The sequence below is a fragment of the Furipterus horrens genome, unplaced genomic scaffold, assembly GCF_987537825.1.
Source record: "Furipterus horrens unplaced genomic scaffold, mFurHor1.1.pri manual_scaffold_1, whole genome shotgun sequence".
Lineage (NCBI taxonomy): Eukaryota > Metazoa > Chordata > Mammalia > Chiroptera > Furipteridae > Furipterus > Furipterus horrens.
This window is the reverse complement of record NW_028327171.1, coordinates 42,334,175-42,478,353: the sequence shown is the minus strand read 5'-3', so window position 1 is coordinate 42,478,353 and position 144,179 is coordinate 42,334,175. Positions and strand designations below refer to the sequence as shown.

The following is a 144,179-nucleotide window of genomic DNA, read 5'->3' as shown; positions in this document are numbered from 1 at the left end:
GTTGAACAATATCTGAAAATAGTTGTTCTATATATTTTGTTTGATTTTCTAGTTATTTGTAATGGGAAGATAACTGTAGTTTATTCTTTTGGGAGAAAGTGAAAGTCTTAATATATTTTAATAACAATTCAGCCTTCTCATGTTATAGTCTGCATTCACTTAGAGAAAAAAACTGGTTTTCAAAGCCAAAGGTGATATTAATGTACTTTTCTTGACCACTTCTTCAGAGCCAAGTCTATGTGCACTCTAAGCATCCAGAAGCTCAGATCCAACTTGGTGTGTTTAGTTTTTTCTTCTCACATGCAGAAACAGACCCTCAACTTGGATAAGTTCTCACAGCTCTGCTCTCTCCTGTTCAAAATTCTAAACTCTGCTGACTCTAAATGTCTCTAGTTCCTTTTCTACGCCACATTCCTAGTCTCCACTTCTCAGATCATTTCTTTCAACCTGATGTATACCATTTGACCTATCCTCTTAGCCTAAGATCTTTCTTACCCCTTGAACCAGATGGCATGCATTACATTACAAGTGACATAAAGTCTAACTCAAATTAGCTTTCATAAAGCAGAGAATTTATTGACTCTGTTTATTTACTGCAAGGGTGGTATTGGGACAGATTTCTGAGTTACTTGATTCAGTGGCTAAAAGATATCCTCACTTCTTTTCCCAGCTTTATTGAGGTAAAATTGACAAATAATAATTGCATATACTTAAGGTATACAGTGTGATGGGTTGATATACGTATTCATTGTGAAATGATTACCACCATCAAGCTAATTAATTCATGACCCCACAAATTACCTTTTGTTTTTGGTTTTGTATTTGGAATGATGAGAACACTTAAGATCTACCCTCATTCTTTGCTTTCTCTTTCATGATATCAGCTTTCTCCCAAAGCCAGCTTCACTTCTAGGCTTCTTATCTTAACAAAACAGCCCAGAAGATGTGAAAGATAGAGATTCCTTCTTGGATGTTGCCAGATAACATCTTTTTCAGTATCTTTGGACCAAATCAGACAAAATATCACCTCTGAACCAAAATCTTGGCCAGGTGATAAGAGTATGTTCCTACATATGCAGACCATTCCCTAGAGACAAGGGTGAACTCAGACTCTTGAAACACATAGGCTGAGTCAAAGAGGAGTTAATACCCAAATGAAAATCAAATAGTGACTAGGAGTTGGGGAATTGGATGTTGAGGAAGCTACCATGAATTTTGCTTTTCAGAGCTCCCTTGGCTCCATGGTCTCAAACTCAATGGCCATAGTCGGACCCCAAACTTGGCAAGCAAGCATAGCCTTCAGTTATTCAGGAGGAGAGTTTTAGAATAAATAATACCTTGGACATAAATTTATTTTGTGATCTTATTTCTTTATATGAAGTTATATGTTTCTGTAATGTACTATATATCCTCACTGAGCTGAAGTAACTTTAAACACTTAAACCAGGACCTAAGTATTTTACCCTACTCTTACTAGATGTGTAACCTTGGGTAATTTATTTATCTCTCTGTACTTCACTTTTCTCAACTGTAAGATGGGGATAATAATTGTACTTATTTATGGAATTTCAGGAAAAAAATACACCAAAATCTATTTATATACATAAAACACTTGAAACATGTGAATGTAGGAAATATCAATAAATGTTCATCACTTATTTTTATATTATTTTAGTAGTAGTGATAATATTATTATTAACATTTGAATATGTGACAATATACAGGTCCATTCATGATGTGATTTAATTAAAAACTTATTCTTTCTATATTTCAACCTTAGGCATATCATCCTTTTATCACACTGTCCTGAAGCATATATATCCATGCCAAATTTGTCTCCCTAAAAATTTATAAGTTAAATTATTTTGATGTAGGGAATACATAGAAGAGCCTTTTTGGTTAAACAAATTGCAAAAATATTTAACAAATGCTTAATAATACAAATGACCTGTAATAATTATGAAAATTAATTTTAATGTTATAGAAATTAGTGATAAAATATATGTCACAGACATATAAGGTAAGGATTCCTGAGAAACTGGGTTTCAGTATAACTGAGATGATGGAAAGCAGGCAGCTTAATAAGTATTCAGGAGATCAGATGAGCCAATTTGGATGAAGACCAGATGGCCAAGTAATAAAAATTTAAAATTTTTTAAAACAAGGGAAAAAAGATAGAAAAAGAGAGAAGGGAAAATGAAGGAAATAAAAATGGAAAACATCTAGAGGGAAAAGATCTGGGTTGTTAACTGAATCTACCACCTATTAGTTACATACTCTTGGGCAAATACCTTTCTTACTCAGATTATTCATCTTTAAAACAATAAATAATGGTACCTACATGGCATTGTGTTTCACCACTTCTAACATTTTAACATCTTTGAAATGAAAAAGGGCATGTCTTATAATCTATGGACTCTTAGATTCAGCAAATGTGGTAGTACTATGATGAGCACTGAGTAAGATAATGCATCTAAAGCACCTAGGACAGGGTCCAGGCAATCTTCTTAATTAACTTATCTGACTACATTTGTATTCATTTTCTTAAATTAAGAAACCCAAAGCCCAGGGTACAAAACAAAATTCTAAAAGAGTGTCAAAAAGTTTACTAATCAAAAATAAAATGAAATCAACAAGAATTAGGGAAATAAGCCCTAAAATTGACGTTAAAGAAAAATAAGAATCTACCTCCATTTCAAATGAATAAGAACCTCAAAAAGAAAAGAAAACCACCCAAGTAAGTGAAAAAAAAATTAATAAATTTTATCGTACAATCCAAGTTTGTTATAACTTGTTACAACTATGGCTCACCGGCCAAATCTAGATGACTGCCTACTTTTTTCATATAAAGTTTACTGGAACACAGCCATGCTTTTTTGTTACAGATAGTCTATGGCTGATTTCCTGCTGCACAAAAAACTATTAGAACTAATAAGTGAATTCAGTAAAGTTCCAGGAAACAAAACTAATATACAAACATCTGTTCTATGTTGTGTTTCTATACATTAATAACAGAAATTAAGACAACAATCTCATTTACAATTGCATCAAAAAAATAAATAAAATATCTAGGAATAGATTTAACCAAGAAGGTTAAAAACCTGTACTGTGAAAGCTATAAGACATCGATAAAAGAAACTGTAGAGGACATATACTCATGGTGGGAAGAATTAATATCATTATAATATCCATACTACTCAAAGCAATCTACATGTTCAGTGCAATCCTTATCAAAATATCAATGGCAGGCCCTGGTCTGGTAGCTCAGCTGGTTACTGCATTATCCTGACATGCCAAGGTTGCAGGCTTGATCCCCAGTCAGAACACATTCAAGAATCAACCAACTAATGCATAAATGAGTGGAACAACAGATTGACACCTCTCTCCCTCTCTCCACTCCCCTTCTCTAAAACCAATAAATAAAAACTTTAACCCCAGCTAGTGTGGTTCAGTGGATTAAGTGCTGGCCCGCAAACCAAAGGGTTGCCAGTTTGATTCCCAGTCAGGGCACCTGGGTTGCAGGCCAGGTCCGCAGTTGGAGGTACACAAGAGGCAACCACACATTGATGCTTCCCTCCCTCTCTACTCTCGCCCTTCCCCTCTCTCTAAAAATAAATAAATAAAATATTTTTAAAAAAAAACATTTAAAAAACACCAATGGCATTTTTCACAGAACTAGAACAAATAATCCTAAAATTTATATGAAACCACAGAAGATGCCAAATAGCCAAAGCAATATCGATAAAGAAGAACAAAGTTAGAGGTATTATGCTATCTGATATGAAACTATATTTAAAAGGCTAAAGTTATCAAAACAGCACAGTACTTATATAAAACCAGACACATAGATCAATGGAAGAGAACAGAGAGCCCAGAAATAAACCCACACCTATAGGGTCACTTCATCTATGACAAAGGAGGCAGGAATATACAATGGGGTAAAAGAGTCCTCTTCAATAAATGATGTTGGGAAAAATGGTAAGATACATGCAAAAAAATGAAACAAGACCACTTCTTACACCGTATACAAAAAATAAATGCAAAATAGATCAAAGACTTAAATGTAAGACCTAAAACCATAAAACTCCTAGAAGAAAACATAGGCAGTTAAGTCTCTGACATCACTCTTAGCAATATTTTTTTGGATATGTCTCCTCAGGCAAAGGAAACAAAAGAAAAAAATAAACAGGATTATATCAAACTAAGAAGTTTTCGCACAGCAAAATAAACCATCAAACACATGAAAAGCCAACCTACTAAGTGGAAAAAATAATCACCATGATACATCCAATAAGAGGTTAATATCCAAAATTTATAAAAAATATATAAAACTCAACACCAGAAAAATAAACAATCCCATTTAGAAATGGGCAAAAGATCTGAATAGGTACTTCTCCAAAGAGGGCACAGAGATGGCTAATAGACATATGAAAAGATGCTCAACATCACTAATCATCAGAGAAATGCAAATTAAAATCACAATGAGATGTCATCTCACACCTGTCAGAATGGCTATCATCAATAAATCAACAGACAAGTGTTGGCGAGGATTTGGAGAAAAGGGAACCCTGGTGACCTGTTGATGGGATTGTAAATTGGTGCAACAAGTATGTAAAACAGTGTAGAAGTTCCTCAAAAAGTTAAAAACAGAACTACCATATGATCCAGCAATTCTACATCTGGGTATTTTTCTGCAGAAATCTAAAACACTAATTTGAAAAGATATATGCACCCCTATGTTCATTGCAGCATTATTTACAACAGCCAAGATGTAGAAGCAACCTAAGTGTCCATTGATAAGTGAATGGATAAAGAAGTAGTAGTACATATCGTCGTCGTCGTCATCGTCGGCAGCCGTCCGTCTCGAGAGACGATGGTGTAGCTTCTTAAGAGTCTATCTGCACCGCCGAGAATGGTTGTGCAGTCCGACTCGGGAGTGACATGGTATCTGTCTCCTCCCGTGTTGAATCGACATCTTACGATGACGCTGGAGTGTCCTCTCCAGTGGAGCTGAAGCTACAGAGCCTGGGCAGGGTGATATGGACGGTCTGCTGTTGCCCATGCAGCAGAGCCCCCCTCTCTTCGCAGCTGAAGGATCCAAGGGAAAGACGGAGTCAATACAGCTTGGCTTCAGGTGCGCCGCAGGAGTTGCCGGTGTTGACTACAACGTCAAACCGTCTTAGGGACTCCGGCTCCGGATTTTCTGTCGGGGTTTACTCCCTTAGCCTTTCCCCTGAAGTGCTATGCCGCAAGGCAGCGGAGGTTTTTTGGAATCAGAGTTTTCCTTCTCTGATGTGCCCTGACTGGAAGATCGAACCAGCGACACTTAGCTCGCAGGCCGACGCTCAATCCACTGAGCCAAACCAGCCAGGGTAAAGTAGTACATATATACAATGGAGTATTAGCCATAAAAAAGAATAAAATCTTGCCATTTACAACAACATGAATGGACCTAGAGGGTATTATGCTAAGTGAAATAAGTCAGACAGAGGAAGACAAATACCATGTAATTTCACTTATATGTAGAATCTAAAAATCAAAATAAATAAATAAGCAAAACACAAACAAACTTATAAATACAGAAACAAATTGGTGGTCACCACATTGGGAGGGGTGGTTGGGTGAAAAAATTGGAAGGGATTAAGAAATACAAATTGCCAGTTATAAAACCAATCATGAGGGTGGGTGTGAAGTACAGGATAGGCACTATAGTCCGTAATATTGTAATAACTCTATGTGAAGTCAGATGGGTACTAGACATCAGTGTAATCCCTTTGTAAGGTACATAACTATCTAATCACTATGTTGTACACTGAACCTAATATAATATTGTATGTAAACTGTAATTTAAAAATAAATTTTAAAAATTATAAAAAGATACTTCAAAGAGTTAGCAGTATGAGCATGTTCATTGTAGCATCATTTATGACAGTCAAAAATATGAAAATAATCTAAATGCCAGTATTTAAGATTATTTAAGTTTCATATGACCAACAATTCAATTGAAAAGCATTTAACAAAAAGAAAATATATTGCTCTTATAACTGGAAAATCCCCAAGAAAGGCAAGTTTTAGGGCTTTCTTCAGTCTTCAAAAATATCACCAAAATCAATTTTTTTGAGTTGGCTAATTCAGAGGGTCAGCCGATCTTCTAACTGGCCCTCTTCATGATTCTCATTTCAACAACAAAAATCCAGAGCATGAAAATATTATTTTCTCAGAAGTTCTGACAAATGCCTCTTGCATCATAATAGTTCTAACTGGGTTACATATCCACCCTGAACCTGATCATATGGCTCTGCTAGAGCAATCTCACCCAAAGTTTGGGAGTTTACCAAAGAAATGTGAGATACTATTGCTACTGAGAGGGAGATTTGGTACTAGACACTACCCATAGGTATTGCCTATCAGTGATAAACCATTGCTTAAATATATTATGACCCATCCATTAAAATTACATTGAAGAATATTTTTACATGAAAAGATTTCTATGTTATTTTGTTAAGATAGGGTAAGCAGCAACTAAAAGAATAGGAAATATCTACCTCTGATGGCAGGGGTTCTTAAATCCTCTGTATTTATAAGCAAAATTTTGTGTATAAAGCCATTTAGTATTAATACACTTCACAGTATTCATCTGGTCCTTAAAGGGTTATAGTTCCTTCCCCCCCCCAAAAAAAAGATAAGAATAAATCACCAGGGTCCCCTTTCAATTTCCAAGATGACAAACCAAGGTTCATGGAGGTTAAGTGCCCTCCTCAAGGTCACAAGAGTCTGCTAATGACAGAAGAAAGCAAGAATTCCAGTCCTGTGACCCCTGAACAGATGCTCTTTGCATTTTGCCATGCTGCCTTAACCTAGCTTGCTCAGCAGTACGGCCCAGGTTCCAACTCCTTGCAAATTAAAATTCTAAAAGTTGAGAACTGGATAAATGATTCTATGGTCAATGAATTACATAGCTTAGGAAGTTCATAATGCAAAAGAAAGAAACTAAAGAGAGCAACCTTTCTCAAAGTTGGATCCATGAACCTGTAAGAAACGTGCCATATTCCCAAGGGTCAACAAGTTCCTTATACAAATGCATTTATTTCCATTTTTATTTTATTTTATGTCTAAAATTAATAGTCTAAATTATCTTGATGAGTCCTAGTAGAATATAAGTTCTGTGAGACCAGAGCCTTTTTCTTCTTTATTCACTGCTATACCCCCGCTGCCTAGAACAGGGCCCGGAGTACCTGGTATCTGAATTATTAATGAACAAATAAATAATCTCTACAACATGACTTTAAGACTTTAATGCTCATGCTTGTCTTACATTTACACGGGCAATAAGTTTTACCAATTTAACTGTTAAAAGCTAAGTAGAAAAGGGAAAAGTAGATTAAGTAAATTATATACTTGTATTTAGTTGAGGTTAAAAAAAAAATTCCAGTTTTCTGTACAAATAAATAGAGAAAATTGGTTAAACAGTTGAGTCATGACATGGCACTATTAACTAGGTATGTCAAACTCAAAGTAAACCCACCCCATAATACACATGATCAAATGAGACTTTCAATAGATTATTTGGTTTCAGCAAAACAACATTATCCAGCTTATTAAATTAAATTAAATTTTTAGTTTTGTTTTTATTTAGTTTATTGATATCCTTTAATTTTGTAGAAGTTGCAAGCAATAGAAACATATGCTTAGTGTTATGTTCTTAAATATTTACATAATTTACAATAAGTAACTTAAGTCAACATCAAGAGTCTAAATATTTTTTCCTCTAAAATTGTCTTTCTTTTATTGAAGATTTAAAACCAAAAAAGTAATGTAAGTGTGAATCAAAAGTTAAGAATTCAAGTCAGTTTGGTACAAGACTTACTGTATAATCCTGAGTTTTATAGAACCATTGTGCTTCCATTCTCATTCATAAAAGTGGAATTAACTTGGAAAGTATTAAAAAAAATAATTTTATTAATCATGAATTTAAGAAACTGAAAGAAACCTGGAAAAACTTCCAGTTCAACTCCTCATTTAATAAATGAGGGAACAAAGAGGCATTAGGGTGACTTGCCCAAGGTCACCTAATAAGTTATGGTAAGAGTAGGCTGAGAATCTAGATCTAATGATTGCACACTCTGAAAAATGCTAAGCATTCTAAAAATACCTCTTAATGATAATAATGCTTTAACTCAACAGTCTATTGTTCTTAAATTGATTCTTGGGCTCTGTTCTTGTTATGTTCCTTAAGTACAAAGAAAAACAGCATACTATTCTGGATTTATACAATCAGATTTGAGGGCCGACATTATTGTAATTACTTGGCCTTCAAGTCAATTGGCAGTGCATCAACCATTAAAATCAGAAGCATTCAAGGAAGCAGGAAGATCTTGGCAATGCATAAATGCACTTAGGAAGAAAAGTCAAATCTGAACCTATCAACCTTGGCAGTTTTCCTTTAAGAGAGCACAGAAAAGCTGCCATGGCCTTGGAAATTAAAACTGTGTCCTAAATGAATGAGAGATGCTGCAAATATAAGGAGCTGAGAAAAGAATAATAAGTAGTTGAAGCCTCTGTACACCAATCAGTGTTTTTAAGATACATTTGGGATTCCATGTAATAGAAGAAGCATTGGAATGAATAATAAGACCAAACTATAGGAATAATTCTCATCTCCTTATCCTAGACACAGACCAATCAGTGTGATAGTGCGCAATTTATTTAAATGTAAATTTCAAAACTAATTATGATTTCCAAATAGCAGATGGTAATTTGGTTAGAAACACAATCAAAAGAAAGATTCATTTAGTTTGTTTAAAAGGTTTTAGCAAACAGGGTGAAAACGATGTTTATACCAGTCATTAGTTTCAAAAAGTACACTGGGAGCTGTGGACTTCTGTGGACTTCCTAATCAATTCAATTCAACCAAAGTCCTAATTGAATCTGGTTTCTTGCTGAATTGTTCTGAAGACCTATGGAATACCCAGTATTAATCCTTTCCAATAGGGTTTCTCTCCAGGAACAGTTCAACTAGTAGACAATAATTCATACCCTGGCTTCCTTTGCTGGAATCAGGCTTGTTCTTATAGCTACCATACTATATCACATACCCTCAATTTGCTGGAATAGTATTTACCTCAATTTTCTACCCTGTTATCAGAATCTTGACTCCTAATGTTTTGGATAGGGAAATATTATCTCCATGCCTTGGCACAAAAGTGAAGAAATAAGTCACCCTTGGAGGATTCCCAAATCTTTAATGCAAGACTAGAATTTGGCATTCAAGATGAGTTCCTGGTTAGCATCATGTGTAAGCCAGTTTCTTAGAAAGAGGACCAATGGACAATGAGAAAGTATGTTACTATGAATTTAGTGAAAACAAAAATATAACATACAAAAATGCGGAATTCAGTGCAAGCCTGGTTCAGAAGTAAATTTAGAGGTGTAAGTGCCTACATTAAAGAAGAAAAATCCCAAATCAATAACTTAACTTTCCACCCTAAGAAACTAGAAAAAAGAATAGCAAGCTAAAAACAGAAAAAAGAAATCATGAAGATTAGATTGGAAATAAATAAAATAGAGAATAGAGAAACAATAGAGAAATAAATGAAACCAAAATTTGGTTCTTTGAAAAGATCAACAAAATTGATAAACCTTTAGCTAAACTGGCCAAACAAAAAGAAAGAGAATGCTTAAATTATTAAAATCAGAAATGAAAAACAGGATATTATTATGAACCTTACAGACATAAAATTTATTATACCTTATTAATAGAGTAAAGGAGAAAATAAACAATATGATCTCAATATATGCAGAAAAAGCATCTGACGAAATCCAACACTCTTCCATGGTAAAAACACTTAACAGTCTACAAAAAGATGGGAATTTCCTCAACCTAATAAAGGCTATTTACAAAAAACCCATCACTGACATCATATTTAATAGTGAAAAACTGAAAGCTTTTCCTCTAAGATCAGAAATAAGAAAAGGATGTCTACTCTCACCACTTCTATTGATATTAGCAGAACAATTAGGTAAGAAAAAGAAAGAAAAGATCCATATTCGAAAGGAAGAAGTGAAATTATCTCTATTTGCAGATGATATTATATCATATCTAGAAAGTTATAAAAAAGATATACAGACATTCCCTCCTACTCTCCCAAAAATCTCTTAGAGCCAATAAATAAGTTCAGCAAGTTGCAGGATTTAAGGCCAGTACACAAAAATTAATTGTATTTCTACATTAGCAATAAACAATCCAAAAATGGAATTGAGAATACCATTGCATTTACAGAAAAAGAAAAAGAAAATAAAAAAGAACAAATACTTAATCCACTTAGAAATAAAGTTAATCAAAAAAGCTCAAGACCTGTACACTGAAAACTACAAAAATGTTGAACAAAGTTAATGACCTAAATAAATGAAAAGACATTCTATGTTCATTCATTGGGAGATGTAACATTATTAAGACGGCAATACTTTCCATTTATCAACAGATTCTACACAATCTTTATCAAAATTCTAACTAATTTTTTTACAGTAATGGAAAAGCTAATCCTATAATTCGTGTCAATTTGCAAGGGGCCCAGAAAAGTCTGACCAACTCCAAATAAAAAAACTTGAAAAAGATAACAAATGTAGGACTCACACTTCCCAGTTACAAAACCTACTACACAGCTACAGTAATCAAGATAGTGTATTACTGGTGTAAGGACAGACATATAGTTCAATGAAATAGAAATGAGAGTCCACATATAAACCCATATATCTGTGGTCAATTTATTTTGACAAGAGTGTGAAGACAATTCATGGGATGAGAGGGAAGAAACAGTATTTTTTAACAAATGTTGCTGGGACAACAGGATATCCACTTGCAGAGGAATTTACCTGAACCCTACCTCACATCATATATAAAAATGAAGGCAAAATGTATCAAAGACCTAAATTTAAAAGCTGAAACTATAAAACTCTTCTGTAAAAATAGGAATAAATCTTCATGACCTCAGATTAGAAAATGGTTTTTAGATATTATACCAAACAAAAGCAAAGCAACCAAAGGAAAAAAAGAGACAAGTTAGAATTCATCAAAATTTTTTAATTTTCTGTTTCAAAGGATACTTTCAAGAAAGTAAAAAGACAGTTCATAGAATGGAAGAAAATATTTGCAAGTTTTGTATCTGTTAAGGGTCTAGTATCCAGAATATATGAGGAACTCTTACAACTCAATTATAAAAAGACAGTAACTTAGTTTTTTAAATGGGCAAAGGATTTGAATAGACATCTCTAAAGAAGATACAAAATGATCAAGAAGCACATTTTTAAAAACCTCATCATTAGTCTTTAAGGAAATGCAAATCAAAACCACAATGGCAAGATCCAAGATGGTAGAGGAGTAAGTGGAAGCTACACTAACCTCCTCCCTGGACCAATCTGGAATTACAACAAATTGTACAGAAATCATCCAGAATAACAAACTGGAGTGAAGCCTTATAACAGACAGAAGAAACCACTTCACCACAATGTGACTGGTAGGGAGTGCAGAGGAGTTGTGAGAGGGCTGGTTGGGCTCCAACAGGCTGCAGCTGAAGTGCCAGAGGGATATTTCAGCAGCCAGGGGGTTTTCCCTGAGAACTGTGGGGTCTAAACCACCAGCTGGGCACCCAGGCCTACAGCACCAGAGCTGGAAAGGAACACAGATAACAGCTAGCTGTAGAAGCAGCAGGGTTCTGCCTGCGAGGGAGAGATGGCTGGAGACACAGAGAGCCTCTTAAAGGGCTAATGCATAAAGTTTCAATTATAGTCACTTACCCTGCACTCCAGCAAAGGGATGGCATAGTGGACTAGAGACACTTGAGGAGAGTCTGGGGTTGGTGGCTCTGGGGAGAGAACTAAGGAACAGCCACAAGGATCCCAGTGCTGAGTCATTACCCATATTGCAGAAGCCATCTCTTCAGGCTGAGTACTCCTCTCTGAATGGCATCAGCCTGAGGGGAAGCAATACCACTGCCCACAGGAATTACTCTGCCACACCCTGTGGTGCTTATTAGATTAACAACTGATTAGCTTAAAGGCTGATTAGTTTAATAACTAAGGTGGAAAATACAAAGTAGCAGCCAAAATGGAAAGAGAAAGAAATGGACCCCAAATGAATAAACCAGTGAATTCTCCAGAACTAGAAGAAATGGAGGAAAGCAATTTATCAGATAGAAAGTTTAGAGTAATGATTATAAGGATTCTCAACAGCATGAAAAAAAAGACATAGGAACCATAAAAAAGGACCAGTCAGAAATGAAGAATCCAATATTTGAAATAAATAATACACTGGAAAAAATAAACAGTAGGTTAGAGGAAGCAGGGGATCAAATCAGTATTTTGGAAGACAAGGTAGAAAAAAAAAAGAAAAAACACAGGCAGAGCAGCAAAAGAAAAGAAGAATTTTTTTAAAAAATGAGGAGACCTTAAGAAACATTTTGGAAAGCATGAAGTGTAACAGTATCCACATCATGGGAAACCAGAAGGAGAAGAGAGTGAGCAAGGGATCAGGAACCTATTTGAAGAAATAATGACTGAAAATTTTCCTGATCTGGTGAAAGAAAAACATCACACAAGTCCTGGAAGCTTAGACAGTCCCAAACAAACTGGACCCAAAGAGGCCTACACCAAGACACAGCACAATTAAAATGTCAAAGCTTAAAGATAAGAAGAAATCCTAAAAGCTGCAAGAAAAAAGCAGGTAGTTACCTCCAAGGGAGCACCAATTAGATTAGTATTTGATTACTTAACAGAAACAATTCAGGCCAGAAGGGAGTGTTGTAAAACATTCAAGGTGATCATAAGCAAGGACATACAACCCAGTGAGGCTATCATTTATAATTGAAGGAGAAATAAGAAGCTTCCCAGACAGAAAAAGTTAAAGGACTTTATTAACACCAAACAAGTACTGCAACAAATAATAAAGGGTTTTTTTTAAGCAGAAGAAGAAAAAGAGAAAGATAAAAAACAGAGGAAAACAGTCTAACAATAAAATGGCACTACATACCTATCTATCAATAATCACCCTTAATGCAAATGGCTTAAATGCTCCAACCAAAAGATATAAGGTAGCAGAATAGATAAGAAAACAAGACATATATATGCTGTCTCCAAGAGACCCGTCTCAGATCAAAAGATACACAGACTAAAAGTAAATGGTTGGAAAAATATATTTCATGGAAATGGAAAAGAAAAAAGAAAACTGGGGTAGCAGTACTTATATCCGACAAAATAGACTTTAAAACCAAAGCTATGAAAAGAGATAAAGAAGGACGCTACATAATGATAAAAGGAAAAATCCAACAAGAGGATATAACCCCAGTAAACATTTATGCACCCAACATAGGAGCACTGAAATATGTAAAGCAAATCTTGATGGACATAAAGTGGGAGATCGACAGAAATACAGTCATAGCTGGGGATTTTAACACCCCATTGACTTCAGTGGATTGATCTTCCAGGCAGAAAATCAACAAGGAGATAGCAGCCTTAAACAACACAGTAGATCAAATGGATTTAATTGAAATCTTCAGAGCATTTCACCCCAAAGCAGCAGAATATACATACTTTTCAAAGGCACATGGAATGTTTTCTAAGATAGATCATATGTTCAGAGACAAAACAAGTGTCAATAAATTTAAGAAGATTGAAATATCAAGCATCTTCTCTGACCACAATGCTATGAAACTAGAAATCAATCACAAGAAGAACACTGAAAAACATGCAAAGATACGGAAGCTAAATAACATGTTACTAAACAATGAATATCTCAACAATGAGATCAAGGAAGAAATCAAAAGATAACTAAACACAAGTGAAAATGAGGACACAATAACCCAAAATCTGTGAGAGGCTGAGAAAGCAATCCTAAGAGGGAAATTCACAGTATTACAGGCCTATCTCAAAAAATAAGAAAAGCTCAAACCATCTAACTTCACACTTAAAGGAACTTGAGAAAGAACAACAAACAAAGCCCAGAGTGAGTAGAAGGAAGGAAATAATAAAGATTAGAGCAGAAATAAATGAAATAGAGCCTAAAAAGAAATGCAAGAAATCAATGACTTTTCAAAGTTGGTTCTTTGAAAAGGTAAATGAGATTGACAAACCTTTAACCAGACTCATCAAGAAAAAAAGAGAAAGGATCCAAATAAATCAGTAATGAAAGAGGAGAAATAACAACTGACACCAAAGAAATACAAAGGATTGCAAGAAAATACTATGAACAATTATATGCCAACAAACTGGACAACCTGGATGAATTGGATAAATTTTTAGAAACATATAGTCTTCCAAAAATAAATCAGGAACAATTAGAGAATTTGAATAGACAGCTAATGAAATTGAAGCAGTAATCAAAAAACTCCCAACAAACAAAATCCCTGGACCAGATGGCTTCACAGGTGAATTTTACTCAACATTCTGAGAAGAACTAACACCTCTCCTTGTCAAACTATTTCATAAAATTCAAGAGGAAGGAAGGCTCTCAAACTGATTTTATGAGGCCAGCATTATTCTAATTTCAAAACCAGATAAAGACACTACAAAGAAAGAAAATTACAGGCCAATATCCCTGATGAACATAGATGCTACAGTCCTCAACAAAGTATTAGCAAACCGAATACAGCAATATATCAAAAAAATTATACACCATGATCAAGTGGGATTTATTTCAGGAATGCAAGGTTGATACAACATTTGCAAATCAATAAATGTAATTACTACATAAACAAAATGAAGGGTAAAAACCATATGATTATATCAATAGATGCAGAAAAAGCCTTTGATAAAATCCATCACCATTTATGATCAAAACTCTCAGCAAAGTGGGAATAGAGGGAACATACCTAAGCATAATAAAGACTATATATGACAAACCCACTGCCAGCATCATACTCAACAGGCAAAAGCTACAAGCATTCCCCTTAAGATTGGGAACAAGACAGGGATGTCCACTTTCACCTCTCTTATTCAAAATAGTACAGCAAGTCTTAGCCAGAGCAATCAGACAAGAAGAAATAAAAGGCATCCAAGTTGGAAAGGAAGAAGTAAAACTGTCTTTATTTGTGGATGACATGTTACTGTACATAGCAAACCTAAAGATTCCACCAAGAAACTGCTAGAACTGATAAATGAATTCAGCAAAGTAGCAATACTTTCCAAAATTAATATCCAGAAATCAGTTGCATTTTTATATGCCAATAATGAACTAACAGAAAGGGAAATTAAGAAAACAACCCTATTCACAATTGCTTCAAAAAGAATAAAATACCTAGGAATAAATCCGACCAAGAATGTAAAAGCCTTGTATTAGGAAAATTATGAGACAGTGAAGAAGTTGAAGAAGATACAAGTAAGTGGAAGCACATATCATGTTCACGGATAGGAAGAATTAACATCATTAAAATGTCCATACTACCCAAAGCAATCTATATATTCAATGCAATTTCTATCAAGATACCAAGGACATATTTCACAGAACTAGAACAAATATTTCAAAAATTTATATGGAACCATAAAAGGCCCCACATAGCAACAGCAATCCTGAGAAAGAAAAACAAAGTTGGACAAATCATGCTACTTAATAGCAAACTATACTACAAGGCCATAGTAATCAAAACAGCAAGCACATACGATGGGCTAAAGACAGTTTAGTCAATAAATGGTGTTGGGATAATTGGACAGATATACGCAGAAAAATGCAACTAGACCACTTTCTTACACCACAAACAAGAATAAATTCAAAACAGATTAAAGACTTAAATGTTAGACCTGAAGCCATAAAAATCCTAGAAGAAAACATAGGCAGCAAAATGTTGGACATCACCTGTATAAATTTTTTATTGGATATATTTCCCTAGGCAAGGGAGGTGAAAGAAAAAATAAAGAAATGGACTACATCAAACTAAAAGGTTTTGGCACATTTCAATAAGTCACTTACTTTTTTTAGCTAATACCCAGGTCTCCGAACTTCCGTTCCAATACTCTTTGCACAGCTGTGTTAATGTGCGTCATTCAAACACTGGCCCAGAGATTCTGATTTTGTCAATGCACACAAACATACAGACTGACCTAGGTGATCAATTAGGAATCTACTCTAATAATCCAGCCATGAATTAACAAGAGTCTAAACTAAGGCAGTACCAGCAAGTATCAAAAAAAAAAAGAAAAGAATTCAAATTTACATCTGGCAAAGTTTAGTTATCAACTAGATATGAGGATTGAGAAAAAAGATAAGTCAGAGCAGACAGACCAGCTGAGTATCATTGGGACTCTGTTTAGACCGGAAAGACTGGGTTTCAGGACATAATGGCCATAAAGTCAAAATAGGGATGAGGTAAAAGTACCATGTGTTCAAATGAGAACACAAAGTTCAAAACTTGTGGTAGGTAGATAGGAGGGGGAGTAGTTCTCATTAAACCACCTAGTCATAAACATGTCCTTCTGGCAGAGCTGTACAGTAGAAGCTCTTAGAAAGAAGACAATTAACCTACTTAAACAAGGAGAGTGTGGAATAAACCATGGGTAAGGCCACAATGTCTCCTAAGGAACAGTCTTCCAGTGACAGACATTCATCTAAGAGACATACTAAAGAAATGAACCCAACTCAATGTAAGAGGTACTACATGAAACAAAGCCCAGTGCTATACGATGAGGCTCTGAGAAAATTAGCAGAGGTCAAGGTCCTAGCAGAGTTGTCCTGACCAACTCTGGGCAAGGGCTAGGGGACATTTAGATGCTATGGGCCTGTAGCTAGTGGAGATCCAAACTTCAATGTCTAAATTCTCAACGTTGTTTGAACCATAAAACTTTTTGCCTGTCTGCTAAAGCCAATGGACTCATTCTCAGAATAGTTTTTAAATGTGTCAAACAAAATATATTGGATTACAAAGAGAACAGATTACATTAAAATAAAGCTATCAAAATTTGTTTTTAATTTGTGATATATAAGTATGCATATTTGTTAACACATCGAATAAGAAGAATTATTTCAAAATATGTTTTGAAGTATGAGTGTAAATGATACTTTAAGATTTATCGTAACTTTAATGTGCTATAAACATCTCTGTGGTTTCCACTGGTGACAAAGTTACAGGTACTACTAATACTATTGTGTTTTGTTGCCTACACTCACAATAGAAGAAAACGATGAATTTAAATTAGAAGTTAGTGAAAATAAAAATGTATATTTTCCCCATTCAAATCTGCAGACATTTAACATGCAGGAAACTCCTGATTAAGGATAAAATTAAGCACTGATAGGATAACTCAGGTGGATAGAGCATTGTCCAGCTATGCCAAAGTTGTAGGTTCCATCTCCAGCCAGGGCACATACAAGAATCAACCAATAAATGCATAAATAAGTATAACAAATCTCTCCCTCTCTGTCTCTCTCTGTCTCTCTCTCACCTCTCTCACTTTTCCTTCCCCCCTCTCTCTCCTTAAAAATCAAGTTAAAAAATTTAAAAAACCAGAAACCTGCCTGATGGAATATAGATCTAAGACAGGAGCTGAGAATGGAGAAGGTAAATATAATGGGCTGGAGCACCAGCAAATATAGGCCCACCCTTAACTTCTGTGGGTCCCTGGGCAACAGTAAAAATGGCAGCTTTCAGCTTTGCACAATGCACCCATCCACCTCTGCCTTCTTTTCCCATCATTTCCCTTTTTCCTGCTCAACGAGAGGTCTCTGCTTGAGGGTTCCCAGTGTGTTCTAGACAAAAGGACACAGTCTTTGAGTAAGCACACCTCCCTGGCTCCACAAACACATCACCCATCAGGAGAGGCACAGCCAAAGAAGGGCCAGAATGGAGCCTTTAAAATTATGGGTCTTCAGGCAGAATCCTGAATGCCAGGATCAAAGGTCATTCCTGAGCAAGGCGTATCTTATTTTTAAAAGCCAGTATGTGTGCAATGCATGGCAGCCATTAAAAGCGTTGAGCCCTGGCTGTGTGGCTCAGTGAACTAAGTGCCAGCCTACAAACCAAAGGGTCGCCAGTTTGATTCCCAGTCAGGGCACATGCCTGGGTTGTGGGCCAGGTCCGCACTTGGGGGTACATGAGAGGCAACCACACACTGATGTTTCTCTCTCTTTCTCCCTTCTTTCCCCTCTCTTTAAAAAACATAAAAACAAAACTTCTGAAGTTTTGTCTTTTCTCTAATTCTTATATTTGCCAGCAATCTAACTGGAACTCTTCTCTTATTTTCTCATTATTTATTATATTCTTAATGAAGTTATAGTCTTCACTTTTCGCCTGAAATGCTGAGTTGCCCCTTTTCTTTCAGTGCCCAGCTCTCTGGTTAGCTCTGTAGTCTCTGTACCCTCCCCTCAGTGACTAAGTCTAGCTCTGATAATCTTAAAATAGCATTTGAACCATGTAAAAGCTAACACATGGCCATTTCTTGACTACATTAATTGCATGTAAAGAGTGCATATTCTCATCACGTACAGATGAAACAAGACTGTCCCCTTTGTCCTACCTCATCTTCGTCAGAAGGATGGGACAGAGTTCTCTTTCCCCCTTATCTTTTTCATCCTGCCCCATGCTCACACCAGGTGAAAAGGAGATAATGTAACATAATAAGACATTAACTGTGCACCAAGAGAAGTCTGTTTGTCTGAGAGGTCTCCACTGTTAGACTGTAAAGATACGCAGCAAGCCAAGAGCTTGGCAGGGATGCAGGAATGGGAAGAAGAGAGAATGAGAGAGCCGACAACCTCCTACTGCCCCAGGAAGTGAATTCCTGACTGTCTGAGAGGTGACCTAAGGAGAGTAAGAAAGGAGTTTGCAGAAATCATTCAGGTCCAAATTTACCCCTGATTCGGTCTGCTGAATGCTCTTTGGTATTCGAGACTGAGCCTTAAGTTTTTCTGACTGTTGCAGTTAACTTATTCTAAACTACATTCCAGTTTATAGAGAATGAATGATGCAGTTCTTAATTTGACTTTGCTTCCCTTGTCCTTAACCCTCACTAAACCCATCACCTGCAGATTAATCTTCCTCTGTTGTCTGACGGATTCCTTTTAGCGGGGTCCCTGCTTCACTGTTATGTTCCAAATATAAACCCCTTCAACATTGAATGATCCAAGCCATCTCCACTCAGGGATATGTCTAAGAATAAAAAAAATGCAAGGAAGATGAGTGTTTATTGAATATCTCAATTTTTATTAAAAATAGATAAAGTCTGTTTTGTCTGATATATCCCTGGCACCTTTCAGTCTGTACATGGGCCCTGTAAGAGGAATGCCTGGGACTCCTGAAGCCCTCCATCTCACTCAGCCACCATCTCTACAGGTTTTCACAGCCAAAAGTTACGGCGCTTTTCTTCCCAGAGCTGGTACCCTGGGCTGGGGAATCTGGCATGAAGCTGGGACTCCTCATTCCTCAGGGGGACCTCTGCATCTGAGACATCCCTTCCAATTTTTATCCACAACATGTGGGTGTGGGATCAGCAGGTTCTATGTCTCTGGTCCTCCTACCAGTCTCAGGTGGTTTCTTGTGTATATCCTCAGTTATAGGACTTCTATTCAGCTAGATTTCAGGCAGTTCTCAATGATGGTTGTTCTATAGGTTAGTTGTAATTTGATGTGGTCGTGGGAGACTGCAAATACCAGATTTACCTCTACAAAACTATCTAAATTCATAAATGTCTAACGAGACTGATCACAAAATAAGAAAGAAGGCATAGTTATCCCAAGTCAGGAATGAAGAAGAGGAAAATCATTATAGATAAATCAGACATTTCAAAGATATTAAGAGGACATTTAAATAACTTTATGACATTATATTTGGAAATTTAAATGGAAAAATTCCTTAAAAACCCTACCAAGGAGAAACAAACAAACAAATCAACATTCCTGTAACTATTACAGGAATTAAATCTATAATTAAAACTTTCCTTAAAAACAAAAAACCCAGGTCAGAAATATTTACTAGAAAATTCTACCAAATACTTTAAGAGGAAATAATATCAAATTTTCCCATTTTTTCAGGAAAAAAAACAATTTTAAATTAGGGAAAACTGGATTATTAGTTTCCTAGGGCTCCCAGAACATATTAACACAAACTGGCCTAAAACAACAGCAATATAGTCTCTCACAGTTCTGGAGACCAGTTTAATGTCATTTTCACTAGGCCAAAATCAAACTGTCAGCAGGGCCTCACTCCCTCTGGAGCTTTGGAGAGAATCTGCTCTGTGCATATTCCAGCTTCTTGGGGCGGCTGGCTGCTGGCGCTCAGAAGTCTGAAATCAAGGTGTCAGTCAGAGCTGCAATCTCATCTGAGGCTGAGGCCTCTTCCAAGCTCATTGAAGTTGTTGGCAGAATTCAGTTCTTACAGTTGCAGAACTAAAATCCCACATTCTTATTGGTTATCAGCTCCCAGAGGTCATTCTCAGCTCCTAGAGGCCACCCTCATGTCCTAGCCACAAGGTCTTTTAAAATATGACAGCTTACTTCTTCAAAGCAAACAGAAGAATCCCACTCCAGTCTGTTATGATGGTGTCTCACATAAAGTAATGTAACCGCAGGAGTGATTTTATTGTCACCTCTGCCATATTATGTTACCTACTCAAGGGAGTGATGACTCCCCAACCCCCATGTTCACAGGTCCAGCCCACACCTTAGGGGACAGACTCATACAGGGAGTGTACACCAGTGGCTGGGAATCTTGGGGGGCATCTTAGAATCGACCCTACCACATCGTGTAGTACAGGGAGAGAGAGAGAGACAGAATGGGAAAATCTTAAATGGGCAGAGGAACTGGAAGGGAAAAAATAGGTTGAGGAGTAGTGACAAGAGGAAAAATTGCTGAACATGTGGCACTGGGGGAGAACTGGAAGAGTTAAGAGTTTTGTCTATTACTGGATTTTGTGTTGGACAGCCAGTAAGAAAGACACAATAAGGAAAGAGACCTTAAGAAAATTCTATTAAGAACATGCTCCCTCTTTTGGTATTTTCTTTAGAAACTGATACAAAATATCTTAATTTCTTTCAATGAATTGTATGTGTAGTTGTTTTTCTTATTTTTATATTTGCTTCCCTGTTGTTTATTTCAGTGCAAATCTCTGCTCAGAATGAAACTCAATATGATCTAACATTATTGTGATTACACTGGAAGGAACATGCTTAGGACTCAAACAGACTTTAAATCAAATACCTGCACCTTCACTTACTAGCTAAGGTTTCTTTTTTTTTAAGTCACCACCAATTATTAAGCACTATATACTTACTCTAAATGATGTTGCTTAATTTATCTTGTGATCAAGGTATTGCCTCCAGCTGACTGGTTTACCTCCTATAATCTAGTTAAGTGACAGCTATGATCACCAGTATATCCAGATTGACAACAAAATAACTAAATGCAGTTAATTGCTTCATTAAATGTTGCATGTGGTTGGTCATATTAAAAAGAATATCTATAACTGTCTAAGGCATACAATAAATGTCAGCTTCTATTATTAAGAGTTTTTATTATTTCTGGTATCCTGGCAAACCAAGTGGCAAATACTATTATTAAGTCAATGACCTGAAAAATAGAAAAGTGAAGTTGAGACATATCAGACGGAGAGCTCTTATTAAGATCATGCTTCCCAGCCTAGACTGACAAGCATCACAGGGGCTGAGATTTCTGTCTGCACTGTCCACTAATGTTTTCTCAGAGCTTTTCACATAATAAGTGTTCAATAAATACAATGATTAATAAATAGAAACAATAGTCTATGTCTAATTACTAGTTATACTTACAGTGCACCTGGCCTTACTAAAGGTTTCCAGAATTGGGGTAGAGGTGGAAGACCTACCTACTACAAAATAAAAGGCTTGGAAAAATTGGTAAGTAAATTATGTTCTTGCTAGAATATTATAAGTAATTTATTCATTCATTTTACAAATATCCTTTGAGCACCTTCTATGTTCAGATACTATAATAGATGATGTAGGGAGTAAATAAAGTACATGAGACATGATTTCTACTCTCAAGGATCTTCAGTCAAATACAGAAAATACCTGTATACCAATAATTTCTATACAAGGCTAGATGTAATAATGGCATGTATAACACAAAATTGTACAGGAGTTCATACAGAGGAGACATAACTTTAGACCACGGATTAGCTAACTATGGCCTAAGACCCAAATTCATTCTGTGGTCTGTTTTTGAATGGTCCACAAGCTAAGGGTAGTTTTTACATTTAGATAAAACAAAGAAGGATATGGAAGCTATAAGTGACCTGCAAAAACTAAAATTGTACTATTTGTTCCTTTATATAAAATGTTTGTGCACACCTGTTCCAAGCAAATGAAAAAAATAAAATAAAAGGCTTTACAGAATGTACATTTGATCTAGGCCTTGAACTGATGGACAGAGACGGGAAGATGGAAGGGCCCTTTGAGTGAAGGGAATGACTTAAATAAAATCCCAGGGGCAGAGGATTTCAGGGCACATCTAGATAACAATGGTGACATGCCACACGTGGCAGGACTATGAGATTTACAAAGGGAAAAGCAGAGGAGTTGGAAGGGTTGTCTGTGGTGGGTGGGCTACGGAAGTTGCTTATGCAGTGACTAAGGACATCACAGTTGACAGAAAGAATCTCATGAAGTTTCTGCAATGGCCTCCCTTCGAGGATGATAATGATGAGAGTGAAGATGATTTTTCGCAGTGGAGCACTATAGCCATGTGATTTTTATGACAATTAGCCAGGGATGAACCCCATGCTTTGTTCTGCTCACCAAATAACCCAAGACAGCAATATGTATTCTCTTAACTTCAGCCTAGGTCAAACTGAAATTCCCAAACAGTTCTTAAAGACACCTTGCTTTATTACTTCTCATCTCCTCCACCATCTAGCTCCCTGAAAATGTGATTTAAAATGGGACTTCAGACACACTCTCCAGTGTAGCTTTGTTTCACATGACACTATGTTATTAATGCATGGCACTATATTATTAATAATATTCACCAACAAGCCTCAGACCTACTATTTCACCCTCATTTAGTGGCAATCTTTAGCGATCAAATAATTGTGCTTGTCTATCTGACCGAGGCACAAGATGCACTTACACAGACTGTTCTGTTGGTCAGTTCTATTTGCTGATAGCTCAGCAGTGAGGGCTTGATTTATTCAATGCTTAAAGCTGCTGCCTAAAAGTGGAACCCTGGCTAGGGAAGGGAGCAAACAGACTGAGAAAGGCCACGGGAAAAGACAAGCAAAGATGGAATGAAATGGGGAGTTGCTGGGAAATCTCCACTGAGAAGTGCCTCAATTTTCCTTTCTCTCAGCCTGGAAGAGAACAGAGCTGTTATCCAGAAATACATGCCTCCTGGGTGCTGTCACTCTGGTCAGATACACTGCAATTCTCTGACTGGCCATCTACCTACATGCTCCAGGTTAAATAAGGACAACAGTTGTGATTAGAAAAGGAAGAAGGACATCAGACAGAAACACATGAAGTGAGGAAAAAATGAAACAAGTTGAAGAAAAGGGAGAGAAAAATCCCAGGAGGAATACTTAGAAATTATTGTATACAGGGCAGGGCGAGGTCATGTGACTTGGATGCTATAGCTTTGGAATCACTCTTGAATCCTTTCTTTCTTTCTTTCATATACTATATCTCAACCATTAGCAAATTCTATCAGCTCATCCTTCAAAATATAAGCAGGAGTCCAGCCGTGTCTTCCACTTCCACTATCATCATCTCCAACTTGAAGTATTGTAATGGAGTGGGGACAAGGACCCCAAAGTCCCTACAACCCATGGTTTTGGGGATGGAGAAAGGAGATGATACAACTTTTAAGGTACTTTGCATATCTTTGGCAAGTTAGTAACTAGATAATAGCTGTACTGCAGCCCAGGACAAAAGGGTAAATGATCGAATTAAGATACTTTCATAACAATGATGTACTGTGCTCTGGGTCAGCATTTAAAATAAAGGCAGGCAGCCACAAAAGAAGAGAATACACATGGTCTGAAAGGGTGTAGAGAAGAGTTAGCTAGGAGGTCTGGATTGTAAGGGAAAAGCCTCATGGTATGGAGAGAGAGTCCTCCATGAGGCCTGGAGTAAGAAAGAGGAGATTCATTGAGAAACCTGCCTGGAGAACACAGTGACATGGCTGATGAGGCTGGAATTGTAAGGACCTGCCTAACCAAGCATGGATTAATGGGAGATGCCTGAAATGCTGAACTGTGACCGGGAATACTGAGCCATGGACTTCTGCTTCTCTGAAAGACATATTCTGACTGGTGTATTCTGAAACTGGCCTGGTTTGGCAGAAGGAGGCAGTACTAAGTGTTTTGGGTGTTTTAAAGGCAGTGGGACATACCTTTTCGTCCGACATCTTCTCAGGAAAGGGTGGTAGCAGCTGCTCCAGAACTTCGCTATGCCGCCCAAGGACGACAAGAAGAAGAAAGATGCTGGAAAGTCAGCCAAGAAAGATAAAGACCCAGTGAACAAATCTGGGGGCAAGGCCAAAAAGAAGAAGTGGTCCAAAGGCAAAGTTCGGGACAAACTCAATAACCTAGTCTTGTTTGACAAAGCAACATACGACAAACTGTGTAAGGAAGTTCCCAACTACAAGCTTTTATAACCCCAGCTGTTGTCTCTGAGCGACTGAAGATCCGCGGTTCCTTGGCCAGGGCAGCCCTTCAGGAGCTCCTTAGTAAAGGACTTATTAAACTAGTTTCAAAGCACAGAGCTCAAGTAATTTACACCAGAAACACCAAAGGTGGGGATGCCCCAGCTGTTGGTGAAGATGCATGAATAACAGGTCCCACAAGCTGTACATTTTGAAAAAATAAAACTTTATTAAATCAAAAAAAATAAATAAATAAAGGCAGTGGAACATAATGGTAGAAACTCGCCATTATTCTAAATCTGTATAACCTTTAAATAAACTACCTTTCCTTTTCCACCAAACTTTTGTATTGAGAGTCACACGTCTTCATGGTGGGCAATTGGACTTCACAGCTATTACAGAACAGCATAGGATGGGATTCTGTAACAGCATTTCAGTAGTCTCTAGGAACAGTCAAAACCCATGTTGGAAACAGATGGTATATTCAAAGGGAATAGCTGAGAAGAATTTAATAAAGGGACTGTTTCCAAAGGTATGGACACAACTGAAGGAAACTAGCAAATGATGGTTAAGTGTCTTGTGTCTAGCAAGGCAGAGAGGCCCAATGGAGTCATTACTACCCTTAAACCAGAGGGAGCAAGGACTGGGAGTAATTACCTGAACACCACACACCACACACACACACACACACACACACACACACACACACACACACACACACACACACCAGGAACTGCATTCTTCAGGGACAACCACCAGGACTGGGAGTAATTACCTGAACAACACACACACACACACCACACACCACACACACACGCACACACACACCAGGAACTGCATTCTTCAGGGACAACCACCAGGAATGCAAACAGAGAAATGAAGACCATGAACTCACTCTCCTCCTGCCTTCTGATCTTCTGATCATAGACACAACTGAACACCAAGCCAGAAGATGAGAGAGCCCATTGATGCAGTTCTTTAAGATCAGCCTCATAACTTTGTGTGCTGGTCTGGGACACAGAGCAGAATGGAAACGGTAGAGTAGGGATCTGGAAGGGAACGCAAGTGTATCTGACAAAATATCCTCATATGCAAAATGGAAATTAATATTACTGTCATTAAATGATGTGAAATAATCTACATAAAGCATTTAGCACAATGCCTGCCATATAGTTTTTAGGGGGGAAACCAACTCTTATTTGCCTAGCATCATATTTCCAAGTATAGACTTTTATGGAGAAATGCTTTCAAAATTTCATATCATGACCAATTAGTGGAATGTAAATTCAATGGGTTTCCCAGCATTTTTTTTTTTTTTTTAGAAATAGAGAAGACCAGTATGCATCTCATGAAGTAAGGGAAAATATTGTGTCAAAAACATCACAATTTAGATACATATTAAATTCAATGTGTACTTGTATGTGCATGTGTGTTTATGTGTATGTTCAAGTATGTATTTGTTACCTGGGTCATTATGTAAAGTATATTTCTTACTAAGAGTCATAATCAAAAACTATTTGAAAGCTGCAATGAAAGAAAATCTCACCTCTCACCTATTCCTCCCCAAGTGACTGACTTACCTGATTGACAAATTTGAAAGGATTGAGCAGATGTGCTTGACTTCTTTCTCTTGTGCCTGCTAGTTCCCTGTTTTGTCTTCTCTTATTCTCTGTAGTAGACTAAATATTGGCCCCAAAAGACATCAGGTTCTAAAACCTGGAACCTGTGGATATTATTTTACATGGCAAAGCCTTTGCAACAATAATTACATTAAGGATCTATGATTAGGTTAAGAGTACTGAGATGGAGAGGTTACCCTGAATTATAGGTGTGGGCCCTAAATGTAATTATGTATATCCTTTAAAAGGGAAGCAAAGGAGATTTTACACATGGAGGGGAAAAGCAATGTGAAGATGGAGTAGACATTTCAAGATATTGAGCTTCCTTGAAAACTGAAGTGATGAAGTCACAAGTCAAGAAATGTTGACAGTCACCAGAAGCTAGAAGAAGCAAGAAACAGTTATTTATCCATTGATAAATGGATATCCATTCATCAATGGATAAATAATAGACATTAAATAAAATCAATTAAAGGTTCTTTCCATGGCCTTAGTGGGTAGGGAAGGGACTACCAGATTTACATCCATGAGTCAAGGTGTCATGAGAATTGGGAAGGCCTCTGTACACCAATTTGTACTCTGACTTCCGTCATAATAAAAGCCACACACTGAGGTATAATTATGTACAGAACACACTATGTGTTTAATCTTGATCCTCACAAAACTTCAGCAAGGTAGACATCATTACTCTTTATAAATGAGAAAACTCAGAGCTAAAAACTACTTGTCTGAGAGCCAAGTTAGACATCTAGTTTGATTTGCCTCCAAAAAGAGAGCTATGTCCACTTCATGGGTCTCCCTGCATTGTCCTTCCCTGGCTTCCTGGGACTGGACTTCTGTATGTTAACCTATTCCTCAAGCAATCTGCATGCCATAGTTTGTACATACCAAAATAATAATAATGTTTTCTTTTTTCAGAAGGCAATGTAGCTTGTTTCTGACATCACTTATTGTTTCTTTTGTAGTTCTTGGGTAAAGCTAGATAAAAGAAAGGCAAGAAAGAAGATGTATACTTATTACTAGTGTCTTCCTGCTGGATTATCTGTTGACAATAAATTACATTACAGAAATCTCAGAGTTAGAAAACTCTTGGAGATACAAATGCAGAATCCTTTTATAGGTGAGGAAAACAAAGTCAACAAAATTGCATGTTTGTCTAATAACCAACCAGCTCTTCAAAGCAGAATTTCATTGAAATATAATCATATTTCTAATACTGTGGGAAGTAACTCCAAACTTACTTTGCTCATCCAAACATTGCATCATAAAACTTTCGTTATTGTCTCCCTTATTTTTCTCTTCTCAAGCATTTATGTAGGGATGTATGAAATTGATGCTCTTTAAGGGCAAAACCAAACACTTTATTTAGGGGGAGGGAGAGAATTGTAAATAGGAATTGTAAATAGCATTTTTCAGTTGGAGGGATGAACTAACATGATCAGAATATTAACTGTCTTTGAAGAGGTAATTCCATTCTACAAAACAAAACCACAGACATTGACAGGGGTCCTGTCAAGTCGCATATTTATATTAAAATTTTTTAAATAAAATAATGTTAAAGAGGAACCCCTGAAACACGATGAGGTTTGTTCATTTGGTTTTCTGTAACAGCATCCCGTTTGCTCTACTGGGTTTCTACCTATTTCTTTGGCTTTATGATAGAACTATTACGGCATGTTTAAGGATATCATTACCCTTGACAATTATAAATAAAATAAATGGCAAATGGAGGTCCTGGGAGGGAGGGAAAGAAGCATGTTCTGAGGAAGTCTACACAAAGATATCGCTTCATGGTTATCCACACCAAGATCCTTCCCAGAAGGAAATTCCAAATATCCTTGGCCTCTGGGCAAACAGCAACAAACATAGAAGCCCCACCTTTGAGCCCACAGCGGAGGAGAGCCTCCCGCCCATCAACCAATCGGAAGTCGCGTTCACCATCTGCCTGCCGCTTGAGCGACCTTGCCCTCCCCATCGGCTTTCCCTTTTTACGACAGTTTTCCGGCCTAGATTGCGGCCTTCCCCGCCGTGTTTTCTAGTGCGCTGCTCGGGGTGACCGCCTTGCTTTCCGGTAGAGGCATGCATTTCGTGGCCGCGGCCTCCGGGCTGGGATGAACTGTGCTCTTGGGGGAGGCGGCGGAGCCGAGCCGGAGCCGAGCCGGAGCCATGGTGAGTGAGGCCTCCGGCGTTCTGGGCGAGCTGGCGCCCAGACCTCAGCCTCAGCGCACAGCCTCGGAGGAGTGGAGCCGCTGTGGTCGGTCTCTTTGGTGCGACTGGGGTCTGGGAGTGTCGGCCTCGGAGAGTCACTCTCTCCAGGACACAAAGCTGTTGGCTCACCCTTCTTGAGACTTTGTGTTCTTCCACGGCCCTTCTGCAGGGCCTCCAGCCCCTGCTCTGCTGCCCCCCGCGCTCAGCCATGAGTGGAAGCGCCTTTGCTTACGCGTGCCTTTCCCCTAACACATCTTCACTGTGCGTTCTCCACCTCGCTCTGTCCATCCCCTTGGCTCTTGGTGACACTCTTCTCGATTCCTGAAACATACCTGCGCTTCTCTCGTGTTGTGTAGTCGTGAGGAGAGACACTACCGAAGGTGCTAGGAAAAGCTAGTCTCCTAGTTAAGCCGACATTTAACGTTGAAATGCGTTATCAAATTTTACGGGAAACGTCCCTTTTGCTTTCCTTGAACTTGAATGTACCTTCATTTGTCCTGAGGTGGAAAGAGATGTTTTCCAAGGGAGGGAAATCACCCCTTTCTTCTGTAATGAACTCCGATACCTTTACAGTGCATTAGTCGTTTTAAAGGATTATTGGGCAGAATATTTTCACCCTAAAACGGGTTTCTCCTGTTGAAATGAAACTTATGAGTTGGGATGGGAGAATGGTGTGATAGGGAAGGGTGGGAGTTAGAGAAATAAACATTTACTCTGCTTTCCCTTACCAGGCCAGCACAATGGTAGCAGTTGGACTGACCATTGCTGCTGCAGGATTTGCAGGTTTGTTTGTGGTTTCCGGGGTGGAAGTGAAGTAGGGGAGGTTGGGGACTTTTTAGTTATTCTGTACCTTTTTGTTTTTAGGTCGCTATGTTTTGCAAGCCTTCAAGCATATGGAGCCTCAAGTCAAACAAGTTTTTCAAAGTCTACCAAAATCTGTAAGACTTCCTAAACATTTTCATTAATTCTTTGCTGCCTGTATATGAAACCTAGAACTACACTTGAAGAGGGTAAATTTTCAAACATCCATGAAGTCCTGATTACTTTGGAGGCCCCTTTTGCTTTCTACAAGGAGAGTTGAGAAGTTCTGAACTTTGTAGTAGGGCTACCCTAAAAAGCCAAATTTTACCTGTGACAGAACTGGGGCAGAGGTGTTAACAATTCCGGTTATCACAAAAGCTAATATCACTTTGTGGTTAACAAACGATTAACTTCCACATTATCTGTCCACACCACACCACACCACACCACAATCTGTTCTGCATCACAAGCACAGGGATCTAAGGATGTGAAGTGATCTCTTCGGTGTGCCCTGGCACTCCCTAACATGATAGGTCGCACTGAGGTTAGACTACAGAATAGGACTGAATGTGATCATACCTTCTGTGGCCGCAGTTCAGAAGAAATATGGGTGTGGCAGCTTGCTGAGTATTTTTATGGTTGTGTTTGAACGTGGCAAAAGATGGTCATAGGCTTTACCAATATTTCTACATAATATCAGAAGACCTAATAGCCTGATTTTCTCCATATATATCTTGAAGTTTTGTTTTAGTAGTTTCTTAAACTTCAAAATACCTTGAACTACATGTCTCAAAGATCTGTAATTTCCTCTTTTTGAGGCACTTATTGTTCTACAACATAGTCACACTATGCGATCAAATTTTATGTAGAACAGGGCTAACTTGGAATCTTCCCTTCACTCCCAGAAAAATTGGCTTTGAGGCCCTGCTCTCTCGTCTTCTATTTTCAAGACAGTATAGGTTTTCTAGGGGAAAAAAAAATGTTTACTTATCATTAAAATATTTGTTGCTACTTATAAATACCATGAGAATTACACTTGAAGTTATCTGATATGTCATTTGCTAGTTCTGTGAACATATATAGACATTTTTAGCAGCTCTGTTTATTCTTATAATCTTATTAATGCATTTGCTCTTTCAGGCCTTTAGTGGTGGTTATTACAGAGGTGGGTTTGAACCCAAAATGACAAAACGGGAAGCAGCATTAATACTAGGTGTAAGGTAAAGTAATTTCTAATGTTTTAAATATTTTCTACAACTCTAGAACTATTAGCAAATATAAGAAAGCACTTTCATTAGAAGGGAGTTATTTGTATCATGTACATTTTTAACATCTAAACACTCCATACAAAAATCCAGTAAGAAGGCACACTGGCATTTAAGCACTTTTTAATTCACTGAAAGATAAGACTTAAAACACATAACCATAATACTCAGTGTTGTTCTCAATAACTAAGTTTCTGTGGGTGAAATTCTGCCTTCATTTCCAAATATTTAAACATGCTTTCCTCTCCAATAAAAGCACTGTTGTAATGAATATTTAAAGTTCAATTAAATTTTTGCATATTCCTTATTTTCCTAAGGAGCTGTTTATTTATTTCCCCTAATTCAGACAATTCATCTTCCTTGTATGTTAGGGAAGAGGTTCCTAAACAGCTTTTCATACTGTTGTGTTGACTTACATTTTACATCTTTGATTGGCCTTTATGTATAATCTTTTTATGTGATCCAGAAGTAGTCTGCAGTGAACAATATTTTCCTTTTTAAATTAGCCCTACTGCCAATAAAGGAAAAATAAGGGATGCTCATCGACGAATTATGCTTTTAAATCACCCAGACAAGGGTAAGTAGTCATTAAACTTTCCTTATACATATTGTTTAAGTGACTGTGTAATTGTTATTAATGAGATAATTTTATATCTTAATTCTTGACTTGTAATAAGGGAAATGCCTAAATCTTTGTGTAAGCAGTTTCCCAGGCTGGATCCATTTATTGTTTCTGGTGTCTTAAATTGTGAGTGAAAAATGTATCTATAAAATAATGAGCAGAAAGCCCTGGCTGGCTAGCTCAGTTGGTTAGAGCATTGACCTGATATGCCAAGGTTGCAGGTTCAATCTCTCGGTCAGGGCACATACAAGAATCACCCAATGAATGCATCAATAAATGGATCAACAGACTGATGTTTCTGTCTCTCTCTCAAATAAAATATTTTAAAAAATAATGAGCAGATACTGAATTAATTTGGAAGTAGTGATAAGCATTAACGTTTTGAGATCTGCAAATTTACAAAATTTGACTTCTAATAGATATTGGTAATCCTACTGTTTTGGGAGGCATGGGTTTGGACTGCGTTCTCAAAGGAAATGTTCAATTTCAGTTAATGAAACTGAAAATGTAATTTTTTCTATTCATTTAGACCTTTGAACTTGAGGTTACATAGAAACCTGTAGAATATATTTATCAGTTTCTGATATATTATTAAGCAGCCTTAGCTATATTGAGAGGAAATAATTCCTTGGAATACCAAAATATAGACCACAAAATCCATGATCCAGTGCTCAAATCCTTTTATGGGAGAGGCCTTCATTAAGAGGGATGAGTTTTAACAAGGCTTTAATTTTAATTTTTTGGTATCAGACTACATAGCTTTTTAATGAAATTTAGCTTTTATTAACTGGAGGGCCCTGAGGAAAGTCTAAGGGTGGACTCCACATATTTGCATTTCTAGCAGTCTTTCTTATTGATGCCAATGCTTGCTGGTCTAAGGACCACATTTTGAGAATCAAGGTGCCAACAGATTAGTATGAAACAGGCTGTACATGGTATTGTAAAGGGAGAACAACAGGAAAAGAGAAACTGAAAAGTAGGAGGAGGATCTAGAGCAAAGTGGAGCCTTTCCTACAAAGCTCAGAATCCTCTGAGAATATCAAGTTTTTAAAATAACACAGTACAATGTTCATTTATGACTTGTAATCATGAATAAGTAACTTACATTATTTCAAAGTTATGGTAAGTATGGGTTTATGAAATCCTATTCCTGTCATTGGTTTAAGCTTTTTAAAAGGTGCCATTTTTGTGGACATCTCATTTCCCATTGGTCAATTACCATGTATGTGGTTATTCACTTCCCATTTCATAATTATTTTTAACTATCAGAATACCATTTCTAACTCCACCTCTCAGATAAGCATAGGGATCCTTGAAACAAAAATAGCCTTTCACCAAGCAGAAATTTAGAATCAATATAACATTATTCCTGTTTTCTTTCTTCCTGTAGGAGGATCTCCTTATATAGCAGCCAAAATCAATGAAGCTAAAGACTTACTAGAAGGTCAAGCTAAAAAATGAAGTAAATGATGAATTTTAAAGTTCTTAGTTATGTGTACAAGTACCAGCTGTTTAGAAAATGTCCCAAAGCTACACATTTTAAAAATGATTTAGTACAAACTAAGTCAAAGCCTTGTGTAAGTTTAAATTTGAGGATTTTAAATCAGATTATAGAGTATTTGGAGCTTACTGCTCAACAATTACGGGTAAATACATACCATTTGAATAGAAATATTGTTCATTACTCATTTACCAAGGCAAAGTGAACATGAAGGTCTCTACTCTCAAGGAACCCCAGTCTTAACAGGAGACTGATAACTGGTAATTAAACTACAATGTGATAAATACTACAATGGAATTAGTATAGGTTGTTATAGAAGACGCATCTCATTGGGAAGAAAGGTTTTAAAGGTACAGAGAGCTTGGAACTGTGAATTTAGCCACAACTTTGACCTAAAAAAAATTGATGTACGTATGCATATGTCACTTGACAGAATTTGGATTTCATATATTAAAAACCTGATAAAAAAGCAGAGTAGAAGTCATGTTTTTAATTAAAAAATATATATATTGTATTCAGCTAGGCCCTTCAAAAAACAAGCCATTTATTAATTGTTTTTTACATAATCAGAAATTTTGCATTTGTTATGAGCAGGCTTAAGCGCAATTAGCTAAACTGAAACATGCCCTCAGTAATAAAAATATTTAGCTTGGACTCAATTTATACAATGATATTGAAATGACATTTGAAATCAAATGGCTTACTTTTGGTCTAACAGAAGACATTTAAGAACCTTAACCCAAGGACTTTTGTATAAAACACCCAAGTTAGTTTGTGGTCTTCTCCAACACTACTTGATGTTTAGCTTTAAGGTGATTAATATATGCTTCCTACTGTCTAAACTTAAGTCATCTTTAAAGCTTATTAATGGAGAGCACACATGTTCAAGGTCAAGATGATGGAGATAATATTTAGTGTTGGAATGTGTTTAGGGGCATTTCAAAGTTGGGGTGTACCTGCTCTTTTGGTTTATTTTCCATCCTATTTCCTTGTCTAAAATCTGATCGTTTAGTTATGTTTTAGTGATTACATAGCCACGGCTTTTGTGCTGGAGAAATCTTTTTATTTCCAGGGGAAAGAGGTATGAAGATAGTTGATTTTTGTTACTCAAAGTATTATGTTCTATAAAGTTACTGAGAACACCAATTTAGCAAATAGTGAAAAACTGTTCCTAGGGCAAATACAGGTTCCTGTGAGCCTCTGGTCACATTTTTGTCAACCTGTCAACATAATGAGATGAATTTACAAATAAGGAATCTAATAACAAGGATCAACTGTATTTTGGCTTGCTAACCTTTTATTTCAGTCCTTTGGACTAATAAAAAAATGTTTCTACGACCAAGAGCTTTAAAGAAGAAAAAAAGATGGTATGAATTAAAACTTAAAAGCAATTATTTCAAAGACAAATATAAAGTGTGATAATATGCCAACAGGCAATCACACATTAACTGTAAAAAGGAAAGCTTCATGTAATGGGTATATCTGAGTTAATGTAAATAGCATACCTATTTTGAGACAAGTATAAAAGACAACAGAAACCACTTTAATACAAGTACAACAGAGCCCATTTTTCCTTCACAGTAATCAGCTTTGTTTCCTCTATACATACCTTTATCAGGTAGAAGACTGTATTTCATTGAAGGCCATTAGGCAAATCTACCATTTTTCTTGGGGGAAAAAATGTTATCTATGTGAGGGTTCTAGAGTATAGTGGGTAACTGATGGAAGTATGATCTGTATCTTTTTTTCTTATAGTGGGTAACTGATGGAAGTATGATCTGTATCTTTTTTTCTTACAAAATACTTGATGTGTAATGTTAACATTAACTACTTACAATGTAACAGCATCATTCTAAGCATTTTCCCTGTACAGTACAAGTTCATATTTAACGTTCTCTATAGGTAAGTGAAATAATGTATAACAAAACCAGTTTTACCACAGGCTATTAATATAAACAAACAAGTTGAGTTCCTGTGGCATTTCATTGAATGAAACAGTAGAGGGACCCACTGTAATGAAGTTTAATGAGGTTAAGTAATTTGCCCCAATAACATGCTGGGTGAGAAGGCAGATCTTTCATAAAGTAGCATGCTCTTTACTGCAGTGTGGTTCCCTTCACAAATTTGATAACCCAGATGTTTTCCTTGGTGGTAGAGAAGTGTGAGTCTGGTACTTTTCATTACACATCTAGCTTGGGGCCTTTTTATTTGTCAGATGGTGCTTACAGATGGAGACTTTTAAGGGGAGAAAAGCATGGTTGACTACCACATGAAGGGAATAGGAGCACGTTTCAGGTCAAATTCCTGCCAACAGCCAGGCAACTTTGAGTAAGCATCTATGTGCTTAGGGTTCTGCTTCCTCATTTGTTATGAGGAAAAATAATGGCCAACTTGAAAATTGTGAGGGCCCTTCCACATTTTATAGATAGGGAAACAAAAACCCAGAGCAAGTATTTCTGAGGTAATGCAGCTAGAGAAACTATAATTAAACCCCAGGTATCTTGTTATGTTCATTTGTGATTTGGTTCTCTATATACGTTTTAACAATGTTTTGAGGGAATTCCCACCCACAGTCTTAAAATAGATCTGGGATAAACGTTTTAATTTCCTTACCTAGCTCCTGCCCTTGTTCTTTCATTGGGCCTCTGTGTTGACATTAGATGAACCTCACACTTCACTTTATAAAAAGTGGTGATGAAGGTAGGCTATAATGAGTAGTCCTCAAATTTAAATCTTCCCACTCTTAGAATTTTAAGTCTCTTTGCCGTCAAGTGTTTTCCACACAATAAGAAAAACAGGCTAGTTATTTCAGAAGACTCAAACTATTCAACAAATAGTTGAGAATTTACATGAAAGTATATATATAGCCCATATCTATATATATACTGACTCTAGAAGCTTAGTTATATTGGGTTGGCCAAAGAGTCTATTACGTTTTTTTCTGTACAGTGGCTTTAGTAGTGCTTGTCTTTAACTTCATTTGAAACAATTTTGCTAGATTATATTGTGACAGTGTCATATTAGTGTGTTGTATTTAAAAAATTAATCAAAATTGGTGAATTTTTGTGCAGCCATTTTAATACTGAAGATGGGAGAGGACACGCAACACTTTCGGCATATTATGCTTTATTATTTCAAAAAAGATAAAAACCCAACTAAAATGTAAAAAAGATTCATGCAGTCCATAGAAAAGGTCCTGTGACTGTGTCGAAAGTGGTTTGTGAAGTTTCTTGGTACTATTGACATTTTAGCCAAATAATTCTTTCCTGTGGAGCTGTCTTATGCATTGGAAAATGTTTAAAATCACCCATGGCCTCTACCCACTAGAAACTAATAGCAGGAAATGCCAGACATCTCAAACTATCCAAACAAAAAAGTTACTGGTGAAAGTGAAAAATGACTATTTTATGGGGGCAAAAAGAAAGACTTTTTGACCAACCCAAAAATTATAGCTTCCTCTGCTATTCTTAATTTGTTCTGCTCTAAATTAGAATCAAGAAGGGTTAAAGGCAGCAAGAAACAAAACTACTGAGCACTGGAAAAAAATAGCTAACTAGCATCTTAACAAGGGTAAAACTCTAAACATGAACACGCTACACTAAAAAGCAATCCTTTGTTCAGCATACTGAAAATTTATACTTAAAATCTTGCATCAGAAATATTTTAAAAATTAAGGCAGAGTGCTTCATTTAGTCTTAAATGTCACCACTTCAGGCTAGAACACAGTTGTTTCAATGAGAATTTAAAATGAACCTATAAAAGTTGTTTTGCAATTCAGAGGTGTGCAGTGGGGTCACATTTTATTATAAATGACCTCTCCTCCAAAACACATTAAATCCCATGAAAATTTAGAAACTGGCTCAAACATTTCAAAGAAAAAGAGAAAAACACCTGTAAATTTGAAGTAAAAAACATTTAGAATGCTGGGTTTTGGTTATATAAAAAAAAAAATTGAGTTGAGGGTAACCATGAGTAACAGGAAACTTAAATGACCTACACTCTGCATTGTGTTGATGACACTGTTGTTTCAAGTGCTGTATATATGCTTAGAGCCAACTGTTGCCTTAGCAACAGGATCTATGAAGAATTTCTAGACCGTTACCCATTATTCTTGACCCAATGAAGACATAGTCCAGTGTTAAGGTATAATCTGGAACTTGTTAACACTTGCTGCTACCTTAGTGGTGTCAATTAATAGAATTTCAAATATAATATGTGAAATTTTTCTTGACCTGAAAACAAGCTGAAAAATGAGGCTCAAAGAGGTTGAGGTATAAGCTTCAGGCAACAATTAAGTACAAAATGATTTAACAAGAAAAACTAAGAAAAATTTCATAATGAGGTCTCTAAGCTAGAAAATCAGTAGTCACATTTGACAATAAAGTAAAAACGGTACATTCAGAAAACAGTCCTGTAATTCCCTCCCCCCCCCCAAAAGACATACATTCAATCCCTGAAACACAAGAGTGGGGCTTCCAAGACTGATAATGTCAGTGAAAAATCATTTCACTGCTTTGATATCCTCTAGGTTGCAAACAGCATAACTGGAAATATCTAGGATGGACACAAAACTTAATTCAGCATACTCTTTCTTGAAAGTACTTGGGAATATGGTTGAGTGTTACCCAGAGTCCCACATATGAATAGACTCTAATTACATTAATACTAGAAAGGCCCTCAGGAGATCAGCTAGTCCAGCCCTCTCCAGTTAGATGAAATCAGAAAAAGAAGATAGGAACTCCCATTCTGTACTTACAAATACATCTTTTCAAACTCTCAAATAGCCAAGCTGACCGATGGAATTCCTCTTAGAAAAAGCTGCATTATAGTTTATCCAATGACATTATCATGCACTGTATTTTAGTACTTGAAGTAGTAATACAGATGAATATATATTTCCTTATAAGACAATATGTACCTTGCTCATCCACTAATTTGGAGCTCTGATTCAACTCGTTTGGGTTTCTAGAGTAAATGATTATACCTAAAAATATATTAGGCTGAACCACTGGAAACTGCCTTTTTTGTGTGGGTCAAAATAGGCCAACTATTGGTGATCTCCTATGGTTTGACATAATTTATTTTCAACCAGCAGTTGAGTGCAGCTTCAAATTACCACCATGTGCCAAAAGTTTATACCAAATTTAAAAATTACCGATTTATTCCAACAGTTCCTGAATACCCAAATGCTGTCATAGCTTAATCATGGATTGTAAGTGACTACTATGCATTCAAGCATGCATCCTAATAAGGAACTAAAATCTTTTAAATAAAGGTCAGCAAACGCGTGTTATACCAGATAACTTTATAAAATGGTATAGGGGGTCCAAACCATAATAGCAAAGATAGGAGGACTGAATGGAACTTTACCACATCCTTTTTTTCTCCTTTTAGTAATTTTGCCAAACCCATAATCCCAGTTCAAATACAACTTTCCTTTACTCATTTCTAATAAACACCAATCACCTGACATATGACTTAATTCTGCATTATAGCCAGTTTTCCATTCATCTGTCCTTAGACTAAGCTCACTGTAGGCACAGCTTATGAAAATGGTATCTAGTTGGTTTCAACCTCAAAACACTGTAAATCTATTTGCAGAGGACACAAATGATACAATTTCCAACATGCCAACTTTGGAAGAGACCCTTCTTAGGTTAAACACTAGACTTGGAGTTACAAAAATGCCACTGACATAAATGCAATGGATCCCAGCCAAAAAAAAATGACTGTTTTGAATGGAGATCCAGAATACAATTTTAAAATACCACCTACTTTTGCCTCCTTCTGACTAGCTTATGTTTGCCTACATGTATCTGCTTTCTTTTTTAAAAATTGCATTTAAGCAACCTCCCTCAGCCTCATCCTTAGCAATACTTCAGGTAAGTTTTCAGTCACCAGTTTGACGTGCTACTTCTCAACTTCACATTCAAATACGTAACTTCTTAAAATCAAGATTTCTGTGTATCCATACTATAATTTTACCAACAGTGACTGACCTGACAACAGAGATCCACACCATTTTGCATCAAATTTTAGGCCCACTGAAGGCTTTAAAAAGGTGATGCCAAACCCAAGAATCCTAAGCTTTCCAAGATTTCAGGAAAAGATCATCCCCTATCCGGCTATAACCTCAGCTCCATTTCATGATTTAGTTCAGTTTTCATGACCAACACAGTATTTAAGCTACACAAGACAGTCAAATACTTTTTCCTCTTGGTATCTGTCTTTTTTAATGTGCACAGGCACATTCTTCTATTGCAACCAACATCTAAGTACTATACTAGGAAAAAAGGATGCACCCCTCTCAAAATAAGTTTGGAAGGCTATCTGAACTAATAATGGTCATCTTTGGGGAGTGGGCTTTCCACTTCTGAATCTGAACATGGGCTGTTTGGCCCCCCCAAAGCCTATGACAATTCTTCAATACACATTTTTAAAGGACAAAACATTGGGTTTAGTCTTTCATAAATAAAGAAATTTAATATTTATTTCCTAGAATATGATTATTAGTTCTAGTCTAAAGAACTGCTCGGGCTATACCCTCCTCCTTAGGTGATCTCATCTTGTGTCCTTTCCCACTGAAAAAATCTTTATGAAAGGATTTTAGTGGATCTGTTCTACAAGGAAATGGAAAATATTTTTTCCCTTAATGCCATATTCGCCAATTTAGGGATTAGTGAACAGTCTTCTCATAACTCATAGTTAACTCTAAACCTATTACTGAAGAGAACTAAAAATAAAAAAGGCCAACAATTTTACTTGTTTCTAACTTTTATGGATAAAAATATATTTTTGAGTAAATTTTTAAAAACCAGGATATGAAATTACTTCATACTGCTATTCAATGTGCAAGAACTGACTATTCACAATATACGATACTTGAAAATTCTATTAGGGTTTTTATAAAAAAAGCATTTTAACATCATAACTTCACAATAAATTTGAAGGCTAGGGTTATGTACCCTGACCTAGCGATTACTACATTTTTAACTATACTACCCTGAATTCTCTTTTAATCATTATCAGTTAACTAAAATCACTCAACATTTTTATGCACATAAAAAAAAACACTTGAAAATACCAAATGACAAAAAGGGCTCTTGCTCAGTGATCTATGTAATATTGTAGAGCTAAAACTCTCCCACAAATCCATAATTATTTTATATGACCTCACCATTAGCTGCATTATTGTATTGCACTTTTTACAACACACTTGGTGTGAAAGTCTTTATCTTCCTAAAATTAAGCCATCTGGCTAAAATATAAACAAAAAATACAATCATTAGTATGAGAACCTTCAAAATTATTTGAGAATACATTTCTGTATTTAAAAATTGTTCATACTTCTTTATAAAAATAATGTTTAATAAAGAATCAAAGGCAAAAGTAAAATTCTAGATTTTACCCCACTGCCTTCCAAAGTTCCCCTTGAGTGGAATTTTGTTACAAAGACTTCCTAATAGCAAGAGTATTATCAATGCCCTAAGCTACTCTATTCTAACAGACTAAAGTTTAAATGCTAAGATTTCAGAGGGTTCATTACAAAATAATTAAATGACCAACAGAATAGTTTGTTACGATTTATCAGCAAATATAAATGCTTTTAAAAAAGCAATCTGGGATACTATTCTAGGCCTATTAGTAGCTCCAACTACTTTGCAACAGTGGGTATAAAAAGTAGAAAGTTAAAAATCAGCAAATGGAAGATCAAAGTTTATTTACTACCTGCATACAAAAACATATTGCACATCAAACAACCAAAATCAAAAAAAGAAAAAAAGAAAAAAGAAAAAAAAGTAAGAAAAGGAAAAGATACTCTACTGAAGACTAACATGTAGTTTACACAGAATAAACCTTCTGGAAATTGATCTTTTCAGTAGTTCAGGTTATGTCTGAATGGACATGACTAATCCAGCTTAGTGTTTTAACTAAAGCTATGTTTGATTTTTAAATACTGTACACTTTAATAAATAAACCAAACAAAGCCTCAATATAGAACAGTCACTGCCAATATCACCCAGTGTCCCTGCAGATGAGAGTATTAACAAATGTATTCCAGTGGTCTGCAGATTTTCCTCTACATACAGCATTTTAAAAACACATTAAAACAGACCAGTTTCCACACTAAACTAATGAAGAAATTACAATTCAGTGCAAAATATTTTAGACTGCGTTTCCCTCTAGTTTTCCTCAGGTGAAGAAGTGGTTGCATATTATTAAAAATGTAACAAAAGCAGCTAATGCTTTCATAAAGAATAGTTACGTTAGGGATCCCACCCCACCCACCTCCCCCCATCTCTGCCATATTTTGAAAACAAAATAACATTTCCTATAGCCAGCAACTTTTTTTAATGTTACATATACTATTCTCAAGGCACATCTGATGATATATTTTATAACACAGTAGGTGTCAAAGTATGTTTAACATATGATTTCTTCAGGATCCCTCCCCTTTCTGAATTCCAAATGGAGGAACTGAAAGTGCGATGTAAAGACTGGCGATCCATACTCTATCTTTGGCAAGCTTGTACAAGCACTATTGTAAAATGTAATGTAAAAGAACTGTAAACTAGGAACTTCTTCAGTTTATGAAACACCATTCAGGACTGCTGCTTCTTGAGTGTTTTCTTCTTTTAAGGTATTAATCTTTTCTTCTCCTGGAGTACGCTGTAGCTTAGAAATTTCATCGCCAGAAGCACTAGTTGGGCCATTTATTGCCTTTTCTGAAGGACCATGCTCTTCAATCACATCTTTTGCCTGCCAAAGGGAGACAACTTTTTCAGCTTCTTTATAAATGAAATCTATAGCTAAGGAGGAAAACAGCTATGTAAACATAAACTAATAAATAATTTTAGTTTACATATCACAATGTGTCAATTAATTCAAATGTTCTTAAAGTTCAAAACAAATACCAATGTACTCCACCTCTCTGGGTCTTTCAACTCTTTGTTTCTAGTACCGAGCAGTGCCTAAGCCACATAAGAAAATGCACTTACTTACTGAAAACCTGTACCTAATTTTATTTTAACCAGCGGAAAGCTCACCATCTAAAAGATGTGAAGAGTTAATACTCTTAAATAAAGCAAATAATCACCTACTTTACTTACCTTTTTTTAAACTCACATTTACATAGCAAATCCTTTAAAGTATTTAAAAGAATTAAAGGTCTATATCTGTCACTGAGGAGAGGTACATACTATTGCTTCCCAAATTAAGCAATAGTCTCTATGCCCAATATCTTTGGGCAGACTGAACTTTACAAATGCTATTTAGAGTTCTAACAGAAAAGTATTTCAGACTCAAGCATGCATACTATCTATCGTCTGCTTCATGGGGCCAAGAACAAACTCAAGAGTGGTCTTTAAAATGGTATTCATCTATTTGGGGAAACAAGTGATCTTACAGAGTTAAGTAAAAATAAAGCTAAACCATACCAAAAAAACAAAACAGAACAAAACAAACAAACAAAACAAAAAAACCCTACAGGTTAAATTCTCCTTACCATTTCTTTCTTGTTTTTAGCCAAAGTTTCCCTTGGGAGGTTTCTTTGTCTGCTCTGAGACTCAGCTCTAGAAATATAATCTGCAACTGTGACTGTTGAAGATGAGAAAAAAATTACAGGTGTTGAAAAACTATTTCTAAAGTTTATTTATGGATAAAGAGTAATTTTACTTTTAAAATAAACTAATGGTGGGGTTACCCAATTTCAAAATTTTCTTAAGCTGGTAACACCCAACAAAAAACAAAGCTTGAAAAATGTGCCTGTGATTAAGTGATAATAGAAAATTTTAAGCTGGAGATGGAGGAATATAAAATCCTCTTTCAAAGGAATCCAGCCATTTGCTTCTGGATGAGTCTACGGCTGTGGCGTAAATTTGATCTAGAAATCCACACCAAGAGTAGGAAATGCAACACTCTAAGCCCATGCAATTATCAGTGGGGGAGGGAAATAGGGCAAATTTGGTGTAAATCATGGTGTGGTATACTTCAATTTAAAAATTTCATCAAAGATGTAAAAGGTTACTCTATTATTAGTTGTTCTGTTAATTTATTTTTTTTAAAATAACAAGAAATCCAAGTGTGGTATTTTATGGTTCCTTTAAAAAAATCCACACTAGAAACCATTCTGAGTGATCTCCAGTAAAATACTATAAGCAAACTAAAGATGACAGAAAACCAACCTAAAAACGTGGACACTGATCATCACTAAAGGGGCACCATGAATTTACTAACCACTCCCTCCCCAATTTGCCAGTCTTTCAATCTATTAAGGGAATGATTGAGAGGTGTGTGTATGTGTTTGCAAGTTAAGTGGACAGACAGTAGTGATAGAGGAAAAAGATTAACCTGAACTAACATCCTACTGCCAACCCAGTGCCACAACTGACCTCAAGAGTCTACAGGTACTCTGGGCTGGCCCCACTCTGTACCTCAATCCTTTCTCTCCGAGGACTTGCAACTTAGAATTCACTTATTTGAAGAAATATCAAAATAATCATCCTCTTTCTTTGAAAGAATTAACTATGAGAAACTGGTGAAGAAAAATCTCTGATTATGTGAAATATAGTATATTTTAAAAATTATGGGAGGTTAATTATGTAAAGAATGAAAATTCAAGTACATTCCAAATTAAAGTCACTAGGTATGGGAAGAACTGGTCTATCAGGTTTCAATTTATCTGAAAATAAATCATTTTGATATAAATGCTTATACTTATTAAGCCCTGCAAACTGTCTAGAACTATTAAATGTTTAAAATCTTCAGTAAACAACTTAATTCAGAATACATATCATTTATAAGAAATAGCATTTAAGATGTTTTTTATCTAAAACTACCTCTTTTCTTTCAAATTAAAGGAACTCAAGTGTGCTCATTTTGGAGCTTTTAAAGTCACTTAAATTCACTGTTAACGGATTATAAATCCATTTGATAATGGTTTCCAAAATTGGGGAGAGGGATACCATCAAATCCACTTCATTATTATGTCTACATACATGGTGGCAAAAACTGTTCTAAGAATGATTCTAGTTTTGGGAGCACCCTTAATAAATCTGTTCTCTTTTCATAATTCAGCCCTTAGTGAGTGATACCTGGAAGAACTCATCTACTTGGAAACCCTGACAATTCTAACCCTTTCATCCACTATGTACAGACATAGAATAATATACTTCGATATAGTTTATCAATTAAATTAAAGAGGCATTTAGCTGGGAAAGTATAAATTTACTAGTGCTCCTCACCTCCCTCAAGGGAAGGTAAAATCAAAACGACCTCCATTGATTCAAAAACAAAAACAAACAAAAAACCTGTTTATAGCCACTCTTTGTAAGTCACATAGTTATAGTATCTAGAAAACAAGACAGGCAATTTGTGCAACATAATTTGAACTTTAGAATTTCCTCTAAGCAGTCCAAGTTAATCAGTTGGACAAGTGTACTGTCACATTCTTAGTAAAGAATATTCACTCTTTAGTTTTCATTAAAGACAAGAAATTTTAAGCAAAATGAGAACCAATTAAATAACTGTATACTTAAGAGAATGTTGACATTTTTTAGGTGGAGGCTGCCTTCCTAGAATAGCATGCTGCCAGGGGCAATGAGAAAATGGTGTGCCTGTTCTAACCATCTTACTTGGGGTTTGGATTTTGGGGGAGGGGGGGTCAGGGGGAGATTGGGAAAGCCAAGGAGTTCTAAAAGTGAAAAGCAGTTTCTCCAAACAGAGTAAAATAGGAATAAATGCCATATGGAACACAAGTTATTAAAAACTCCAAATTACTCAAGTTTCAGTTAATACCATGCAGGAGTTTCTGTCTCTTTGGCTTTTTTTTTTTTTTTTTTAAGTATTTTATTTATTTCTAGAGAGAGGAAAGGGGAGAGAGAAACCTCAACGTGCAGGAGATAACTCAATCAGTTACCTCTTGCACAGCCCCAACTGAGGACCAGGCCTGCACCCAGGCATGTGCCCTGGGAATCAAATCAGCGACCTTTTGGTTCCCAAGCTGGCACCCAATCCACTGAGCCTCACCAGCCAGGGATCTCCCTCTTCTTTAACAAACTCACTGTTATTCCTTTTATGTCCACTGACTTAGTAATAAACCATCACCCATTTAGCTAATAAATTGCATTAAATCTGTCCTATGTAAAGTCCATACTGATAGCTTGAATTTTTTTATTTATAAAGTATCGTCAGATATTGTATTCACTGCTGTGCCAGCCTCAAAAAAACAAAATACAATTTCTTGATAGAAATATATTCTAGCACTCAAGAGAAAGGGAAAAGAAGGGGAAGGGATAGTAAATATTTTCTAAAAACTTTCTATACTTGACAATATTTAATTGCTTTTAAATTTACAACTATCTTTGAAACATGAAATTTTTTTCGAGAATAGGAACTATAATACCCTTAACTGGTTTTCCCAAACTTGTCTAGAACCACTAAACTTAAAATACTAAAGATACTGGAATTTACATTCTTTATTTGGGGAAAGCACATAAAAGAATTTGCTCTGGAAAGAATGCAAAAATTGATTACTTTTAAAGGGGTTTATTTCTGGTGCATACAATTTCTTCATTGTGAATATACATGTAATTCTCTGTACACAAGAAATGGAATTATGTTCAAAATAATATAGAGACAGCAAACAGGTTTCTTTAAAGTTACTAAAAACGTAACTACTTAAAAATTAACATTCTAAAGCTAAGTAAGTACTATTAATTTGAATAGTTAGTAGGTGTAGGGGAAGAGCATCACACTACAATAAACAGAAACATAACATGCATTCCTCTTATTAGGAAAAAGACACAAGTATTTCTCTCATTTATGCTTTTTAAAATAAAAACTGTGGGTTATTACTACAATTCCCACAAAAACGAGAAGCTGAATGCAGACAGAGTAGGCAGGCACCATGCAAAAGCTGCCCAGTTTTGCCAATCAACCTCAGTCACAATCTACAACATATAGTCCCTGGGATGGCAGGCCCCAACTCAAGTTTGAAGAATCTGCCAAGTGGACAAAACAGTAGTTTTCTCAACAGTATTTCCATGTAAAAAAAAATTGATATATAACATTAGTTCAATTAGACAGCTACTAAACATTTACGGTGTCAAGGAAGAATGCATTTTCTTAAGAGTAGTCTTATTAGTTGAGTAAACAACTTAAGCAATGCACATTTTGAATGTATATGCACACAATTGTACATGTAGTATAATATATTTAGAAAGCAGACACATGACATTTTTTTTTCATGCTTATGACCTGGTGTTGTCAACAGGTCCACTCAAGTTACCTGGCTGTCTATCTTCTGCCTGACCCCTGAAACGACGCCTGCGGCTACGATTGCGTCGCTGGGGTTTTTTTTCACTATCATCTGTAATTGCAAAATTTACCATGAACTAGTCTGATAAAAACCAAACAAAACAAAACAAAAAAATTTTATTTTGTTCCTTCAAAGATTTAAGGAAGGGGAAAGAGAACCTTTCAGGTAAATAGGGAAGACAAAACAACATAAATTACTGACAGGAAAAATACTTCTGCAGTTTTAAGCATTCCAAACAGATTTACAAAATGAAATTATCATCTGGAAATTAAGAGGGTTTTAACTCTTACAAACTCTAAATAAGACTTAATTTAATTTAAAACTGCCATCATTCAGGAACAAAGCTTTTCTCTCCAATACATTTCAATTTTTATCAAAGTTAATGACATTTTAGCCCTTTGGAAATTAATGCCTACTCAATATACATACTTTCACAAGTGTCATTTAAAATAATTTTTAAAGAGGTAAGCTGAAAGCCCAATTTTGATTTAAGAACAGTAAGAGTATTAAGTGCCTTGCAGTCTGTGTATTTGTATTATTTAATGGCATCAAAAGGCATTTTAATAAACCTCTCAGTTTCAAATAATCTGGCTATACAAATCTAAGAACTAGACATTTAGGATAGACACAAAGCTATCAACTTTGTTTAAAATAAGCACTAAAAAATCAAATTTTCAAATGGCATTTTTTTTTTTAAAAAGCATCATACATTAACAGTATTATACAATATATGTCTTTTCCCCAAGTTCTTACATACCTAGCCCATTTTCATTAACTGAAGCTGTATCAGATTCAGTCATTCCATCCATCAGAACAGCATCTTCGTCAGTCCTTCGTCTACGAGACCGCCTACGACGGTTAGTACTGTGATGAGATTCGCTGGCATCAGTGTCTGCAGTCTGATCTGATTCTGTATTATCAAGTAAGCTGTATGGATTGCTGTCTGGATCTTTGAGCACTATATGCATGTCAGAGGCAAGAAATATTCATTTAAGAGAGCTGCAGTTATTAGGAATGTTTTGATCTATACTGAGCTATATATATTAATTAATGATAAAGAAACTATGATTTCCCCCAATAAAAATATATTCTGTCTTCAAATGTTTTCTGCTTCACTATTTTACCTAGAAAATAACAAATATGAAAAACTTTAAATGGCAATGAAAAATTGAAGCAGAAGATGAGCAGGTACCTCAACTTCCCACCATTTCTCTTTGACTTGTTTTGAAAATGTTATAAAATAGTCTATTATTACATGCTATTTCTGACATTCACATTCGTAGCTAATCCTGCCCCGAGTTCAGAGAAATAAATATTAAGTTAATATAAATTAATTCTAAGAAAGAGATTTTGCACCCTTTACTAATAAAATAAGTTCAAGGTGACTGTTACTTCTTTCTGCTAATATTAATGAACTATTCCCAAATAATACTCAACACTTGCAATCCACAAATTACCTGAAATGGTACTACAAACGGAAGCAATCAAAACAAGTCTACACACCTACACACACACACACACCACACACACGCACGCTCGCCCCCCACCCCCACTAAAAAAGTTGAAATTCTAGCTGGCTAGAGCAAAATATAGAAATGAATGTTGACTAGTACTCCCATCTCCAGAAACAATGAGTGAAAGGTGGGGTAAGGTGGGGTGAGGGTGGGAAAGGAAAGGTTTTAAGATATAATTTGTAAGAAAAAAATACCCATCTTACCTATGTGCATTTATTGCCTCCACCAATCAAATTATAGAAGAAATTCACCTAATCACGACTTTTCCTTTCTAAGTTTCCTTTGGTAACAGCTAGCAAGCTAGCATCTTTGCAAAAGACACTAAGTTTATCCATTAATCATAAACACTAAGTACATTTATTTTGTAATTCAGCATACTAAAATTTTATAAACCTTGGTAATAGTGAATAATGTACTAAAATATAAAAACTACCTGAAAGCCTATAAACTTCAGGGATAAATTTCACTGGATCAAAGATTTCACTGGAACTAGAGAGTATGTTCTAAAAGTCCCTAAATTCTGTGATTTGTTCCAATTTTTTTTCTAATTTTTAAGCATGTCTGGTATATATTATATATACATATGTTCTATAACATTTAAGATACTATATAAACTTTCATAGGTCATAGTATAACACTAAGTGTGTTTTTCTTAGTCTTATAAATAATATGTTATGGTTATATCCCTGATATAATCTAGTTCATGTATCCATGACAATTCTTCCCCCAGCCCATTACGCTAAGCAAGAACATTCTGGCAACTCTACAACCCCATTTAAATTATAGCATTTAAGTTTTTCAAAAACAATGAGTAAATAGTGTTTGCACACCTCAAATCTCAGTCTTCTAAACACTTTTCATTTTCACAATTCAATTCCTCAAACAATTAAAAATATACATGTTGATTTCACACGTTTTCCCAGTTTCCAAAGTAGTACGCAGTGTAGCAAAGAATGTTTTTTGTTACTTTTCAATATTAAGTATAAAAATATTTAGATCTCTCTGAGCGTAAGAATTCTCTGGGCCTGACCAACAAATACATAACACTCCAAAAGTCTAGAAGGAAAAAAACACATTCTAATATTATAAGCAATGTCCCCCCACCCCAAATTAAAGGGATAAAAGCTAACCATAGAAACAGAACCAGCCAACTAAAGTTTCTCTGACCCTAATATTCTAGGCTAAACCTTCACTGTGGAAACACTCTACAGGGCTCTTCCTCATATTGCTGTATGTTCTACTATTATCCTCAGACAGTGAGCAGCAAGAGAAACTTCCAAAAATCGGTGGCCTTGGGAAATGAACTAACTTGTACAAAGTAACACTGTTTCCAAAGAAAGGATGCTGACATAGTATATAAAAGACTACCAGAACTGATGGAGGACTTGCCACCACGTGGTCCACCACGACCTCGACCCCCTGAAACACTTCTGCCTCTTCCTCCTGGGCGTCTCCTACTGTCACGCTGATGCCGGCTCTCTCGATCATCTTCTCCTGCCAATGACCAATCACTCAGCTCATCTTTACGCTCAGATTCTGTTTCAGAGGGGTTAGACAGCTCAGAGTTTGTACCTTGGGAAAGAAGAGAGGATCAGCCAATTTTTATAGGAATTGTTTAAAAAGTGAACAATCTCAAAATTATTTCCTGCAAATCATTATTTAAATAACCCTACTAATTGGCTGCTACAAAAAATAAAATAAAAACACTGATCTTGAAATTTAACTAAAAAAAGAGACATTAACATAACATATGCTAATAATGTAATATCTACTAATCAGATACTTAAAACCTGAATTATCTGTATGAGTAAAAACACAGCCAGAAGTATAGAATATTACAGAAAACATACAAAATGCTACATTTACAATAAAAAAAGGTACTTAGTAAGAAAATACTGAAAAAATATTTTAGCCCATTTTTAGATCTAATATCATTTTAGCATAACTATGACCCCTATTCAGTATTTAAAAGCAAATTTAATCATACTTAGAAAAGTAAATAATTATATAGTGTATTCATCATTATTTCACTGATTCTAGGAGGCACATTTTAACATCTCCAAAATCATGATGTTTCTGATAATTGATGATCTCTTATAAACAGGAAGTGTATTTTTAGTGGCTGTACATAACTGTTTGATGAGCAAGTGTCTTAAATTACAGTATTTGAAATTACTGAACAAAATTTTAAAGTTATTCTGAGAAAAGACCACTTCAAACTGACAAGAGAATTAAAGCCATTTTTGAGACAAAAATTCAGCCTGACTTTAAAAGTTTACAGACCAGCCCCAGCTGATGTGGCTCAGTGGACTGAGCACCAGCCTGCAAACCAAAGGGTTGCTGGTTCGATTACCAGTCAGGGCACATGCCTGGGTTGCAGGCCAGGTCCCCAGTTGGGGAGTGCATAAGAGGTGACCACACATTGATGTTTCTCTTCCTCTCTTCTCCCTCCTTTCCCCTCTTTCTAAAAATAAATTTTTAAAAAATGAAAGTTTACAAACCATTTCAAACGACCTATTTTAATATTGACCCTTTAAAAATTTAAACACTGTAAATATTCTACAGAAACCTATAAAATCATCTTCATATCAAATTTATGCGACCCAATCACTATCATACTAATTTCCACTTCTATTCTTTGATAGTTCTGGGATGCCACTTCCACATTTTCCTTTTCTCATATATCCAAACATCTCTCTTTCAAAACCCAGTTTAATTTCTAGGTTCAGACACATTTAAATAAAAAAAGACCTCTCCCCAACCTTAGAAGTAATGTACGCCTATCATCCAGTGTTGCCACATACTGTTCCCATTTTTATCCTTTTGGATCTATTTCTCACTTGGTTTATGATAAATTTAAAGGATGGAGAACTCTGTCTCATACCTCTAAATGCCCCAGAAATGTACCAATGAACATAACCGTTTTCTCTTGAGTAAAATTGGTGCATGATTTTGAAGTTCCTTTGCTAAAGTCCTAAATAAGAGTGATTCCATGATAAACTCTAAGTTTCCTACACTTAAAAGCCACTGTCATTTGATGATAAAAGCAAAACACAAGAGCTCTTTGGATGAGAAAGTTAGAAGTACTAAGGTGCAGGAAATAAAATGTGAAGTTTGACAGATGAAGAAGGAGCCTACCAACTTCCTTTCTCCTTTAAAATAACTCAATGAATCATTTTTTCTCCACAAGCCATTAAATATGGATGTAAATTGTCAATTATATAAAAATGGATTAAATAATTAGTCAGAAGTATATTTTAGGAAGAACAGAGCAAGTTCCTATTATACATATTTAATACTTTATTGGGATAAGAGTCTCACAAAAAAGCATGAATCTCCCAAACACTTATTTTTCCAATACGAAAAAGAACTTTAACAACTGATATTGCTGGAATAAGGGCAATTTATCATTTCATGAGTACTGTAGTGAAGAAAAATCTTTGAGATGTATAAGAACTTCGGAATTTATTTACAAATGTTTTTTTAAAAGCTTTGAAAACAATTCAAAGAACTGATTCAATTTCAGTATCTCCAACAAATAAAAAGATGTTTTTAACAGGATTTTAAATCAGATTTCCCCCTAAAACTTCTAAAATCATCTACGAGAATGGTTCAGATCCTTTTCAATGATCACAACTTAATAGCTAAAGCATTTTATCAAATTCACATGCCATCCATTCACATTCTAAGACATATTTTGTGTGCCACTAAAAAAGTGTTGTCAATTAAGGTTATAAGACATCATCCATTATAAGACACATACCAACTTCAGAGATATTATATTGAGAAAATGCTTCTTACACAGCTTGTATGTATTACCTCCTTAAAACTCCTTCTGATACAAGTGGACAAAAACATCTAGAATCAAATTCAAATGATTTTATTTCTCTTAAGTCCACTTAAATTCCTTGGCTATTTCAAGAAATGCAATGTTACTAGTCTGGAAAAATTTATAGAGGTAAGAGTGCCATCTACTGAACAATTTGAATAGCTTTCCTCAGTCCAGATGATATTCCTCTACCACTCTCATATAAATTTAGTAGCTTCTCAACAAAAGCATTTTGCCAAAAAATGATCTCTTATCAATAATCTGACTTGACTTCCCACAGAGGCTTATAAAATTCTTCAACGAATTAAACCTCATCATCTAAAAAGCCAAATCTGATTATTTGTATTAGTAATTTGTACCTCTAAAATCATTCAGTATATAACTAACTTTTATTTAATTACTAGTTTTATTTTGTATTAAATGTATTTTCAGGAATATAATAGTAGTTCACAACTCTCAGTCCTTCACATGCTAAACAATTTTACTTTACTGGAATTTGCTTTTCAGGATTTAATACATGGTTAACTTTAAAAGTAACTTTAAAAACATCGAGAAATCAGGATATAAAAGGGAAGGAAAAATTAACCTTCAAACTCTACAACAAATAAAAAACAGTACAAATACAAATTTAGCATAACTGGCAACATTAAATGATACTTCAATTAAACATGACATAGAATTTGGATATCAAGTATTTTTTTTCCCCAAAAGCAGTTAAAATGAGCAGATGTAGTGGAGAAAAGGGAAAAGAGAATGAGGGAGGAAAAAAACGAGGTCACTGCTAAGCTCCAAGTCCAAATGTAGAAAAATGGAAAACTCCAAAGCTGAAGAAGAATAAGTGAGAATTTAGGATTAGACAATTACTGACCATCCCCATCCACTGACCCCTTGCTATATGGGTTAGACCCCATCTTCAGATTAAACTAAGCATATTTTAGAAAAATGTTAAAAATGATTTTTAAAGCCCTCACTTTAGTGAAATGCTATGTTTCACAAAATAATTCCAGGGATATTAATATTCAGAACTGCTAAATGAGCCAATAAAGTATATTTTAAAAGTTAGTACATATTTGCTATATGTAATCTCGGCTCAGTGGTTAGTATATTTTTCCCTTTTCCCAGAAGGTAAGCAAAAGATGATAGCAGTATCACCACCATTACTAGGTTTTTATTGGAAAATGTACATACCTGTACCAGGGAAATAGTTGGAAAACAAGTTTTATGATCATGAACCACCAACTTAACAAAAACGTTTCATTACACAGTTGTTTGAACATTACATACCTCTTACTGTCATTAATGTAAAGTATGCCATCACTACAACTAAGACATGTATCTCAGAACTATCCACTACCCTCAAAGTCAATATAAAGTGAGGCACTCACTAAATAATATTAAGCAAAATGTATTGGAGCACCTAAACTAGAACTAGTACCAAAAAAAAAAAAAAATTGTTTTTACCATAACCGGAGGTGTAATTAGGGCCCCGACGACCTCTGCCTCTTCCACTATAAGACCTAGAACCTTGTACAGAAGAGATGGTACTTTCATCAGTGGCATATCCTTTCTCTTTTTCAGGCCCTCTGGTGGAAGAAGGTCTGAAACCCATACCAATCTGTCGTAGCTGTTCATCAATCTGTAGGCGTTCCATTCTTAGTTGTTCTACTTCCTATAATCAAAACAATAAAGGTTAAATCTTATTTGTAACTTCGTGTCTTCGTAAAGCTAGAACTATATACTCCCTACCAATAAAGAAGTTGTGATCTTGGGTATTTGGTCAAATACAACTGTGCTCCTAGTAAACACAACCTGCAAGTCACTTGCTGATTCAATTCACCAATAATTTACTGATGCCTTAGCATGTGTGTGCCAACCATGCTAAATGCTACAGATATACAATGTAAAAAAATAAAATAAAAAGACATCTTCAAGGAGATGCTCAACAGACAAGCATTAAAATAACCCATTTATTAAATAGCTAATAATTACACAATATTACCAAATTTAGCTTTGAAGGAGTTAACTCTACTAAATGAGGTTCAGTTAACTTTTATGAGAGGTACCATTAATAACCTACTTTCCTATCAAAATAATGACACTTGAGTTGTGATCTAGATAAACTAGTGGACTTGGCCATTCAGTAATTGAGGTCATCACAGGAAGTTAAGGTGTCTAAACAAAGCTCTTGGCTTTATAAAAGTTAGCAGAGCACTTTAGTAGAGTACTGGAAGATAAAATATGGGCCTGGAATGCCAGACTGATTTGATACTTATAAAATGTTAAGTTTTAAACGAAAGGAATGAGATTATCAGGGGTGCTTTCAAAATATTGATATAGCAGCAATGATAAGTGACTAAAAGAAAAACATACTACATAGCAGTTGAGGAAGTCACTATACTCTAACCAAGAAAAACACAGCAGGAATAAAAGAGGAACAGTGGAAAATGACAAATCCAACTTTTAATAATTTACAGAGCATTTCTTTTCTAAAACTCTTGCTCTTTATTTATCAAGTCCAACAGACTACATTAGAAACAATGGTTAAAAATTATAAAAAATGCGGTCTACTATCTGATTTTGATACCAATTACAAAGAAAGCCTATCTTCACACTCTTGGTCTGTGCTTTGTTTGCATGTAAAACATCAAGGTAAAAACAAAATAGTTTCAGTACAGAACAGGTAAGCACGTAAGTGACAACAGACAAAATTATAGGAACTAAGGAGTAACCTTTTCTTAAACAGTAAGGAAAGAAACGTAAGGGAAAGAGAAACAACATGCATGAGGCAAATCCCTTTATTATGGCAAAGGACCATTTCTAAATTCTCATAGAAAAACAAGGCATATCTAAACCTAAATTAAAAATATGTAAAGTTTTGAAATTTCCTACAAATACCAAATTAATTTAAAGTTTAATGTAGGGAGCAACAATGATATAAACGTGAACAGCATACAAACCTTTAGGTAAGCAATATGATACTCTAAAAGGACTTGCACATTTCCGATACTTTCTTTAGTGCCAACAAATACAAATGGAACCATCCCCTGTAAGAAAACATAAAGTCCTTGAGCAGTTAATATTTTAACGAAGTTCTTGCCTAAATTTGACATACCAATATATAATTTAAAAAGTTTTTCTGAGACATACAGCAATTTACATCTATTTTACTTCAATTTCAAAATACACTACTAAAAAATATAATTTGAAATACTGATATTTTCAAAAACTTGTCATATCTGCACAACTTAGTATTTAAGAAATTATTTTTAAATACCAGTTTACATCAGGCTTTTAAATTTCTAATTCAATCTAATTTTCTAAGTATATAAAACCAACTAGTGAACAATTTTTTCTTCGAACTGGCATGAATTTACAGACTACATATATCGATCGCTTCAGCAATGATAGGTTATCCCTTTAATGTGCTCAGATAACAAAACCTTCAATTTCTGTGTTTTGGAGGGAATGCTTTTCAACCATTAACATAAGTATCACGTACAGAGTATACATATTCACACAAAACAAAGACTTAGTCACAGGTATTAAAGCAAGTTAAGGATTAACCAAGACCCAGTTTACTTTGCTTTCAAAAGAGGTTAAAAAAAAAAAAAAGTTGGAAGAAAAGATAATTAGAGGTTAACTAATTGTTTTTCTTTCTAAAAAAATAAAATAATTTCCAGCTTACTGCTAAGAAGAACGAGTAAAGCCTAAATAAATAAATGGACCTAAATGGTTTCAGTGTCTGTCTTCATTTTCTTGATTTTACCGAATAGTTCCTAACAGTTATGAAATTAAGTGTAGCTTAAGAACTTCTGATTCTGTATAAGAAACTACTCTATGACTTATTTTTAAGATATGGGAAACTGCAAAGTAGAAAGAAACACACCAGGGCAGGTGTTAAGGACGAAGTACAGAGCACAGCTATCATGGAACTTACAGAAAGCTGTAGTGACTGACCTTCAAGAAGTAATTAAAAAATATGAAAACAGGAAACAAGGGAATATAACTGAAGCTTACAAGTGAGGAAATCTTGATCCTGTCCTCAGGAATTCACAGGCAGATAAGAGAGGATGCAAAGTAAATAAATCCAGGCGGGTGAGAAAAAGATTTAAGTAAGCATAAATCGTATTTCTGGGACTATATTAATTTAAATCTCTATCTTTTTAAAAGTCCCAATTTTATAGTTGAGAAAGTAATTTGCCCAAAGTCATAAAATTTGCCAGCCAATTTCATGTCCAGTTACCTAATTCAAAATAACATTCACTTGTTAATTTCCAGATTTTATGTTAAGGAATAAAGATACATGAAATCCCTGCTCTAAAGGCCATCACAATCTCAGAAAAGATATTAAACATTCTTGTAATAATCCCACTGTATAGCCATTAGTGGCATGATAGAAGAGCAAATTGTGCCACTCCCCAGATTTGGAAACTTAGGGGAAAGCATAAGAATATTACTGTTACTTAACGTGGATGTTAAAACAAATAGGATTTTACCAAGTACATAAAGAAGAGAAAGTCATTCCAGACAGATGATCTGCAGGGAATAAGAGAAATACAGTGCCTTGACCCTGAACTGGAAATGTTACCACCAATGTTTACTGCCAAAGAAAAGGAGAAGTAAAAAGATACATAATTTAATGGCTATTATAAAGCCATAATATGAAAAAATTTCAAGAATAAACAATTATTACTGAATATATTAATTCACCTGTAACAGTTATTTCAGTAAAATTATTCATTTTTTAAACTTGCTAAAAACTAATTATCCATATTTAATATATAGATAGCATTGAGGCAATCAACCAGCACTCAGTAAAAATAAAGCTGGATACACTCCTGATACACTACACCAAAAAAGTTCCAATTAGCACTACAATTCAGCATTTAAATGTGCTAAAAATTTAAGAAATTATTTTTTAAGTATCAGTTTGTATCAGGTTTTCTAACCTGAAAAATTTACACACCAAACAAAATAAAAACCCTAGACAATAAAATATAAATGAATTTCTGAATGATCTACGAGTGAGACCCTGCCAAGCATGACACAAAATTTGCAAGCCATGCCATACATAAACTATAAGTTTAAAGAAATTCGGTAAAGTAAAAAATTATATATACACAGAAAAAAAAAATCAAAAGAAACATATGAAGACTAACTTCCTTACAATATGAAAAGCTCTTATAACTCAGTAGAATAAAAAAAGACAAAAATATGCAAAGAATAAACAAGCTCCTCACATAAAAATGTCTTTTAAGTATATGGAAAGATAACATGTACACCTTATGGAATGGCACAAATTAAATTTGATAGAACTCAGTATCAACCGATATGGGGAAAACAGACATTTTTCCTATACTAGTGGAGGAAACGTGTGGGAAAATTAAACAAGAACTCAATATTTAAATACCAAATACTCTTTGATCTAACAAATCCACTTCCAGGAATTTATTCACCAGTCACAGGGATGTTTGCTGCAACAATGTTTATAATAGCAAAACAGACATGAAAATGCAACTGACAAGTCAAAAATCTAAAGGAATGATGGGAAAAGGAGAGACATGGGAAGGATGTAAGATAATTTATTTTTCACACTATAGGAGGGGGGACCCCAAAAACCGGAATTTATTAAGAACTGTGTATTCTTACATGTTTAAATTTCAGCCACATTCAAAGTACTCTCCTTCAGATAAGAGTACACCTATCCAGACATTTTTTCCACTGCTCAGAACAGTATTTGATTTGTTGATTTTGATGCCTTTTAGTGCTTCTGCCATTTTTTGTTTCACCTCTTCCACAGCAGGAAAACGTTTCACTTTGAGGACTTTTTTCATCGAGGAAACAAAAAGAAGTAATTCAGGGCGAGATCCAGTGAATAGGCAGGGTGGGACACAGGGGACAAAAACTGCTGAAGACTCAGCATGGTGTGGGCAGGTGCACTTGTAAATCATCCATCATGTGGAACGGGCAAATGCACTGAATAAGTCTTAAAAAAAAAAAATCACTGAAGCTGAATGTAGCCTCTCACACCACCAGTTGGTACACTGATACAGATGGATTCCTAGAACACTCACCACTCACACAGTGGAAGAAGTCTGCACCACAAAGGACCTTCACTCCTTAAGATAATTCCGGTTTTGGGGGGACCCCCCCACCTTGTACTCCCTCTGTGCTATTCTAAACACATTCCTTTTAAAACTAAAAACTCTAATCTTAAAAAAAGTTTAAGTAAGTTAAAGTATAAAGTGCCTACTCTATAAAATTCACTGAGCTAGGAAAAAATGAAGAAAATGAGAATTCAGATTTGATTTCTTGACTTCAAGAAGTTTTTAACCTTAGAGATATAAGATTAACCAAAAAATATATAAAGCTTAATGAAAATCATTAAATACCCGACTATACAGACAATAATTACTACAACTACATGTGGGAAAGGTATCACAGGCCATAGGTAAGTCACCAAAGACTGAAGAAACAAAGTTATAAAGTCTCCAGGGGATTTAGACAGCTTACACTGTGAGATGCTGGTGTGAAATAAGTCAATCCAACCTTAGGATTTGTTTTAACATTCAATGTTCCAAAAATTGAAAAATTCTATATAGTATTACAGATTTCCAGATTCCTTTAAAATTATCAGAAGATATAGCAACACAATGTTATCAGTCCCACTTGTCAACCAGATTAAAGCTGAGTAGCATCTGTTTCTTTTACAGAAAGGCACTGGGTTCCCCTCCCATCCCTGCCTAGTACATCCCAACCTGCTTAATCATTTACATAATCTGCTTGGTTTCTGTAAACATTTAAATTTAACCCTAGCACAGAAACAGTAATAACAATGACCAAAACTACAAACATCAAAGAGTGTAAATTTTTTAGAATTCACTTGCAACAAGATGATAAATATTAGAAAGCAATTGGGATAAATTGAGCTAAGGAAATATTAGATGTTAGTATCAAGCTAAGAAATTTATAATTGAGTCTTTTAATGGCCTTTAGCAGTGAACATCTTGATAGTCAGACCAAATTCAAATAGTGGTTGTATGCTAATGAATCTCCATTATTTTATATATTAAGTATAAAAAGGGAAAGTGCCAATTACAATAGCATGACACCATTAATTTTATTCCTTACGTCAAGGCATCTTAAAGTCATGAAAAAATGGTGGGAAGGGAAGGAACATTTACCTAAGAATAAGTAAAAGTTACTAGAGATTTACAGCAATTCTGGAAATGGTTCAAGATGAAATCAGCCTGAGCCAGGAGTACTTACTTGGATAGTGCTAGGTGAATTGTTTTTCTCCATTCTTTTTAAAAGTGGATTTACCTCCACATTCTAACTAAAATGAAAAAGGAAATGACTATCTTTGATAGGCATTTTTACAACATCCCTGATGTGAGGCTATTTATCTAGGCTATTCAACAGGCTAACACACTCTCAAAACTGATCTACTATGCAAAACTGAAGAAGCTGTGAGTATAATGGTGGAAGATAATTTAGAGGAAAATGCTTGCCTGATATTGAGATATATAAGGTTTAAGTCAACCTATAATACGGGGTTGATTGCTGGAGCCACAAAGGAAAGAGATCCTAACACTGATAAATGAAGAGTAAAGAACAGCACTGTGGACAAAATATCAACATGTGAGAAGAATAACTGAAAAGAAATTTCAGAAAAGTTGGTATCAAAATAGCAACATAAAAGCTTAAAGATTTCAATTAATAAATGGCCAGAGCTTTCAGATTCTCTTAGAATGTCAAGGAGAGTGTTATCAAGAATTCTTTTATAAGAGACTGTTTTGTTGAGAATCAAATTGAACCACTTTACATTCAAATACAAAAAAGAACTGTTAAGGTTATCAAATGGAAGTCTTCAGTCAAAAAATTGCCTAAGTACTGAGAAACCAATGAAGAACCCAAGGCCCACAGTTAAAAGATGACTTGTTTTCTAAGTATGCAAAAAAAGAAAGGAAAAAAAAAAAACCCATAAGGTACATAATTTTATTTTTTTAGTTTTACTTTCACTTCTTTCTTTTCTTTTTTTTTCCCCCTAAGAGGGTAAAGGAAGCAGAGAGGGAGAGAAACATCAATCAGCTGCCTCTCATACATGCCCCAACCAGGGACTGAACCCAAAACCTATGCATGTGCCCTGATCCAGAAGTAAACACAACCTTTAGGTTTGCAGGATGCTCCAACAATCTGAGCCACACAGGCCAGGCCAGGACATAATTTTTTTTATTTTAAAATCCACTGCACCAGAGTTTAAGTAGCTCACTAAATATAACTTTCTAAGTAATTCACTAACATATAATTTCATAAAATGATTTCCAAAATACAATATAACTAAGTCACGCCAAGAAAAGAACATGAAAAAAACATTTTAAATACTTACATCTTCTCTAGGTAGTTTATTTTCATTGTCTCCTTCAATTCTCACCCGAACCACACCAGATTTATCCACTATTTCTTGAATAACTTTGCCATTTTTTCCAATTACTTTTCCTTTAATAAAAGAAAACAAATATAATGGTAAGTTAAAAACCAATACTTCTATCCTTTCAGCAGCTATCCAAATAATTTATGACTTGCTATTAAATTATAAAAACCAAGCAATGTTCTATCTTTATACTCTCAATTAACTCATCCCTAATGACTACTGAAAAATTTTATCATTGGCAGAAACTTCCTTCTCTTCAGTATACCTAAGGACATTATTAACTGGATCAACAATGCTGCTCAACATGGAAAATATTTTCAAAGTCTGAACATCTTTTAAAGATGTTCTACATCATTTTTATATTTTTAAAATATCTAGTCCAACTCATTTCAAAAGCTTGTATACATAAACAAAGGCAAGAACAAAACTTTTATTTTGGCATTAATCATACCAATTTTTATCCATTATATATAATTATTCAAACAATGAAGTTCAATCTTGATTTTATTTTCAAATTTCTATTTGTTCAAGAGACACCTATGATTTGAAGATAACTTTTAAAATAAATATTCTCCTCATGGAAATTAAATGCTTACATTTAACAAGTATAACACTTTACACCAATATGTTTTTAAAGTCCCTCACAGCTATACAAATACATACACAGCATGCATATGCTATGCTTTCTTCCTAATACGAAATACTATAAAATGACATAAAATCCAAATCCTTAACCTTCTCCATACTTAAGTCTGTCAAACAACACTTATTAAATATCCAATAATTAAAGGACAACCTAGAAGTGGAGCATGAAGACTTCTCTTCCCCTTAGGAACTTATTGGTTACAACAAACATTCACATAAAATAACAAACCAATACTGGATAGTGTTACCTGATTACAGAATATTCAAGTACCTTCACTATACAAAATGATGTATCCCTTATAAAATTAACAGCAACATATTTATTATTAAGTAAGCCCCTATTACTAAATCCAATTCCCCTATATATATATATAAAATTTTTGTTTTTTACCAAATCAGCAATCTATTTCCACAATAAATTAATTTTAGTTGAAAGGCATTAAAATGGAAGTTCTTCCTATTGATGACTGAGAGAACAGTTTCCATTAAAGAATGAATAAGGGAACGACAACAACAGTAACTGCTCAATACAGCAAGGACACTTGTAGGATTTTCTATCCCTACTCTCAAACTTCCTTCCCCATTAACCACCCTAAATTTAAAAACAGCAATTAACAAGTAAAAAGATAAAATTGAGTAGGTCAGGGAATTCACATGTCTTCTCTGAGCAGCCCTAGCAGCAGCATATAAATGCAACCTTCTTAGTTAACACAGTGAAGCTCAAGCAGCAACGCCATCCTTGACCCTGCTAAAAATAAGCAAATATCCTTCGAAATAACAAAAATCAGGTTGATATATCATAACAGCCCCACCCCAATCTTGGCCCTTTTCTTCTTGTGAACTATACCAGTGGTGAGTAAACATCCTTCACCCTTCTGGGGTCCATGGCAAGGACCTACCTGCAAGTTTTATTTAGTCCCACCAGAGATAGTCAAAATTTTAACTGATCATTTCCAGTTTAAATTCCAAAGCATATTGATAAATTGAAGCAGACCTGTAGTATAAATTGAGCACTGAGCAAAAATGCTGAAGGGACAGAGTAGAGAAGTGATTAGGAAAGCTTCTAGGAGGTGGCAATTTTCTATTCATTTTCAAATCAATGTTTACACAGTATTTTTTGATTTGGGAGGGGTGGGAATGGTCAAGTTCTAGAACTCATAGAATCTGAATGTGTAAAGAAATCCTCTCTGGAACTTACCCACCAAGTAGTCCTCATTCCCTTTTACTCCTCAGTCCTCTTTTTTCTTTCACTTGGACTAAAAATGTATTACTTTTCAAAAGACTGCTTCACCCATAAAACATTTTGGAGGGAAATGTAGTATTATTATATACAACAACCAATTGAAATCTTTATACTTCTTCTGAAATTTCACCAACGTATAATAGTTGCTGCTAATATAGATTTCCTAAAGAGTACACAAATAACCCAAATCAAAGCCAACCAAGACAGACAGAGGAAAAAAAGAGACATGACAGGCACGAACATCACTGCACAAAATAAACGAATAAAGAATCAGAGAAGTACAAATAGATCCAATATCCTTTCTTCTAAAATATCTGGACTTTTTACTCAAAATTAATACAAACTCTCTAAGATCGAGGCTATCTTCCATAGAATTACTGAGTTGGAAAGAACCCTGATTCCTTAATACATACCTCCAAATCATTTTTACAAGTGAAGAAACCTACGTTAAACTACATTTTGTAAAGAAGCAAACCAATGTTAGTACTGATAGATGTCAATTACTGAACATAATTTAAACAAAAAAGGGGATCATTTTCATAAGCAGCTTTCTTGTCTAAGGTGATTTCATTTGACAATAAACATCTGATAACATTTTGTATCATGTTTATTAAAATTAGTCTATAGTGAACAGTGATTTCCACAACAAAGTACAGCTTACTTAGTTGGCAATATGTCGTTAACTAAGCAAATGGGCAAAATTGAAAAGCTTTTTACATAACAGCTGAGTACAAAGAAATTACCCAAATTCTTGGGTTATGTAGACTATTGTATCAGAATGTACTAGTTGTTATAGGCCAGAAAAGTTTCTTTTTGTAGTGGCAATTTTTCTTTCACTAAATTTGCTCTTATTGTTTTACAGAACTTGACAAAAAAAAAAAAAACCCAAAAGCAAAGAGATCATTTCCTAAAGGTAGAATAGGCCTAATTATAAATGGATCCTAATTATTTCAATAAGGTAAAAAAAACTGATGAGATATAACAGGTGATAAAAATTCATCCCTCTCCTAGTAAATTTCACTACTTTATGGTGATGTTTATTTTCATATTAAACTTCTAGGATAATCACTGCATTTAACATGTGACAAAGCTTTCCCATTTGTCTCAAATGGCATTTAAAAGGACAGAGAGCACAGATAAAGAGGATATCAGTAACAACTCACTCCAAGCTATAATCATCATTTAACTAAAGCTTCAGAAATTTTTGTCACAACTTATAATGCATAGGTACAATAGCTTTCATTAGTGGTATCAAAAACTTAACACTAAAACCTCCTCTCATATCATCATCATCATCCTCCTCTCCTGTCCATGTACATCTTTCCTTATTCTATGCCTTTGCAAAACTCAATAATTATTTATTCGGGTTCTACTAATACGTTTTATTATTCATTACCTTATTATGAGTTCACTCTTACTTCCTCTTTTGCACTAAACAAAAATTATCATAACCTTCTCAAAAAGTACAATTTTGATATGAATAATACAAGACATTAAGTGAACAGGAATAGAAAGAAAGAGCCAAAGGCATAAATTAGCTTAAGAAAAACTGCAATGGCAAACTGTTATAAAAATCATGGGTCTTATTAGTGGGTTACCCTCTACAGAAGACATTTTTATCTCTACTTTTTACCATGACTAGTTACAAGTCACATATAAGGTTGTTACTGAAAAAATAAAAAGTATTATCAAGATACCTAACAAGACTAATTTTCAAATTAAGTCTCTGTATGTAATTAAATAACATTTAACTTATTTAACATGTAGTAAAAGTACCTACCAACAAGATTCCTAGGAACCTGAATAAAATCCTCCACAAATTCCAAGAAACCTCTAGCCTTTTTTACAGCATCAGCACTCTGGGTGGGGGTGGCGGGAGAGAGAAACAAACATGTAATAAACCCTGAATAAATCCCACAGTCCAAAACAAAAATGTGAGAAATGAGGAAAATCTAAATCATTATATTTTATAAACAAGCTAAGCCCAATAAAGTGCAATTTCAGGTTAAGGAATTCATGAAGCACTTTTTTAAAAAAGCAATCATTAAGAGGCTAGGAAAAAAGCATTAGAACAAAAACATGTAGATATCGCTAAGGTCCACTTTTAAGCTTCTCATAAAATGAGCAAGAGTTTAACTTACTTGTGTTAGCCAAATTTAAACCCAGTCCTAAATATATTTATTAAGTCCATTCTCCCATGTTGAATATCTCCAGGTGAATATCAAGACAAACTGTTCATATTGTCTATACTGTCTGCAATTTTTTCACTCTCAAATGATTTTAAAAAGCTGGTTTTGCAGAGCTGCATTAAATAAAGTACCTATTGCTACGATCATTAAAATTCCTAACTTATAATAGGTACAGTTTTAGAAGACTGATAGATGGAAGAGTGAGCTCCCTAAAGGGAATTCACAGTTCTCAGTAAGTTAACTTCCACTTCTACTGTTTGTTGTTTAATAATCACAGATCAAGTGTATCATGTACTCATATATCATATACAATAAAATTTTTAAAGCATATTAAATCTTCATAAATTAGAAGGTAAGCACTATTATACTTCTCATTTTTTGATGAGAAAAATGACGTGGGGAAATTAAGCAACTTTTGCCAAGCCCACCCAAAGTGGTATACGCAGAATTCCAATTCAGGCAGTATGACTACAGAGCTTTTCATCTTATTTGTTACACTACCCACTTTTAAAGGTTTCAGAAATAAAAATCAGGCCTTTAGTCAGGTTTACGACTTCAGCTTTTCATTAAGAGCTATGTATGGTAAGTCAAGACTTGAAATTATCACCCAAAACCACACCTTATCTATCTATTCTAATGTGAAGGTTGGTCTCAATGAAAATTTTGAATTATTTATTTCTAATATTATTTTCCTGTCAACACAAATTTCACAATTACCAGTGACAAAATATTATCTAAATTCAAGTTCTACCAAAGTGGTTCTATTATGTTATTTACAATTGCCAGGGCCTGACACAGAGTAAGCACGCAAAAAATATGAGTAAATTACCAGTATATAAAACTGAGTTAAACTTAGAAGCGGTTAGTTAAAGATATTTCTGAAAATAGTACACATTAAATACTCAAAAATTTTTCATTGCCCCATATAATACAATAATCATCTTCAACCCACATAGATATATGTATAATGATTACTAAGATGACTGATTTTGAAGTGTTTTCATTGGGAAACTGAAATTCAAAAAAATATGTCAAGCCATTGTTAATGTTATAGCAAAGTTATCCTAGGTGAGGGACAGAGAACAGCTTACCTCTCCATAGATTCTAAATGTTCCAGTATCTTCATCTAGTTCAATAGCTGTAACTCCAGGAACCTTCCTAGCTTGCTGTATGTTACTACCATGTGTTCCTATTGCCAAGCCCATCAAATCTTCTCTCACAACAAATTCCTCATGAAAAGCTGCTGCGAGTTGCTTTGTGCACTAGTAAAAGAGGTAAATTAGAATTTATTATAGAATATTAAAAACAAAATGGTTTTTAGTATAACTATGTTCACAGCATTATTCACAAGAATCAAGAAGTGGAAGCAACCCAAATTTGCAGACTGATGAATGAATGGATGAACAAAATGTGGTATATTCATACAATGCAAACTTATTCAGCCTTAAGAAAATTCTCACATGCTACAATGTAGATGAACATTGAAAATATTATGCTTGGCGAATTAAACCAGTCACAGAAGAACTATTGCTAGTGATACTAATTTACAGAAACAAAGTATAGAATGGAAATTGCCAAGGGATAAGGGAGAGGAGAAAGGAAATTGTTTAATGAGTTTCAGTTTTGCACAATGAAAAAGTTGTAGACTCATCCTGAAATATTTAACACTACTGAATTGCATTTAAAAATGGTTAAGATGATAAATTTTATGTTATGTCAATTTTACAACAATTTAAATAAAAAGAACTAAGAGAAAAAGGAAAAAGGAAACTCATTTGGGATCATATAATAGGTGACTCTAGTTAGGCATGGTCAAAGAAAAGAGTAATTCTAAAACAATTTTCCAGAATAACCAATACAAGCAATTCTCCTATTCAGATGATGCATGTTTCAAAACTCATTTTCATACCCCATTTGTAACTTTTAAATTAATGAGGACATTCACAAAATTGTCTTAAAGATAAACATACCACAATTTCTCTAAGAAAGAAAGGGTGTATTTTATGTATGTTTGGGGGAGAATGGGAGGAATAAGTCTCCCAGTAACCAACAGGGAAAAAACAGGATTATCTTAGGACAAGACAGAAAAATATAGGTTCTTTTTAAAAACTATATGCTAGCCGTGGCAAGTGTGGCTCAGTGGACTGACTGCTGGCCTGAGGGCTGAAAGGTCACTGGTTTGATTCCCAGTCAGGGCACATGCCTGAGCTGTGGGCCACGTCCTCAGTTGGGGTCGTGAAGGAGGCCACTGATCAATGTTTCTCTCTCTCTCTCTCTTTTACTCTCTCATTTCCCCTCTCTCTAAAAATAAATAAATAAAATATAAAAAATAAAAACAAAATGCTAGGTGTCCTACTCTTCTCTAACACAAGAGCTGTTGTAATAATACTGTTAACTAATGGAAGTGTGTTGTGACTCACAGGGGACAGGGAATAAAGAAAAAAAATAAATAAATAAAAGGTTAACAGAGTAAAGAAGAATTAGCAATACAGTTTACTGGCTATCCCTACTAAGTTTCTAAGTTCTTCAGCATCTTTCATCTAAGCCCTAACAAAACCCAACAGGCATTGAGCAAATAAGACTACGTTTGAGAAAAGAGAAAAAAGCAATTCTTCTAAGAGACACAATGACTCCCCAAGTATCAGTCACAAAATAGGCCCTAAGTTGCCTTACCTAAGAGTCAAGCAGTTTGAGCCAGGGAACTTGAATATACTTATGAAACTAGGACACAGAAAAAACCCTTTATGAGTAAACCCACTTACTTCTAAATGCTTAGTGGCCTCTTCATTTCTGGACATAAGCATCAACTTTGTACGAATACTTCGCAAATGCATATCACTTAAAATATTTACTCTCTTCACAGTTGCTTCGCTGGCAGACTATAAACAAACAAGTTAATCACACAAAAACTTAATCATTTTCCAAGATAATACTAGCAGACCTTCATAATAGTCTTCCATGATCTCATCAACTGCACTTCTCTCCTCACCTAATATACCTACCTCTTCCCACAAGTAATCTTGCTTTCCTATTATTTAACTCTGCTATTTACATTATGATGGGGATGGGAGGAATCCAACACCCCACACATTAAGAATTTTACAATGTTGAGAATGTCATATTAAAATTTTTTCTCCTTACTTCAAGAGATTAAAAATTGAACATTTTTTAACTACAAAAAATATTTTCTCCCACACTCTAATAATAAATTCACTATACACCAAGTTAGCTTTTATTTTTTAGTACTTAATTACAGAATCTGTGCAATATCCATTACTACCTAAAATATGGAATTATCTTACCAATATCATTAGCTGTGTGGTTTCTGGATGGTAAAAAATTCTGCATGCTCCTACCGCTTTCTTAAAATCTTTATGTGCATTTTCATTAGCACACCTAGAGAGAAATTAATTCATATGTAAGACCTAAATAACAGATTAAATTTGAGGGCAATTTTAATATAAATCCCTGTATTTCATTTTGACACCACCCATTAAAACTTTTATTAAAAAAAATTTTATCAGAAATTTTTGATTAGGTGTTTGGGGAAAAAAGATTTTTGTAGCACTTAAAAAATCCTCTTAATTCACAGAACAATTCAATAGTAAACAAAATTACTCACGCCTCTCTCAAATCTTCAGGAACATCCACTGTGCATTTAAAGAAGGTATTTTTTTTGACAGTTTTATTTTGATTGACAGGCCGAAGTCGTTCAAATGTGACTATTTCATTGTAAGTGGCATCACAAGCAGCATATTCAATGACATAAAACTAAAAGACATCAGAATACTTTAAAAATCCCATCTGAAGAAAAATAATGTTTTAAATGAAGTTCTAATTACTTGCTAAGCTTAAACAGTAGACCCTCCCCTTGTGACACAAACACTAAGCACAGCTTAGTTACATCAATCTGATTTGCCTAAAGTAGATTATAGGTTTTTACAAGAATGAACCTTGGTAGTCCTCACATGCTCAGGGTGTACCTCTGGAGAGCAGCTTTGGTGTTTGCAAATTCAGAACACAAACAGAAATTAATGGTGATGAATTCTTGAAATGCATGGTCAACTATTTCTAAACTATGCTTTTAGAAACAAAACAGAGTTGGAATATTTACAGAAACCAAAGTTTGAGATATTTCCTCGGGAACTAGTCACTAACCAAGTGTTAACATCACTTACTTCTCCTTTCATCATTCGAACTTTAGCCAACCACCATCCACAAGGTTCTTGGTCATTCGCTCTTGAATATACCTGAGAAGGGGAAAAAATGTCCTCAATCATTCATCCCAAAATATTTCAACAATGTAAATAACCTGTTATAAATATCAAGTCCCATTAAACTTAAGAATCAAAAATGTTGTTTTGAAATTAGTGTACAAAACGTAGTTAAATAAGAGTAACGTAAGCCTAAATCTTACTAATAAAAAATAAAACAACCTTTTCTGGGCAATTTGGCTCCTTTAACGTCAAATTCAAATTCATGAGGGTTCACTAAATAAATATTAAAGAAATGGTCCTCACAAGGCAGTTTTACACTGAGTAAAATATAAGTCCTTCAGTTTGTTAACATTGTTCATCTTCAAACATTGTACTTTGATGGTTCAAGTTACCAGAAGGATAAGTTAAAACTTATGAGATGTATTTAAATCTGATTGGTATTTGTAAGATATTCAAGTCAAGAATTGTTTTCAGAAAGTGATAAACCCTAAATTCCTTCAAGGATATGACATTTATAGATCTCTTGCTGAAGAACCTAAGATCAAATGTACTAAAAGTTCAGCTTTACAAAAAAAATTACAGACGTTAGTACATCTAGCAGAGTATGTAAGTATCTTACAAAACCTCCTATCTAAAAGAAGTATATCTTAGATGCTTTGTATCTGTAATTATCAGGTCTTTTTTAACATTATACATTAGAAAAGTTTTCATTAGGGATTAGTTATTTCTAATGGTACAGCAGCTTTTTAAATGCAGTTTCAATACATGGAAAACTGGAAGGGGGGAAGTGCGGGGGCAGGATCTGAGAAGAAATGACTAAGATAAAGATACCCCCACAGAGGTGGCCAGAGAAATTTATCAATACATGTTAACAGCCATCAGTGAGATAAATGCAAACTAGTGATAGGCAAGTAGTTTTGAAAAATTTTAAGTTTCTATCAAGGTGGTCTGACAGTGATTCTGAAGTGGTGAGATATTGAAACTGTAAACAATTAAGCTGCAACCTCATGAGCAACTTTATTGTACAGCATGACTAGGAAAATAGCTATGAAGGAAAAAAAAGGCCTTTATACCAATTAGGCTCCAACAGATCCAATTTTAGCTTTTGCATTTCTTTTATCAGCAAATCTGTTCAGACTTTTATCCTTTCTCAGAGGTCTTATTTTAAAAAACAGAACAAAAATTACTCTATCTTGCAATTAGTATATGAATCCAGTGGACTCTTTTATAAATCTAAGGTGGAATCTAGTGATCACGTTTTCCCTTTATCTTGAAACATTTTGCTGTTTTCACCATTTCATCATTCAATTATTCTTAACTACGCTTTTTTAAAAATCTAAAAGAAAACAGAAGAATGATGGTATTACCTGGAAGAATACAACAGTGAAATATATCATTACTACTGTTATCATCTTCTAGTTTATTACATAGTCTTTCAAGAAAATATAAAAAAAGACTAGAAACACCATTCTTGTTGTCTGCTTTTGGCTACTGCTTAACAGTTAAGAATTCAGAATTTTGGTTTTTAACCCATAATTGCAAAGAGAAGAAAAGTTAAAAAAGACCTTTCATAATTATTAGAGGAATCAGACTGGTGCAAAGGGACAGCAGCACTCTAGATTCTAACAATCAATGTGTAATTTTATCTTATAAGCAGAATCTCAGACTATGAAGTCTTCAGATAATGACATCTTAGATCAACAGCCCCAAATACATTTATAAGAAGAAAAAGAAAATTTAGTTATTCTCACCCAGTTAATTATTCAACTGGGACTTCATTATACAAAATCCTGCAACAAGCATCTGGACTATTCTGCTTTTCCATAAAGACAGGTAACAATACTGTTTCATCTTTTATGTTTGTACACCAAAAGGTACTCGGTGCGGTTAATAAGTGGTCAAATGCTAAAGGTAGATATGCATACAAAATGACTAGAAAGAAACAGATGAAGAAATGCAAAAAAATTCAGTGAATTAGTCAATCCAATCAGTTAAGTATGAAAACAGTACAATTTTTTAAATGGTGTAATTATAGCACAATGACTTTGTTCAATAAAATTAGAAGCCACCAACCGTTCCAAATATTCTTAAAAGTATTACATTCTGAGAAATTCAAGTGTAAAAATGAACTAGAATAAATAATAAAACTAAAACTTATTAGAGGTGTATTTTAAATTTGATATATGTATTTATAAGATGGATATGTTTTGAGTTTATGCATGACAGCTAACAAGCAGTAATATTTAGGGAATTTGACTCATTTTAGGTATATGTATTATCCAAACCAAGAAAATAGGAAATAAAAAGCTGGATTTGCTATACTTAGATGCGTTTAAATATAATGCTGACTACTGCCATCCTTTCATTTTTACTTGTGAAAAATTATATTTTAAAAATCCATTAACATGCAATATTGGGCCCAAATGCTAAATGATGACTATTTTCCCTAATGTATGAGGATTAAAAAAAATAAACGAAGTTCTTGCCGATTCCAAGCACTATCTCAGAAAGGCAATTTAGCTGGATACAGTATCTCTTGGTGATCTATAGTGAATGGGTGCTGCAAGCTTAAATGCTGGGTAAATAAATAAAAGGGGGTCTAAAACTACTTAAACCACTTTGTTTGAATTCTATTTTTACCAAAGCATAACTGTTCTAGAAATCTGGCTGGTTATGTAAGCTTACCTACAAAAAAAGAGAATAAACCATTCTGGACTGCTCTAACACTTTATTTCTCATTGAATATTGAAATGCTGGATCCCATTTTATACTTACATCTACCTCTGTAAACTTCATTAATAACTTTATCCCTGAAAGAGAAAAACTACTCTCGTAAGCCAACCATGAATCTGGCTCCACTTGAAGGCCATGGGTCAAATCACATCCTATATAAAATGCACTGTATCTCATACAATAACTAATCACTTTAATAATCCAGAATGAAAGCTGTGCCCTAGTGTAGGATGTTCCAAGTGTTGATTACTAAATTTATGACTATGTCATTGGAATATGAGCACCTCATAGAAATTCCCTTTCTTCAGATTTCACTTAAATCTGCAAACTATTCCAAGGGAATGATTCATAATCTAAAGCAATGGCCCTCGTTGCTATAAGATTCTAAGTTTCTTCAAATTCAAGAAAGAGCTCAAAAAATCAGGGGGCTAAGGAGTGCCCAGAGGAGATCTAAAAACATAACAGTATTCAGACTGAAGGTTACAGTTTTATGAAGTGAAGGAAGGAATATGAAGAATCAAATTCCAAAAGCCTATTTAAGGATTCTCTCTACCAAATGACTTCAAGTCAAAACTTACTATGAAATGATCTCCAAAGTCTAGTACTCACCAAATTGTGACTTCATTGAAATTCCAGTCTGGATCCTAATAATGTTGCTAACTTTACATTCAAACTATGCCTTTCAAAGTCACAACAAAATAAAGATAATAAACACTAGAGGTAGATAATTTTTACCAGTTTTCACCCAACTATAAAGAAAATTTCTAAAGAACTAAAGAATACTTAATCATAAGGACCCTTTTCATAACTACATGAGATACACTGTTCCTCTGTATTCACCATGTCATCTCATTACAATATATGAAGAGGAAGCTTAACATCTATAACACACTAACGTAACTTATCTACTGTACAATACTATTATCTCGTTCATATTTGTGGACAATATACTAACAGTTTCAAAAGTCTTAAAAATTGGCCATTTTTCTGAGACAAAGACATAATTGAGAAAATAGGTTCACCTCTTTTTTAATGTATGAGCACTTCCCATTCACTAAGACTAACAAATGGACTTGGTTTTATGAGAAAAACTACCTATAGACAGGTAAAATTTTCAGACTGGTTGCAAGAATCAACTGAAATATTTTTGAAGATAATATGTAAACAATACATGTGTATCTATTTTCTATAAATAAAATATTGATTTAAAAAATTATAAGGTAAGAGTGTCCTATCTCAAATTAGTCTTACTCCTTTTATCTAATTTTCTCGAGACACCTATCCCAACATTATAATTAAAATATAAAGATAAATAATCATGTCTGGCAATCTGCCAATAAAACATGGTAAGGCATATAAGTTACAAGAACAAAAGCTTGCCAATTCTTATTTCAACCAGAAAACTTGACAATTCAAAATTTAAGACATTTTAAATATGTTAAACCCAAGAAGAAAACCTTGAAAGCCTTGTAAAATTATACACTGGCTTGAGATATAAGGCTTCCTATGTAGTGGGTGCATGTGTTCATGTGTATCAACTTGCTAAACAAGTCATGTGTCTATAGTAAGACAAAGCATACCTCATGTGAAATCACTGGGGTAATTTCAGCCATCCTTCCGATGTCCCAGAACATTATATAGCCAGCTCAAAAAACCCCAAGGAACTCTTCATCTTCCCATTACCTTCAACTTTATAAGTTAAGCATTATTTTCTAAGCAATCTTTAGTTATCAACCATTAGGTAAATATTTATCAAAAAAAAAATTATATCTAAAAATGTGCCACCACTTTTAAAGTCAAATAAAAGCCACTACTTAAGTTTCAAAATAAATCTTTGAACTTTAGACCTCTGAAAACCCATTTTCTATTATAAATCATATAGTGTCTTCTTGAGACCATTCCTAGACCATGACACTAATTTATGTTCTATAACTTTGTGTAAGCCTCATAAATTGGCTGGAAAGACAAACCTCAAAGTAGCCAAACATATTTTTTAAATAATAAAATTTCAGGATAAACGATATGAAGTTGTCAATATTCAACCATTCCTGACCTAAAGAATGGAAATTATATATGGCCAAGCTTTAATTAAATGCCTGAAAGAGCTCAACGTAAAGCTCTCTCCTGGATCACTTTTGTTCTAAATTTATTTTTAATGGCCATATCAAAGTCACCTTTCCCTTCTTCGAAAAAAAGGTGTTCCCAGAGCTGCAAAAAACAGAAGAGTTGTGAGTCTGGCACAAAACTGACAACACTCTATAAACACAACAATGATGTATTAGAAAAATAACATTCAGGACAAAAGTGAAACTGGTTATCAGATTCCCAATCTTCAGGCTTTATGATGTTGGAATGTTTAATAATAATAATTATTATTATATTATTAGTTTAGCCCAGCCCCTCAAGAAATTGTTACGTAAACTGAGATAATCTGTTTAAAAAGCTTGTTAGGTATGTATTATATATTCTAGCTATACAAGTGTCAGCTGTTATTACTGCTGTGTTATACTATTTGTGACCAGCAAGAAAAAAAGTGGATTGACTTAAAAAAATTTTAATATACCAAACTTAAAACATATATAATAAAAATTTAATATACTAATCAATGAGAAAACAAACACCTTCATGTGTTAGCAAAATTATGAAGTAGTAATTCAAAAAGCACTTCTAGAGGACAAAATGGCACATTTTAGTACTATCTAAATTTTAAATAACATACCTTTTAATTCAGCAACTGAACCACTTAAACTGTATTACCAGAAGATGATTTACATAAGAGAATTAATTCTAGCTATTTTATAACAGAAAAAAAAAATCAATTTCAATGTCTTCTAAATATGATAATTTGTACTAAGGAATATTATGGGGTCATTAGGAAAAACGATATCTGTACACTCAGACATGAAAATGTCTATGATACCCTAACTTACTAAAAACAAGTCCCAAATATATAATGTATTCTCAATTTTTTTTAACAAAAAACATATTCTTTATAAATGCAAAAAAATCTGGAGACGCTCAACTCTGGTAAATGAGACTTAAACTGGGGTGGGCAACAAGCACACTGACATGCTCACACCCAAGGAAGATTCACATTTTATATTATGCAATACTCTTATCATTTCATAACTTTTATTAATCTGAATTATAAAGGGGTGGGGGACTCTCACAAAGTTATTTGGTTCAAAATATAAAGCCTTACAATCATCATTCTGAGACATTTTGGGCCATATGGATAGATTCCTAACTAATAGTGGCCAAAAAAATTCCTAAAAAATCCCTGAGTGGCAATATTAATTCTAAGCTTATGTAAACTTTCAAAATTTTCAAGTGAAGAAAATGACTATAACATCTTCATTTTCAGATGATTCTCACAATAGTAAGGAGGAAATATCACCAAGACTGAACCAAAAAACAAACTGAAAACACTCTGCAATCATCAATTTCCAAATGGGCCAAAAGATGGTCCAAGAAATGGATAAGACCTTCCTCGAATAAGATTGGGGGAAGCACACTGTTAAAAACATCCTCAGGACCCTACCAAGTTTTTCCTTTTATCTTGAGCCTTTAAACTACCAGTAAGTGCCTGAACAACAATTTAAAAAATATGAAAAGCACTATAGTCAGAATTGACCACCACATATTTCCAATTCTAGAATTAAGAATTCAGAAAAACAACTTCTAAAACAAATATGTTTTCAAATGAAAACAGTAAGCTTTTATCAATCCTCACAGAAAGGTGTTGATTAGAAAAGAATACTGAGAAAAACATTTTCACTGGAGTCTAAAGTCCAAGTGAACATAGTATAGTAGCAATCAATAGCATCACTGCTACAATTCACAAGACTTACCAAGTAATCTACTTCACACACAGGGATACAAACACACACCACACTGAGACTACAGTTACAGGTCTCCTTATAAAGAAGTTCTTATTCTTAGCACCCACACTTGGTCAAGTCAACTATAAAGGAAAAAAGTGAGTAAAGTGAAGGCTATGATATCAGGGAGTGGGCTCATGGTGGTGCCCTGACACAATAAAGTTATAACACGCTTTGATTTAGCAGAAGCAAAGGAGTGCACTGTAAACTTAAAGCGAGTAATTAAGATCAGGCAGAATTTTTTAATGAAAATGAGGTCAGGTTGTCAGGGGTTAAAAGCACTACAATTTTTGGTTTCCTAGCATAATATCTACACCTTTATTGGAACTCAAAAAAAAAAAAAAATTACCAATAAAAAATGAGAAATAAAAGCAACATTAACTAAATGCATTCATTTTCACATGCTTGGAACATTGTCTGGCATGAATATGTATTGTTAAGTATTTATAAACACCACCAAATTGCTATTTCATCGGTAACAGTTCTCTTGTGCCCCCAATTCCCCTCCCTGACCCTACATAAACTAGATAAAAATGAGACCTGAAAATCTAACTCTTTCAATACTACTGAGCCAACTTCTAATGAGAAACATATTTAGCATATCTATCTTGTAGGAATTTATCAATTCTTGAAAATTAAAGATCAAATTTTGTATCTCTACCAAACTCATTACACCTCTACTCAACAATTACTTCCAAGTTTCTTTTTACAGAACAGCACATACTAATCAACAACATATTTAAGTAAGACAGACATCAAAGTTCAGATCTACTAAAGGTGAAAAAAGCAAGATAAAAAGAAACAGAAGATCTCATTTTTATTTTTAAAGAAGGGGGAAAAGAGAGTCTGGGAATAATATGTAACAGGTGAACAGTGGCTTTTATCTCTGGGCAGTGAGTTTTGAGTTTTTCCTTTTTGTTTTTCCTGTACTTTAAAAAATTTCCAGATATTTCTAGAATATTCAACAAGGTAATACTAATAAATATTTCACATTACATACAAACAGTATCAGTGATCACTATAATTAATAAAGGATGATATTAGTATTTTACAAAGATACTGAGGAAAAACCACAAATTTTAGAGTAATTAGAAAAAAAGAAAATGGCGATTAGCATCATACAGTTAATTCTCTGTGCCAGATTCTGTGCAAAGCAATTCAAATGTACTATCATCCTTAATTCTCACATTTCATTATTTTCATTTTAGTGACTTAAAAACTTAACCAAGGCACAAAGTTAAAAACAGCAGACCTGAGACATGAATCCCAGTTCTGATTCCAAACTAAAGCATTGTTACTTAAACAGCCATTACCCACAGAAAGAGAAAAGAATCGATTTATTCTCCAGCAGCTAAACAGATTTTCCTGCAAGGATATTTATGTAAAACAAAATAATAAGCACACAATAAAATAAAGTTACAAATACATACCTCTACTTCATCTCCTTCACTAATTTCCTTTTTTATGTCCGGTGGTGGTGGTAATCTGACTTCATTAAATGGAACCTGACGTTCTGGTTGCCAACTGATGGATTAGAAAAGAAATTAAACATTTCAAAATATGTTATCCTAATACTACCTTTAATATGGCAGCTATCTAGTCTGTACTTACTGCTGTATAGTTTTCAAATTAATCATTTGGCTTTCCCCTAGAGAAAAACAACTTTCATGTTATATTTTCCAAATCAGTTTGTTGATGTAGAACAGATTTTGCATGACTCTTGATGAAATTTATAAATCATTAATATCGTTGAAACTAATTACCTATTGCCTGTCAAATTATTCATCCCAAAGGAACAGTACATATATACCCTTCAAATGAAATAGGCTACATTCATAGTAGTAACTTATGATTCGAAATAATCATATCTATACCACTGTCAAATAAACAGCAGTGGAATCAACTTATTTCAAACACATATACAACTATGTGACTTGTCAAAGGAACATAATTTCAGGGATTATAAAGCAATATAAACTGTGTAATTCCTTTTCAGTGTACATATTCACAGAAATACAGAAAATTACTCTATTTTGAATAGACGTATTACTTAAGATTTGATTTTCTTTCTCTTCTCTACAATGATCACGTTAATTAAAAGCTAGTAAACGCTTTTGATGTTTGTAGGAAATATGTATCAAAGTTACAAATTTAGCGACTGCTTAAGTGACATGTTTTGTGCTGTCACTTATAAGTTGAGTTGATGAATAACTTTTAACTTCTAATAGGTCATTCATATGCCTGGGAGGTATGCCCACACATAAAATGTTCCTACAGTATCCATTTACAACACACACACACACATACACACACACACAAATATGTTAAAATTCTGAGTGCCTTCTTTTCACCATTCCTGTCTAAATGGCAGCTGCTCAAAGACAGAAATCATCACAACACTTGTTTCTACGTGGAACAGCTGTTGGGCAGATGTTATCTTTTCGGGCAGTTCCAGAAGCAGCTTGAAAGTGCAAATGGAACAGTTCTTTTCTGACCTTCAGTTATACACTGCTCCAAACCCAAAGCTTCCTAACCAAGCCCAGAATACTGTCTTTCACATTTTAGAACATTACCTAGCTGTTACAGTATCTATAAAGTTGATATTCCTTATTAATACCAAGTAATTAAAAATGGCCTAATACTTATTCTGACTATCAGTCCACCTGGAAGGCCTACTGCAACATCATTTCAACATCTGCATTTAAGAATTAAGCATACTATAACCCCATCTGTGCCATCTATTTTTGCTAAAATTACTAACTGATTCATGTTCACATGTTTTTTGGCAAAGAAAAGGGTCTTGAAAAAAGCAAATTGTGGGCAGAAAAACAGGCAAAGAGTTACCAAAACTAGAATTATTTGAACTCATAAGATGATCAAACCATCAAAAAACCCGTGCAAAAGCAAAGTCATTTTCCACTGGCAATAGAAGAACCAAAAGCAAACCGGCACTACCCATCTTTAAAATCAAGATCTCCATCAATAAAAAATAACTTACTTGTTCTCAAAAACAACTGTGAGGGAGTCTTCATGAACATCTTTGATAAATCCCTACAAAGAAAATTATTAAAAGCATATCAATATTCAATTAAATGTTATCTTAACAGTAAAAGGCAGTATTAGAGATACAAGGAAAACATGAAGTACTGAAAAGAACAGAGCTTAGAATTAGGCAAAGCTGGGTTTGATTTCCAACTCCATCATTTGTGAAATGTATGACCTAGGCATTTCCTTAACCTCTCTGAACCTCAATTTCACATACCTACCTCAGAATTAGTATAAAGCCTGAAACATCATAGGTATTAATCAATATTCAAACTAAGTGAGGCCGTATATAGTACTGTGACTAACAGTTCAGGCCCTAGGATCAGGCTGCCAGGATTCATATCTCAGGCTCTATCACTTATACATTCTTGAGCGAGGTATCATACCTCATGAAATAATGAGAATTAAGTAAAATAATTAATGTTTACCACAGTACTTGACATGGAGAAAAAACTTAAATTTATTACAAATATTAGTTATAAATATTAAATATAGCCCACCTTTAATAAAAGACATGACCACATTTTGAATACTAACCTTACCCATTAACTTATTTTTCCTACACCTTCTCTTCCTTTTTGCTTAAAAATAAAAAGCGGGGGGGGCGGGGGGGCGCACAGTGAGTACATTGTCCCAAAACCATTTGAAATGAATATACATTCTCCTCACTCTGGCCATGTAGCTCAGTAGTCTGAGCATCATCCCAATATGCCAAGATTGTGCATTAGATCCCCAGTCAGAGCACACAAAAGAATCAACCAACGAATGTATCAATAAATGGAACGACATATCGATGTTTCTTTCTCCCTATTTCGCTCCTCTTCCTCTCTCAATAAATTTAAATTTAAAATAGATTCTCAATAAAAATCAGTAGTCATTTTCTAGCCTTAAAATTACTGTTTTCATTTGATGAATACAGCTGAAAGTAACCATAAGATCTAACATACTCAAGAGCAAAGGACTTGGGTGTAGATCAACTGTTGTTCAAATCCTTGCTCTACCACTATGTAGCCTTGGGCAAGGAGTCCTTGGCACCTGTATGATTACAATTGACATTAAATGACACTTTATATTTCTGTCAATCAGAACTACAAAGTTCTCAAACTTAAGTCAAATGCTTACACACATTTTGAGACACCAGGTACTTAGTAAATACTTTTCTAAAACAAAGATCACACCAGACTCCATAAGATGCACTAAACACTAGCTAAATAAACATACACACTTTCAGTACCTGATTAAAACATGGCAGAAGTGGACACATCTGTTTACCTTACCTCCCTACCAAAAGTCCACTAAGTAATACTGGGTTGGCCAAAACATCCATTACGTTTTTTCTGTATGATGGCTCTAGCAGATCTTAGTTGTCTTTAATTTCATTCGAAACAATTTCGGTATTGTAGTGTGACGAATTTTTGTGCAGCCATTTACTACTGAAGATGGAAGAAAATACACATTTTCAGCATATCATACTTTATAATTTCAAGAAAGGTAAAAACGCAACTGAAACACACACAAGAAAAGGTTTGTGCAGTGTATGGAGAAGGTGCTGTGACTGACAACATGTCAGAAGTAGGTTGTGAAGTTTCTTGGTACTACTGAACTTTCGGTCAAATAATTCTTTGCAGTGGGGCTATCTAATGCATTGAAAGATGTTTAACAGCACCCCTGGCCTCTACCCATTAGAAGCCAACAGCAGGAGATAGCCAAAATACTCAAAATACTCAAATCAATAAAGTTATTAGTAATGATGAAAATGTCTTTTCCCATAATGGACTTTTTGGCCAACCCAATCCTAAAGGGATTTTTAGGCATACTCACACACAAAAAAAAGATAATGAAGAGAGAAAAATTGCAACAAAATTTGGGAAATTCACTAAACAGATGAAGGAGAATAACAAAGCAACAACAACTACTAGTTAAATACTATCTTAACAAATTATTAAACCAAAGACTATAACAAACTGGCAGTGGAAAAACTAAAAACAAGATCAGCAATACCATCCTAAAAAAATCTTTGGAACTTAAGAGAGAAGAGGGTTAATAGATTGCGCTGAAAATACAATCATTTTATTTTCTTTAATGATATAGAAAACAATCACAGAATATAACTGGTCTCTCAGTGCCCTCAATAGCACATTTGCTATTCAATTATATGATTTTGTAATTTGATCTCGATTTTTCTCCAGCTCTAAATGACTATAACCTGATCTGTGTGCAACGGGTCATTTCAATGCAAACATCCTCATGTGAGGCCTAAAATTCAGGATGCAGCAGCTCCTTGAATAGGAATGTTTTATTTTAACATTGAGGAGGGGGGAAAATTGATTCCTGTCCAGGGCCACTCCTGTGTGGAGTTGGCATGTTACCCCCCTATCTGTGTAGGTTTTCTCTAGGTACTCCAGTTCCTCCCACATCCTGAAGATGTGCATGAGAAGTGAACTGGCATGTCTAAATTGTCCCATTCTGAGCCAGTGCAGGTATGAGTGTGTTCTGTGATGATGGAAGGGCATCCTGTCCAGGGCTGGTTCCTGCCTTGCTCCACGAGCTGCCAGGATAGACCGCAGTCCTCCAGCCCAACCCCAATCCTGAACTGAAGAAACAGGTTAGAAAATCATTTTGTTTTTATTAATCTTTCTTAAATATCTGTATAGCTTACATTTATTTCAAAGTTTAATATTAGATGTTTGGTATCTTTATTTAGAAATCATTTGACATTTTTGTGATCAGAAATATATTTAGGAACTTAACTCTCGTTTATATATCAATTAGTCTAAAGTAAAACTGGTTTGCTTAAAGTTGCAGTTTCCAAGAACTTATTGATGATGTTAAGTGAGGACTTACTGTACCTTCCACAGTGCTATAGTAGTTTCTGTCTTGCAATCCTGGACATATTTTTTTATTCCTCTTTCTCCTCCCAAAGCTAAAAATTAAGAATTCCCATTCTAGGGGAGAGGGAGAGAAGGGGGATAAGTAAGGGAAGGGTTTAATTAAAGAGCCTGTATGAAAGACTCATGGACATGGACAACGGGGAGGGATATGATTGTGGGAGAGGGGGTGGGTTGGGTGGGGGAGAGAAATTGGGGGAAAAGGGGACAATTGTAATTGAAAAACCAAAATAAAAAAATTTAAAAAAAAAAAAAAAAAAAAAAAAAGAATTCCCATTCTATACAAGGTCTGATTATCTGACTATACTATAATAATGGCTTCCTGGTCAATTTCTGTTTCTAGTAGTTCTCCACGCATCTACTTTCAGCAATCATTTTTGGTCAGTACTTCCATAGTTACATTACCAGCACATCTACCTGTATTATACCCTTTCCATTTTTAAATATTATTTCAGAAACTGAGAATTCTCAAGTTCATGAATATCAGAGTAGAACATATCTTGCCATCAAAGGTCATACTTTCAACTTTAACAGAATTTGGAATGTTCGTTATGTCAATCCTTATAATTTCTCTATAATTATACAGTGGATTAGTTCAAACCAAAGCTCGAAGTCACTGAAAAATTCTACTCTTCATTATATAATAAAATCTTTTTTTTTTCCTATCTAAAAATCAGAGCTTATACCTCTTCCCACCCCATCCATCCCATTTACTTCTAGTACATCAGTTTTCTGGGGATGCACATTTTTCACAAACTTTAAGGAAAAACAAAATACAGCTCTGGACACCTACTCTTATTGCCAATATACTTAAGGCATAAGATTAAATGGGTTAAGAACTTGACAATCAGTCCTTAAATTACATCTGGACTGTCGTAAAGTTTGGAAATATGTTCCAATCCCCAAACCCTAGCTGCTAAGAATAAGGGTACTTTAGTGGCCTGATCTCTATTAAATTGTGTCCATTAATGCACAACAAAGTCAATACTTTTCAAGACATTTTTGTACATAATCTCCAAGTCACCAGAATAGTAATGGGTCCCTTTATAGTCAACAGACCCAAAATGGCAGGGCTGGATCTTAGCCAAAATCTCTGAGTCAAGTGTCACCAGAAAACAATGGCCATGTCTGAACACGGCAGAGAGGGGGCTCCATAACTTTTGTCTTCCTCATGTTACTCCAGCCTTTGGGAAAATATTGTCTCTCTTCCTATTCACACTCATCAGGCCCAGGAGCCATCTTTTTCAGAACAAAACTTCACATTTCCTTTTCATCTTACCATACATTGCAAACATGGAAGATTCCAAGGCATCCTTATAAAATGGTCCCTTAATTTGTTCATTCACACAGTCCAAAATGTCTACATTTTAAATTCTTAACTATAATTTAAAATTATCATCAGTAAGTAACAAGACAGTGTAACACATCTTAAGTATCATCAAAAAATCTTAGAATGTTCTCCCAGAAGAAATAAACAGAGAAGCATATAGAAAAATCCAGAAAAAAACATAAATTGTGTTTAAATGGGAATAGTAAAAATCCCTAAGCAGTGGAAGCACCAGTTTAAGAAATAATTTTTCAACTGCAATCTAGCCTAAAATAAAAAATCTTAAAAACTCAAAGATTCAGTAAGGTGGCAAGTTAACCAATAATCAGCTTTTTATATAAAAGCAATAGGCAGCTGGAAAATAAAGACAAAAAATACTCTAGCAACAGCATTAAAAAAATAAAACCCTAGAAATGCCCTTAACAACAAAAAAATGCAGAATCTATGTGAAGAAATCTTTGTAACTTGACTAATAAATAAATATAACTAGTATAGGAAAATGTAAGCCACATCACATTCTTAGGGGATCTTGCTAGTGTAAAATTTTCAATATGTACCTAAATTGGATCCCGTTACAATATTAAGAGGAGTATATGATTCAGATGGTTATCTCTTAATAAAATTACACCCAAATATATCTTAAAAACAAATGAGAGATTTTAAAAGGAAACTTTTTAAATGGGGGTAGGGGTAACTAGAGTACACTACCACTACCCAAATATCAAAGTTTATTTTAAAGCTACAATAATCAAGACAAAAAAAAGACACAAACAGATTTCCGAAATAGGTCTAAGTCATTTAGGAAATTACAAATATCGAGGAATGAATGGATTATTTTTAAATAATATTGGGACACTTAGGTAATAATTGAAGAAAAAGAAAATAGATTCCTTTACCAAAAATTAACAAATGGAAGAGTCAAACGTTTTAAAAATCAATAAAGATTAAAGGAGAAAGCACAAGTAAATTATTTATAGTCTTGGACTAAGGAGGGCTTCTGTAACAAAAAAAAAAAAAAAAAAAAAAAGAGGGAAAACCCAAAGCCACAAACAAAAAGTTTGGTAAACTTATAATACCTAAAAGCTAAAATATGAGAAGCAAACAATAAAACACACAAAGAAAACAGGGTGAAACTACAAACAAGAATCAAATTCCCAATTTATAATAGCTTCAGGTGAGTTACTAAGAACAAACTAAAGTTGATAACTGTGTGAACCATGTGAATGGGCGAGCCTCAAAAAAATAAGTTGTCATTTTAATATATAAACCTTATTTAAAGAGCTACACATTTACTACAATTTTTGAATTTTGCTTTTCTCCTCCCACTTTATATCTTGTAGATCCATCCCTATCATAAAATAAAAATCAACTTCATTTTTTAAACATTTGCATAAGGTGTATGGCAATTTTGAAGTGGGAGCTTAAATGGCCTGTGGAAAGAACAAGGAGCACAAGGTTATCTGCTTAATATAAGGATACATTTTTGAAGTTACAGAACACTATAGCTGAAAAACAGGTGTTTCAACTTAATAGGAGTAGTCATGGGGAAGAAAATCCTACTGGTTAAAACAGAAAGCAACATGGTCTGAGTATATTTCAGAAACTCAAAGATTGAGTCAAAAGTAAGAAGAAATGAATTATGGACCATGGCTAATGACTCTAAAGATGAACACAATTTCTTTTACAGACCTTCCAGATCCCTTATATTAAAGAAAGGAAGCTGAAACAATACACATCTACACAGCCTCAAAGTTTGTAAGTACTCATCTTCTGTCTGGATGTCTTTTCATTACATCATTATCAATCAGATGATAAAATGCTTTTGCTAATTCATAGTTTTAAACTTCAAAAGGCTAAGTCTGGTAGCACTACTAACGTGAAGAACTATGGCACCGTTCCTAAGAAACCTATTTAAGGCAAAGTTCCAGAACAAAACATCAAAATCTAGTTCACAACTGGAAAGGCAGCTACATTGTCCAAAACATAAACTCAAGTTAAAAATAACATTTTAATGTTTAAAGTACTGACCAGTTCATCAGACTTTGCTTGAGCTATGTCTTAGAAATCTAGAGATACACAAATCCCTCTGAACTCATTCCCACTAAATTCATGAAGAACATATCATCCTAGTCTACAAAAATTCCTTTGACTGCAAAGTTAACTATCATTTCAAATTCACTTATTACTTTAGTTTTAAAAAATCCACTAATGACTTCCTACTATTGCAATTCATAACAACTCTAAATTTACATTCCTTATAAAAGGGAAACAGAAACTTAAAAACCTAATACTCAGCAAACTACTACCGGAAACCAGACAGCATGAATCCTCAAAGGTTTAGAGTAAAAAGCCCATGATTTATACCCTAAAACTGTACCTTTCATAGATTACAAAATTCTTCTTAGAAGAGTTTGCTTAGTGTCAATAGACTGAGCAAGAAACACTACAATCTTGCTAAATGAAGGGTAGATTTTTAATCTCAATCTCAAGTAGTAAAAGCAAGGAATCAAATCTCTAGTTCACATTTATTCTCTTAAGCAAGCAAAACGTTCTCACTCTCACAAATGATCAAGTATTCTTATATAATTTAAGATTCACTTCAACTTTGATACTGTCAGTTTTTCTTCACTGTTGTGAAATGTAGAGATTTTAGTTTGCCATTTATTTGGCACGAGAGTGAAATACTACATTTCTGATGCCTCCTCAAATGTGTTAAAACATTACAGTTGATAGCTTAATCATTGAAGCAAAAGTGATAAAATACTGTAGTCCAAAAATAAGCTGATTTAAATTAATTCTCTATCAGATCCCACAGGGCCTATCTGGGTTAAGTCTCCATTTTCCCCAACTACATCAGGTAAAGTTTACTGCTGTGAATAAATGTGATTACAAAACATAACTCACAAGAAAGGAAAATAGCGTATTTATGTAAAATTTGCCTCAGGTTTTTGTTTTTCAAGAACTGTCACAATGATTATCACTTGTTACCCTTTGATCAACTATCAGTTTATTTACTGATTCATTCTACGACCCCAGTCTACCTTCCCATCCCATCAATTCTAACAATTTAAAATCTCTGTAATTGGGATGCTTCTTACAACTGATGGCATCCTAAAATAGCTGATAAGTCATATGGCAGTCATGATGTAAATATGTTACTGTTCGAGTTTGCTTGCAATAGTCTTTGACACTTTACTGCAACACCTAGACATCTCATTCAGCAAACCAATGCAGGACCATTTTAGGAAAGATTGAGGCTTCTTATCAGAACGTTGTTCTGCTGACACCTTCAGATAAAATCCAGAAAGAACCAGCATCAAAACTTGCAGACTGGGTGAAAATTGTTGGAAGAAAATCCAGGAGATAATAGAGGAAAGCTCTTTTAAAGTATGCTTGTTAACATCAGTGCTCTCCATGGCACTGAGGAAGGTGAGAAGAAACACCATCAACTGACTGTGAAGATGTTTTAATCTATTTAAATTGTATTGGTTTAAATATAAATGCTCCACAGTTTCTATTTTACATATGCGAGTGTTTAAAGATGAACTTTCAGTAAGTATACAAGAATTCGAAAAGATAAAACCAGCACTCAAGATTAATTGGCAACATTTCCTCTTAGTACCGTTTATAACTGATGTCATTTTCAATACAATGAAATTGTACGGTTCTTCCACAAACGTACCAAAGGAATATATGGAAAAAATAATCTATTTCCTGAACTTCAAACACAACTTCCAACAAGAGACATCTTCACCTTTGGCTTACTTTTACACCTCAAATCAACATGCTAACAGTCAGAAACATCTTTTGTCCTACTTCACTCTACATACATGTAATCCAACTTACAGGATTAAAAAGAGAAGACTGAATACAGCAAACAGTTCTTAAACAGGGTTCTAAAAGAATACAATCCAGTCATTAAAGCATTCATTGTTTATACTAAATTCTCTCCCATGCATCTAGAACAAACTGGCTATGCACCATCCTTGAAAAATTGAAAAAGTGTTCGTTTTATAATACAGATGAGAAACCCTATTAGGTTGAGAAAACTAACTTAGGGGCTCCCAAATGCAGGTGATATCACAACCTAAGCAATTTTACACATGAGCCTCAATCTGCAAACAGTTAAAGCATCTTAAACTAAGGTATTCCTAGGCACTCAAAAAGTGTGCCAGAAGTACTTAAAGCTACTCTTCTCAACCTCCATAAATATCATGGTAAATCTGGTAAATATTCCTGGAGTTTTTATGTCACATAATTTACAATAAAAATTTTGTTTCTGAACTATGTATACAGCTAACAGACATAAAAAGAACTCATTATTAACAGAGAAAGGGAAAATTCCTTATTGAAGATCCTATGGTAGAGTGGGGTGTTACCATAAAGAGCAGGCTCTCCCAGGGCAATAAAATAAGGAAAATAAAGACTCCTAAGTCTCTTCATTTGCCCAAAAGCAAGTCACACTGTCCCCCTTCAGGGACTCCGTGGTCTTCCCAGGGCACCCCAGAGACTTTGTGGAGCAGTACTCAGGAATTTCTAATCAACCCTGAATGAGACTCAGCTTTCTTGAAGTTGGACATCCTCCTTACATCCCAATCCTAGATGTGAGGAAGATTTAGCTAAAAAGAACAAGTACCCAATTCCCCCACACCCCCCCACAAAAAGGTTTTAAAACAAAGGTTACTTAACATATGGTACTAACACAAAATTGCCTATATTCAAAATTAAGTCTTGATGTAGTAAATATAAATTAATGGAAGTCTACAAGAAAATCTAAGAAATTTTATGTACAATGTGAACATAGACTGTCTCAACCAGGACTGGAAACCCTGATTCCTTAACCCTTTGAGAGCAATGCATAATTGCTAAAATTCATGTGAGAAATGTCAGGCTATTTTGCTGAGGAATACAGTTTATGAAAAATGTCTATAAAAAATTTCCATAATAATTTGCTGAAAATTTCACGACAAATACACTCTTCTTTTGTAAACAATGTTCTTTGACACAACTTAGCAAAAAATTATTTTATTATAACATCTATTTTAGAAAAAATAAATTCTTTCCTTCAATATGGCTATTGAAATATAATATATGGTATAATATAAACCTATTATTATAATTTGACAGAACACATAGCAATATGGATAACAAGAAGCATTCCAAATACTGCATATTTTTGAAAAAAAAAAAAAAACTTCATAAACATACAAAAAAAAAAAAAGAACACAAACGGCATTCACACTAGAGACATATATCAATAGATATCAACATGAAAAACAGTTTATAAACAAAATGCTAACGCTATACCGTGAAGCAATGAAAATGTCCATTAGGACTTCCGGCCAAGATGGAGGCGTAGACAGACACAACACTGCGTCTCCCTCCACAACTAAGAAGGAATACAACTACCTCAAAACTAGAGACAACCAGAAGTTCCAGAAAACAAAGCTGCATGGAAGTCTAACAAACAAAGAAATAAAGAAGAAATATTCATCCAGACAGGTAGGAGGGGCAGAGCCGGGGCAGAGAGGACGCGGTGTGGCGGTGGCAGCAGCGGCGTTAGGCCAGTGGAAAGCGTGGTTTTAAAAATTAGAGAGGGACACCTGGGTGGCGGGTAGGGGGTCCTCCAAGCACCAAACCAGACCACACAGCTCACAGTTCCAGCGCTGGGGAAAATAAAGCCTTACTGCTTCTGAGTGAGCAAACCAGTGGGGGTTGGGGTGGAGGAAGAAACTGCAGCAACGTTGGCACTCAAGAGGTTAACGGGGGAAAAAAGAGTTCAGTAGATAGAATAAGTAAATAAAACCTCTATGGTCAGGGATACCAGAAAGTCAACAGATAATAGAGGTGGAGGGGGCAATCCTGCAATAAATGACTCTTAAGCAATCTCAAAATGATAGAGGACACCCCAATAGTTAAGTGGGCAAACGACAGGAAACTTATGGAAAAGTAAATCCAAGTGGCCAACAAATACTAAAATTCACCAGTTTCAATGAGATAATCCTTTATAACCAACAGATAGGCAAAAATTAAAGATTATAAAACCCATTTCTGGCCACACTACAAAGAAAAGAGTTGACATTCATCAATGGACAAAAAAGGAAGTGTTAAGCCTTTGGGGCGGAAATTGTTCCCTCTCACCAGGCTATCCCACCCTTTGAAATCTACCTAAGGGAAACAGCTTTGTGGAGTGGCAAAAAAATGAGAACCAAGTGAGTGTCTATTAAATGGGGAATGGCTGGATTTCAAGGTAACTTTTACTGTGAAACATTATATAACCATTAAAAAAAAATTACATTTCAAGTGAAAATAGCTAAGATGTAGATTATCTTATTTCATAGAGCAGTATGGAAAAACCTACATTAGTATCTGAATATGTATCTATATACCATTCTACTGAATATGGAGGAAAATCAGGTATGATATATACTTGGCTATAAATGTGTTACCTAAAATGAAATGGGGAAAAGAGGAAATGAAATGAAATGAAATGAAATGGTGAAAGGAGGCCAAGAGGAAAAAAATTACAATAAAGTTTGTATATACCTATGCACGTGTAAAATTATACATATAATATGCGTGTATATAATTTTTAGAGTTGAGATCAGCCAGCACTTTTTCCATACAACATAAATATACATCATCACTCCCCATATCTTTTTAACTGTCCCATTTCCAGGGATCTCAAAAAGCTAAGCAAAAAGCGATGAGACTATAGAGTGTGAGACAAGTTAAAATACTTGATATTTAACACAGATTTAATGTTGGTTCAATTTTGCCATGGCTTTTGGTCTCTTTAATGTAAGAACAAATAAATTAAAGGGATTCTCATATATACAAATATATATGTTCAGATGAACGAACACCCTTTTAATGAAGATTTGGGCCTAGAAAATTTAACAACCATCCAAACAGTTTTATTACTATTTGCTTAACATCTGCCAAAGAATCTTCTAAAGCCTTTGTTATTATGTGGCATAGAGAATATGGTCAATAATACTGTAATAACTATGTATGGTCTCATGAGCACTATACTTATCAGATATATTATTTCAAAAGGCATATAAATGTCTACTCACTGTTCTACACCTGAACCTAATGTAATGCAGTATGTATTCCCTCACTTATCATGGGTATTACGTTCTAGACCCCCCTGCGATAGTTGAAAATCAGCGGAGGAACCTTACATTTATTTTAGTATTTATATATACTTTAAGGCTTTATAAACCCTTCCCACACACTTATAAACCATTCCCAGTCCCTTATTAATCTTTCCCACACTTTTACAAACACTACTTATGTTCTTAAACATATTATACACTCAAACCTACATAACTTTAACAACGTACGTATACGGTACCACAAAATCCCACAATACTGTATAGTAAAAAATCCACGATAAATAATTAAATATATTTTTTAAAGTCCCGCGATATAGTGAGGCCGCAATAAGTGAACCGCTATATAGAGAGGGACTACTGTACTGTACATCAACTGTAACTGAAAAATAAATCTTTTCTTAAAAAGTTCTGGCACCCTCAAAAAAACATGCTATGTAACATGATTACCTCCAAGAAGTGCCACATTATAAGGAAAAAGTTTCATACTATATATGAATAATTATTTCAAGTACTTCACAAATACTTTACATAATCAACATAAAGCTAACAACTGAGGATGACAGAAATACACAGATAATTATATCCAGCACAAATTATTTGAGCCATATATCTAGTTTTAAAATTTCTAGTAGCCAAAATAAGTACAAACAAGCAAAAACTTAATAATTTTTTAATCCACTATGTCCAAAACATTTCAACATGTAATCAATATTTTAAAATTATGATATATATGCTTTCTTTCATACTAAGTCTCTTAAATCCAGTATAGATTTTAAAATTAAAGCACATCTCAACTCAGACTAGCATATTTCAGTCCCATAGCTAGTGGCTACCAAATTGTAAAGAGCAGATTTTTATAAAGTGACAATATGGCTCAAGTCATTACTCCAGGAATTCTCCCAATTCAGTCCTCTTGACTTCCATTGTATTAATTAGTAGTAATTTGTAATTAATAATTTGATAAGCCATATATTTGTACTTCAATCAGCATAATGATTAAAGACATCAGGCTCTCTAAAGTCTGAAAGATCAGTCTGAATCTTGAATCAGGCTCCTATTAATTTAATGGGCCTAGATAAGCCTCAGCTTCCTCAAATTGATGGTAACACTATCTTCCCCTCATTATGATTAAAGGGACTAACTGAGATAAATTCTTGTCAAGTATCTGCACTATCGATAGTCTGCATGCTCAATAAAAAATAGCTGTTGTAGGGAAGGAAGAGGGGGCAGAGGGGGAGAAAGGTGTAAAGAAGGCAAGGGTCTAGTCAAGGAATATGTATAAATGACCCATCAACATGGACAACAGGGTGGTGACTGACTGGGGGGGGGGGGGGGACACAGGAGAGAGCAATGGAGGGAAAATTGAGACAACTGTAATAGAACATAAAAAATAAATTAATTTTTTAAAAAACGCTGTTGTTAGAGCTAGACGTGAATAGAACCTAGCAGATTCACCACTTGAAAATTGGGTGAAAAGATAACCATCTCATATTGCAAACGAAAAAAATCAAGGTCTTACAAACAGCCAGTACAAGAATTGGGGGTCACACATGGAAGATATATTGCTCTTCCCACAAAAACAAAACAAAACAACAACAAAATCCCACCTAGTTTGCTACATCCTTAACACTGTGGAACTCACTTCTTAAGTTACCATCCATTCAAACGCCCCGTGTTCCTAACTAAAACGTAAGCTCACTATCCTAAAATTTCCTTTAAAGAACTTTTAATACTATGTTCAACTAGGCAAGCTCTAGAGTTAAATCTACTTCAGCTACAGTGTAATCTTAAGGTAATCAGGAGGAAATACAGTATAAGTGGTATAAAATATCTAGTAAATATCAGGCACTCACAGAAAAGAAGGTGGCACACAAATGGGATGATGGAAATATACTGGCACAAAAAAGTAAAACTTATGGAAAAAGGTACACCTTCTATAAGTATATAAAGCCAAGGCCTTGACAATGTATCTCTCAGTAAATAAGATTGTTTTATTAATTTGTTTTCAGATTTTTTTTCATAATTGTGTTGTTCTTATAATACAAAAACAAAACTACAGGAAAAGTACACTGATTTTCAAAAATAGTTAATTGGCCTTTTCATTTAGTTAAATCTTACTACTTTAACACTTTTATAATAATCACATTTTAAAACATGTAAAACTAAAAAGTTATCTTTAAAATATCGGTATGGTGTTTTTAACTTAACACTGTCCCCAATATTATTAAAACAGCCACCACCTTTTCCTCAACTACTAATCTCCACAAAAAAATCAACAATAAACTATACTAACTTTAAAGTCAGTACTCTCGGAGTACAACTCCTTTACTATAACTCCACAGGCCATCATCACTAGTGATAATAAACCTGCATAATTTACTATCAAATTTCATTTTAATGTTAAATTAAGCTAGGCTACTAAGAAAATTTTGGAAATACCATACTTTAAATTGTTTTGTAGTCAATTACATAGTCAAAGAAGAAATCACAGAGCTCTCAAAGTAATTAGTTCTATCTTCTATAGAGAAGGCCTAATAGTTCATTCAACCATCTTAGAGATCACCCATTTCCTGGAACACCAGGGAAACTTTCCTCTACATGAGTCAGAAATTGAGTGACTTTCAACTTATATTTAAAATTATATCTTGCCCATGGCTATGCAAGTTGCCATATTATTACAAAGTTTAATATCAGACACATCATTTAAAAAACACTATGGGAACAAGGTTTTTTTTGGGGGGGGGCAATGGAAATGTTCTAAAATAAGATTGTGGTAATGGTTACACAACTCTTACCAATACACTAACAATCATAGATTGTAAATACTATCTCACAGCTTTTAAAATTAAAAAAAAGCACTTTAAATGGCAATTAGTATAAACCCTAAAATGACACGCTCCATGTAGAAAAGGCTATAAAAGCAAATTTTTATATAAAATGGCACCCCCTACCATGTGCTTAACCAATGTATCTCCCGTTCCTTCCAATCCCCATTTTTATAGGCTGCAAACAGGAACATAAGTTTTTATCTTTTAACTATAGATCCACTGTTAAGTTATAAAAAGCAAGATACAAAACTTATTTGTGTAAATGTGTTAAAAAAAAAAAAAAAGACTATCCTAATTTTTGGTCAAATCTTCAGCTTCTCACTGGTTCCAACTGCTTTGTGGAATGAAGTTTCAGTATGAGAAGAAAACCTTTAATCAATGTCTATAGAGCACTGCCTCTAGGCATGATATTGGCTTCTAATCCCTTGACTGAAATTCTTCACCGACAATCACATTTAGAGCCAAGCATGTGTCTGTGCATATGGAGGGAAGAGGAGAAAAAGAGAAGGAAAATCAATCACCTGTACACTGGAAAACACAAGTGAAAGAAAAAATACACCAAAATGTTAGCTGATGCCTCAAGGCAATTTCTGATAGTTTCCATAATTCCCTCACTAACCATATATTATCTAAATTAGAAAAAAAATAATGACTAAATGAAAGAAGCCAGACTCAAAATGCTACAAGGTATATGATTCTACACAAAGGACAGCCTGAAAAATCCAGAACTATGGGGACAAGAAAACACCCTAGGGTCTGACTGGGGGTAAGGAAAGATGGTGACTATAAAGGGGCATGAGGGAAATAGGGGGATGGTGGAACAGTTCTGTATCTCTTCATCCTGCTGGTGGCAGTTACATCATTGTGAGCATTTATCAAAGCTCATATAATTATGTATCAAGAAAGGTGAACTTTTACTATTTGCAAATTAATCTCAATTCACAGTTAAAAATAAAATATCACTTGTGTGATAAGCCAATTTTTTCCAAGGGGGCAATTTCATGGGATAAAAACATATTAGGGACCATGAGTTTTTTCAAACTCTTCATTTTACACAAAAGAAAACAGATCTAGGCAGGTTTGTCCAGGGTCCACTGCTAGATAATGATAAGCTATCGTACAGGCCTAAAATTGCCATTTGTTTAACTTCAAATCCACGGCTTCTTCCACTTCACCATTCCCACTCTTCCAGAGTACTGAAGACCAGTTTCTACAAAGTGCATGTATAAGTCGATTACAGCAAGACATAAAATTCCAAATGTTCAAGCGCAATTATTTTAATACACAAAAACGTGGCTAGAGGTCCTTCCCAACCTTTGCCAAAGAACCACCTTAGTTTGTTAGTCAGCACTGAGTAAAAGAATCAGAGTCTAAGTACAATCAAGCAGATTTGTAGAGTGTGGCTAGGTATCAACAATAGTACTTTAAAGTTCCAAAATGGGGCCATTTGACTTAAAAAAAAAAAAAAAAAGAAAAAAAACTGGGAAACCAAAATAAGATTTAAAGTCTTCATAAAACTTCCAATGATGATGATGATCTTAAGTGAGTTTTATTTCTAAAAAAAGAAATGAAGCCCTGGCCAGGTAATTCAGTTGGTTAGAGCATGGTACGGGTATGCCAAGATTGAGAACTCTATTCCCTGTCAGGACACATACAAGAAATCAACCAATGAATGCATAAATAAGTGGAACAACAAATGGATGTCTCTCTCTCTCTCCACTCCCTTCCTCCCTCTCTCTCTAATCAATAAATAAAAGGAAATGAAGACCATCTTGTGTAGCAATCAACATAAACTAAGCTAAAAAGAAATGCTCTACCATGCACCTGCTGTGAAATAAGACAAAATAATCCTTTTCTATTTTTCAATATGAAACCCCCCCCCAAAGAAAAACCCTAACAACCACATGCCTCCACTACCCAAGAACTGTATAGCCAAATAAGAATTTGAAACTTTTCCATGGGTGAGGGGGTGTTAGGCAAAAATGATGAACTTTATTTACCCTTGATAGGAAAAGTGTGGTAAGCCCATTCTTTGCCCACTGTGCCTCAACTGGGTCTGCACTCATTCAGGGAAGGCAACCACTAGGTTTCCACAAGAACAGAAGTCAATGAATTATCTATTAAATTTTACTTAGGTCTTTGGATGTCACGTTTTAAACCCAGACTGCTAATACAACTAGTCACACATTAAGACTCCTTCCCATCAATCAAGTGTTTTTACTTTATGTTGACTACCTAAAATTTAAAAGTTCTAAAAAACTTGAGACCCTTTAGAAGCCAACTATGATTTCCCAATACGCTATTACCATGTGACAGTCAACCAAAGCCACATAGATAACCAGTAAACTAGAAAGAAATAAAAAGCTGAAAACAGTAAATTTCGACCACCAAATAAAATAAAATCCCGTGGGATAAAAGGTGCACTGAAATGAAACGTAGTGAGAATACATTCGGCATATGCACAATACTCCTGTATTAGGAGAAGGCCTCTTCATAAAAATAGCCAGGACTCTCAAACATTTGAGATGCTGGCTTAGTAAGACTGATTGACAGACAACAGCTGGGGAGATTTTGTATTGATCTTGTTAACATCTTGGCATACTTTGAGAGAAAGGGAGAACCAGATGAGACCATTACAACTGAAGAACTATAAGGATTTCATTTTCAGTTATGTGACACCCCACCCCTACACTGGAAGCCCCTGCTAGATTCCTCTACTCTCAAATTCCTCTTCTGTTTTACAGCCCCGACCCCACCATAACGAATCTTCTTCCTCCCGATGGAAGCGCACACACACACAAAAAAAACCCTCGTGGGGGGGGGGGGGGGAACTCAAAACCTTTTCAAAAACACTGGGTGACTGATATAAAGAAACTGGTCACCTGACTACCTGTCTACCTGACCCATTTCACATTTTAAGTCGTACTTTAAATAAAGCCTGGAACTCTCGCATTTTCTTCCGTAATAGAGGGGGTCTGGGGCTGCCCAATTTTCCAGACCGCAAAGATACCAACCCGCCACATTTCAAGATTTTCTAGTTTTCTCTCTTCGAGTCTAACCCTCAAATAGGTACCCTTCAGACACTGAAGTTTATTTGCCAAAAACTCTAGTACGAAGGTGAATTCCTAAGATTCCGCGACGCGCCCCCCAAGGGGGTGGGGAGGGGTCGGAGCAGTCGGCAGCGGCGCTCCCGCTCGGCACCGTCCGAGGGGCGGGAGAGCGGCTGTGACCACACAATCCCACCACCTCCTTTCACGACTACCCCACCTCGCGGCGCTAAGGCCTGCTCCCAGGGAGCTCCTCGCCGCCCCGGAGCGACTCGGCTTCTCTTCACCGGCCGGTCACGGACCGCACGAGCACACAAAAAGGTTCATAAGTATGAAAATGCAAGAGGTGTCCGACGTGTTGTTTCAAAACATAACGGGGCTCCGGCCCCCGGGACCGTTAAACCGCGGGTGGAGGGGGGAGAAGCAAGGAACCCAGCGGCCTTGGTCTTTGGTCTGGCCTCCCTTTTCGGCCCCAACCCTCACTCTCCGGGACCACAAGCCCTCCCCCAAACCTGCCCCAAACGCCAGAAGACCCGACAAAGCGACAAAAAGGTACCTTGTAGAAAGCCCCGTTGGAGCCGCGAACCTCCACCGTCAGCTCCGCCATGTTGGAACCGCAAAGGCCGCTGGGAAGAGATTCTAGAAACTTTCCAACCAGCGGGGAGGTGGGGGGAGGGACGTGATGGAGGCGGGGGGAGGGGCAGGGACGCCAGGCGGGGACTGGAATCCCCCGCCCCACACCCCTGGGGTCTCGCCGTGCTGCCCTGTCTCTCCCAGTGGGATCCCTCGGCTTTTTACATCACAAATCCTGGGCTCCGCCCGCCGCTGCCCCTGCGGGGTTCTCCTCCTGAAACAATCGCCTGACCTTTGTTGACCCGCGCCTGCGTCCCAGCCACCCAACGCCGCGCAGGTTACCCGCTCGAGCTACACGGGAATGAATTACACAGACGGCGCTTGCCCCTTTCATCTTCATTCCACTGCTCTCCGGCATCTTGCTCTAAAACTTTTGGAAGTGCTGGTAGTCCTGGAGTACCTTCCTCACCTAAGGAAGAGCCTGTCGGGGCTCCAAGTGACTACTGACACAAACTTTTGGGGGGAGAAAGGAGCTTAAAAACGTACATACTATGTGCTTCCAATTCTTTAGCCTAGCTCTTTCTTTTTTATATCGGTGGCCTCCTCGAGTCAAATTCCACAGTTCCACTCCTCACACAGTTCGACCGAGACTTCTCACGTTTTAAGAGCTTTAGCTGTTTTAAACTTATTTTCCTTTCAGTTTAGTTGTGTTCACAACCTGTAGCTGAATTTGGGTTAATATCCATTGTTGGAAGTAGTCAGGGAAACTTTTAACAGAGAGGCGACCACGTTTTTCCCTGATGCAATGCTGGCGAACTTCCACAAGTAGGATCAAAGCTGAATCAACTTGTCTGGCTTGTCTACCTGAACCTACACCAATATTCTAAGCACTATGACAGAGAGTTTTTGAATATTTTAACAATAAAACTTTCCTGAAACAAGACTTTTAGAAATAATAATAGGACTCTTCTGTGTATGTTGTATTACCATTTTGAAAGAAAGAAAAAAAAAAGCTCTAAAAAAGGGTGCTTTGCTGGTACTGTATTCTCTCAAGGGAATGACCACGGTCCCCGCCTTTCTGGAGGGAAGAGGTAGGGAGATCCTCAAAAAAATGTACGGAGCAGAGAAGGAAAACTCTGACTCCAAAAAACCTCCGCTGCCTTGCGGCATACCTCTTCAGGGGAAAGGCTAAGGGAGTAAACCCCGACAGAAAATCCGGAGCCGGAGTCCCTAAGGCGGTTTGACGTTGTAGTCAACACCGGCAACTCCTGCGGCGCACCTGAAGCCAAGCTGTATTGACTCCGTCTTTCCCTTGGACCCTTCAGCTGCGAAGAGAGGGGGGGTCTGCTGCATGGGCAACAGCAGACCCTCCATATCACCCTGCCCAGGCTCTGTAGCTTCAGCTTCACTGGAGAGGACACTCCAGCGTCATCGCAAGATGTCGATTCAACACGGGAGGAGACAGATACCCTGTCACTCCCGAGTTGGACTGCACAACCATTCTCGGCGGTGCAGATAGACTCTTAAGAAGCTACACCATCGTCTCTCGAGACGGACGGCTGCCGACGACGACGACTACATCTCCAGAGGTTCTGAAAGAAAATGGTGACTGCAAACGTGCTCAATATTGCATTACTATGTACCCGATGTTTTTAAAAATGTTCATAATGGTGAAGAAAACACAAACTAAATTCCCATCAATGAATAACAGCCACCATTTAGTAAGGGCTTCATATATGCAACACTTTATATACTATCCTATTATGATCCTTCAGAATTATAATGTCCTAGTTTACTTTTTTTTCCCCAACAGCCTTATTGAGGTATAATTCAAATACCATAAAATTAATCTATTTAAACTATACAATTCCATGGTCTTTAGTATAATCACAGAGTGGTGCAATCATCACCTCAGTCAACTTTAGAACATTTTTCATCACTCCGAAAAGAACCCCTGTACCTATTGGCAGCCCCTCCCCATTTCACCCCAAATCCCAGGCCCCAACCAACCACTAATCTACTTTCTGACTAGATTTGCCTAGGGTAGACTTTTCATATAAACGGAATCATACACTTTGTGTTCTTTTATGACTAGCTTCTTTCAGTCAGTGTAATGTGTTCAAGGTTCATCCATTTTGTAGCATGTATTGTATGTATCATGGCTCATTCTTTTTTTTCCTTTATTTTTATTGCTGACACTATTATAAATGTCCCCATTTCCCACCCCCCTTGCCCAACTCCACCCAGCCGCCACCACTTTTCCCTCTGGCCATCACCACACCATTGTCTCTATGAGTTATGTATATATGTTCTATGGCTAATCCCTTCACCTTCTTTCTACTCATTCTTTTTTAATTGTCAAATACACCATTGTATGAACATGCCACATCATTTTACTTGATAGACATTTGGGTCATTTCTACTTTTTTGACTATTAGGAATAATGTTATTTTAAAGAACCCTGTACAAGTTATAGGCATGGCAATGAATTCACAGAAGTGCCTCAGAATATTTTACATTTTTGAGATAAATACAGTGATGCTTGATATCTGTCAGACATTTTGCACACTGCTATCTCAAGTTAGCTCATAGTTTCAATATGAGATTATTTTACATTCCATTTGATGATTCCATATCTTTGCAAGCATTGATTTTCAGCAACTGATGTCACAAAAGCAAAAATCAATGTGTGATTCCAAGAGAGGTGTGTAGTGATCAATGAGTATGCATATCCCATTAGTAAAGAATTGGATTACTTAAGAATGAAATTAAAGTATTTTTCTGCTAGTTTACATTTATTAATTTTTCACATGTCTATTAAATTGTTAGGACATAAATGCTTCTTACATTGTTTTGATCTAACTACCTAATAAATGGAATCATTAGATATTTATTTGGGCATTGCACTGAGTACTGAGATATTAAGGATGCTATGAATCAAGAAAAGGTGAAACCTTGGGAGTAGAAGTAGATCTATATGTGCAAATATAGAAAGCTCTTTCACATGTATTAAAAGGTGAAATAAGCTGCAGAACAGTTTATGTATTTTGGGGGGATGGAGGATTCGTTTCTTTTATATATATTTTGTTACTTTTTAAAGTGCTTTTATTACCTTTTATAATTTTTTTAAAAGTAAAAATTTCTAGCCCTGACTGGTGCAGCTCAGTTGGTTGAACATCATCACTGAAAGTGAAGGGTCGCCATTTCAATTCCCAGTCGGAGCATATGCCTGAATTGCAGGCCAGGTCCCGTTGGAGTACCTGCGAGAGGCAACCAATCAGTGTTTCTCTCTCACATTGATGCTTCTCTCCCACTCTTTCTCCCTCCCTTCCCCTCTCTCTGAAAATAAATAAGTAAAATCTTTTTTTAAAGTAAAAATTTCTAAATAAAATGATATATCCTCCTACCAAAAAACAATAATCAAAAAAAAAAAATCAATCTCCAAGATTCTCACCTGGCTATGGTGAATTATTTAAAATTTGTATTATTTTTCTATTGCTTCATTAAAAACAAATTAACACAGATTTAGAGGCTTAAAACAATATACATTATCTATTCATGTATATATTATAACACATTCTCCTTAATGCACGTGGATATCATTCAATTAGTTGAGGCCTTAAGAGAAAAGACCGAGGTCTCACACAAAGGAAGGAATTTTACCTCCAGACTGCCCTCAGACTCAAGAACGCTATATCAAATATTGCCCAAATTTATAGACTGTTGGCCTATCCTATAGATTTCAGACTGGCCAGCCCTAAGGATTGTGTGAGCAAATTTCTTAAAATCAGTCAATCAATCAATCAATCTCTCCCTCACAACCCTTGAACTGGAATTTTGTCAATAATAGTAGTATCTTTTGTTATTCATAAAGAGCTTTTTTAAACACACCCCAGTTTGTGTTGATGCGGTGACTTAAGATGGGGCCCCTAGGTAGCCTCAAGATGGGCTAGTTCCCAGGAAGGCCAAGGGATTACAGGATTGGAATTTTCAGCTGTACCCCCGAACTCTGGGAAGGAAAAAGGAGATAGGAGGAAGCTGGAAATTAAATCTCTATAAACACCCTTGAACAATGCGATATGATGAGCTTTCAGGCTGAGGAACACATCCACCTCTTACGAGGGTGGTGCACTCTAGTTCCATTGGGGCAGAAGCTCCTGCACTTCGGTCTTTTCTGGACCCCAACCTTTGTACTTCTTCATGTGCCTGTTTATCTGTATACTTTATAATATTCTTTATAATAAACTGGTAAACGCAGTAAATGTGACAAGCACTCTAGCAAATTAATGGAACCTGAGGAGAGAGCCATAGGAACCTCCATTTATAGATCTGCCAGAAGCACAGGTGACAACCTGGACTTGGCAATTGTCTCTCAAGTGTGGGCAGTCTTGTGGGACTGAGCTCTTAACCTGTGGGATCTGATGCTATCTCCAGGCAGATAGTGTCATAATTGAGTTAAATTTGTAGGACACCCACTTGTCTTTACTGAGCATTGAAAAATTGTTTGGTGGTGTTGGAAAAATACATATCAGAGAATGTAACCCACTTTACTCAAAACCTACTGATTTAAATGTTAATTGCATGTTTTAAATACCTTCACATCAACACTTGGACTGGGTTTTGACTGAACAACTGGGCACCATAGCCTAGCCAAGTTGACAAAATTAACCTTCACAGTCTCTGGACCTCTAGACTTTCTTTTAAAAGGCTTACCTGATTTGATTAGGTCAGCTCCACCCAGAATAATAACCTTTTTGGTTTACTTGAAGTCAACTTATTAGAAACCTTAGTTGAATCTGAAAAACTCCTTCACCTTTGACATACAGTAGTCCCATCTTATTCACAGGGAATATGTTCCAAGACCCCAGTGGATGCCTGAAACAATTGAGAGTATTAAATATATATATATACATATGTATATACATAAATATATATTTAATACTTGTACTAAATATATATTTAATATATGTCCATATATTTTCACTTAAAGGAAGCACTTTACAGTTTCCCTTTGGCATATCCAAATTGCCTGCATTACAACTCTTGCACTTTTCGGCCACTATTATGTAAAACAAGTGTTACTTGAACACAAGCACTGAGATACCATGGCAGCGAATCTGATAACAAGAGCCACTAAGCGGCTTAGTAGGCAAGTAGTGTACACATTATGAACACAGTGGACAAAACTAAGGAATGATAAGTTTTGGGTGGAATGGAGCTGGATGGCACAAGATCTCATCACACTACTCAGAAAGGTGCATGATTTAAAACTTTTGTTTGTTTCTGGAATTTTCTATTTAGTACTTTGACCTCTGACAAACTAAGGAAAGCAAAACCACAGATAGGAATGGACTACTCTATTCCATTGTCAGAAGCAAGTTATAGGTTCTGCCCACACAAAAACATGGATAACCTGGGAGCAAGAATCACAATGGCCATCTTAGAATTCTGCCTACTGCAGTATAAAAAGAGTAGAAGCAAATGTTGACTCTGAGATTCTGTGAATCTCACCCGTAACAAGCCAATCTCCCTCAAGACTCTCTTTTATTTATTCATTCACCTATCTATTTATTCATCCAACTTATGTAAAGCGCTTAGAAGAAAACCAGGCACATAGTAAACCATACAATGTTGGCTGTTGTCATTTTAACTTTTTTGTTTTAAACAATTATTGATAGTATATTCCCAGTGTTAGATGTGCTTTAAGGAAATACAAAGAAAAATCAGACTGACTTCTGTTTATAGTCTGGGGAAATAAGCAATTATAATTCAACAGACTACACAATATGAAAACTCTGTCCCATGTAGGATGGACCTCCAAAAGAAGAATGTCAAGTCTGTGGGGAAAAGGCAGTGTACCTCCACAGGGAAGAAAAGAATTTAGTGGCATCTTGAAGAAACTGCAGTTTGTCAAGTAGGCAAGGAAGGAGGCATTCCAAACCTAAAAACAACATGAAAAATGACCAAAAGTATGAAAAAGGAAAATTCAGTCCATTTGATCTGTTCACATAGAATTAAAAATATTTTTATTTCATTGTATTGTCCACTTAATTGTACAATAACATTTTGTACTCATATTATTTTCATGTTAATATGAAAATTTATTTAGTATTTTTCTCATATTATTTTTACCAACCCATAAGCTCTGTAAAGGAAGTTTAAAAAAAATACCTATCTATACTTGGTATTTAATAAATATTTAATGAATGAATGGATGAATTTTAGATCCAACTGGGAAGAATATTATAAACCACATTAAGAGGTTTGGAATTAGTGTATTTCTGAAAAGCAGTTTTATTGTTCTGTTAAGAACAACAACTCCAGAGTCAAACAGCTGGCTCTGCCACTTATTAGGTGAAACCTTGGGTAAATGATTTAACCTCTCTGTGTCCTGGTTTTCTCATGTGTAACACTGGGTTGAAAATAGTGGTTACTCCAAAAGGGCTCATGTGGGGATTAAATGAAATAATATAGATAAAGTACCTTAGAATGCCTGGTATATTCAGTAAATGATGGTGATTGTGCCAGATAATGAACAAGCCATCACAAGTTTAGAAGCAGGGAGATTGCTTAACCACATTTGGGTTTAGAAAGAGAAAGAAAGACTTAAAAAATCAAAATAGGGAAGGCAGAGACGAGTTAAAAGGCTATCATAAGTGTAAAGAAACCTGAATGAAGACAATGAGAGTGAAGAAAGAGGAAAAAATGAGATATTTAAAATGTTGAAGAGGTGGGACTTAGTGGCTAGAGATATGATGAGAAATTAGGAGACTCGAGGATAAATTTAAGTTTTTACTTGGACAGTTGGGTACATAAAGATGCCATTAATTTAGAACATGAGGAAGATTTGCGGAGAAAGATGAATTCTATTTGGGAAATATGCATTTGAGCTGTCTTTGAAACATTCAGTGAAGATTTTAGTGCAGGTGTAGGGTAAAGATGAAGTTTTGGAAGTCTATGGTAAATATTTAGCATTTAAGATCAGTAAAGCTGATGAGATATCCTGGGCAAACTGCATAAGAGGAGAAAGTAGAGTAAGAGTAAATGTAATTTATAGAGGGGGCTATTTGAGAAAAGAGGCTACAAAGCACTATGCATTCACAGAATAAAAAAGAATATGTTTTCTTATTAATATATATTATGGCATTTAATAATAGTAATATTCATAAAAGATAGAAAACAAAGTGTCTATCTAATGTAAACTAGACATTAAGTCCCCTAGAGTAAATATTTATTACTGCTTCTGCACAACATTATCTTGCCTAGTACTTAATATATCATAGGCTCTAAATATAACTGAAATAGTTATGATAGGAATAATAAAAATAAATGCCTAATCTATGTAACAGCATGGGCAATTCTTAACAATATGTGAATAAAAAATAAAGAAAAATATAAATTTTGATCTGCATAACAATTACAATTATGTGAAATTTATGTATGCAAATAAAGAGTTTAAACAAATAAAAATACTGTAGTTTTTCTCCTCACATTTATTTGGAGTTTCATTAGTAATATAATTTAATAATAAAAAATATTGTTAAAGTATATTTGACCAGAAGGCAAGAGAACTGCTCTCTATGGTTGGCTAATTCTATTGTGATACTTTAACCCTCTCTGAGAAAGTACCATTATACTGAAACCTGAAAAAGATGATTCCAGATTTAACCAGGTGGAATGCGGAGAGTAGTAAAAGGGACAGTATTCTAGTTGGAGGGAAAAAAAATGTATGATGGTCCCCAAATGGTAGACTGACTGGAGCTGGAGATCCCTGGCAAACAACTAAGGGGTTAAAATTTTATAATAAGGACCACAGGAACCCATTGAAGGTAGAATAAATCAAAGATGTGGCTTTCACAGGACTAGAAGTTCATGCTAGAATGCAAATGGTTTTATAAAAACCTAAAGTTTAGAGTTTAGACTATCACAAGATAGAAGTTAGCATAACTTGCCTAGCCAAGTGACCTTAGCAAAACTCTCAAACTCACTTGGTATGAAAGACTGAAAATAGATTATCTCAAATTCTTATTATCTGGCAGCTGTGATCAACTTTTCTAGAAATTTGCTCATCTCCACCTTGCTCAAAAATTTTTCCAGAATTCTCATAGAAAAGTATGGGCCTCCTTATTCTAGAGCTCTTTGCTTCCAGTTCTTTATTAATGTTTTGTTATTAAATTATATTTTTCTTTTTAATAAACTTTATTTTGGAATAATTTTAAATTTATAGAAAAGTTACAAGGTTAATACAGAGAGTTCTCATTTATTCTTCACCTAGTTTCCCCTAAAATTAACGTCTTACATTACCCTTGTACATTTGTTAAAACCAAGAAACTGACATTGGTATATTGCTATTAACCAAACTCGAGACTTTACTCAAATTTCACTTTTTTTCCACTAATCTTCTTTTACTCTTCCATGACCCAATTGAGGGTTCTGAATTGCATACAGCTGTCATGTCTCCATTGTCTTCTCTATGACAGTTTCTTAAACTTTTTTTGTTTGTCAAGACCTTGACAGTTGAAAAGTTTTTATGAGGTATTTTTTGGAGAATGTCCCTCAATTTGATTGTTTTTCTCACGATTAGACTAGAGTTAAGGATTTGAGGGAAGAATAACACAAAAGGTGAAGTGTCCTCATCACATTATATCACAGAGGTAAAATGCCATCAGCATGACTTATTACTGGTGATAATAGCCTTAATCACTTGCTTAAGGTAATGTTTTTCAGATTTCTCCACAGCACTTGCTCTTTATCCATACTGTGTGCTTTGGAAATTAAAAAACCCAGTCCACATTCAAGGCTAGGATGGAGTGAGAATAGTGAGGGGGAAGAAGGATTAAGCTCCACTTGCAGGAGGAAAGAATATCTACATACTTTATTTGAAATTCTTTAGTAATACAAATTTGTCCCTTCATTCTTATTTATTTGTTTAATGATTTATTTATATAAACATAGACTCATGATTTTTTACTTTATATTTTGGGTCTAATCTGATACTACTTTATACTGTTGTTCAAATTCTTTCAGTTCCAGCCATTAGAAGCTCTTTCAGGTTGGCTCATTTGATAAATCTATTTCTTTATTTTTTGAGTACTTATTTGCTTTCTATTACTATAAGATGCTCTATGCAGTTTGTATTTTCCCTTCCCCAGCCCACAAATAACTTATTTCCCAAATATTCCGTTTGATCCGCAATTTGTCCCAGATTTAATCAATGGGAATCTCTTCAAACTGGCTTGTGAGTTCTTTTAACATGGCTCATCAATATCTGAACAATACATACTTTTGTGCACAGTTAACATGTTCAGGTTCATCTTATACTTTTCCTCTCCTGTTGTGGAATCAGCCATTTCTCCAAGGAGACCTGGTTTGTTTCTTTTATTATTGAGGAATCATATTTTGAAACAGAGGTCTGGGTGATAAATATATATCTGCTTCTTTTAAAATATGAGAGTTTATCAAAGACATTTTTATAATCTAAATTTATTTTATAAGACTTCAGAAATTTATTATTAGGCATGAAAGATGAGCTAGGATGCAATGGACTCACAGAAGTACCTTTTTGGCTTGTGGTTGTCCTGAAAACTAAGGGTTATCTTACTGTAAACATGGACAATTTTTTTATAACTGCGGTTGTGGTTTCATTTAAAAGGGGAGAACCAACACCACCTTCAAATAGCTTTCTCCATCCCATCAACAGTTAGGTCATTGTTTCTCAAACCTTTAAATAAACTCTTAGTGCAAAGTACTCTAGCCTATACATTACTACTTTTTTTTAGTTTTTTAAATATTGATAATGACCCAGTGAATTGATTTCATGATACAACAATGAATCATGACTAGTAGTTTAAAAAAATACCAAATACCCATTGTGATTTCAAATAAACAGTTTCTCATCATTTAAGTTAAGATACTGTTTGTAACAGTAATATGCTTTTAAAATTTAATAATAAAAATAAATACTCATTACATGCTAGACACTGTAGTCTGTCCTTCTACATATGTTGCTTCACTTAATTCTCTCATTAGCCCTTAAAGACAGCCATTATTATTCTTCATTCCAGAAAAGAAAAAACTAAAGCTCAGAGATATTTATTAACTCAGCAAAGACCATGTGACAAATAAAGCTTAAAATCAGAATTTAAACCCAGTCTTTCTGATTTTAAAATTCATGCCCTTGAGTCCCGGCCTGTGTGGCTCAGTTGGTTGGTTGGGCATCATCCTGTGACTCAAAGGTTGTAGTGTCTATTCCAATCAGGGTACATCCCGGGGTTGTGGTTTTGATCCTGGTCTGGGTGGGTGTATAAGATCCTTGGTCTGGGCGTGGTCTGGAGGGAACCAATAGGTGCTTGTTCCTCACTCATACCGATGTTTCTCTCTCCTCTCTCCCCTCCTCTCTCTCTGAAAGCAATGAGAAACTGTCCTGGGGTAGGGGGTGGGAAGAGAGAGAGAGAGAGAGAATCAATTAGTTCTCAAGAAATTTTAGAAACTGCAGCGCCCCACACTGATGTATAATCATTTCCCCCTTCCACAGAGATAACCACTTGCTACTTTTTAGTTTACTCGCTTGCCATCTTCTGTATCTCCAAATAATATGTTGGTATTGTCTATTTACTTTCCATGATGAAAGAGGCTTTTGCTCTTTTTAATGCTTCCACCACAACATACATACTTTTTATTGCTCTTCTTCCAATTTATCCTATTGAAATGTAGGTTGGATCAATATCATGGATATATTCATATATTCAGAGCTGAGCCATAAGATAAATGAGGATTATTTTTCTAAGATGACTTTATACTTTTCCTAGAGTTTTAAACTACTTATTAACAATTCAATTTCTAACTCTCCACTAGTTGTCTAAGTATTCTTTCAAGAAGTTCATTTACAGCAAACATTCCAACAGGTTCATTTGAAAATGTCCTCTTACCCACCCTACCCAGATTTTTTACTTCCTCTGCACTGAACTGGTTACACTCTATCATCCTGAGATCTCCCTTCACTAACATCCTGGATATTCACTTTCCCTCTCTCCTATGTTAGAGTCCCTTGTTTACTGCCTCAATTTTTTTCCCTTTTAAGGAATGCAATCTTCAGTTGCTTCCTCAGAAATGTGTGGGGAAGTACATTTTTCTATTTCTTAAAGTATCTTTACTCTACTTCATAGCTTATAAGTTTGGCTGGCTATAGAATTCTAAGTTGGATATCAGATTTCTTCAGGCATTTGAAAAGCATTATGGTTCAAATATCTTCCTGTTTCCAATGTTACTGCTGAAAAATCTAAAGCAATCCTTATCCCCAATCTTTGTATGGGATCATTCTTTTGAATTCATGGAAGTTTATAATATTTTATTTTTGTCTCAAGTATTCCTGCATATTTTGATGATCTGCTTTGGTACAGGTCTATTTATGTGTACGTATTGGGCACAAGGTAAGGTCTTCCAATCTGGCACCATGCCTTCCTTTTTGCACCATGTTCCTGAATTATTTCAGTGATAACCTCTCTCCCTACTTTTACTCTGTTCTCTTTTAATAGAATGCCTTCTATTTGGATATAGTGTCCCCTAAACTGATATCCTAATGTCCTCATCTTTAATTAGTGTTCATTTTTAAATTTTCTTTCTCTATTTCCTGGAAGATTTCTTTAACTTTATGTTCAACTTCTCCATTAAGTTTTCATTTTTGCAAATGTATCTTTAATTTGCAGATGCTCTTTCTAATTTCCCAAAATAAATAAATAAATATATAATTGTCTCAGTCCATTTGGACCATTGTAACAAAATGCAGAGTAGGTGGCTTAAAAAACCAAATGTATTGCTCACAGTTCTAAAGACTAAGTAGTCCAAGACCATGGTACTGGTAAGCTTGGTATTGTCTGAGAGTCCACTGCCTCATAAATGGCTGTCTTTTCACCTTAACTTCATGGTGGAAGAAGCAAGGGATCCTAATAACATTGCCTTGGGGATTTTGATTTCAACATATGAATTTGGGGGACATAAACATTTGATCCATTGCCTTTATGCAATGTATGCAATAAAATGTATATATTTTTATATTTCAGAGAAATATATGTATATTCTTGTTATGCTTTGGCTATAGTAATGATATATGTTGTTGAGTAATGATCTTCTCTAAGTTTGTCCTCCTTGATTTGTCTCTGTCTTCTCCAAGTTGACCCACATTACTAACCTGACTCATATTCTGCCTATTCACTTATGACCTTGCTCACTGGCTTCTTTAAAAAGAGCTCATTAAAACTCTCAGGAAAGCTGAAGCAATACTATAACGTACGAATTCTGTTCAGCTTCTATTCTCCTTGGAAGGTATATGTATGCAACATTGGCAATATAGCCCTTTCTGAATGCAGCTAGGTTTGGATTTGTCATTTAGTTTTTAAAACTAAACAATGAGCATGAAACTGCCTAGGGATAGGTAATATAAATTATAAAGAAAAAGAAATAATTACAGAGAAGTCAGGAAAGCAGTTACTTCTTAGAATGGGAGAAACAGAAATTTTCTAGCTGGGAAGGGCCTTAAAACAGTTTCTAAGACAATTATACTGTTTTATATATTAGGCTAATGGGTTTATGGGTGTTCATTCTGTTATTTTTATTTTCTAGACTAGACTGCCTGATTTTTATGCTTTTATGAATGTATGATATACCTAAAATATTTTTAAAGATTACTTGAAAACTTAAAAAAAGAATCAATATTTTTAATTTTAGTATAAAATTCTTTGTATTTTGGACTTACTTTTGATAATTTTGACTAATTATTTCTAAGAGACATTTTGAAAGATAACTGCAGATGATATGTACTTTGTAGTACTTTTAAAATATATTTGGGATAAGTAAAAAACTACTTTGAAACACAGGTGAAATTTAATAGTGTTTTCTCCAATTTCTAATATAAAGGAAATTACAAAGCCGAAAAAAATGGAAATAAATAACTTTCACAAATTTTACTGTCCAGTACTCTCAAGAGTTATTAAGACAGGAGAGAGAATTGGTTTTATAAAACATACTTTTAAACAGGCCATATAATTTCATAATGGTGAAATATGCATCAAAGAAAATTATTCTAAAACTCTATAAAGCACGGCAGTACCACAGTTCTGGTCAATGGTGATAAGAGGAAGTGGCTGGGAGACTCTATAATCTGCATGTGAATTTGATTTAAATTGTTTTGCTTTGAATCTATACTTGCTGATGTTGAGAAGAAGAAAATTCTGTATGAAGAACATTAAAGCAGGTCGATGCAGTTGGGGAAAAATGGGAAAGAAAACATCTGCTCTAATTGAAGGCAAATAGAATTTTTTTCTTAGATCTGATGAATCATTTGACTAGTTTAACTGTTTCTTCTGCTTGTTTTTCTTTTGTGAGTTTTTCATTTTGTGAGAAGCTAATGATTTTTAGAAAGAAGTTTCAGTAATACTAATAACACACTGCTATTAAGAAACCGTAAGAGCAGAGGATGACAAGGGTGCATTGGATTCAATATACTGAAAAAAGTTATGTTCTTATCCACAAATAAGGTTTTTTTCCTCCACTAGGTATTATTAGCTATCTTGGTTAACATCATCAATGTAACCAATACACATTTGTAAGGAGACTAAGGTAAGATTTTTGAAAATATTAAGTGTGATTTTTAAAATAAGTGATACTTATAAAAACAGTTTATTACTTATTCAACAATTAAACATTTTTGGAATATACACAATATGTGAAGTATTTGCTAAATGCAAAGTACATAAAGAGCACAGTAAATCATGGTCAATTTTTTTAACCCTCATTTTCTTTTGATGGTTATAGGCTGAGTAAAATTTTTTTAATTATATGAATTCCCCATCTTCTCCCAGGGAGTAAAGCATAGGAGAAAAGAGTTTGAGAAAAGGAGATAATGTTTGGATCTTCAATTTCTTTAGAATTCTCCAATTTACTAATTAAATTGTATATAAGCTTTAGTATCAACCAGTAGTCATATAACTTACTCATATGTCCTAATGTTTGTTTAAGTGATGACTGGCTTGGAATTAACCATGAAAAAAACCAAATAGGGAACCTTGAGAACTTAAATAAAATTGTTAGTTCACCCAATCAGTCTTGATATTTTATTACAATTTTGCTTACAAATTTATTTTACTCCTTTTTTCTGATCTTGCTTCGTAAATCCTTTTTCTACCATGGCCAGGAAATAGAAACATTTTTTCTTCTTTACTAAGAATTATTTTCTTAGGGAAAAGGGTGCCTTTGGTAAGATGACATTTTTGGAGAATAGTATGCAATCACCTCACAGCAACTCAACATGTGTGATATAACTCAGAGGTTTACATTTTTGATATCCCTCAATTAAAGACACCATTTTTTAGGAACATATATTGTGAAGGTATTTTAACAATATTGTTTTGTTATTATCATTATTATTGCATTTTCTATGCAAACTGTTCATATTAATGGATTAGAGGCAGCAAAGTAATCAGAACCTTAGGGGATTGCATTACGAATAAGATTATTTTTTAAGTAATAATATTCAATACTGAAAATAAACTTTAGTAAAATGGAGAAAAAGCTTTAGCTTCATTTTTTTTATTCACTCTACAAGGATTCATTAGACTTTTACTATGTCATATATTTTCCTAGGCAAATGTGGAATATAATGGTAATTAAGAGTCCTGTTTCCTAAGAGCTTTTATTTTATTAGGCTATGAAGGTGACTGAACAAGCAATTACAATAAAATGGGACAGGTTCTAGATGGGGGGAAGGACTGGGTTCTATTAGAGCCCGGAGCAGGGTATCATAGCATAGTCATGCAGGAAGTAAATGCACTATTTCCTGGAAGGAAGTGAGGTTTAAGCTGAGATTTTACAATAAGAAATTGCAATATGCACCTATAGTAGGAATGTATGGGCATTATAATGATAATACTTAAAAGCACACTCATAGATCTTCATAAACTTTACATTTGACAGGTAATTAATTTTATAAACTAGTTTACAAACAGATGATCATTAGGCAGGCAACTCCATCCGCACTTGAAAAGAGGAAACATGTTAAAGATGTTAAGGTATAATTGGGATTCTAATTATACCTTAATCAATGTATGTGGAGTTTAAGCATATTCAGAAAAGGGGTTGACATAAAAAGTTTAAGCCTTCCTTGAATGTCAATTTTAAAATCAAGAGACCAAAGAATGTAAAATGTTCAGTTATCCAGGAAATCTCAAAGCATACTGAATAGGACAATGAAAAAGTATAGACAAATTCATTTCACCAACCCTAATCAACTATAGTACTATTTTTAGATTTAAAAAAAAAAAGTGAATTTTGGAATTGCCAAAGAATCTTGTATTTTGAAATATTTTCTTGATTTCAACATTATTTTAAGAACATATTTGTAAAGATACTTGTATGATTACCCCTGAGGAAAACCAATTAAAAAAAAAGATAGGTTGATACTCCACAATCCTGGCAAAGCTGTCTAAAACCTCTGCTGGAACCTACCACATAGGATTGTTTGTGAGAAAATGAAATGTAACAGTGCGCTTTGTAAACTCCTACAGACTGTTTAAGTTTACTCTCCTTCAACTTTCTCTTGATCGCTGCAGCTGGGGCCAGTGCCTTATAAATAATAAGCTAATAAAGGAATATCTGCCCTACTAAATTATGGTTACGCACATAACAGTTGGCCACTGCTGGGTAAGGAAGGGATCTACTCTGTGTCACTCCCTTTTCTCTCCATGATCCAGTCTGTTTGACCTTTTCTACATTTGAGACATCCTGTAAGCCTGCCACGGAGGAAACTGTTAGTTTTGTAAAGTTATGGAAAGCTATTGTAGTAAAACATCATTACTTGATGCTGATCTCAGCCATTTAGGCTCTAATTTACACAATTTAGAGTCAATGAGTGGTAAGCATAAGCCTACAAGCAGAGTTTCTTAAGGCTATTTCAAATCTGTGTTATGATGTGGGAGCCATGGCTTCGTTGAAATGCTTTATATACCTAGACCTAACTTGAATTGGTCTCCTATTTGACTCTTCAAGTGGTTTCCATAAGTCCATTCTTCTGACAACTAATTCTGTCCAACCTTACTGATTCCCGAAATTCAGTGATTAACTTCTGTCTTAAATTTTTACGTTTATCTACATTCTGGAACATAAGCATACAGTAGGCACTCAAAAAACAATTATTGATTAGTTGATAAATGTGAATGTTACAGTCCTATGCCTTTCTGTATTCTTTGGCAAAGTTAACCACATAAAAATCTCAGGACCTTTATAGTGGATATAGTAGAAAAACCATCAGCTTTGAATTCAGAGGAATTAAAATCTCAATAATTCCTTTACATCTCTAAACATGTTTCTTCTTCTTTAGGAAGTAATGATGCCCGCTGTAGTAGAATGTTGTGAGATGAAAGCACCTAATACTTATAATTTAATCCTTTCTCATAAAACATATCTTTTATAGATCAGGAACTCGTTAGGAGCAGGGAATGTGTGTCTATCTTAAACGTCTAACAAAATGTCTGGTGTGGCATGCAGTATATAGCCAATTTTAAAATATAATTTAATGGCATTGAACAAATAGTAGTGGGTTTCCTATAAATAACAAGGTAAATTGGAGACCTATTATAATTGAATATTTTATTTACAGACATTTTCAACTATCATTGCCTTCATTTTTCTTTAGCTGGATAGATATCAAGATGATCAATATTTCTTGGATACTTAGTGTATTGTATGTGTTAAGGCTTGCAATAATGTTGGTTCAATTGAATTGTGGAGTTGTTATATAAATGGTAAATGAGAATGAGTCCCTTCTCTCAGGCAGCTTATAATCTAATAAAAAATTAATAGATGTCCTTATAGAAAGAACTAAGTGCATTTGAAAACAAATAACAAGTAAGTGTGCTATATTAGAGTGGCTTTCAAACTTTCTATATCTTGAGCCAGAAAAAAACAACAATACATTTAACATAGTGACCAATCATATATACACATGAATAACTAAAGTAAAATTTCATGAAACAAGACATACTCTTTATTTTATGGTTGCATTCTGATTTTTTTATTCCATTCTATCTCATTGCATTTTGTTTAATTTAAAGAATTCTCAAATCTGCCAACTAACTTTAGATTATGACCCATAATGGGCTTGCAGCTTGGAAAACATTGAACTTGTTCATTTGTTAATAATACTTTTTGTTTATCTGTCATAATATGCCTTCTGTATTTTCACTGTTTGGGGTCCATAAAAGTTATGGTTAATATATAAAACGACTACTCAAAAACAGTCATTTTGTATAAGGCAGAAATTATTTAACAGGAATAAACTTGATAAAACTACAGATTTCTAGAAAGAATAATCCAGGGTCCTAAGTGTGAACTAGGCAAAGTTAACTAGAGAACTGTGGGAACGAGAATGGTGAAAAAGCATTGTCCCTAGGAGTAGGGAAAATAAAGTAGCATTAAATGAAGCATGAGCAAAGCAGGAGACATTGAGAGGAAACATGATTGGTTCAAAGCATTTAAGATGTGGGAATACCTAAGAGGAGTTGGGGCTGGGAAGGGGAGCCGGATAATCAGACCAAAATATTAATTTTTGAAATAATAACAAAAGCTAACTTTCGTTCGGTGCTTACTATATGTCAGGCATTGCTGTAATCACTTTGCACATATTCATTTATCTAAAGCTTGGAACTAATGACCTTTTGAGATGTATGGTATTTCTCCCTACTTTACAAATAGGTAACCTAGGCAGAAATAATTTACCCAACGTAATACACCTGGCTTCAGAGTTTCAGTTCTTAAGCGTTGTGCAATACCGGCTGCCTTAAGCTATATGGTCTGTGGACCATAGCAGCTCTCAACCTTGTTTTCCCTAGTACCAGGGCCTACCCATCTGACCTAGGAGGCCCCAGCTCTGCCCGTTTCTATGATTCAGTAGTAGCATACATAACATGTACATGTTGCAAGAACTTAGAAACAATAATATGTGTGAAAGAAACGATAATCAGTCACAGATAAAATATTTCATGTTGCAATTTGTACAAAGAAATTATATAAATCCAATGGGATTACTTAGGAAAAGCTACTTTTGATATTAGCAAAACTGAACGCTTTTGGAAGACAAGTAAATATCCCTAGCTAGAGTAGCTGCCCTGCCTCTTTTAACCACAATTTTCACCTTGTGGTGGATGTCTTCTACTTGGCTCTCTATGCCCCTCCCCACTCTTCAGCCTTCTCCATGCCCTGGGATACTGACTGCACAGGCCGCATCAGCAAGCTTTTTTGCTTTCTAGCTTTGGGTGGATGCCGCTGATAGAGCCCCCAGCAGGAGATGGTAGAAGGGCGGAGAGCCATGGGAGGTGGTGCCACCATCACATCTGTTTGCATGCATTCAGTGAAGATCAGAGTTACCTGTCATATGACCCTCTTCACAGAGATTTCTGAGTCTCCAAGTTCAGGAAGACAAAAATTCCCCTAGCCTCAGGCCTCGCTAGCACTGGCTGGGGAGTCCAGCTGCTACTGAACTATCTCATGCACTTCCCTTGTATCCTGATTGCACTTTTATTAACAGTATCTTATTAAAAATCTCTTCAAATTATTCAATTTGAGTATGCTATTCCTGAAGTGATTAAAAACCTTTTAGGAGTCTACTGTTTGCTGTTTTTGACCCTAAAAAATGACAACAAAAAAGGTAAAATATCTAGGATAACCATAATATAGTTTTACAATGTAGTCCAATACAATGAAGCAGTATTTGCTGTTTTCTTGTATTTCTCTACTTATATTGGAAAAGGAAAAAAAAAGGAGGTGTCGGGGAGGAGGAGAAGAAGGGTGAATATAGGAAATTAATAGTAAACCAAGAGACAAAGGAAATTAAAACCAATCTGATGAGCAGTAGAGTATAGTCGTTCAAGACTGAGATTCTGATGTCACTAATCCTGGGCTGAACCACACTTACTAATTATGTGACATTGAGAAGGTTACTTTCCCTCATCTCTAAACTGTTGTAAATAACATTTTCTACATCATAATACTGTTGTAAGGATTAAACAAAAAATATTTGTATCAATTCCTGACAAATTTACATCCTCAATAATTATTTGTTTTCTTTCCCTTAGCTTTTATTAAAGACTACTTAAACAACTTCTAACTATTTTGTGTATTTCCTTTGGCACTGGATTAATTTAGAATTTGAAAGAGGATCAGAACTTACTCTTTCTTATTTCTAACACCACAGCGAAATTAATCATTTTAACTTGCCCTAATGCACTGTTTCATAATTAAGTTTTAGCCATAAATTCATGATTTTCAATATCAATTAATTCATAATCCATAATCTATAGAACTTCTGGTATGAGAAGGTAAAAACAAAAGTCAACTTGACAATAAATATAGAAAATTCAAAAAATATGTCTACCAATTCTTGGATGACTATTTGATTTTACTAAGAATTTTTACTTTTTATTTTTTGAAGTATTTTATTTTATTACTTATTTATTTTTTAAGTTTAAGAATATTTTATTGATTATGCTGTTACAGTTGTGTCAATTATTTTTCCTTTGCCCCTCTCCACCTGGTATCCCCCTTCCCTCAAGCAATCCCTCCCAACTTAGTTCATGTCCATGGGTCATGCATATACATTTTTTGGCTTCACCCTTTCCTATATTATTTTTAACTTCCCCCTGTCTATTCTGTACCAACCGATTATGCTTCTTAATCCCTACACCATTTCCCCTTTCTCCCCCTTCCCTGCTGATAACCCTCCATATGATCTTCATATCTATGGTTCTGTTTCTGTTCTTGTTATTTGCTTAGTTTGTTTTTGTTTTTTTAGATTTATTTGTTGATAGTTGTGAGTTTGTTGCCATTTTACTGTTCATAATTTTTATATTCTTCTTTTTCTTAAATGTATCCCTTTAACATTTCATATAATAATGGCTGGGTGATGATGAACTCCTTTAGCTTTGCCTTATCTGGGAAGCACTTTATCTGCCCCTCCATTCTAAATGATAGCTCTTCTGAATAGAGTAATCTTGGTTGTAGGTCTTTGCTTTTCATCACTTTGAATACTTCTTGCCAGTCCCTTCTTGCCTGCAAAGTCTCTTTTGATAAATCAGCTGGTAGTCTCCTAGGAACCCCTTTGTAGATAACTCTCTGCTTTTCTTTTGCTGCTTTTAAGATTCTCTCTTGAACCTTTAGCATTTTAATTACAATGTGTTTTGGTGTGGTCCTATTTGGGTCTAGCTTGTTTGGGATTCTGTGTGCTTTCTGGACTTGTATGTCTATTTCCTTCATCAAATTGGAGAAGTTTTCCTTCATTATTTTTTCACATAAGTTTTCAATTTTTTGCTCTTCCTCTTCTCCTTCTGACAACCCTATAATTAAGATGTTGCTATGTTTAAAGTTGTCCCAGAGGTTCCTAAGTCTCTCCTCATTTTTTTCAGTTATTGTTTCCTCATTCTGTACTGGCTGACTGTTTTTTCCCTCCTTATGTCCCAAATAATTTATTTAAATCCCGGTTTCCTCCTCTTCACCATTGGTTTCATGTGGAATTTCCTTCATTTCACTTATATAGCCTTCATGTCTTCCCTTATGTGTTTGCTGTAGTCAACCATTGCTGTGAGCATCATTATCACCAGTGTTTTTGAACTCTGCCTCTGTTAGATTGGCTATCTCCTCGTCACTTAGGTCTTCCCCTGGAGCCTTGATCTGCTTCCTTTTTTAGGCCATACTTCTCTTTCTCCTCAACTTGAGAGGCTCCTGTGTTTGTTTGCCCCTGTGTCTTAGGTAGAGGTAAGAGGCAGAGCCTTATGTATTTGTCAGTGCTGGGAGACCCATTTCACCACCTTGTGGTGCTGTATGTGGGGGAAGGATCAGAGAGGGAACAGTGCCACTTGCTCAGCACTCACCCTTTTTCCCATCCTCTCACCCCACTTCCTATATGCAACTGACACCCCTCTAGCTATTGTCTTGATGATGGTTCCTAGAGTGGGTTTGCATATATTCTAGGATGGTGGGGGCCCTCTAAGCAGACTCTCCTGAGAAACTGGCAGTTTCTTCTGCTGCCCCAACCCACAGTGGATTTTACAGCTAGAAGCAATGAGGCTTTATTCTCCTAGCTCTGGAACCATAAGCTGTATGGTCTGGCCTGGGGCTGGGATTGCTCTCCAGGTGTCCCTCCTGGCTTTTATAATGTGTGACTGCTCTTTCTTTTGGCCGGCTGAAGCCACTGTTTTGCCATTGCTGCAGCTGCCATACTACATCCTCTCTGCCCCAACTCCCCCGCTCTTCCTCTCCTACCCATCCGGATGAGTATTACTTCTTTATATCATTGTTTGTTGGACTTCCATGCAGTTCAATTTTCTGGCAGTTCTGGTTGTTTTTTTTTTCTTGAGGTAGATGTAATCCTTCTTTTGGTTGTGGAATGAGATGAAACATATCTACCTATGCCTCCATCTTGGTTAGAAGTCCCCTGATTTTATTAAGAACTTTTAGAAGAATCATGTATAAAAGAATCAAGAGCCCTGGCTGGTGTAGCTCAGTGGACTGAGCACTTGCCTGTGAACCAAAGGATATCTTGTTTGATTCCCAGTTAGGTCACATGCTTGGGTTGTGAGCCAGGTCCACAGCTAGGGGTGCTCAAGAAGCAACCACATATTCATTTCTCTCCTTCTCTTTCTCCCTCCCTTCCCCTCTCTCAGAAAATAAAGAAAGAAAATATTTTTTAAAAAGAATCAAGAATCTTTTGATTCATTTTATAATTTATAATTCACCTAACTCTCAGGGAAATGTGATTTAAAAAATGTGGAATACTTAACTGGTAAGTATTAACACTTGAAAAATAGCAATATTAAATATACCAAGAATATTCATTGCTTTCCTCTAAATATTAAGAAATCACTCTCCATCAGTGTTATTTTGACTTTTGCTTATTTATAGTTAAATAATTTAAGAAAATATACATACAATACACTAAGAAAATATGTGACATATAGGAGAATGTCCAGCCATTGTTAACATAAGAAGAACAGTTTACATGACATTGATGTAACCTGGCAGCCAAGGAGAGTGAACTGGAATGTGCAGGTGTGAACAATGATAACTTCACTCTACTAGTCAGTGGGGGCAGCAGATGCCATTAAGTGAGCATGTGTACTCATGCTCAAAATGACTAAGCGAGCAGAGCAACGAATCTTCATCAAATTTTGCATGAAGCTTGAACATTTCTCCACAGGAACTATTTGGATGATTCAGAAGGCTTTTGGGGATGATGTAAGGATGGCAGCAAAAATAAATGTGTGGTAAAAACACTTCAAGATGGTTGAGAGTCTGTTGAAAGTGATCCCCGTCCTGGAAGGCCTGCAACAAGCAGAAAGCCTGAGAATATTGAACAGGTATGGGCTGCAATCAACAAAGATCAGGAGACTGTGAGGTCCCAAGATGCTTACTTTGAAGGGAACTGAGGCATCGTTTCCTATGTACAGTGTTTCTTGTATCTTGTTTCTTCTTCAATAAATGTCTTTATTTTTCATAGTACATGGCTGGATACTTTCTGGACATATTTCATATAATAAACTCTTAGCATATATTATAAATAAATTAATATAATATAAATATATATATTTCAGAATTCAAGATTAACAGAATGAAAGGTGAGTGAAAACATGATAGAATTTACCTTCATATGTGCAACATCTCTCTATAGCATAACTTATTGTATTCAATAGGAATATAGCTATGATTGTTATGGGTGAATACTTGAAAATTAGTGTTTCCTTCAGTATAATTGATAAAGTAAAAGGTATACACAGCATTTTGGAAACTTTATTTTAGCATCCAAAATCAAATTCAGATGAAATGTATCCTGTAGCAGAAAAAAATCTTCAAGTATAAATTTAAGGACATTTAAAAATTAAAGCTGATTGAAACTGCATTCTGAACGATATGGTGTTAATGTACATGTCTGAAAACCATTTGAAAAATATGTATGTGCTCATAAATAAGAATTAGTGCCTTCTATTTGTGGGACAACATAAGCCACCTTTTTGATAATGGAAAATACTAAGTCAGAAATATGAGTCACTTTGGTAAGAAGGGAATCAACTTTTAATTAAAGGGAGATTTTGAAGCAGTCACTTTGCCCCTTGCTTTATTCAACTGCAAAACAGTAAATGACCCTGCTCTGGAATATTAACAATACCTTGTTCAGCAAATTAGCTGAACCAGTTGAGCTAAGATCCAAAGCCTCAATTCAGATTGTATTGTGATGTTCTTTTATTTCCTTCAGAGGTTTCTTCGTCATGTCATCTGAAACCCAAGTTACAAAAAGCTAAAAGGTTTCTCAAATGTGCTACAGAAATCATCTTATTACAAATATAAATTCTAACCCCTATTCCTGGTTTTCTTTAAGTTTTGTAAACTTAAATTATCAAGCTTTAGATAATTTTTTAATCATAAAACATGGCTAGCATTAGATATAAAGATAGTTTGCATATTGCAATATTATCTATCATTAAATTCTGTTTTTGAGTGTTTGTTTTGTCCTCATTTCCACTTTGACATGGGTCTTTTTTCTCTCATAGCAATTAAAAACAAAAACAAAAGCAAAAGATAAATAAATAAATCCACCTCCGTGTAATTTATGTTGCTTGAAATCACAGCAGTTCCCTCTGTTAAAATTTTCTGCTCAGTTGTTTGAAGAAAACTCAGATTGAAGGTGCCTGAGCTGGTTTTTGAACTCCAATGTAACAGAAGTTGAATGTAAGCAACAGGGATTTTTGTTGTGTTCACTGATATATTCCAAATACAGTGCCCATACACTGTAGAAGTGTAGTAAATATTTGTTGACTATCATACTTTTTGGTTGTAACAAACATAAACAATACAAAAAGTTTTTATTTTAGAATAAAAGCCTTTCCTTCCGCAATCCTGATTCCCCAAAGTAACTACTGTTAGGGGTATGTGTCTGTATAGACTTTTTCTATGTATATCTACTTTTAAAAAATTCCTAGTGAAGGTACATATTTTTATATGTTAATTGGCTGTTTATATTCCTTTTGCTGTTTATATACTTTGCCTCTTCTCCTTCCCTCTTAGGGCACGTGAAATACATGAAATATAACAAGTTTCTGCACTACTGTTCTTTGGCATCAGCTATAAATCATTCCTGTCTTCAGTCATTGCACTATTTTATTTTGACATCTTTTGGTAAATTGTTACATCCTGAAATTTCCAGAAAGCTAATTCTGGTTTGTTCCTAAAATATATGTGAGCTTTGGAAATATTTTCAATGTCTCCATGCCTCACATTTCCTGTCTATAAAATGGAAGCAGCTAAGGGGTTAGTGACAAATATTTGACAAACCTTGGTCATCAAAGTGAACAATGAATGGAATTTCCACTTCTCATGATCTAATCTCATGCCACCACTGAGAAGGAGTCAATAAATTGTGTATGCTGTAAAATTAAGAGAATATAATAGTCACTTATTTTTTCTATGTATTAATAAAATCATTTAAAATACACACTTCAAAAATTTGAAAAATAATCACTATGTTATCATACAATCAAAACTTGAGAAAACATTTATGATATATAAGTCACAAATGGTATGAAATATTTACACAGCTACGTAAGATTATTTAGAGTGAATCACAATTAAAATGAAAATCTCCCATGATTTACTAATACATTTAAATTTTTTTTCTAATTTTGTAAGTGCTTTTGGAGATACAAATGCAAACTTGATTCTAACATTATCTTTAAAAAAATTCTTTGGCCAAAGTAATAAAAGAATGCTCTGGATGTTAGTATGAAAATGCTGAGAGAGTATAATTAAGATTTTTTTAAAAGACTCTACTGAGATACTTAAGTCAAATTTATTGCCGTTTAAGAAATCTATTTACAAAGACTCTGAAAGTCTTCTTTACTTAGTACAATTAAATTAAATTCAACCTGGCAGGATGTTTTGTTTAAGAAAATCCCTTACACATGAAAGGAATGTTATCTATTACTACACTTGACTGATATCTGACCTGGTGTGTGCGTTAATTGGAATAACTTAGTGTTCGTTACTTTATAGGCTCTTATACTGCCAAATCACAGAAGCCTTTTACTACTGGCTGCCTAGGAAGACCTAGGGCACAACAGTAAACAAGTTGAATAACTACTGAAAACAACACTGGAATTAAAATGAAAATGAACTCTTTGTCACTGTTTGAGACCCCAGAGAGCCTTAAGGGCTTTATAAAGTTGGGAAAACTATATATTGAATTTTAATACATGAAATCCACACCTAAAAAGAGCAGATCATGACCCCACAGAAGTCTAAAAATAACCTATAATGTCTTCAGGCCTTGATTCTGTTACAATATTCTTAGGTTGCTAAACTAAGAATTACTACTAAAGCAGATGGTAATATGTGAGGAAGATTTGGTATCATTGTTTGATTTGTTAACTCATGACCCACAGGAATATTTCATACTTTATGTAAAACTTATCAAATTTCTGGTTTCTTTCTGCTGAATGAGCAAATCTATATATAGACTACATGATGACATGAAAAGCATGGCAGAGTTTTCTTTCAGGCAATAAAAATGTAATGCAAATCTTCCCTTGTAATGAACAACAAACAGCTTGACAAATACTCTGTTAACTGCTTAAAAGAGAACTACTTTTCAAAATTGATCTTTTTAGTCTTCTAATGTGAAAATTAGGAACACTTTTTAAAGATTTTTATTTATTTATTTTTAGAGAGAAAGGAATGGGGGGAGAAATACTGATGTGAGAGAGAAACATCAATCAGTTGCTGCTCCTATCTGCCCTGGCTGGGACTGAAGCCGAAACCCAGGCATGTGCCCTGACCTGGAATCTAACTGGTGACCTTTCACTTTGTGGGACAACATCCAATCAATTGAACCACACCAGTCAGGACAGAAACACTTCTTAATAGTTGTCCATATGTAATCATTATTACACATATATATCTTATGGGTAATGGAAGTACCAAGACTTGAAAGGTGTAATATAAAATATTTCATAAATAATTGATATCCACAAATGTGAGAAGGAAGGAAGGAAGGAATGAAGGAGGAAGGAAGGAAGGAAGGCAGGGGGAGAAAATCTGGTGTAATAAACAATGCCTAAAGTCAGCCTGCATTCTCAGTTAGATTAGTACGCTTGTCTGTTGCAGTTCCATTTTGAGACATGAGACATGTATTAAGTAAACTATTTTAGGTAATATACACGCAGGCAGTGATGTGTTTGTGCAGATGGTATATTATTACAACCTGTTAGACAATTGTCTATATATAACTGAAGCAAGGACTTTCAGCAAGCATACAGAGTGATTCAGAGAATATTTTGTTTTTTCAGATACCTCTCACTTATTGCGGGTATTACGTTCTAGACAACCCCACCCCCGTGCGCACAAAGTAGGAACCTTACAATTATTCTACACTCTTAAACCTATATAACTTTAACAACATACATATAGAGCACAGCAAAATCCCACAATATAGCTAAAAATCCGTGATGAATAATTAAATATAATATTTTTTTAAAATCCCACAATACAGTGAGGCTGCTATAAGTGAACCACAATATAGAAAGGGACTACTATATATATATATCAATTGACTTTTTAAAATGCTATAGGAAAATATGAATAAAAGAATGTTATAGTTGCAGCATTGTTTGTAATAGTAAAAATTAGAATGAACCTAAGTATCCATTAATAGATATGGTTAAATAAATTACATGCACTCCACTATTATGAATATTATGCAGTTGTTAAAATGAGCTCTGTATACTGACTTGGAAAAATTTTCAAAACAAACTGTTAAATAAAAATTCAAGCCACAGAACAACAGTATATTTATGATGACTCCATTCATGTAAAATATTTAGTTATATGTATGTATGTATTCAAATACTTATAAAATGGAAAGGTACTTCAAAACTGTTTGAATCTTTCATTATGTAATATATTTATGTGTTACTTATGAAATTAAACAGACATCTGAAAATAGCAGTTATATTTGGGTTCAGATTGGTTCATTGTTTGTTTAGCATGCAACTGGGTACAAAATTAATGCTTTTTATTCTAATTCTTTCAGCCTCTTGTTAGTCTTTAAGGCAAATATATTACGGTTACTGCTTTAAACATATGGACATTCTAATTTCCAAAATACAGTGAAAATTAAATCTGTCAATTAAAAAATATCACTTAGGGAGGTTTAAAGAGAAAAGTCTGGGAACCTTGCCTTTTGTTTGGGATAAGGCTCTCAGGACATTTTTTTTTTTTTTTTCATTTTATGGGGAGCAGAAGGTAGGGAGGAAGAGAGGGAGAGAAATATCAATGTGTGAGAGAAACATTGATCAATTGCCTCTTGCACGCACCTCAACCAGGGACAAGGGACCTGGTGGTGACCTTTGGCTTTGCAGGAATATGCTCAACCCACCAAGTCATGACAGTCATGGCAAGACTCTCAAGACTTTTAAAAACAATTTTTAATTATATTTTTTATTCATAATTATAATTCACTAATTTTCAATATTCTCTGAGGCCCTGAAGGCATTAAACTTAGAGCATACAAACTAGGAACAGTGAAACTTCCTAAGGAGAAACCAAACAATCAGAAACTCTCCTCCCATAAAATAAGCAGCATACAAGGAAGAAAATAAAATTTAAGTTACTATTATCAGTAAAAGTGCTTAAGTTGTAGATAACCTAAAACTATGACTTTATTGACTTAAACAATAAGGAAAATGTACAATTTCACATAGCCAGATGTTTTCGAATAAGATTTCCTGGGAAAGTGATGGGGTCTCCAATAGAGAATCTGAGAGATGGGCTGTTGTATCCAGCAGCAACTAAGGGTGGATCAGTACCTATATGTACAGAAAGAGTAACTTATGTCATTGGAGTTACAGTTGGAAGGAGAGTCTCTAAAGAACCCATAAAGCCATCTTTAAGACTGATTCAGCTTTAAATATCTGCCAAACTGGAGAGTGCAGTCTTCTATTAATAATACCAATGGTGGAAGAAATTTTCTGCCTCCCTTTCCTCACCTGCCTCATAATATTTCAATAGCAGCTGAGAATGTAAAAAGTGGTTAATAACTTTACCATCTCCCCTTATGCAAAAGAAGGTGGTCTGTCTACAATTATGCTCTGACTGGGTAAAGGAATGAGTGGGGAGAATCTTATTGATGAAGATTGAAGAGCTGAATAATATAATGGCCTGGACATTGAAATTTCAAGTTCCAATGAATATAGACTGTAAAGTATGATTTAAATTGGTGGTTCAACTTTGTGTTACTTAAACATTAGCAGGAGAGTTAAGGGGGAGCCTATATTATCTTCCAAGAATCCAGGAAGAAATTGTTTTATTGAATATATATTCTGAAGGAGATTTGGAAGTAATGATTTCTTTAGATTCATTGATTAGCTGCCATTTCTTCTGTATCTTTAAGCACTCACTCCGTATTGGTTATTATGTACAAGCCCTTAAATGTTCTCAAGTCACTTCTAATCTAACAAATGCCCTCATCTCCACATTCCACTTTAGCTATACTGACCTCTCTCTGTACTCTGTTTTAAGGCCAGAAGTCCAGAAAAATCTGCAAAATACACATTCTTCTCAAACTCACATGGCTCATTCTCAAAGATAGACCACATGGTAGGACACAGAACAAGCCTAAACAAATTCAAGAAAATTGAAATCATATCACAAGGGCTTGAAATTAGAAACCACTCTCAAGATAAAAAGTCCAAAACATTCAAATACATGAGGCTGAATGTTATTAACTAATGAATGGGTTAACAATGAGATCAAGGGAGAAATTTTTAAAAATCTGGAAACAAATTAAAATGAACACACAACAACCCAAAACCTATGGGACACAGTGAAGGCAGTCCTGAGAGGGAAGTTCATAGTAATACAGGCCTACCTAAAGAAAATAGAAAACTCTCAAATAAACAACCTAACCCTACATCTAAAAGAACTAGAGGAACTGCCACCATCACAACAAAAACCCAGAAGGAAAGAAATAATAGAGATCAGGGCAGAATTAAATGACATAGACACTAAAAAGCAATTCAAAAGGTCAATGTATTCAGGAGCTGGTTCTTCGAAAGCATAAAAAAAACTGACTGTTAACCAGACTCATCAAGAAGAAAAGGGAGAGGACCCAAATAAATAAAATCAGAAATGAAAGGGAGAAGTAACAACTGATTCCACAGAAATACAAGGGATTGTAACAAATTACCATCAACAACTATATGCCAAGAAATTGGACAACCTGAGAGAAATGGATAAATTTCTAGAAACATACAATCTTCCAAAACTGAATCAGGAAGAAGCAGAAAACCTAACTAGACTGATAACAACTAGTGAAATTGAAGCGGTAATCAAAAATCTTCCAAAACACAAAGCCCTGGACCAGATGGCTTCACAGGTAAATTTTACCAAGCATTCAAAGATGATCCAACACCTACCCTTCTTAAACTATTCCAAAAAATTCAAGAAGAGAGAAGACTCCCAAACTCTTTTTATGAAACCTGTATTATACCAATCCCAAAACCAAATAAAGACACTACAAAAAACAAAAATTATAGTCCAATATCCCTGATGAACATAGATGCAAAAATCTTCAACAAAATATTAGCAAACTAAATACAACAATACATCAAAATTCATATGCATATTTCAAAACACTGGTTATAAGGATGCTTAAGGAACTCAGTGGGTTACTTCAAAAGCATAAAAATGATCCAAGCAGAAATGAAGGAGACACTAATTGCAATAAAGAACAAGTTATAGGGAATCAATAGCAGAATGGATGAAGTCAAGAATCAAATCAACTTTTTTGGAACATAAGGAACCAAAAAACATACTTTCAGAACAGTGAGAAGAAATAAGAATAAATTTTTTTTAAAAAGACTAGAGTAAGGATCCTCTGGGACAACTTCAAGAGGTCCAACATTCACATCATAGTGCCAGAAGGAGAAGAGAAAGAACAAGAAATTGGAAACCAAGTTAAAAAAATAAAAGGGAAACTTCCCTAATTTGGTTAAGGAAATAGACAAACAAGCTGAGGAAGCACAGAGAGTCCCAAACAAGATTGACACAAAGAGGACCACACCAAGACACATCATAATTCAAATGCCAAAGGTTCAAGATAAAGAGAGAATCTTTAAAGCAGCAAAAGAAAAGCAGATAATCACCCAACAAGGAGTTCCCATAAAACTGTTGGCTGATTTCTAAAAAGAAAATTTGCAGGCTAGAAGGGACTGACAAGAAGTATTTAAAGTGATGAAAAAGAAGGACCTAGATAATTCTACCCAGCAAAGCTATTATTGAGAATTGAAGGGCAGATAAAGTGCTTCCCAGACAAAGTAAAGCTAAAGGAGTTCATCACCACCAAACCATTATTATATGAAATAAATGTTAAAGGGAATTATATAAGAAAAAAAAGATCAAAACTATGAATGTTAAAATGGCAATAAATACATAACTATCAACAATTGAATCTAAAAAACAAACTAAGCAAACAAGTAGAATAGAAACAGAATCACAGAAATGGAGAACATTGGGATGGTGGCCAGTAGGGAGGGGTTCTGGGGGAAAATGTGAAGGAATTAAGAAGCATAAATTGTTAGTTAAAGAATAGGCAGGAGGCTGTTAAAAGCAAATATAGTAAATGGAGTAGACAAAGAACTTAAAGGTATGACCCATGGACATGAACTGAGAGTGGGGATTATGGGACGGACTAGGGGGTGCTGGGTGGAGGGAGGCAAAGGAAGAAAATTGGGACAACTCTAATAGCATAATCAATAAAATATAATTTAAAAAGCCTATTATTTTTACTATGCCTTGTAATTTTTCATATTGCTTCTGTTCTGTTTCATTATATGCTAACCTGCTTTTGCCTACTGAGCAGAAATGGCATTTCCAAAAGAAATGCTTCGATACTATGTTTCTTTCTAGGAACGTTAATATGTCACCTAAGTTGTTGAATTTAATGGCATAAAGTTGTTCATAATATGCTCTTATTATGCCTTTAATATCTGTAGAATCTAAAGTTAATTCACCTCTCTTATTCGTGATCTTGGTCATTTGTGTCTTCTCTCATTTTTCCTGATCAGTCTGTTTGCCTATATAGGTTTAACAATTTTATTGATCTTCTCACAAAACAAGCTTTTCTAATTATTGATTCCTAATGTTTTTCTGTTCTTGTTTTATTATTTATGCTGTGGTATTATTTCCTTTATTCTGCTTACTTTGGGCTTCATTTGATCTTGTTTTTCTAGTTTTTTTAAAAAGGATTTATTTATTTATTTTTTAGAGAGAGGGAAAGGAAGGGAGAAAGAGAGGGAAAGAAACATTGATGTGCAAGAGAAACATTGATTGATTGATTCTTTGCACGCCCCATCCAAGGACCTGGCCTGCAACCCAGGCATGTGCCCTGACCAGGACTGGAACCACCAACCTCTGATTTGTGGGACAACGTGCAATCACACAAGTCAGGGCATTTTTCTAGTTTTTTATGATTGAATCTAAAATCCGTGATATAAAACCTTTCTTTTTTTTTTTTCCTAAGGTAAGTGTTTAATGCTATAAATTGTCTTCTAAATACTGCTTAAGGTGTATTCCATAAATTTTGAAATATTATATTTATATTATTCCTATTGTAAAGACTCGAATATCCTACTGATTTCTTAGACCCATTAGTTATTTAGAGGTATGTTTTTTAGTATCCAAATTTTGGGGGATTTTTCCAGATAGCTTTCTGTTATTGATACCTGAAATAGTATGTATGAAATTATCCATCCAATTACCTTCTTATTTTCATTGAATATCAAAATAACAAGTGCTTCCTAGAGAGAGGGAAAAAACCTTATAAAAAAGGAATTACTTAAACAACGGATATTTCAGATGCTATCATTGATACTAGCTCCCAAGGCCTCTGAGTGCAGTTGCACAGTTTGTACACTGAACAGAAGCACCTGGCTGAGGTGTCCAGTAAAGGCTGACAGTGTTCATGCTCTGCTTTTGAGGTTGATACTCACAGGGCTTTTCCTAATTCAGAAGAACTATGAAGTCTGGTGGTGGTCCTGATAGCTACCATTTATCTCTGTAATTACTATGTGTTTGACAGTCTGTTAAAGGTTTTAAATGTGTTATCACATTTAATCATAACAATTTTAATCATATATTGAAAGTACTATAATTTTCATTTTAAAAATTAAAAAAATGAGGATTAGAGAACTTATATAACCTGATCTAAGTTGCAGAATTGATGTGTATTATAGTCTGAATTCAAATTAGATTTGTCTGATTCTATACCTACTATGTTATATTGTCAGTGATTGATTTTTAGTTCAATGGATCATCAAATGTTCCTCAAATCTCTCTGTTAAGTATTTTAGGCAGGTAAAATGGTCATAATTTGTCAGCCACTAAGAAAAAATAATATAATAATAACATGATTGTTTGAAAACTTTTGTACTCTGGGGATGAAAATGCTCTACTTTGATTAACCAATGTGCATACAGATAAATTGTTTGGGTAATACTAGGTGATGTACATTCATGAAATTAGATAATCTAGAAAGAGATTTTTATTACAGCTTTCCATCTACTGTTGTGTTTTTTGGTGACACTACTTATAGAATAGTGCTTGCTCACACCCTTCCCAGAATATTATGGCTACATCAATTTTAGTAGAAAGCTGTGGGAGAAGGTATTATGGACAGTATAATGACTTGGTATGAAAATGATTCATTTAATGTGCTGCTAATCTTTTTTCAATGATAGCCAAGTTGAATTATTACTGTTATAATTAACAAAACCAGTCATGACCAGAGTTATTCATTATAAAGAGAGAATTTGGCAAGCTCTGCCATGCCTATCTTATAATCTCCATTAAATATTGGTTCTGGCTGTTTCTCAATGCAAGACACTACTTGGGAAGTAACGCCTACAGTGGAACATCATACTCTTTCATCTGTCATTTGTCTTTCATCAGTTCCATCCTACCTAATGGAGTGTGATTCAAGAGGTCAGGTTGCTTCTACTTAAATAATATATTCATTGATATTTGACCTTTAGGAAATAGGTAGGCTATCCATAAAAGTTTTCCCACATAAAATAAGCTCTGGTTGTAAATATACTTCCTGTTCTCCTTGGCCATAATAATACCCATCTTTTGGGGGCACCAACAGATACAAAGATAATCATTTTGTGAAAGGTAGATATCATTAAAATTCAACTTATTGGTAAAAAGGTAAATATAGAGGAGATACTGGTCATAGTTATGGGAGAGAAAAAAAGTAGTTATTCTGTTTACTCTAATTAGCTTAAGAAAATGTGTTTGAAAATGTGCTGATTTCTGTGTTTGGATTTCTTATAAATATTGTGTTTTAGATGAACACGTTAAACAAAAATCCAGTCAACATTGTGAGTTGATTCTTGGGGGAAAATAGAACTTGAACATAATATAAACTCAACATCATTTTAGCATACGTTGTATGGGTGAATGAAATGATTGAAGCACATAAAAATTTGGGGCTTTGAGTTTCAAGTAAATGAAAGTTTACCTGAAGTATGATACTTTTAAGGACATTCATCTAGCTAGGGCTTACATTTTTAATGATTTATATTCAAGACAATTTATTTATAAAATTGGGCAAGGTTTGGGAATCAAAAAAAGCTATTATTCTCATCATTTGGCTATATCTTGGAAATATTTCTGACATTTTAAGGTTATTATTCATTGATATTATTATACATTCTAGGGATTTCTTTTAACATTTAGTTTAAAGAGTAAGATAAAGAGGCTGTGATGAAGCTCAGAAATGGTTGTTGCCTAAAAGAAAAATACAGTGATTGCTCTTTATACACAAACTGCAATCAGGAACAAAATGAGCTTCTAAAGATATGAGAACTTAAATCGTAAGTGCATAGGGTTGCACCCTGATGTACCTTAAATCTCTCTAATTTTTCTGTTGGATTAGAAGTTATTCATTTTGGAAGCAATAAAGAAATTTCAACTTGAACTGCCTCATATCTTTTAATTGGAATTTTCCCAAAGCACAAAAGTAAAAAAGCAAAAGTTGCTGTGTTTCATTGGTTTTATTCTTTTGAATGTTGCTATGCTGAAAGCTCTGTGTGAAATTATTAGAAGACAAGTTTTTAAATGGCTGTAAAAGAAGATGCATATATAGGCGATCTACTCAAAGGGCATTATTTAAAAAAGAAAATTTCCAGCCACCTAGATCTCAGGGTAGCTATGCTCATTCAAGGATAGTGAATCCACCATCTGTATGATTATTTTTACATCTGAACTTTTTTTATACACTAGAGGGACTTGAAACTTTCAGGGTCATGTGCCCAGCATGTAGTGGAATGTCCTGTGCAATGGATTCCAATTAATATCACCATGTTCAATGGCCCTGTACCACCAATGATGGATAACTGCTTTCCACTTGGCTTTATATGGCACTTCTTTGCTGCGGCTGCAACCAGGTCTATCTCCCCTTTGATAAAAATTTCAGTTACCCCAGGGAGAAGCTTTCAACTTTATTAAGCATTGAAGTCTACAGATTTGTTCTTCCTTGGAAGAGCAGATCAAAAGCACACTTTCCAAGGAAGTAATCTGAAAAATTAGGATAGCACTTGCAGACTTTGGCAATAATATTTTCCTGTAATTGAAACCTAAGAACCTCTGTCAACTGACAGAGTCTATTATAAAACTTCTTAGCATTAAACAAAACTTTCTGTACTTTGGAAATAGAATAGGGTTCCTTGATTCTACTTAATAAGTTCTTTAGCACACTGTATTTCTTTTGTTTTATGGATAGGAAAACCTCAATCTAAGTTTAGACACAGGGAACTGACAAGGAAAAAAGCAATTGAACGACAAGTTGTGGTACAGAGAAAGGCCTATGGTGTTCAGTTCCATCTTTGGCATTTACTCACTATAAAAATTTGAGCAAGCCATTTTATTTTTCTGGGTTATAGTTTCCTCATCTTTGAAAAGGGAGGATTGGTAGATGATGTGTAAGAATTTTCTGAAATTCTCTGCATGTAAATGTTAGGCAGACTATGACCAGTCATTGACACCTTATATTTGCACATAGCTATTTTTACTTTGCAGCGTCTGTCTGCTTCAATTCTAGGTTTGGTTTGGCAATGTCATAATATGGTGCTGTTATACAATATGTCTGAGGTGAAATAAGATACACCTGGAACACTAGTTAAAGCTGGGGTACTGCTAGCTTCACAAAGGAGATCAGACTGAGTCCAAACTGCTCCTATTTTGGAAAAGTCACCAGACTTCTCTTGAGAAAATTGCTTCTTTCACACACACACTCACACTCTTCATATTTCTCCACTGTTGATGGGACAAATTATTGCCATCTGTGTTGGTCTGAATCTGATGGCTACTTCTGTCATTAGCTCTTTCTAAAGTTTAGATAAAGACCTTTGAATTCCAATTTGTGGGATTTGGATCCTTGGAAAGAGCCCCCTGAATCAAAATGTACAGCACGTATTGCCAGTAGATTGAATATAATACATTGTAGCATTTTGTCAATAAATGGTTAAAATGTAAGCACTAAATGCAGAAGTTCTCAAGTGTCTTAGCATTAAAAATCTGGGAAGTATTTCTAAATTTTAAATTCTGATGATCAGGGATAAAGTTGAAGCCATGTCCTTCATAATCTATATTAGGCTAACTCTCAGTAAAATAGGGTTAATATTTTTAGAAACTCTTTTTGGGAGATAGGAACTTAGGAGCCAAGTTTCTAATCTTAGACCCTCAGCAATTTGTTTCTGGGCAATTCACTCATTCTGCCGGTCCCTAATTTTTTATTGTATTTTCCCCCCATTTCCTCATACTCCCTTACCCACCCCCCTCACCGCCCCTGCTGCCCCACCGCTCCCGCAATCACTACACAGTTGTCCACGTCCGTGAGTTCTTTTTCCTTTTGGCTCTATTCTGCCATCCTGTCATCTGCTCTCTATTTATGAGTCTGTCTCTATTTTTCTGGTAAGTTTGTTCATTAGATTCCACATATGAGTGAAATCATATGGTATTTTTTGTCTTTCTCTGACTGGCTTATTTCACTTAGCAAATGTTCTCCAGGTCCATCCATGTTGTCACAAAGGGTAAATTTTTCTTTTTTTTAAATGGCCAAGTAGTATCCCATTGTGTAAATGTCCCATTGTTGTTTTACCCACTCATCTATTGATGGACAGTTGGGCTGCTTCCATATATTGGCAATTGTAAATAGCACTGCAATGAACATACAGGTGCTATGTTTTTTTGAATTAGTGTTTTGGATTTCTTTGGGTATATTCCCAGAAGTGGGATCACTGGGCCAAAAGGTAGATTCATTTAAAATTTTTTTTGAGGTATCTGCATACTGCTTTCTACAGTGGCTGCATCAGTCTACATACCCACCAACAGTGCACTAGGGTTCCCCTTTCTCTACATCCTCACAAGCACTTGTTGTTTGTTGACTTATTGATGACAGCCATTCTGACAGACATGAGGTGATATCTCATTGTGGTTTTAATTTGCATTTTTTTGATGATTAGTGATGTTGAGCATCTTTTCATATGTCTATTGGCCACCTGTATGTCCTCTTAAGAGAAGTGTCTATTCAGGTCCTTTGATCATTTTTTTAATTGGATTTTTTTTATATTATACCAAACCTTTACAAATGGTAGTTCTTAAACTTAAATGACAATGTGGAATCTGAAACCATATATAAATTAACTTTGTTCACTCAGTTGTGCTAAGATCTACTGGTCTATTTTGAACTTTAAATGGATCTTTTACTAATGTATGTTTTATAACATTATTCATTGACCATTGGAAAAATATTGGTCTACTAACTTATTCAGATGTTCTGAATATTGACTCATTTCATTATACAATATCAATATTTTATTAATATCATCACCAATCTCATCCGAAAAGCCTTTAAGTGTTGAAAAATTATAAAGTTTACTGTGGTGAACTCAAGTTTTCCAAAATTTTACTATTCTCTTCATGGCTCAAATTTTATTAGAGGCAAAAAATATCATCTGTTGTTTTCCTTGAAGTGACAGGCTTATTTATTCATTAAGAAATATTAGAAAGTCTATCGAATACCCAATCTGATAATTCATCATTTGTCTGTCAGTCTTTTTTCAAGTAAAAATGATGTTTCATGAAAACATAAGATGGTCCTGTTTGTAACTCAATTGCATAAAATTCTTTTTCCTAGAGACAGCCATCATATCTCAGAATGCTACAGAAGTGCTTTATGCATACTTCCTATTTCATCATACAGAATATTTATAAGAAGTATAAATCTAATAAATTTAATTATTTTAGTGCTTTATAAAAGGTATTCTTAAGCGAACGTGACATTTTATTTTTATTGTGAGTGTATGATGGTGAAGAATATAACTACCAGTGTAGTTTGCTGTCCCTGTCTTGATTCTTCCTGAGAGATCAATAGTTTTACTCACCATTGTTTTTGCAACACTAGTGAACATCATTATAGTGAAGAAGAAAAAACAGCACCTTGGTTTCATTATAAAAATAACTGGCCTTGCAGATTCCTGAAGGGATCTTGGAGTCCCCAGGAATATAAGGATTGCATTTAGAAAATTGCTGGACTAAGTTCTGTGTTATTTTGCTCCTTACTTTTTCCCTTTCTCCTGTTGTCAGAAGAATGGGCCAGTGTGACAATAGAACCTAGTCAGGCCTCCTCACCCCGGATGCCCAGGAGTGGGCTTCTAGAGATAACATTAGATTCACATGCATAGCACACTCACTGTTATATAAGAATTGATGTCATATTTTGAATAGTAACCGGCTTTGTCTAGGCATAATGTAAAAGGGGCAGGAACCCCCACAGGAGTGTTGGTGAAGTGAGCATGGGCGCAGCGAGCATCAAGGGTTATGTGCTGAGCCACAGGAATGTGGCTGGCAGCCAGATGGTGGTCTAGCGCAAGCTCAAGGGTGGAGGGCAAGTGTGAATGCCGTAATGTCTGCAATAAAGGAACTGTCAAAGATTCCAACCTTGCCTCACATATTCTTCTGAGTGCCAGGCAAAAGGAATCTGCATTCGGTTCCATGACAGCCAGCTTCTCACTGCACCATTTCCCACAATTGCTTCAGCAGAACTAAGGAATCATTGACAATGAGGCTCACTCTTTAGGAACAGAGACCTACTCCTTAATGACTAGATTGCCCTGTCTCATTGACTGAGCAAGAGTCTAGTAACAGTAGGAACTTGAAATAATGTGGTCAGTAGCTGGTAAAGAGTACACAACTACTTTCTTCTCATTAGACATGCCTCTTTTTTTTCAAAGTGGGATTATAATAAGCAGAGCTTTAAGAAATTCTTGATATGGGGGCAAGACCAGGATTAGGATATAGCTCAAGGCCAGATCTCTTTGCTGCTACTCAGCTCTGAGAGTCAGTGATTCTGGAAGCTGCAGATGAGGCTTCTGGTATAAAGAATTTAGTACTAATGTACACCCAAAGAAATTGGTTGAATTGGAAAGATTTTAGCAAATACAATGAACAGAGAGCTTTTAATGATACAGAATATAGACAATACGACCTGGAGGTTAAAAGAGCAAGCTTTGAATGCAAATGGTTCAAACCCAGAATTATCACTGAGCAGCTTTGTGATTTGGGGCAAGCTACTTAACCTCTCTGGGCTTTACTGTACTTATCTGTAAGATGAAATTATGAGAGATGATTATAATGATAATAATGCTACCTATTGAGGCTTGAATTAGTAATAGTCTAATAAACAGTAGAGCACATGGGAAATAATAATGAATATTAGCTATTAAAATTATTTGGAGTGCTTGGCACATGAATACCATGCAGTACAAATTAGCTATTATTGTTTAACACACTATCTTCTGCTTCTCATTACTGGTGCAAACACAAGCTTCATCTGTTATTCATTTATTTATTAATTTGTTTGTTCTATACTGACTTACTGAACACCCGCGGTGTAACTGTCACTATTCTAGGGGATGAACCTGCTCTGGTCCTGTGATTGGCAGCTCCAATAAATTATTTCCTTTCTTTTCTCTGTAGATGCTAGTAAACAACTTTCATAGGCTTTCTTAGATTATGCAGTTGATGTCAAGTTCCATGTCATTTTGCTCCACTCTTTTATTATTTTTGTATATTAGAACCAGACTATTAATAATTGCATATTGATCTCTAAGCCAAATTTAAATTAAACAAACATAGATGGGAGAGTAGTAAGAATTTCCCATGTGCTAGTATTGTTATTTTTTTATGAGAGAGAGAGAGAGAGATTTGTTGTTCCACTTATTTATGCATTCATTGGTTGATTCTTGTATATGTCTTGACGGGGAACGGTACCCACAACCTTGGCATATCAAATGACACTCCAATCAACTGAACCACCAGGCCGGGGCTTCTAGTACTGTTATTAAGGTTTAAAAAATTTAAGCCAAAAAATACTTTGCATGATATATATATTCCTTTCATCAAAGTAAAACCATAACAATATTACAATGGTGGTTGCAAACAGATTATTTGAGAGGAAGATCTCTAACTTATTTTCCACTATGTGCAATGTACTTAGGACTTGAAAATTCCTTAAGAAGTGCATCTATGCAGATGAAAATGGAGTTTTTCACTGTTATCCATATCACAAATAAATTTCTTAAGAATGTGAAGATTCTTCCTAAGACCCCAAGAACATAAATGCCAACAATTTATTTATGGAAACGAAAATAAGATTTAAAAATTTAAAGAGGATAATCTTTGAGCAGTAAACAAGCTAATCGTTTTTATTTAACAACTTTTAAGCTTTATTCTTTCTGAAAGTTTAAATTCTTCCTAATCTTAGCAAACACTAAAACATAAAAATCATAGGACAGGTATACAGAAAATGTGTTTATAAAATGTCTTGTCTGACAGATTTAAAAATTGAATCGTATTCTAAATGTATTAGGGGAAATCCTCATATAAAAGAATCCTAAGATGAATCATTTTAGTAAGAAATTCTATTGTTAACCCTGAAAAGTCCTCGCTGAATTATATTTTCAGTGTCTAGATTTGCATATTTCATGTATCTTAAGGCAAGATATGTTATAGGTGAAGCTTTATATGTATAATGGTAGAAGCAAATATCTCTATTATTTATCAAGTTAGAATCACACTATTGTTCCGTTGAAAAGTTCACTGACAGAAATAAGCTGTAATGTGAGTCATGAGCTGAGCTTGCTACCCATGATAGAATTAATTTCAGCATGCATTTCCCTTGACATCTGAGTACCATGCAATACCACTGACCACTTCCTTTCCTGAAGGTGCTCTTTTTTTTTTTTTTTTTTTTTTTTTGGCTTATATTGATACTTCTCTCAATTACTTCTCTTTTACCTCTTTGGCTTCTTTTTCTCAGTCCTTTCCTGGCTTTTCCTTCTCTAACTCCAGATATTAGAGCTCTTTAGGTCACAGTTCTGGGACTGTTCTGTTTTTACATAGACTCAGACTTCAAGTACCTAAATCCTGGTTACAATGCTTAAAGTTACCACGAACAGGAATTACACCCTATGTCCTTAGTACCCTAATATAATGAGATAATAAAACTTCAGGAAATTACTGTGATGATTAAGTGCGTACATTTAAAGAATTTAGAATATTGCCTGGTACAGGCACTTAGGGTGTTTTGTTTTTATTCTGTAACATATACTCTTTCTAAGTAATTGTATCAATTCCCACATATATGCTGAAGTTTATTTTTTGTTATTATTTATTTGTTTCAGAAACAATTTTAACTTTGCTTTTTAAGAAATGTTTTATTGTTATTATATTAGAGTTGTCCCAAAATTTCCCCCTTTGCCCTCCTCTGTGCAGCCCATTTCCCCCTCCCCTCTACTCCCACAGTCAATATCCACAACATTGTCCACATCCATGGATCATTCATACATATTCTTTGACTAGTCCGTTCTCCTTCCTTTTGCCATTATCCCCCTCTTGCCTCCCCTCTGGTTGCTGTCAGCCTGTTTCATGTTTCCATGCCTCTGGTTCTATTTTGCTCATTAGTTTGTTTTGTTTATTAGATTCCTCTTATAGGTGAGATCATATGGTATTTGTATTTCACTGACTGGCTTATTTCACTTAGCATACTATTCTCCATTTCCATCCATGATGTTGCAAAAGGTAGGAGTTCTTTCGTTCTGCTCTGTAGTATTCCACTGTGTAAATGTACCGTAGTTTTTTGATTTATTCATTTACTGATGAGCACTTAGGCTGTTTCCAGCACCTGACTGGGTGCTTCAGTTCTTTTGAATTGGTGATTTAGGATTTTTAGGGTATATTCCCAGACATGGAATCACTGAGTATAAAGGCAGTTCTATTTTTAATTTTTTGAGGAGATTCTATACTGTTTTCTATAGTGGCTGCACCAGTCTGCATTCCCACCAACAATGCACTAGGATTCCTTTTTCTCCATATCATTGCCAGCACTTGTTGTTTGTTGATTTATTAATGATGGCCATTCTGACAAGTGTGAGGTGATATCTCATTGTGGTTTTAATTTGTATCTTTCTGATGGCTAGTGATGTTGAGCATTTTTTTATATGTCGATGGACCATGTCTATGTCCCTGGAGAAGTATCCATTTATGTCCTTTGCCCATTTTTAACCGGGTTGTTTGTCTTCCTGGTATTGAGTCATATGAGTTCTATATATATTTAGGATTATCCAGAGAAACAGAATTAATGGTATGTATGTTTGTGTATGTGTGCATGTGTGTGCATGTATAAAGAAATTTATTATAAGAAATTGATTCATGCAATTATGGAGTCTGGCAAGTCCAAAATCTGTGGGATGGAGACCCAAGAGAAGTGCAGTTCTAGTCCAAAGGCTAGCAGACTGGACACCAAGAGAGGCAATGGTGCAGATGAAGTCTAAAGGCACTGAACTGGAGAATTCCCTCTTGTTCAAAGAGGCCGGTCTTTTTGTTTTGTTCAGGTCTTCAACTGATTTATGAGACTCACTCATATTATGGAGGGCAATCTGCTTTACCCAAAGTTCACCAAGTTATATGTTAATCTCATCCAAAAATACCCTCCAAGTTGACACATAAAATTAACCATTGCAAGCTCCAATAAAGGTATATTGAAGTCCTAACCTCCAGAGTGTAACTTTACTTGCAAACAGAGTTTTTACAGAGGTAATCAAATTAAAATGAGATCATTAAGATGGGCCTTAATCCAATGTGACTGGTGTCATTATAAAAAGGGGAAAGGGAAATTTGGACCCAGACAGGCACAGAGAGAAGATCATATGAAGATACAGGAAGAATGCTACCTATAAGCCAAAGAATGCCTGCACTTCCAAAAGCTAGGAGAAAGGCGTGGGACAGATTCTTCCTTCCAGCCCTCTAAAGGAACCAACACTGCTGAGACTTTGATTCCAGACTTCTATCCTCCAAAACTGTGAAAAATTAAATTTCTGTTGCTTAAGCCAGCCAGTTTGTGGTACTTTGTTACGGTAACCACAGGAAACTAAATACAAACTGTATGTATAACTCAGAAATAACATCAAAACCTAAATTTGAGGCCCTTTATCTTCAAGTTGACACTTCGAGCAAATGTCTCTCAGTCCATTCACTAAAAGTCAGTTTTCCAAAGTCAGAAACAGTTTAATGGAAGCTATTTCTCCACAGTGTCAGGGGGCAAGATTAAGACTTTGGAGATACCTTCAGTAGTTCACCAAGCTGGCTTATATCCACCCCCACCCCCCCACTCAGCCATCAATAGACTAGCAGCTACATATCTTAAAGTTCGCATCTTATAAAATAAGTGTGGTCATTTATGGGGATGGCTGGTTTGAGGTAGCTCTAATTTCCATTAGTGTGCAGTCCCCAACTAGCACTAAAATGATCGTGCCTGTGAAATAGTTTAAACAGAGTTTTGGGAAGAAAGTTGTGTTTTAATTAGAATATTAAACATTTCCCTTAAAAATGAAAATAAACAGTTCTGCTAACATTATAGTCCTATTACACTTTTTAGATCTAGATTCCTGCAGGTGTTTTAAGCTGTGAAATTTTGTGTCTTTTCTCGTTTCTTCTCAAAGGACACTGTAGTATAGTGAATATGGTTACTAGAGAGCCTGATTCTGTTGGTGCTCACTAGATATCATTGAAAGAATAAAATCCACAAGTCTTGGAGTCAGACTAGATTTCAACTCCAGTTCTACCACTTTCTTTAAAAAAATTTTTTTATCCTCACAGAGAACATTTTTCCATTGTGTTAAGAGAGCGAGGAAGGGAGAGAAGGAGGGAGAGAGAGAAACATCAATGCAAGAAGGAAACATCAATTGGTTGCATCCCATACTTAGCCAGACAGAACCCTTGCCATTGATTCAGCATAACTTACATTAATATTTTACTTGAATATCTCCCATTTGTCATTGTGGAAATATCTTTATTGCAGGTGACAATGGGAATTGATTCACATTCTAGAGCTCAAACTTTGCTCAACATTGGTGGACTCTGTTTCTGAGATTGATTTGATCGCTACTCCCTTGACTGGTTAATTTTGCTGATGAAAATCAGAACCAGGATAGGGAGAAAACATTATTTCATTTAATAAATTATTATTCAGAACCTGCTTTGTAACAGGCACTGTGTTAGATCATGAGTAAACAACACGAGAACTTGTGGTCTAAAGGAGAAGCAAATACAACAAATTACAATTAAGTAAACGATTACTTAAAAAGGCAGTGGATGCTATAACTGTTGAAGTAGAGTTTAATAAACAAAGAACACTTCAGGGGTAGTTCCACTTACAGTTGCTTTTTCATTATCTTTGTAAATGTAAGGGTAGAAAATAGTATATCAAAACAGTTGGCTGGGCTGGTGGATGAAAGGCAGGGTAGGGAAGGGGAACACCCTTCAGATGTGTCCTAGTACATTCATAATGGTGTCGGAGACCCAACAAGATTAGAACATACGGTTATAAGCTCAACAAACAGATCCTCTTTCAAATTCATAGAAACCAGAAGATTCTAAGATTCCAAAATTAGGATCTCCTTGATTTCTCCAAGTGAGCATGCCTACGAGCATTGCCAATATGATTTCATGAGAATTTGTCAAAAGCTGACTTGAGGGAGAGACTCTGCTTGACAAGAATTTTATTGTAAAGAAAATAATTTTGTGTAATTAGAGACTCTAATGTCATATTACATTGTGGTTTCCAATAGTGTACAGGAAACAGGTGTCTAATGAAGCCATAAGAGACAGAGATAGAACTCAACAGATAAATGGGGTTTAAATGGTCAGTATGTTTAAAATTGGTTTCTCAAATTAGGGAGAGTATAAGGAGCTAGAATGAAAAAGGGATTCCAGGGACTGAAATAACTAACTTTTTGACCATACTAGGGAGAAGAATAACTCTAGTTTTGGATCCTTTGGCAAATGCTTACCAAAGGACCAAGAATTTCAAATTAACATGAAACATTATTATCTATTTTGTCAGGCTTAACATATTGCTGAATAGGGCAATTAAGTACATTAAGAAGCTTATATCAGGTTCACAGTTTTCAACTAGTAAGGTAAATTCCTCCTTTGCGGTAGATCTCCAAAGCTGTAAGAGCACTGGCCAAACCTATTAATAAAAAACAAACAAACACAGTTTTCCTAGGTTGGCAATGCCTTATGGATTGCACATGATTGAAAAATAAAGAGCATACTGCACACAACTTCATGGTCTGTAAGATGTTGAACATTCTAAAAATGATAAGATTTCCAGAAGGAGGACTTAAGGACCTAATGTCTAATCTTTGTTAAACTTCCAATAAATATTAGTATAAAGTTTTATAAAGTATGCATAGGTACATTCATTCAGTTCTTATGAAAGATAGCAAAAGATGTTATTATTTTCTTTTTTTAATTAATTTGTGAGGCTCAGAGAGATTAAGTGACTTACCAAAGCTCAAATTATTGGTAAATGGCAGATTTGGAACTTCCCTTTTTTAGATTGTTTAGCTTCATTGAAATAGGAGATAATTTGGATATGTAAACAGTCTCTGAAAATATTGTCCAAAGATGCAAAAATTACAACTTTCAGAGATATCACTGCTATGTAAACACAAAGTAGTTTTAAGTTGAATGTAAGTTACACCTTAAGATCTTGTTCTTGGTTTGTAAATTTAAATATGATTAAGTTACTAATTGTCATAATAAATGTTATTTTAAACTCCCATCTTTGTTTTACTTACACAAATAATATAAGCATATTGTAGAACAATTTTAAAAGAGACCAAAAGAAATATTATCCAACCCTCAAATTCTTGGTTAGATAAATCATTGATAGATTTTAGTGTATATTTTTCTAGTGTTTCATATAAGTATATACATAAATAAAACATATACCTAAATAAAACATACACATCTGTAGATATACAGGGTGGGGCAAAAGGAGGTTTACAGTTATTCATACAAGAAATAATAATAAATAAATAATAATACAAGCATAAACTCTATGTTTTACATACCCACAACTGTAAATCTACTTTTGTCCCACCCTGTACATAAGCACATTGAAAATATATGTATATTTTCATTTATATATCCATGTAAATACTATATAAGTATATACATTAAATAAAATGATTGAGACTGTTCTGTATATTTTGTTTATATATTGATTTTTGAAAACTTATGGACATTTCAAAAAATATACACCTACAACATCATTTTTTAAAAATATTTTATTTATTTTTAGAAAGAGGGGAAGGGAAGGAGAAAGAGGGAGAGAAACATTGATGTGCAAGAGAAAAAATCGGTTGCCTCTCACATGCCCCCAACTTGGGGCCTGGCCCACAACTCAGGCATGTGCCTGGGAATCAAACCTTGACCTTTTGGTTTGCAGGCCTGCACTCAATCCACTGAGCCACACCAGCCAGGGCTACTACATTGCTTTTTATGATAATATTGTTGAGCATTATAGATTGTTACTATGAACAATATGGTGATGAACATCCTTGTAATTTTAACTTTGCCTAAATTCTCTATTATTTCCTTAAGGTAAATTTCTAGGAGTGAGTTTTGATGCATGTTAACAAACTATACTTCAGGAATTTGTACTTTATCAACAGTGCATAAGAGTGCTTGTTCCTCATACATACTAATTAGGAATATTGTCAGATTATCAATTAGCATTTATTAAATTTATTAATTGCTCATGGTTCTGTCATCCTGAGAATCTGGTGTTCTAAGTGACTGATTCTGAGGTATGTATGCATAGTGGAGTGACAGGTGGACCAGCTGGGTTGCAAGGTTTAACAAGATAATCCATGTATGGCATGTGATAGAGTGTCTGTATGCAGGCAATGCTAAGTATGTGATAGCTATTTATTATTGTTGTTATTTTAGCTTGGAATTTTGCTCTTGATCTCTTTCAGGAAAAGTTTTATTGTGTCAGCACCCAAATGGAATATAATCTTTTGACGCCTTTCTTGATTTCCCCAAGGATGATTTAGACCCTTTCTCTCTGCACTTTACACACTTTGTATATACTTCCGTTGTAGGTCATATCACATTGTAACATAATTATTCTTTTATCTGTTTGACTCTCTCAGTACATTGTGAACGTCTGTGAATAAGGACTGTGTCTTATCTCTCCCCACAGCACGGAGCACAGGCCCTGACATACAGTAGCAATGCAGTCAATGTTTGTTACATGAGTGAACGGATGAAAAAGCAAAAGAATAAAGATTTTGCTCTTCAAATGGGTGACCCATGACTTCCTCCTGACTGTTCATCATAGGATTTAAGGTATGGAAGAAAGTGGGTAAGGACTATGTTCCTAGTTCCTTTGGAAGTTGGCAATAGAATTAAGAAAATTTGAAGCAGCTATGGGGGAATACTATGGGTACTCGTGGTGTGTGGATCTGAGTCACTAAGAGCTCCTTCTTTTCTACCTGTTTAGTTCAGAGTATGTCACTGAAGAGGAGAAACTTGGCAAGTTCTCTGAAAGAGGGAAAGCTAACAGATAGCTTATGAGGGTGTCTACCCAGACTACATTTCTCTTCTTTAATCTACATGGGTGGGCCATTTTAGTACCGTTTTTCCACCCATAATTGATTGGGCCAGAGTGGATACCTGATTCCATTAATTTGTATAAATCAATCAGAGTCTGTCTCTTGGGAATTTGGAATTTGGACTCAGAGGCTCTAACAATTAATTGCTGCCAGACCTGAGAGGACATGGAGGCACACTGAGAGAGGCCATCTTTGGTGTGTATGAAGTAGCAGAATAAGCACTATTGCAGAATGAGAAAAACGACCCTCTGTGCTCAAAGAAACAGAGACTTGCAGTCCCATAGAAGGAAAGAGAAAGAGGAAGAGGAGGAAAAATAAAAGCAAAGAGAAAGAAAAAAAGTTAACTGTGCTTTCCAGGGTTGGCTCTGGTCCCCTGCGGGGCTTGACTGGGCTCTATGCTCTAAGAACCTGATATTACCCTTGGATTAAATTGAGAACATTTTCCAGTTTCACTTGTTATTTGAATGGTGTTTGTTACTTCTAATCTGAAAAAATTTCAACAGAGCAATAGGGTCATTGGTTTTACATGTATAGTGGGGCTTTGAAAATACTATCTTTCCTAGTAACTCCAGAGTCCTGCCCCAAAAGACATGTCAGAGGTGTTGTGATGGTAGGGTGTCATGTTACTGTCCCATGGAGGGTTTCTGGCAGATGCATAAGTCAACCTTAAGGGCACTTCAGCCAAGAAGTCTCAAAAAGATTTTTTGAGACCAGATGGGTCTTGGAGTATACCCTGGCCCTGTGTTTACCCTAATGCTGCCCAAGGAATCTGAGAATTTCTGGACCACTTTGCATTTTAGCACATTGGCGGAAGCAAGAATTAGGATTCTTTGGATTACAAACATTCTGCTGACATAAGAGGAAAAACTGCAAGGGTTGCTAACTTTCTGGGAAAAAATTTAAAAATACACCTGTATAGTGACTTACTCAAACTTTTTAAAGTGAAAGGAGCACTATAAATAGTTATTCCAGAAAAACTGTCATAAGGTGGAACTGTCTTTAACAAATATGACCAGATTGCTACCACATCTCTGGGTAATTTGTAGTGATTTACATACATATTTAATTAACAAAGGTTGTAGGAACTAGAACTTATTTTTATTTGAAAGTACTCATTTATTTTTATTTCAAAAACTAATCTTTATTTGTTGTAGACAAAAGTTATAATGTAGATAAATGTGCAGAAAAAAAGGCAATACAAAAATCACTTACCACTCACCTTTTAAAGGTATGTTAAGTTATATCTTTTCATATTTTTCTGTTTATTCATGTAATATATTTAAATTAAAAAATAGGCCATATTGTGCATATTGTATAAATTGCTTTGTAAAAATTGTTTAAATTTTTTTATTGCATTTATTGGGGAGATATTAGTTTTAGGTGTACCATTCTATAAAACATTATTTGTATACTATATGGTGTGTTCACCATCCCAAGTCTCTTTCCATCATATCCTTTATGGAGATGGAGGAGATAGAAGAGGGTAAAAACTGCTTTTTAATGTCCTTCCATGTCAATATCACTTTTAATGGTTATTTTCTAATTTGTTTATGATATACCAATATTTGTTTAATAGCCTCTTATTCTAGTCCATTTACTGTCTTCTACTAATTGTGCATTAACAGGC

The 144,179-nt window shown here is 35.0% G+C and overlaps 3 protein-coding genes and 1 pseudogene across 8 annotated transcripts; 3 read left to right on the top strand and 1 right to left on the bottom strand.

Moving 5' to 3' along the window:
• Positions 1-24,343: 24,343 nt before the first annotated feature.
• Positions 24,344-24,833, top strand: LOC150020942 (small ribosomal subunit protein eS25-like). The gene is given in 2 exon segments (XM_090278635.1): positions 24,344-24,596; positions 24,599-24,833. Coding segments are annotated over 2 exon segments (378 nt in total). The 5' UTR covers positions 24,344-24,395; the 3' UTR covers positions 24,776-24,833.
• A 3,373-nt stretch (positions 24,834-28,206) lies between these two features.
• Positions 28,207-33,113, top strand: DNAJC19 (DnaJ heat shock protein family (Hsp40) member C19). 2 transcript variants are annotated; one of them, XM_090274352.1, is made up of 5 exons: positions 28,207-28,378; positions 29,282-29,355; positions 30,359-30,438; positions 30,990-31,060; positions 32,496-33,113. In XM_090274352.1, the coding sequence occupies exons 1-5, from the start codon at positions 28,321-28,323 to the stop codon at positions 32,564-32,566; spliced, it is 354 nt and encodes a 117-aa protein (XP_090130478.1). In that variant the 5' UTR covers positions 28,207-28,320; the 3' UTR covers positions 32,567-33,113. The 2 variants fall into 2 exon arrangements, with proteins under 2 accessions (XP_090130478.1, XP_090130487.1); XM_090274361.1 differs by lacking the exon at positions 28,207-28,378 and adding an exon at positions 29,129-29,200.
• Positions 33,114-40,309: 7,196 nt separating this feature from the next.
• On the bottom strand, positions 40,310-95,504 carry FXR1 (FMR1 autosomal homolog 1). 5 transcript variants are annotated; one of them, XM_090274320.1, is made up of 18 exons: positions 95,422-95,504; positions 77,608-77,660; positions 76,040-76,133; positions 67,957-68,028; positions 67,401-67,549; positions 67,081-67,174; positions 66,541-66,657; positions 64,870-65,040; positions 63,370-63,448; positions 59,657-59,766; positions 54,225-54,311; positions 52,879-52,936; positions 52,729-52,791; positions 48,807-49,010; positions 46,682-46,882; positions 45,895-45,975; positions 42,112-42,203; positions 40,310-41,366 (listed from the first exon to the last, which is right to left on the bottom strand). In XM_090274320.1, the coding sequence occupies exons 1-18, from the start codon at positions 95,470-95,472 to the stop codon at positions 41,196-41,198; spliced, it is 1,947 nt and encodes a 648-aa protein (XP_090130446.1). In that variant the 5' UTR covers positions 95,473-95,504; the 3' UTR covers positions 40,310-41,195. The 5 variants fall into 5 exon arrangements, with proteins under 5 accessions (XP_090130446.1, XP_090130427.1, XP_090130456.1 ...); XM_090274301.1 differs by having other exon boundaries at positions 52,729-52,936; XM_090274330.1 differs by lacking the exon at positions 45,895-45,975.
• A 48,512-nt stretch (positions 95,505-144,016) lies between these two features.
• LOC150020939 (sorbitol dehydrogenase pseudogene) overlaps positions 144,017-144,179 on the top strand; it is a 9,879-nt pseudogene continuing 9,716 nt past the window's right edge.

What these genes read in the sequence shown, in the direction of transcription:
- DNAJC19 (XM_090274352.1), top strand. Translation starts at nt 28,321, where the DNA reads ATGAACTGTGCTCTTGGGGGAGGCGGCGGAGCCGAGCCGGAGCCGAGC. An exon ending in TTCAAAGTCTACCAAAATCT is followed by an intron (nt 29,356 to 30,358) that starts GTAAGACTTCCT and finishes TTGCTCTTTCAG; the next exon opens with GCCTTTAGTGGTGGTTATTA. An exon ending in TTTAAATCACCCAGACAAGG is followed by an intron (nt 31,061 to 32,495) that starts GTAAGTAGTCAT and finishes TTCTTCCTGTAG; the next exon opens with GAGGATCTCCTTATATAGCA.
- FXR1 (XM_090274301.1), bottom strand. Translation starts at nt 95,472, where the DNA reads ATGGCGGAGCTGACGGTGGAGGTTCGCGGCTCCAACGGGGCTTTCTAC. An exon ending in CCAACGGGGCTTTCTACAAG is followed by an intron (nt 77,661 to 95,421) that starts GTACCTTTTTGT and finishes TTTTCTTTGTAG; the next exon opens with GGATTTATCAAAGATGTTCA. An exon ending in CTAAAAACAAGAAAGAAATG is followed by an intron (nt 41,367 to 42,111) that starts GTAAGGAGAATT and finishes TCCCTTTGGCAG; the next exon opens with GCAAAAGATGTGATTGAAGA.